The sequence below is a fragment of the Hyperolius riggenbachi genome, chromosome 3, assembly GCF_040937935.1.
Source record: "Hyperolius riggenbachi isolate aHypRig1 chromosome 3, aHypRig1.pri, whole genome shotgun sequence".
In the NCBI taxonomy this organism is placed as follows: domain Eukaryota; kingdom Metazoa; phylum Chordata; class Amphibia; order Anura; family Hyperoliidae; genus Hyperolius; species Hyperolius riggenbachi.
The window spans coordinates 502,597,481-502,715,389 of NC_090648.1; the positions used below are offsets into that span (position 1 = coordinate 502,597,481).

The 117,909-nt window shown below is 45.8% G+C and overlaps 1 protein-coding gene across 4 annotated transcripts; it reads right to left on the minus strand.

The window, feature by feature from the left end:
• Positions 1-2,943: 2,943 nt before the first annotated feature.
• On the minus strand, positions 2,944-110,781 carry LOC137561765 (NAD-dependent protein deacetylase sirtuin-3-like). 4 transcript variants are annotated; one of them, XM_068273120.1, is made up of 11 exons: positions 110,729-110,781; positions 47,073-47,316; positions 39,813-39,896; positions 32,125-32,205; positions 29,494-29,580; positions 23,927-24,109; positions 22,388-22,620; positions 16,288-16,388; positions 14,649-14,810; positions 5,607-5,819; positions 2,944-3,742 (listed from the first exon to the last, which is right to left on the minus strand). In XM_068273120.1, the coding sequence occupies exons 1-10, from the start codon at positions 110,754-110,756 to the stop codon at positions 5,607-5,609; spliced, it is 1,416 nt and encodes a 471-aa protein (XP_068129221.1). In that variant the 5' UTR covers positions 110,757-110,781; the 3' UTR covers positions 2,944-3,742. The 4 variants fall into 4 exon arrangements, with proteins under 4 accessions (XP_068129221.1, XP_068129222.1, XP_068129219.1 ...); XM_068273121.1 differs by lacking the exon at positions 110,729-110,781 and adding an exon at positions 51,897-52,089 and having other exon boundaries at positions 39,813-39,890; XM_068273118.1 differs by lacking the exon at positions 110,729-110,781 and adding an exon at positions 51,897-52,089.
• Positions 110,782-117,909: the final 7,128 nt, after the last annotated feature.

Consider the following 117,909-nt stretch of genomic DNA (forward strand, 5'->3'; position numbering starts at 1 on the left):
CGGCCACCTCCATTCACAAAACAGAAAACTGTTACATTTAAATAAAGTGTAAAAAAAAAAAAAAAAAGTGATCACTTCCTATAACCGGAGTGTTCACTAGCGCCATCTTGTGGCTAAAAAGTATATTACACACACAAACACATACATGTACATACACATTATTAATAACATTTATAAAATTACACTTCCAACCCTCCCCCCCTCCAAAAAAACACTTAAAAAAATAAATAAGCTAAAAATAAATCAATAAATAGTTGCCTTAGGGACTCAGCTTTTTTTAATCTATATTTTATTAGGGAAAATTACCTTTAAATTATTACATAGGGGCTTGTAATTTGGGCCAGAACAAAAAAAAAACACCACCTATACTTCAAAATAATATATTGTCGCCGTACATTGTGATAGGGACATAATTTAAACTGTTTAATATTCGGGACAACTGGGTAAATAAAATGTGTTGGTTTTATCCAAGGGAGAATGTTTAATTTTAAACTATAATGGCTGAAAACTGAGAAGAAATTTTTTTTCCATTATTTTTGTATTTTTCCCATTAAAACGCATTTAGAATAAAAAAATTCTTAGCAAAATGTACTACCCACAGAAAGCCTAATTGGTGGCGAAAAAAATGAGGTATAGATAATTTTCTTGTGATAAGTAGTAATAAAGTTATTAGGGAATAAAAGGGAGGAGCACTGACAGGTGAAAATTGCTCTGGTCCGTTAGGGTAAAAACCCTTGAGGGTGAACTGGTTAAAAAAAAAAAAAAAACTGCTGCACTGCCCCCTGGCGGTTTTAAATAGACCACCAGGAGGGTTAAGGTGGATATTTAAGCCTCCCTACAGCTTTTCTGGTTTATTGAGGCAACAAGAAAGGAATACAATTACATTCTTCCCAATTAGATGGAATGAGAAATCTAGCAATAATCGTGTGAGTTTAGAAAACTGTTTTATATTATCCTTTATTTATAAAAGAGACATACTGAACAATAAATAAAAAAGGTAATTACAAACTGAACATTGTATTACATTATAAAAAATCCACACCATTTATAAAACACACAAAAACAACCACAACTACTAAAACTATGTAAACAATCACATCACCATGGCAAAATTTAAAATTGTAACATTTGCCCTAGACAGAAAATTAGCTGTAAACGACTTTTCTTCCTACTTGCCCATCACTCACAGTAGGCATTTTAATATGATGGCTCTGAACCTCCTACTGAAATCCAGAATACCCCATGAGCAGATGGACTAATCTAAAACCAGTTAGTAATGCTACATACTTAAGATCACAGACCAATTTTACCCCCTTCCATGTAGTATGAGAGCCATACCTACACAGTCTATTTCTATGGAGCTAAACTCCCCATCAGACAGAAATCTTTGCAAGATGATGCACACACCGATGCTGTAGACATGCAACAGATCAGTATCTGCAAAAGATCCGCTCCTGCAAAAGATCCGCTCCTGCAAATTGCATTCATAGTCTATGAGATCTGCAGATCCTCATACGCACCTTGTTTAACAGACAATCTGCTGATCCAAAGAACCATCCTGGTGGATCTGATCTGCGGATGATCTGCAGATGAATGTCTGTTAAACAAGGTGTGTATGAGATCTGCAGATATCATAGACTATGAATGCAATTTGCAGGAACGGATCTTTTGCAGGAACAGATCTTTTGCATGTGTACAGCATCTTTGTATGCAGCATCTTGCAAAGATTTCTGTCTGATGGGGAGTTCAGCTCCATAGAATAGACTGTGTAGGTATGGCTCTCATACTACATGGAAGGGGGTAAAATTGGTCTGATCTTTCATGTTCCAAAGACTATGGTCTGATGTGTGTATGTAGCATAATTTACACTTTTTTCTGGGACAAATTAAAATCTTATACAGAGATGTACACAACTGTACACATTTTATCGCTTTTTATCATAGTGCCCTTTAACAGTGTAAACAGGGATTAAGAGTAAAGAAACAAAAACGTAATTTATAAAAAAACACAAACAAAAAGACTAACAGCACCCGTGAAGTAGTCTCTGGTCATTACACACAAACAAAAAAGATGAACATCGGTGGACAAGAGGAAAAAAAAAAAATACAATAATAGAAATTTACTTTCATTGATGGCAAATACTTAAAATCTCTTAAAACAATTTGAAACTCATTTCAGACTTTGGTAGATGCCAGACAGTAAAATTCCATTGGCAAAAAAAGAAATACAAAAAAATTCAGCACATACCCATTGTAGGCACTAGGGATGGTCAGTGAGATGCAAATAATTTTGAGTTGGAGGAGTATGCCAATTTATTCAGTTTGAAAATAGACCAATCAAATTTTACCTTAGCAGGATTTGATTGGTTGATTTTCAAGTTGCATATATTTGCATGCAAAATTTGCATCTCAGACCATCCCCAGCAGGCATGGATACAGATGATCTATGAGGCACTAATAATGCAGCTTGGAGCTGGGGGCCCAATCGCAGGCACGCAGCTTGGAGCTGGGGGCCCAATCGCAGGCACGCAGCTTGGGGCCCAATCGCAGGCACGCAGCTTGGAGCTGGGGGCCCAATCGCAGGCACGCAGCTTGGAGCTGGGGGCCCAATCGCAGGCACGCAGCTTGGAGCTGGGGGCCCAATCGCAGGCACGCAGCTTGGAGCTGGGGGCCCAATCGCAGGCACGCAGCTTGGAGCTGGGGGCCCAATCGCAGGCACGCAGCTTGGAGCTGGGGGCCCAATCGCAGGCACGCAGCTTGGAGCTGGGGGCCCAATCGCAGGCACGCAGCTTGGAGCCCAATCACAGGCACGCAGCTTGGAGCTGGGGGCCCAATCACAGGCACGCAGCTTGGAGCTGGGGGCCCATTCACAGGCACGCAGCTTGGAGCTGGGGGCCCAATCACAGGCACGCAGCTTGGAGCTGGGGGCCCAATCACAGGCACGCAGCTTGGAGCTGGGGGCCCAATCACAGGCACGCAGCTTGGAGCTATTCAGGGCTCATTCACAGTGGGACGTTGCGGAGCTGCGTTATAAAAATCTTATGACGCAGTTTACCACGCTGCAATGCTAATCCTATGGGACGTTCACAGTGTGACATTAGCGTTGCATTGTAATATGTAGCGTTATGGTAACGCACTGCTGCAGTGCGCTACCTCTAAGCGCACACCTCATCAGGTACAGTATAGCATACTTCATTGCCGGAATATGCTTTACTGTACCTACCATATGCAGCGGTAACGCAGCGTTAATGTGCGTTACCTCCTTTTGCTGCGTTGTAACTAATGTCGCATTACAATGCAACGTCCCACTGTGAATGTAGCCTCAAAGTCTGCAGACCCTCCTACTACACAGAAGTGGTGACATTGGCCAATCAAAATGGAATGCATGCATCAAGGGATGGAACTTAGCCCAAATAATTCCCTGGGCGATGGTTAATAGCCCAATGGCCGGCTTTGATTGGATGAATTTCATCCTCTTCCTGGGTCAGTTGAAACTCACATGTATGGAGAATTTTTTGCTCATCACTTATTCCATTTTAGCCTTTACCAAGTTACTAAGCTTATTGATTGCACCTGCATCCTTTTAAAGGATTTTTTTGTGGGGTGATGGGGGAGCTGGTTTAGAGGCGTCCATCTGCAAGTCACTCGCCAAGGGGAGGTCATTTTTCGCTCCTGAATATTCTCATACATCAAATTGGTATCCTTTGGAGGGATGAATGGAAGTTTGTATTCGGTGTGTGATGCTAGGGAAGAAAAAATGAAAATTGTTTAGTCCAACAAAGCTTACTATATATTTCTTGTATTCATATAGCCATGACCTATAAAAGAGACTTGTATGGGATAACAAGAAAAAAAAGCAAAAAAAAACAAAACAAAGGGCCCCTGGGGAAGCCCTTGGATCAAATTAAGGCATCCCCGTCCCATGGTGGTCTCTCTGGGCCCCTCAGAAGCCACAGCCCACAATTAGTCAGGCTGTGGCGCAGTAGCGCTTGCACTATTCACCTTCCCTGGCTCCAGTGCAGGCGCAGTAACGGCACGACTGGGATCGGCTATTTCCACCCAATAGGAGCCAAGAGCCGATACTGCGCCTGCGCTGGAGCCGGGGGAAGGTGAATAGTGCAGGTGCTACTGCGCCACAGCCTGACTAATTGCCGGGAGGGGCCCAGCGAGACCACCGAGGGACGGAGGAGGAAGCCTCGATAGGATCCAGAGGCTTCCCCCTCCTGAGGCAAGTACCCCCCAGTGGCCCTTTTTGTCCCCCATACAGGTTTTCTTTAAGCAACTCTATTAAGTAAATCTGAATCGAATCTATAAGAAAAAAAAAAAAAAAAAGTCCAATCAAAACGCCATGGGAGGCTTCAGGAGCCTGACTGCGCATGTGCAGGAGAAAGCATGCTCGCACATGTGCAGTATGGAGCTGCCATCTCTTAGAGCACTCAGGATTCTGAAGACTTCCAAAGCCTCCCACAGCAGCAAGAGGGCAGTCTCCGCCCCATCTGTCAGAGACTACCAATAGGGAGCCAGCGCTGGAACGCGGAGACCGGGAAGTCTCTATAGGACCCAGAGCCTCGAGGAGAGTTTTGTTTTTATTTTTTACAGATTTGCTCCAGACTCCCTTTAAAAAAAGAGAGACACTTTACCAAATGATAGTATGAAATCATGCTTTACGTTGGGAGAAGTTAAAAGAATAGAGGATAGATCAGGAAATGATTGATACCCTCTGTGTAATTCATTCATGTTTGATGCACCACGAGCCAGGAAGAAAAAAAAACAAAAAAACCTGACCTTATCTATTAGGGCCCGTTTCCACTATTGCGGTGCGGGATCGCCGGAAAATCACCGATGACTAAAATCGCATGCGGGTGCAATTCCGCATGCGATAGGGTATATGCAATTTTGACCATGTAACTGCCTGTGAAACTTGACATTGCTACCTACGCAGAATCGCATGCGTAATCGTGGGGAAAAACTCAAGCAAAAACGCATGCGATTTCCCTATTAAATGCATTGCGTGCGATTCGCATAGCGGGGGTGCGAATTCTGACGTCTCTGCCTTGCAGATTTTCCCCGCACACAACCGCTCAGCGATACGGACAAGTGGAAACAGGCCCATCCACTTGTATTGGCTATGCTAATCTGGATTCGCGATAGTGGAAACGGGCCCTTAATAGTTTTGGCAGTTGGAAACTGCCATTTCCCCACAATGCAACGAGGTCAAGGCCTCGGCCATGACAGCTTACAAGGAGTTTCACCACTATATCAGCCATACAGACTTACCCTGATGATCTGTTAGAGAAAAGGTGAAGATTTCTCATGTAAAAGGGAGTATCAGCTACTGATTTGAATGAAGGTCAATACTGGGTTACAGTTCCTCTCATTAGGGTAAATGGAAACATCCACAGCCGCCCAGAACAAAACTTACTGTCTTACTAATTATGTCTAGTCTCAAGTCTGGAAAGAGACAACCTACCAGAAAATAATCTGTAGTGTAAAAATAGGGGACAAGAGAATTACCTGTCCCTTCAACGTAAATAAAAAAAGCACTCTATACAAATACAGCGGGGTTCAGTGGCCCCGCCGCATCTTTAGTAATGCAGCAATACTCACCTATACCTTCTGGGATTTCATCAATTCCTCCAGGTCCTCCTGCCAGTTCAGCGCTTTCACAAACTTTTTGGTGATGTCACAGAGCTCTCCCAGTTCCGTCACATCCGTGCTCTTCAATGGCTTGCTTTTAAATGGACCAACGAGATCTCGGTTCATCAGAAGTCGAGGGACGTTCGGCCGGACGCAGTTTATAATCTTGGCAAAGGGTTCAATCTGTTGGCATAAAAAAAAAAAAAAAAAAAAAAAAAAAAAACAGAACAAGTGGTAAACTGGGAGGAAGAGATCACTAAAACCGAAAAAAAAACAAAAACACTTTAGCTAGAAAAATACATATAGGATACGCATCATTCAATGTTCCTCTATCAACTGTATGGGGTTTTGACCCCCCAAAAAAGTCCACCCATGATTCCAGCAGATTTCCTCCACTAAGTGTTCTCTTCAACACATGATCTTCATAAACTTGCACGAGGTTAAAACATATAGTAACACCATACGCTCACCGGATAAGGGGGCCAACCCTTTCAGGATCAGCAAACAGCGGTTTTGGCCTTGCCAGTAGTTTTCCTGCATGCGTCCCAACAGGCTCCTCAGATATCCATGCATATAAAAAGGGAAGACAAACGGACAGCAATAGTGTGATACCGCCTTATCATATAACTTCTATTGCCACCAGTGCTCCCAGTCAGCAACCTCATCACCCAGCATGCCTCCACCACTCCTACACACAGGACTCTCACCAGATGCCAGACCCGTAACAGACCAGCAGTATAGCGTATTTGTATGTCAACACTCCAAACTTCCGCCAAGTGATACACCTAAGGCTCAAACAAGGTTGTCCATAGCGTAATTAGTTTTATGAAAGAGAACCCGAGGTGTGTTTAAAGAATATTATCTGCATACAGAGGCTGGATCTGCCTATACAGCCCAGCCTCTGTTGCTATCTCACACCCCACTAAGGTCCCCCTGCACTCTGCAATACCTCATAAATCACAGCCGTGCTGTGAGGCTGTTTACATCTGTAGTGTCAGTCTCAGCTGCTCCCCCGCCTCCTGCATAGCTCCGGTCCCTGCCCCCGTCCCTTCCCTCCAATCAGCAGGGAGGGAAGGGATGCAGGCGGGAACTGGAGTTCTGCAGGAGGCGGGGAGAGCAGCAGACTGACACTATAGAGAAAAACACAGCCAGCTCTGACAAGCTGTTTGTCAGCAGCGTGGCTGTGATTTATGAGGGATTGCAGAGTGCAGGGGGACCTTAGGGGGGTTTGGGATAGCAACAGAGGCTGGGCTGTATAGGCAGATCCATCCTCTGTATGCAGATAATATTCTTCAAACCCACCTCGGGTTCTCACATAAAGTAGTGCACTTACAATTTGCTGTATAAAATGCACATATAAAAAAAGTCTCAGGATCCTCCAGCGTCTCACCGGCTCCTTAGGCTCCGCGGCAAGGCCAAAAACGTTGTTTGCCGATCTGAAAGGGTTGGCCCCCTTATCCGGTGAGCGTATGGTGTTTCTATATATTTTAACCTCGTGCAAGTTTATGAAGATTATGTGTTGAAGAGAACACTGAGTGGAGGAAATCTGCTGGAATCATTGGTGGACTTTAGGTCAAAACCCCATACAGTTGATAGAGGAACATTAAATGATAATTTGTATCCTACATGTATTTTTCTAGCTAACGTTTTAAGCTTAACACACCATACAATCTTGGTTGTACAGATTTACCAAATCTATGCAGTATAAGGGCCAACAGATTGAAAATGCCTTGAATGATTGATTGGATAAGCTCTTATACTACATGAAAGTAGTGAGATTGAACAACCAAGATTGTATGGTGTGTGTTGAGCCTTAGTGAGATCTTGATCTGTTGAGCGCTCTGCTAGGTTATCAAATTTAATATCTATGGGTGTAGCACACACTTTTTTTGCAGTAAGCGATTCAGATTAATATTTTGGTGTTTTAAAGAAATTTGGGGTGGTTCTGCCACCACGCTGGTTATAAAGTGAGGAGCGCACGGTTACCCCATTATAGTTATTTTATAAACTGGGAGGAAGTCTTACGTTTGAGTTGACAATCTCAAAGTGACAGCTGACCTCTATGGAGGATAAGAGCGATTGGATATGAAAGAAAAAAAAACCCTGGGCATCATGCTTGCTTCAACTTTGAATTATAAGTAGCATTTTGTTGACTATTCCTGATGTCAGAGAGGGTTTAGCACAAATTTGGCAAGTTGAAATTTTGCCTCAAAACCGTTTGCTCCTGTTTTTGTGCAGGTTTTCCTAGGTAAAGGTAACCTACCAGTTGATTTTTTTTTTTCCTTCTTAGCCACATAAGGACCGGGCTTGTTTTGTGTGACCTGTGCCGGGTGGGCTCTCCAGCCCACAGCACAGATCACCTTGCAGCCAGGGCGACCAGACTCCCCCCTCCCCCCTTTTTTCCCCAGGGGGGGGGGGGGTCTGATCACCGCCAGCTGTCTGCGTGTAGCGGGGGGGGGGGGGGCTCCTCAAAGCCCCCCATCGCAGCGATTTTCAGCCTCCCTCCTACCCATTGGCGGCAAAGGATGGCGATCCGTCCTGCCTCTGATAGGCTTTAGCCTACCAGATGCCGGCGATCCCCGGCCAATCAGAGGCCGGGGATCGCCGATTTCCTTTATGGCGCTGCTGCGCAGCAGCGCCGTGCGACAAACACCGGGGATTTCTTCCTCGCGCGTTTACATTTAGCCTGCAAGCCGCGATCGGTGGCTCGCAGCCTGTTCACGGAGACACCCTCCGTGAACTGACATGGAACGTTTCCATGTAAAACCACTAACTACCTGCCGCTGCCTATCGGCGTTACACTGTCGTTAAATGGTTAAGAAATGCTACTTAGCGCTAATACCGAGTCAGGCTCAGGATGGAAATCCACAGCTCAGAGTGGTAATCCCGTGCCTGAGTGAATTATATGCAGGAGCTGCTGCAGATCTCTGTGGTGTTTTTTTCCTCTGTTTTTAGGGTCTAAAAGATTGTGAAGAAAAAAAAAAAAAAAAAAAGCAAGGCTTTTAGACCCTAAATAATCATAACGCCAGGGAGGTTAATGTGAACCTGAGGTGAGAGTGATATGGAGGCTGCCATACTACTTTCCTTTTAAGCAATACCAGTTGCCTGGTAGCCTTGCTGATCCTCTGTCTTCTCCTTTTAGCCACAGCCCCTGAACAAGCATGCAGCAGATCAGGTGTATCTGACATTGTCAGATCTGACAAGATTAGCTGCATGCTTGTTTCTGGTCTGATTCAGACACTACAGCAGCCAAATAGACCAGCAGGGCTGCCAGGCAACTGGTATTGTTTAACAGGAAATAAATATGGCAGCCTCCGTATACCTCTCACCTCGGGTTCACCATTTATTTAAAAAAAAAAAAAAATTTTTTGGCTCAACCCAGTCTATGGTGGGGACATAAGGCTCCTTTCACACTACATCCGTTGCGTAGTGGTGCAGCAGACAATAGAAATGCATCACAACACAATGCGATTGTATTTCAATGGGGCTTCCACACTGGTACTTTAGCAATGCAACGATTTCCGATGAGAGTGCACAGCATGCAGTGTGTTGCCGGGCAACATACGCAGTACATGGACTGTTTGCTGCACATTACTGGCATGAGTAGACTGCCATGCGAACAGCTCAAAAATGTTACATTTGATTCTGTTAGAAGAAAAAAAAAAAAAATTCCCAGTAATTGAGAAAAATCAATTTAAAGTGACACTGAAGCGGAAGAAAAAATGATATGAATTGCTTGTGTAGTACGGATAATGAACTTTGTCACTGTACTTTGTTTTTTCTGCAGAGGAAAGTTCAAAACACTTGAGATAATAAGCTTCAGAAGACAGAGCTCTCTGCAACATTGAAAGCCAGAGATATCAGTAAAGCTCTATTGCATAGATAACTGAAGTTTAACTCTTCCTGTACTGGAAACAATATGAGACGCATATCTCTGCTGCTAATGTTTTATTTCGTAGCTTTACTACACATACAAGTCATAAGTTTATTTTCACTTTAGGTTCCCTTTAAAGAACAAGTGACACACACACACACACATATATATAGGTAGTCCCCGGTTAAAGAACGAGACAGGGACTGTAGATTTGTTCTTAACCGTAATCCTTTCTTGATAGATAGAGATACACATATACATATACACACATACATACATACATACATACATACATACATACATACATACCCACCCATCTACCCATCTACCTACATAAACACATATACACACATATATACACATATATACACACATACATACACACACACTAGTTCTACTTACATAACAGATCTATTGCACTGTCCACACTGATTCCTGTGAATTTTATAAAGGAAAAGCAGAGATTCCTATTCTAGACAGTTTCCATCTTGGTTACCTTTGACCTCCTGACATTTCCTCCCTCACTCTCTTCTCCTCTTGCCAATTGTGTATTCATTACCCGCCCTCCTCCCAGAGTCTTCAGACACTCCCACTGAGGCCTATACTAGGAAGTGCATTGTCTTATGTAATTAGAAGGAGGGGGAAATAAAGGGAAGAGAAGGAATATATTAGATAAAAAGACCCCCCCCCCCAACATGCAACAGTTTTCCCAGCCAATGGCAATTAACTATTTGACATTCCTGAACGTGAAACTCACGTCCAGGAAGCCATGTGCGCTCCTGCGCGTTCCCACGGCCGATAGCGCGCGTGCATGCGCTCTCGGCCCGCGGTTTGTTAGCCAGTGAAATCGGGCAACGGTGCCCGATCACTGATTCCTCTCCCCCGCAGAAAAAGCGACAGCTGCTCTTGGAAGCTTTGCTTTTTCTGCTTCCTATGTTCCCCTACGTCGCTCTAAGCGTACGTGTTACGCTTAGAGTGACGTCACTATAAACAAACTCATGGCTGCCATCTTGTGGCCAAAAAGTAAACTACAGCTAAATGTTAAATAAAAATACACATTTACAAAAAAAAAAAAAAAATACAATTTCAATCCCACCCTCCCAAATATACCCACATAAAATGTTTAATAAAAAAAAAAAAAAAAAAAACCAAATATTTACCTAAGGGTCTAAACTTTTTAAATATCTATGTAAAGATGAAATATTTCAATTTTTTTTTTTTTTTTTTTTTTTTTTTTGTGTATTATAAGCTTGTAAATAGTGATGAATGCAAAAAAATGGAAAAAAATGCACTTTTATTTCCAAATAAAATATTGTCGCCATACATTATGATAGGGACATAATTTAAACGGTGTAATAACCGGGACAAATGGGCATATACAATACGTGGGTTTTAATTATGGAGGCATGTATTTTAAAACTATAATTGCCGAAAAGTGAGAAATGTTTTTTTTCTTATTCTTCCTTTTAAAATGCATTTACAGTAAAGTGGCTCTTAGTAAAATGTACCACCCAAAGAAAGCCTAATTGGTGGCAGAAAAAACAAGATATAGATCAGTTCATTGTGATTTGTAATAAAGTTATAGGCTAATGAATGGGAGGTGAACATAGCTCGGATGCATAAAGTGAAAAACGACTGAATGCGAACTGGTTAAAAAGGCCAGTTCTCCTATGGTATGTGATAACTCCAAACCATAACAGAAAAAGTTCTGAATGCAGGATTAGCATCTTTATCACTTAAATAGAACCAGAGATGAAGCACCCTCTTGTATTTTACCTTATAAATCAGTGGGAACATGACAGTAAACACCTAATCTGCCCTTTGTTTCATTGTTCTCTGTTTAATCTGACTGTTATCACCTCTGATAAGAATCCCAGACTGAGCACTCAGTCTAGCTTTGCAGGGAATAATTATAGCTGAGTCTTTATAGCAGAGCCACAAGGGGGCAGGCTCAGGCTTGAAAAGACACCAGAGAAGACAGACTCAGCTACAATCTTTCTGTAGCAAAGCTAGACTGAGTGCTCAGTCTGGGATTCTTATCAGAGTCTGTCTTCTCTGGTGTCTTTTCAAGCCCGAGCCTGCCCCCTTGTGGCTCTGCTATAAAGACTCAGCTATAATTATTCCCTGCAAAGCCAGACTGAATGCTCAGTCCGGGATTCTTATCACAGCTGATGACACTTTTAGCAGTGAGGATGAAACAAAGCAGGGTAAGTGTTTTCCCTAATGTTCTTACTGATATACAGGATCTTCTCAAAAAATTAGCATATTGTGATAAAGTTCATTATTTTCTGTAAAGTACTGATAAACATTAGACTTTCATATATTTTAGATTCAAATACACACAACTGAAGTAGTTCAAGCCTTTTATTGTTTTAATATTGATGATTTTGGCATACAGTTCATGAAAACCCAAATTTCCTATCTCAAAAAATTAGCATATTTCATCCGACCAATAAAAGAAAAGTGTTTTTAAAACAAAAAAAGTCAACCTTCAAATAATTATGTTCAGTTATGCACTCAATACTTGGTCGGGAATCCTTTTTCAGAAATGACTGCTTCAATGCAGCGTGGCATTGAGGCAATCAGCCTGTGGCACTGCTCAGGTGTTATGGAGGCCCAGGATGCTTCGATAGCAGCCTTAAGCTCATCCAGAGTGTTGAGTCTTGCGTCTCTCAACTTTCTCTTCACAATATCCCACAGATTCTCTATGGGGTTCAGGTCAGGTCAGGAGAGTTGGCAGGCCAATTGAGCACAGTAATACCATGGTCAGTAAACCATTTACCAGTGGTTTTGGCACTGTGAGCAGGTGCCAGGTCGTGCTGAAAAATGACATCTTCATCTCCATAAAGCTTTTCAGCAGATGGAAGCATGAACCCACTTTTGACCCAGAAACAGCGGCACAAGCGCCTGACCTGGGCTACAGAGAAGCAGCACTGGACTGTTGCTCAGTGGTCCAAAGTGAATGAAAGCAACTTTTACATGTCATTCGGAAATCAAGTTGCCAGAGTCGGAAGGAAGACTGGGGACTCGGGGACAGGGAAATGCCAAAATGCCTGAAGTCCAGTGTCAAGTACCCACAGTCAGTGATGGTCTGGGGTGCCATGTCAGCTGCTGGTGGTGGTCCACGGTGTTTTATCAAGGGCAGGGTCAATGCAGCTAGCTATCAGGAGATTTTGGAGCACTTCATGCTTCCTTCCCTGAAAAGCTTTATGGAGATGAAGATTTCATTTTTCAGCACGACCTGGCACCTGCTCACAGTGCCAAAACCACTGGTAAATGGTTTACTGACCATGGTATTACTGTGCTCAATTGGCCTGCCAACTCTCCTGACCTGAACCCCATAGAGAATCTGTGCGATATTGTGCAGAGAAAGTTGAGAGACGCAAGACCCAACACTCTAGATGAGCTTAAGGCTGCTATCGAAGCATCCTGGGCCTCCATAACACCTGAGCAGTGCCACAGGCTGATTGCCTCCATGCCACGCCGCATTGAAGCAGTCATTTCTGCAAAAGGATTCCCGACCAAGTATTGAGTGCATAACTGAACATAATTATTTGAAGGTTGACTTTTTTTGTTTTAAAAACACCTTTCTTTTATTGGTCGGATGAAATATGCTAATTTTTTGAGATAGGAATTTGGGGTTTTCGTGAGCTGTATGCCAAAATCATCAATATTAAAACAATAAAAGGCTTGAACTACTTCAGTTGTGTGTATTTGAATCTAAAATATATGAAAGTCTAATGTTTATCAGTACACTACAGAAAATCATGAACTTTATCACAATATGCTAATTTTTTGAGAAGATCCTGTATATGGTAAAATACACAAGGGTGCTTCATCTCTGGTTCCCTTTAATACACTCAGTCCAGTTGCGGTTGAAATTTGATTTTTATGGTGACAATCCCACTTTAAGAAAAATTTGGCTGCAGTACAGGGCACAGGGGTACAGAGGAGACAGAAGTGACATGGGGGAGGGAGGGGATACTGAAGACACAAGGGAACACTGGAGGCACAGAGATGCAGAGATGGCGCAGTGTTTTGAATTATGGACAGATTCAGGTTATGAACAAACCTACAAGTCCCCGTCTCATTCGTTTAACGGGGACTATTTGTATTTACAGCAACAATAGAATAATCCCCAGAGGAACAGCAAGTCATGGGATTGGGTCAAGATATCCTATGAATATAAAACAAAAAAAACAAATCAAAGCTGGAACATGCCAGTAGAGATGATCAGATGCAATTAGTTCCTAGTTCATGCGGGATTATGTAAACTGTGTATGCAAATATATGCAGTTTGAACCAATCAACTTAAAGCGAACCAGAGACGAAAAAAACAACATTTATACATACCTGGAGCTTCCTCCAGACCCATCAGCCTAGATCGCGCCGACGCCACCGTCCTCGGCTGCCTCTGTCCGCCGGTACCGGGTCCAGTGATTTCGCCAGTCGACGCAAGCGCAGTGCGCTCCCTCCATACTGCACAGATGCATGCTTACAGAGCCGGAGGGAGCCCTTGTCCATGCGGAAGAATGGGCGCGTCCGGCGGAAGTGACGGGACCCAGTACCAGCGATAGAGGCAGCGGAGGACTGCGGCGTGGGAGCAATCCAAGCTTATGGGGCTGGAGGAAGCCCCAGGTATGTATAACATCTTGGTTTCATTTTTAACAAACGTTCGTCTCTGGTTCCCTTTAAACCTGGGTGGATCATAGTTCGTCAATTATCAAGCTGCATGCATTTGCATGCTAAATGTACATAAACCTGCATGAACTCAGAAATATTTGCATCTCATTGATCATCCCTACTTGTGAGGTCCTTGTCTGTCATGCTCATCCTGCGTTTACACATTATAACCAGTCGCTGAACTGGAACAGCCAGGTTTGCAGAAATACTAATTGGCATGTCTATCCCAAGTCATCGACAAAAGACGCTATAAGCTGATCAATGTAAGTCTATTACATCAACAATTGGCTTGTGTAAACTCCCAATAGTAGAGTAAATCCTGAACACTATATTTGTGACTGACCAAAGACGCTATAAGGACGACCATGGCGGCTAAAAGAACAATCCACCAAAGCCTGCAGTCACCACAGGTCAACTTTAACCTTTGGATAGTCTCGTTTTCCGCATTTCTCTACCTTTAAAGACGTCCCCATGACAATCAGCAGGTCCGCCCTGGGAAAGTCCGTTGAAAATTTGTCGAATCTCTTCGGAAGATCTTCCCCGAAAAAGACTATGTCGGGCTTGACGACGCCATGGCAGATTGTACAGCGTGGAGACTTGCCGCTCATGATGCAGTCCTGTATGCAGAGGAGGAAGCATGAACAAGCTGCGGCCAGTGACAGCAAGCGCCAGAATATTTCCATCCCAAATAATTTTACTGGGTTTTCATACTAACATATACTGTATTTTTCAGCATACAAGATGAACTTTTTCTCCCCCACAAATGGGAAGAAAAGTGTCCGTGTCTTGTATGCCAAATACAGGGAGTCCCCCGATTTAAAGGGACTCCCTGACATGGGGATACAAAGAATATACATACCTGGTGCTTCCTCCAGCCCCCTTCTGGCCTGATCACTCCCTCACCACCATCCTCCTGGTTCCTCTGCAATTGGTCCTGGAAAGTCCTACGGTTCGGGGCCAACTGCACATGCACGTCCAGGCTGCACGCTAGTCTTGCTCGCGCCACTGGGAGAGTTCTGCACCTGCGCAGTAGAACGTAAAATACTTCTGGCAACGTGAGCGAGACGAGGGAGTGAGTGTGGCCGTACTGCGCGACTTACCGGGGCCAGTTCACTAACCAGGCGGCTTTAGCCTGGCAGCTCTGCTGATCTGTTTGGCTTCTAAATCACACACCTGAAACAAGCATGGGGCTTATCCAGACCTCTAATCTAATCTGTATTTTTGTTCAAGGTCTATGGCTAAAAGTATTAAGGCGCGTACACACGCCAGACTTTTTTCAAACTACGGGTCGTAAGACCCCACCCATGGGGTGGTCATTCTGATGACTGTTCCACGTGAGTACAGGCTGTCAGACTGATTCGCTTGCATGGTTTACAAGGAAATAAATAGGTCAGCCTCCATATTCCTCTTACATCAGGTGTGCTTTAATGATTACCAGTATTCAAACTGTTTCACTCTCCTATCACCCACCCACTGACATTTCAGCTGTCCCCTCCCCTGCTTACCCCCCCCCCCCCCCGGGCTTTCCCCTGCTTACCACCAGACACTGCAGTTGTCCCTCCCCTGCTTATCCCCAGACACTGCAGTTGTCCCTCCCCTGCTTACCCCCAGACACTGCAGTTGTCCCTCCCCTGCTTACCCCCAGACACTGCAGTTGTCCCTCCCCTGCTTACCACCAGACGCTGCAGTTGTCCCTCCCCTGCTTACCACCAGACACTGCAGTTGTCCCTCCCCTGCTTACCACCAGACACTGCAGTTGTCCCTCCCCTGCTTACCACCAGACACTGCAGTTGTCCCTCCCCTGCTTACCACCAGACACTGCAGTTGTCCCTCCCCTGCTTACCACCAGACACTGCAGTTGTCCCTCCCCTGCTTACCACCAGACACTGCAGTTGTCCCTCCCCTGCTTACCACCAGACACTGGCTGTCCCCTTCCTGGCTTTTACCTCTGAAACTATTCCCACTAGAGTGGAACTAATGTACTGATGTGTCTGCTCTGAAATAAGAGTATTGCATATATTCAGAATTTATGCAAACAAGCCAGCCAGCACTGAGAGACGCCATTGTAGGAAAAGGATAGAAGCCAGGACTCACCCGAGCCTCCTTTGCAGGGAACGGGGTGTAACACAGATGACAGGAGGCAGATGAGAAGGTTCCATGAGCTTCAACGAGCTTCTTTGCTGGGATTCCCACCACTAGGAAAGAAAATACATTAAAGAGGTACTGCAGTAAAAATAAATGAATAAAATTGTTTTTACAATATTCATTATAAATTAATTTTCAGAATTTGCCCATTGTAAAAATCTTTCCTCTCTCTGATTTACATTCTGAAATATATCACGGGGTGACAGCTTTAGTCCGGATAGGTGCAGCGCTGGTTTTTGAGAATTCTGAACAGGGACGGATCTGGGGGACGGGGGGGGGGGGTGGGGGGGGGGGCGCAAGCGGGTATCTTGCCCCAGGCGCAGTTTGTTGAATTCTTAAAAAGGCGGCAAAATTTGGATGGGGAATGGCAGTTTAGGTGCCAAAACCTGACCTTGCCCCAGGCGCAACTTGGTCTACATCCGTTCCTGATTCTGAATAAAGTACAAAATATACCTGGTCTCTCAGAATGCTTTGGGAGGAGAATCCCACATAGCTGACCATCCCTAGTTGTGGGGAATTTGGGCAGTCATTTTTGAGCTTAGGAAACAGCTTAGAGATTCTGTATTGTTAAAATCGCACAAAAGTAAACATACCAGTGCGTTAGGGGACATCTATTACCCTCTGTCACAATTGCGCCGCTCCTCGCCGCATTAAAAGTGGTTAAAAACAGTTTTAAAAAGTTTGTTTATAAACAAACAAAATGGCCACCAAAACAGAAAGAAGGTTGATGTACAGTATGTCCACACATAGAAAATACATCCATACACAAGCAGGCTGTATAAAGCATTCCTTTTGAATCTCAAGAGATCATTTGTGTGTTTCTTTCCCCCTGCATCTCTTATGCACTGAAGTTTCAGGCTGCTGGTTTCTTCCTGCAAACAGCTCTGCCTGTGTCTGTAATTCTTCAGTATGTGAAAGGCCAGCCAGCTCAGAGGACGATTTATCCAGTTTGTAAAAGATGAGAGAAGCTGCTCTAATCTAAATAACACAGGCAGTGTGCATAGAGGGGCCTGGAGGGGGGAGTGCATAGCAGAACCACAACACTGAAGAACTTGGCAGCCTTCCAGACACAGGCCGACAAGTCTGACAGGGGAAAGATACATTGATTTATTACAGAGACTGATAGTAGAAAGTGCTGCAGTAAGCTAGAACACATTAGAATAGCTTTTGGAACTTGTAGGATGATAAAAAACAGGATGCAATTTTTGTTACGGAGTCTCTTTAAGGGCCCCTTTCCACTGCATTTTTGATGTGCTTTTCTCTGATTAGCAAGTTTTGGTCTTGATTTTTGAAGATAGATACTAGTGGTTAAATAAAATCAAAAACCGCAAAAGCATTTCTATGCATTTTTCATGCATTTCTATACTTTACATCAAAACGCATCATAATTGCACAGACATGAGTTTGTGGGTTTGTTTTTTAAATCGGAACGCAGCAGTGGAAAAGGCCGCCCAAGATTCTTATTTTAAACAGGCTGCACTAAGAATCAGCAAACGCATGCGTTTTTGGCAAAAACGCAGCTAGTGGAAAAGGGCCCTTAGACATTTCTAGAGTCTTAAATGTCAGGTTTTCAATTATCAGAAATTAATAGAGATGTATTAATTGAATAAAACAATGTCCTTTAAAAATATAGCCTTATAGGATTGCATGGTCTATTATAGATATTAGCAAGTGTATCCTTATTTATATTATATATGCATGCATGCTTGATTCATTATATGGATTGCAAGAAATGGATCTTTTATATAAGAATAAAACCTGTGTAGTCAATTTAAGCTGAGTAGTGAAATCCAGAGGAAATGGTTTAGTGACAGACTGCTGAATCAGAAAGATTTTCCTCTGTCTGAAGAATGTTTACTGGAGTAATAATTCTTAATCTTTAGGAAAAATCTTAAAAGTTGACTTTGTCTTGGACAATATTGAAGCCCGGTGTCCTTGTTTACAGTCCAAGGTACAAGCTGGCCAGAGACAGCTTTGAGTTACAAGGTGAAGATTCTGATATAGAATTTCTTATAATCTTATCAGGAATTCTATGTATGTCATTATATATATAGCATGTCATATATAGTAATGTAATAAGCATTATCCTATATTTTATATAGTTAAGTGGATAGTATATGGGGATATATATTTAAATATATATATCCGCTTATGCTCAATTCCAACTGTTTTCCCCAGAGAAGGTTTTCTACAGAACTTGCATATGTGTTCTAGTTATAAATCATTAACTCTGTAGCTAGCCACACTCAAGAGCCATATTTGCTGGGATAAACATTCTTGGATTATAAATGGTTGTTCTCAAACAGAGTCATAACTTATTGTTGACCAGCTGAATTTGCCCAAAGAGCTAGTCTTGACCAGTTTTATGTGTTAGGTTGGTTTCACACCAGGACGTTGCGTTAGGGGCACGTTATGCGACCATAACGTCCCCTAAAACGTAACGCCTGGTGCTCTCTGGTGTGGACGTCTGAGTGAGCCGCGTTGTGCAGCTCACTCTGGCGTCCGTGATGCCGTGATGCGCACTCTTGGACGCATGCGGCATCACGTGGTCCCGCCCGGCCAATCGCCGCACAGAGCGGCCGCTCCAGGAAGTAAACACTGCACGTCACTGAGTGCAGTGACTATTAATTAGCCATGTGCCTGGCCGCTCTCCGCTCCTCCCCAACGTTACAGCGCATGTGAAAGCAGTCTAACGCGGCTCTGCTGCTTATAAAGTACTGCATGCAGTACGTTGTGTAATGGCGCAGCGTTACTGAGTAACGCAACGTGGGCACTGAACAGTCCATTGATTTTTCATTGCTGTGCGGTGGGCTGCGTTACAGACTGCTCTAACTTGTGCCTGTAACGTCTCACTGTGAAACCAGCCTTAAAGAATTAAAAGAAAAAGGAACCTTTAATGAATTGTCAACATAGCGTTGAACATGGTAACAGGTTATGCTTTTATTTTTGAATATTATATCATACGAGTGTGCCCCCTGCTGGAGGAAATTACACATTCAGAAATAATGTCACACGATTTATATAAAGCTGATAGTTAAATGAGCTAAATAGAAATTTGAAAGAATATGCCCACCAACTCCAATTGGATCTTAGTTAATCCGTGGAGATTGGAATATTGATAAGAGGAAACAAATAATGAGTGCATAGGACACGCGGGAAACAATCTCCTATGAAAGACACACACTCAACCTCTGAAAGAAGGGATCCCAGACTCACGCCCTACCAGCCTTGAGGCCACTCCCAGATCGGGTTAGCAGTGCAGGCCTGGCAAGATTCCTGATTTCATTTTATTGGTAACTATACATTTTCAATTATAATCAAAGCCAACTAGATTAGGGGCTTGGATTTTCAATGATTCTATACCTAGTATAGCATACCCTGAACATGTGACCTTCCTGGAACTGCAACTAGGAATATCAGTGTTTTATTTTTCTCTACTTTTTTTTATCAACCACCTTAGCGGTATGGACGAGCTCAGCTCGTCCATTACCGCCAGAGGGTGCCGCTCAGGCCCTGCTGGGCCGATTTTGATAAAATAAAGAGCAGCACACGCAGCCGGCACTTTGCCAGCCGCGTGTGCTGCCTGATCGCCGCCGCTCTGTGGCGATCCGCCGCGAGCAGCGGCGAAAGAGGGTCCCCCCAGCCGCCTGAGCCCTGCGCAGCCGGAACAAATAGTTCCAGCCAGCGCTAAGGGCTGGATCGGAGGCGGCTGACGTCCATGACGTCACTCCGCTCGTCGCCATGGCGACGAGGAAAGCCAAACAAGGAAGGCTGCTCATTGCAGCCTTCCTTGTTACTTATGCTTGCCGGAGGCGATCAGAACGCCTCCGGAGCACCCTCTAGTGGGCTTTCATGCAGCCAACTTTTAGTTGGCTGCATGAAATAGTTTTTCTTTAATTAAAAAAAAACCCTCCCGCAGCCGCCCTGGCGATCTCAATAGAACGCCAGGGTGGTTAATGTAAGTTTTTCCTCCAAGCTTACAACTTGTTAGAGGGAGAAAAGATTGGTTGACATTTAAAGAGACATTGAAGCGAAAAAAAAAAAATATGATATAATGAATTGGTTGTGTACTATGAATAATTACTAGATGGACATATGTCTTTTTTCAACCAAAATAACTATGTAACTATGTAAGATTAGCAACAAAGAAAATATTCTCATATTTTTATTTTCAGGTATATAGTGTTTTTTTCTAACATTGCATCATTCTCTAATATGTGCAGATTACACAACACTCAGCATTCAAAATGATTCTTTCAGAGCAGTCTGTGAACTAATGACCTCTCCTCTGGCAGAGAAAAAGAAAACTGTTCACTTACAGTTGAGATAATAAAAGTCAGAAGACAGCCCTCTCCACAACTTTGAAAGTCGTAGAGATTAATGGCTTTTTTTGCATAGAGAGAACTGGAGTTTAACTCTTCCTGTACTGGAAACAATTAGACTGATGTATCTGATCTTAATGTTTTATTTCTTAGCTGTGCTACACATACAAATCAAAATATAATTTTTTTTTCGCTTCAGTGTCTCTTTAAAGGTTTCATTTACAGATCATGTCATAATTGGATAATTTTATATATTTTGTACATTGTACAGCGCCACGGAATATGTTGGCGCTTTATAAATTAATAATAATACTAATATTTAATATTTTTCCTTTGATTTAAAATCAGATTTTTATAAAATAAGTGTTTACAGATCAGTAAACATTAAACTTGTTTTATATATTGAGGTTTTTAGACCAGATAGATCTTCCATATTTTTTCCCTCGTTAGATTGTGCATTACACTCAAAGCCTTGCAACTAAGATACAATGGCCTCAATTCACTAAGCTTATCTCCTGTCTTTAATAACTCTTCTAGAGTTGTTACCATGGTGATAAGGCATGTAGTATTCAGGAAACATTTTACCTCAGGCAAGCCTAAAGTTAACTCTTCTGTCTTTAAATTAACTCTCCAATCCTTAAAATAACTCCAGAGTTAAAGACAGGCTGTTAATTAACTGCGTGTGAAAATAACTACAGAGGAGGTAAATTAACTACAGGAGAGGTAACTTAAGGAATGAAGAGGTAAGATAACTCTCTCACGTGTGGAGGTAAGTTTTCTCTTGCTTTATTATCTCTAGCATGATCTTAGTGAATTGAGGCCAATGTCTGCCATCTTGTGTTTGCACAGCCTATTGTGATTGATTGATTTTATTGGTTAATATCTGTGGTCAAATTTACTCTGAAGTGTATGTGGTCAAATTTACTCTGAAGTGTATAGTCAGCTTATACCGAGAAGTACCTTGTGGTTATTGTTTGATTCGTATTTGATTTGTAATCATTTTGACAACTTTTATATATTAAATTAATTTTAAAAGTGGAGTTGTCCTAAATTTTCACTCTTTGTACCAGTAGCTTGAGAAACTTGCTATAAAAACTTAAAGAGAATCTGTACTCTAATATTCTTACACTAAAAAGCATACCATTCTATTCCTTATTTTCTCCTGTGCCCCTCTGTGCTGTTTCTGCCACTCTCTGCTGCAATCCTGGCTTGTAATTAACAGTTTTAGGCAGTGTTTACAAACAAACTAACCAGCTTCTAATAGGCTCAGCTAAGCAGAGTGTGTGAGTCATTGTGTGAGTGTGCAGGGGGCCTGCAGAGGGTCTGTATCGCTTCTACCAATCACAAGCAGCCCTGCACATTCCACACAATCAAGCCTTAGCCCGACAAACAGGACAGAGGAAAGATACATTGATTTATTAAAGAGACAGTGCAGTTAGGAAAGACTGCAGTAAGCCAGAGCAGATTAGAACAGGCATAGGAACTTATAGGATAGAACAACTAAGGCTGAAAAATTTGTTACGGAGTCTCTTTAAGGCTGGGCGTTTTAATGTAATAAGACTCCTCCCATTATTTTTGTAGGAGGCCGTTTTTGATTTTTTTAAAATATGGTTATAGTTTATATAATCGTATAAACACCAAAGTCTTGTCTGAAGTTTCAGAATTAGGAGGAGTAGTTTACAGGCACGTTAGTGCACTGTGATAGATTTTGAGGGTCCTGCTCTTACTTCGTTCCAGGCCATCGATGTTCTGTGTGTAGCAGCGAAGCAGCAGGCCTTTCTCATGGAGCAGCCGCAGGAAGTAGTGAATGACGTTGGGCTTGAATTTCCCAGGGTACAGCTCTTTGGCCAGTGCAAAGAAAGGTCTCGGGTTGTAGGTGAAGTAATCGATGTCGAAGATGGCTTCTGGGTAGGGCACATGGTACTTCTTGAGGTTGGCGTAGAGACCCGAGCCCGGTGTCCTGCCAAAAAAGGAACCAAAATCCATCTTAGTCAAAAGGTGAATGGGAAACTACGGGCAAAACTGAATTTTAGCGTTTGAATATGGAGGCCATCTGTAGAAGAAAATCACCCTAAGGATTTCTGTGATTGTAAAAATGTTAGGGCCTCTGTGCCAAATACTGCAGCAGACCCATGGTACTGCCTGGTCTCCTATCCATACAAAGAGAATTAACCGCCTGAGTAATTTTGCAAATGTCTAAATATTCCCCAAAACAGAAGCGTTAAAGCGGACCTGAACTCAGAACTTCCCTTCTGCTCTGAAAGAAAAACAGCAGCGTAATAACTTTTAAAAATTAATCATCTTTGTTACAGCTTATAGAGCTCTTACTGAGATTCTGCAGAGTGGTTACCTCCTGGTATCCTGGGAGCACAGAAAGGGTTAACCTGCGTTTACATATTAGCTCACAACTCCGCAGACAGCTGACAGCTCAAATTACACTGGCTCATTTCATGCAAAGGAGAAAGAATTAAGACAGGCTGTTCTCTTTAAAGAGAACCAGAGGTGTGTTTGAAGAATGTTATCTGCATACAGAGGCTGGATCTGCCTATACAGCCCAGCCTCTGTTGCTATCCCAAACCCCCCTAAGGTCCCCCTGCCCTCTGCAATCAGACATAAATCACAGCCAAGCGGTGCTGGCTGTGTTTACATCTGTAGTGTCAGTCTTGGCTGATCCCCGCCTCCTGCAGAGCTCCGGTCCCTGAACCTCCCCCCCCCCCTTCCCTCCAATCAGCGGGGAGGGAAGGGACACAGGCGGGGACCGGAGCAGGGAAAGCAGCAGACTGACACTATGGAGATAAACACAGCCTGCTGCGACACGCTGTGTGTTGACAGCGAGGCTGTGATTTATGAGGGATTGCAGAGTGCACGGGGGACCTTAGGGGGGTTTGGGATAGCAACAGAGGCTGGGCTGTATAGGCAGACCCAGCCTCTGTATGCAGATAACATTCTTCAAACCCACCTCGGGTTCTCTTTAAAACACACTTTTAGACTATGGCAAGATTTGATTTTGAGCTCCTCTGAGGACAGTCAGTGACATGACTATGTACTCTAAAGTGCTGCAGAACAGGTCAGTGCTAAATTAATACAAAATATGGTAGCACATTAAATTATAAACATACAATAAATGCAGTTCTCAGCACTTCATAGGAAAAAAAAAATACATCATACATTTTATTCTAAATTCTATGCAGGCTGCACCATATAAAATTGATTTGCATTCACAATGATTTCTGCCTAAGACGTTGGCGTTCCGCCACGCTACCCACCTGAAATCAGGTATTCCACTTGGCGTGCTTATCCCAGCTCCGACCATAACTATTATTTTTCTACAACGGTTCTTCAAAATGAGATGAGCAATATCGGCCAGAGAGTTACATCTCAGGGGGGACTGTGGACTTTTTGTTTCAGGTTGTTTTTGGCTCAGATTCAGTTTAGGTAGCAGAGGTTTCCTAGAGAAACAGAGGTTGTAATTAAAGAACGTTCAATATTAAAAACTCCAAAACAACCCGTTGTCACATGCCCCCTGGTGGCCAGACTGCACAATACCTTCCAAAATATTTCAGCCCACAGACTGTCCAACCTCTGGACACAAATCGATGAGCTAAAACCATTGGAATTTTGGCAGCAGACAGGCTAGAAGGAAATGGTAAAGAATCCCACCCAGAGCGATTCTTAGACCTGCAAATAAAGATTAACAGGCTATTCTGGCTAACACTTCTCTGTAGCGAATCTTCAGAATGCGCGGTTGCGTTTCGGATGGCTAAAACATGGTGTAGCTAGGCAACAAATGACTTGAGGTCTTTTATTATAAATGCAATATACAAAAAAAAAATCATTAAAAGTAACAATTCTAGAGACAAGAGTAGCTCAATGTAAACATAAAAAATGGAAAGAAACAAGCAAAACGGCATACTTAGAGTTCAGGTGGAAAGGTCCTTGTTGGGAAAGGAAGTGAAGTACCTTTGTTTAAAGCAGTAGGATCAGCCATACTATGCCAGGGAAAAAAAACACATATATAAGTAGATAAATACTTGATCTACTTACATAACACATGTATTGTACTGTCCACATTTTGATTTCAGTGAATGTTATATAGTAAATTACGAGAATTCTGTTTCTGGTGGAGGCCATGTCTTTTGCCCACAGTTAAGGCTAACTCGTGATGTCATTTCTGCCCTTTACTTTTTTTCTTGTCTCCTCCAATCGCTGAGTCACCTCACCCTTGCTTGTAAGCACAAGTGAGTAGGGGATTAGGTTTCAGATAAGAAGCTGGCAGGGAAATAAAGGGAAGAGGAGGAATAGATTATAGATAAAAAGAACCCACAGCATGCAATTCTTTGGCACGACTACTAAAGGGCCAGTGTTCCTTAAGTGTGTGATAACTCCAAATCATAACAGCAGAAAACGTTTTGAAAGTTTTGAATGAAGGATTAGCATCTTTATCACTTAATACACTCAGACCAGTTGCTGTTGAAATTTGATTTTTATGGTGACGATACAGCTTTAAGGAGTCAGGGGACTCAGCATCAAAGTCCAAACAGGATGGATGCCAGCATGTCCTCAAGCTGCCAATATGTAATCCGGATGATGTTCAAAGTGGAGGACATGGATTTTGGGTCCTCTGCCCTGGTTATACTCCTGACACAGTAAGAAGGAGTGAGGGCAGGGACCACACACCCCTTGGAACCTGAGATAAGCCACCCCCCTTCTCATGGAAAAAACATATCCAGGCACAATGCCTCTAGTTAGGACATTAAAGTTATTAAGGAAAGGGAGGTGCTGAAGGGGGTGTGGCCAGAAAACAGCAAAAATCTATTAACCCTTTGCACTCTCGCATGCAAATGTTCAAACAAATGCAATCACTGATTTCTTGTTACTGACCCCTGTGGCTAGGGTTTTAATTCAGTGCACTCCCTCCTCCCCCTGTATGTTTGTCAGCATGCACACAGCTTATGCTGGTGTATGTGGATGGTGCGCATGGATACATTACGTTAGCTCCCTTGTGCGATTGGTAAGATGCACTGTCCCAGGAGAGGACGTCAGGATGTGTGCTCCCAATCCCTAGATAGGTTTGATGCAATGAATGTTTGCATGTCTGCACTATGCATGTTACAAGGCCAGAGTTAGGACACCTATGTTTACCTGGGTACTTCTGCGCAGTATAGGTGACTAAGCATAAGAATGCATTCTTCTGTGACTTAACTTAGCTTTTAACTTAGCTGTAGGGATAACAGTGGTGCCTGGATGAGTGAATCTGTGAATGCATTTGTTTGAACATTTGCATGTGAGAGTGCGAAGGGTTAATAGATTTTCCCCTTCTCATGGAGACAAAACCATATCTCCCAGAACCGTACAGGTTAGGGCAGATTTAATATTTTCAGGTCAGTCAGGATTTATCCAGCACAAAGATACCAAACACAAGGGGTAGGACCCCTGCGGTATCAGATTACTTTGGACCTGGCTTATTGACGGTCCATAAGTCAGATTGGTCTGGAATCTTCTCAGTACCAGTGCCAGGCATGGCCTGACACACTCTGCGAGTTTGAAGGGCCTGCCAGCTTTGCAACACAGGAAATATGACAAATATAGCAGTTTATGGATTATCCTATAAATAACAGTTCACCAGAATTTCATAGCTCCCAGATAGAGCGATTGCTGGTCCTCTGAACTCCTCAGTTCACGGCTACGTGACCACTCTTGCTTGGTAATGGTGCCACATCGGCTGCACTACGGCCCGCTTTATGAGCTTGTTACCTCGGAAGTGTGGAGACCTGATTTATGGGGGCCCTAAACACAGCTGAGTGCTTGGGGAGCTTTTCTGAACACAGGAAGGTGCCTTAATGACGCATGCCATTCTAAACGCTGCAATGAACTGCGCAATCTAACCAGGAAGCGATCAGAAAACAGACTGCACGGATCTTGCCGAAACGCCTGCGCTTCTCACAGCTGGCAGTGACATCTATATATCCTCAAATATAAGGCAACTCCAATAACCTGGAATTTTTTTTATTGACTCAAGTATAAGTCTACCCAGCAAAGTTAGTGGCTGCAGTTGGGGCTCAGGAGGGATTAATGACTGCACTGCATACAGTATTGCAGCCATTAACCCCTCCTGTCCCTCAAGTGCAGCCAATACCTCCTCCAGGCCTGCCAAGTGCTGCAATTATTCACTCCCTTTTATGCAGCCCAGTATTTCCCCCCGGCCCCTTGTTAACTGTGGCCAGGATATACAGACCTGTGTTTTCTTGCCAATTCCTTTATCAAGAAAGTGTCACTTACCACTGTACGCAAATGGGAATGTCACTAATTGTACACACATTACTCTGTTGCTTGGGACTCGTGTATAAGCCGACCCCAATACTAAAGCAGAGTCCAACCTACATTTCTAGACCTAGTCTAGTATATATGGTACATCAAATCGTTCTATAGATGGCGCAGTAGTTATGTGCTTGCTTTCATTTGCTGCTGTTTTCTCTGTTGTCCCTGTGTATATCTCTCTTGTTCCGGTCACCACGCAGTTATACTTTTATATGCAAGCTGTGTGTTATCCTTGATTACTGAGGTAATTTGCTCTCCCGTGTAGGCATCGCTATAGACAAGCATCCGTTCATTTACATGGAAAGGTTTACCAATTCAAAACTGAATGAGGCAGGAAACACACTTCTTACATTCACCTGCGTTTGGCTGCATAGCAGAAAAACGCATGCAAATTTGCATACTAAAAAAAATAAATGTGCACTTAGCTGAGCTTCAGGAGTGGATGAATGATAACTGGCTAAAACTAAATGCTGAAACCACTGAGGTTCTTGTTATCGTATTCGGCGCTCAACAGTAAAGCAGCCCCAGTCTCAAGCAGCACCACTAAGTATAGGAAGCTCAGACCTGAACAGCTCAGACTGTGCGCAGCACCACTAAGGATAGGAAGCTCAGACCTGAACAGCTCAGACTGTGTGCAGCACCACTAAGGATAGGAAGCTCAGACCTGAACAGCTCAGACTGTGTGCGCAGCACCACTAAGGACAGGGTGCTCAGACCTGAACAGCTCAGACTGTGTGCAGCACCACTAAGGATAGGAAGCTCAGACCTGAACAGCTCAGACTGTGTGCGCAGCACCACTAAGGACAGGGTGCTCAGACCTGAACAGCTCAGACTGTGTGCAGCACCACTAAGGATAGGAAGCTCAGACCTGAACAGCTCAGACTGTGTGCAGCACCACTAAGGATAGGGTGCTCAGACCTGCACAGCTCAGACTGTGTGCAGCCCCACTAAGAATAGGAAGCTCAGACCTGAACAGCTCAGACTGTGTGCAGCACCACTAAGGATAGGAAGCTCAGACTGTGTGCAGCACCACTAAGGATAGGAAATCCGACCTGCACAGCTCAGACTGTGTGCAGCACCACTAAGAATAGGAAGCTCAGACCTGAACAGCTCAGACTTTGTGCACAGCAAGGGTGTACTGACTGATGGGGAGATCAAAGGGATCCTCATACCGGGGGGCTTGCTCCTGCCCCCTTCAGAGCTTTGGCTTCCTCACGTCCTCCCGAAATGCCACTAGGGTCCTTTGAAGACTCAAGTTGGCGCATGAACATTCCGGCTGCACAAATGCCACCATTGTGCTCTCAGACGAGCCACGATTGCGCAGAACACCCCGACTGGAGAAAATTCAGAGGACCCAAGCAGCGGATCGAGGTGGCCCTGGAGAACTGCGAGGGAACCAAAGGACTGAAGGAAGCCCAAAGTATGTATCAGTGTTCCCTCCCCCCCACCGTCTCCGGTTCCCTTTAATATTCAGGAATCAAATCTTAGCTGTTGTGAAACATTCCTTTTTTCACCTACGGAACATTGCAAGGATTAAACACCTCATACCTCCAAGCAGATCTTCCAACCCCAGTTCAGGCCTTCCTTACATCAAGCCTGGACTATTGCAATGCCCTCTATGCAAGTCTTCCAAACCAAGACCTACACCGCCTGCAGCTAGAACAGAATGCCGCCACAAGGCTGTGAAAGGACATTCGAGTTGAAAATAAACGAATAAAATAAACTATTGTTTCCATCTTCCTTTTCCTAAAAATGACTTAAGATATTCCACAGTTTTATTGTATGTTTAAATCTACTTTTTAAGTTTCACCTGTTTTATTGTTTTTGCTCAATGACATTCATTGAAGTATGTCAGAGGTAAAATCTATGAACTAATGACCATTTTTATCTTTTTCCTGCTCTCAGAAGCCATTTTCTGCTAGGAAAAGGTTTTATAGTTGGAATTTCCTATCAGTGAGGATCACACTGTAGTCACTTCCTGTCAGGACTGAGGCAGCCACTTACATATCTGATATTTAACTTTTTCAGAGGGGGAAAAAAAAAAAAAAAAAAAAAAAAAAGGGAACACAGCCTAGTTATTTGTGTGCTAGGCACTGTACATACACCTGTCTATCTCATGCCATAGGTCACCTCGGGTATCCTTTAACTAGCCAACCCCGCCATTACCACATAACACCAACCCTTCACTTACCTATATAATGGAGAATTCTGTTTATGATTGGAATATTGACTTTCAAATCCTTGCACAATACACAATGGGTCCGATACCTGAAGAATTTGTTGCAACTGCCTTACACCCCCCCAAAATCTTAGATGAAAAAAGGATCTAATACCTTAATCACCCCCAGAGTCCATCTCAAAACTTTTGGAGACAAAGCATTCAGTCATGCTGCTCCTACACTTTGGAACTCCTTGCCACACCCAATCAGGACATCTCCATCCCCAGACGTGCTGGATATTGGTTTGACATATGTTTCAGTGGAATAGCAATTCAAGAATATCGGTGAGATCTTACCCTCCACTTGTCCGCCATTCAATAGATCCTTTGGCTTGGTTGGTTTTAGTAGGACTTTTTTCCACGGAGGATTGCGATGAGCCAGTGCTGTGCAAACAAAAATCGGAGATCAACAAAAGTGTAAACACAGATAATTATTCTCCAGTCCAAACTTTATTTTGAGGCACCTTTTTACAATTAAAGGACACCGGAGGAGAAAATAAACTAATGAAAAACTATTGTATCCATATTCCTTCTCCTAAATGACTAAGATATTCCACAGTTTTATTTTAGGTTTAAATCTACTTTTTAAGTTTTAACCGTTTTTATTGTTTTTGCTCAATGACACATTCATTAAAGTATGCCAGAGCTAAAAATCTATGAACTATTGACCCTTTATCTCTTTCCTGATGTCCTGATTTCCTGCAAGAAAAGTGTTTTATATTTTGAATTTCTTATCAGTGAGGGTCACACTGTAGTCACTTCCTGTCTCAGTCAGGACTGAGTCAGCTTCTTACATGCCTGATGTTTAACTCTTTCAGGCAGAGAAAAAAAACAAAACAAAAAAAAACCCAAAAAAAAAAAAAAAAACCACAGCCTAGTTATTTGTGTGCTTGGCACTGTACATACCCATGTCTATCTCGTCATGTCACCTCGGGTATCCTTTAATGCATTCCAATCTTTGAACGGACCTATCCCTACATTGAACATTGAACATTGCTTGGTTAGCTTTATACTACTCTGAGCATTCAGGCAGGAATTAGAGCGTAGGGCAGAATATGGGAAGTACAGTTATCAGGTATAAATTAAAAACTAGCTACAGTATAAATTAGTTATAGTAAACTCCAGGTCCCGGCCAAGCCACATTATAAGAATACGAGTGTAACACCTGGTATAGTAAACCCTGAGATAATGGAACTTCTTTTACAGTGAACCTTTTGGGCCCCTGCGGTATTTTGTATCCCGGCTATAGTGGAAAGTGGACAGAGTCCTGCGGTATTCTGTATCCCGGCTATAGTGGAAAGTGCGCAGGCTCATGCGTCATACATCAGTCGGAGCTGTAGTCAGTGGGCAGGCTGGTAGCAAATTGTAGCCTACTTGCCATTTGCATGCTACTCTGGGCCGACGAGGGTTACCTCAAAAGCACCAGCCAGTGGGACCTATGCTTCCTGTGTGAGCTGCTGCCTGATCACTGAGGTATTGCATGTCATCTGTGACTTGCTTACGCATGGCTGCAATGCTATAGTATCATCCAGGCTGCACAGAAATGTGTAGCACACTATCAGGGCCAGTCTCCACTATACCTCGGCGAATCTGTATAAGGAAAAAATAAATAAAAAAAAACCTGAGGATTCGTACACAAATTTATTATGTAATTTTACTGTTGCTATTACTATTGCCTTCCACATGCGTAAACGTGTACGCGAAAATGCATATGCGATGCATTAATGCGAAACCACTTAAACCGTGCAGAAAATAGTTTTTTTCACCTGCGGGGGTAAGTGAATTTCTCCTGTAATGGAATCAGGCCCATTGACTGTATAGGTCATGCGAACCTGCATGCAGATTTGCGTTAATGGAAACGAGCTCTCAGTGCTGTATCTGCATTAAATGGTAAGACCTATGCTTCCTGTGTTGTGCGATTATTGCATGCACATCCCTGGCCACTAATGATCCAATCTTTTTCATCCAATTTTACCAAATCTATGTAGCAGAAGGTTAAACAGAATAGATTGAATGGATAATTTAGGCAGCTCTCATATATTACATAGAAATGGTAAGATTGGTTGAAAAAGATTGGATCATTAGTGGTCTCTATGCAGTGTGATCTAGCTTAGACACTAGCTTTCTTGCTTAAAGAGACACTGAAGCGGAAAAAAAATTATGATATTATGATTTGTATGTGTAGTACAGCTAAGAAATAAAACATTAAGATCAGATACATCAGTCTAATTGTTTCCAGTACAGGAAGAGTTAAGACACCCCAGTTATCTCTATGCAAAAAAAACATTAAGCTCTACGACTTTTAAAGTCGTGGAGAGGGCTGTTATCTGACTTTTATCTCAACTGTAAGTAAACAAATGTCTTTTTCTCTGCCAGAGGAGAGGTCATTAGTTCACAGACTGCTCTGAAAGAATCATTTTGAATGCTGAGTGTTGTGTAATCTGCACATATTAGAGAATGATGCAATGTTAGAAAAACACTATACACCTGAAAATAAAAATATGAGAATATTTTCTTTGCAGCTAATCTTCTAGTAATTGTTCATAGTACACAACCAATTCATTATATCATATATTTTTTTTCGCTTCAGTGTCTCTTTAAGTACTGATTCAGAGGGAAGTATAAAAAAAAAAAAAAAAAAAAGTGACTCCCGATTTATTTTATTTTTTTATAAGATACTGTACTATAGTATACTTTATGTGCTCAAGTATGACCATTTCTGATATAGTGAACTTCTGATATAGTAAAGCGCTTTGCCCATTCCTTGGAGTTTACTATAAAGGGATTCCACCGTATAATTAAAAATTGTAACAAACTATTCCCTCATTTCAGTGACCAGAAATACAATTTCTCTGCTCTACCCATGAGGTTTGTATCGCAGGTAACTGTCCATCTGCCTTGAGTTTTGAACCACAGCCGGGATCTTACCCTCCAGATGGTTGCTTCTCAGTGGATCCCTTGCTTTGGGCAGATTTTGTAGGAATTGTCCCCGCCCCTGAGGATCCATTCCTGTATCAGGGAGGAAATCCAGAGACAAGAATGTATTTTATGGCGATTCATGTTTAACATGGTCAATAAGTTTCGCAATCCATTCATGTTTACTTTAAATGGGAGATACCACTTCCAGCTTAGTTTTTATGTATATATAAAAATGCTGTCATTATGCAGTTTAACAGAAGTTGATAATTTGGAGAGTTCGTCTGCTGCCATTCACTGGATTAGTGCAGGTGTGGAAAATGTGCAGCAAAGTCTGTTCGGTGCAGCTAAGGAATCCAGCAGCAAAGTTTGTTGCTTAATCTTCTTTAAAAGAATACTGCGCTCCACTGGATTACCACACTCACAAAGTCAGGGGATCGCAATTACAGATAGGTTCACTCCACCTTGCACAACAATACTCGAATTATTCACTGCGCATACTTCAATCCCTGTAGAATCATAAAAAGCATATAGTGCCCAGTACTGTTTGTATCAGGCTAATGCTAACACCTCGTGACGCACACCTGGGGGTAGTGCCACCACCCTATGAGAGGAATGCAGGGAATGTAACAGGTCCCCCCTCTGTGCCCGCACTCACCGAAAGAGCGTCTTGCTCTATTGCATATCACACCATACTGCCTTGCCAGCCAAGGAGATTGAAGCAGATGATGAAGACGTATCCATTTATTAAAATACAGGCATCCAGCAGGCTTACAGTACAACGGACGCAAGTGCCAGCTCCACCGCGGATGATACAGAGCCACTCGCTCCTACTGCTTGTCCTGCTTCCGGGTGAAATGGAGGTGAATGGTGGAGGAATAGCTGAACCCCAGGGTGAGCAAAAAGGTGTAGGAATGGGAGCCAGACCAAAGGGGGGTGCAGCTGGTGGGCACGAACCATTAAAACCAAGCCCAGTTCAGCCGAGGTTTCAGCCACAGCCCAGGCCACAACCCCAACCAGTGGGAGCCTTCAATCGGGGGAGGGGTGGGGGGTTGGGGAGGGGGAGGGGATATGGCCAGTATCCTGCACGTCCCTATATACCCAATCCATCAGGTTACCCTCCCAGGCCTGCTAGGGGGGGTGGGGGGGGACCGTATCCGAATGGGGGAAGACCATTAGTGGGGGGACCACCAGACCTTCCAGTGTATAACAGATATGAACCCCTGCAATCATATGTGAATGAGGAGCCACCTCCTTTTTTTCAAAAACCCCGATATCGCCAGGACGAATGGTACATAGACCCTCACCTCACTCCAAAAAATATCAGGAAAAGAGAGCCAGAAGAGGAATCAGAGGAGGAAGGAGGGTACAAGAAAAGAAGGGAGTAACTAAGGGGGAGGGTATATTTAATTTAAGTGGGGTACAATTGGAAAAATCTGAGGTTAGACTGTTAGATAAGGGCTTGAAATATGCTCCTAAAAACAACTTAGATAAATTTGAAACATTCATTGATGTCCATAAGTTTGTAAGAAGATTGAACCTTAAAAGGTATTTCTTGGACAAAGAGGGTCCTAATAATAAGGTGAATCAAGGTGGGGGGTATGTGCATTCGAATATGCGTAACAACTCTGTGTTTAATCCGGCAAACAATGCTAGTAAGCAAGCGATTGATGTTTTTAAGAATCTGGTGATAGGAGACTTGGAGCGGGTGCAGACTGCTCGGATCAGGACTGACGATCGGGCTGTCTGCAAGCTGCTCAAAGAAAAAGAGTTGGTTATCCGACCAGCAGATAAGGGGGGAGGGGTTGTTATTTTAAATCATGATCAGTATTTTAATGAATTAGATAGACTGGTGGGGGATGAATCAGCGTATAGGAAGTTGGATGGTAATCCGGTCTCTGCCTATAAGAAGGAGCTTATTGTTCTTTTGAAAGGGGGGTTGGATGAGGGCTTAATTAATGAGAAAGAATTCGAGCATCTGGTACCGAGAAATCCCAGAACCCCTATCATTTACCAGTTACCCAAAGTACACAAGTCCATGTCCCATCCCCCAGGTCGTCCCATTATCAATGGGATAGACTCAGTGACATATAGGGTAGGTAGATATTTGGATTTCTTTTTGCAACCCATGGTGGTGAAACTGCCACGGGTGCTTAAGGATACACTGCATACCTTGCAGGTTTTGGAGGGTATGGCAGTTAGGGATGCGGCGCTGCTGGTTACAGCGGACGTCGCATCGCTTTATACAAACATTGACCACCAAGGAGGGATAAGTGCAGTTACTAATGTTCTTAAAAGAGAGGGGAATCTCCCTTTGAAGCAAATTGAGTTCCTAATGAAACTTCTTGAATTCGCCCTGTCCAGGAATTATTTCTGGCATAAGGGTGAATTCTATGCACAGACGAAAGGCTGTGCAATGGGGGCGCCTTTCGCTCCGGCCCTGGCCAATATATATATGGCGGAGTGGGAGGAAAGGGCCATTCAGATATGCCCCAAGGGGGTGGTTGAATGGCGTCGATTTATCGACGACCTCTTTATTATTTGGGGGGCCTCTGTTCAGGAATGGAGTGAGTTCCTGGAGAAGGCGAATGCATTATGTCCTAATATCAAGTTGGAGGCGGTGATTGATATGACAAGTGTTGATTTTTTGGATCTCACTATATATAAAGATAGAGGTGGGTTATCCACTCGGTGCTTCTTTAAGAAGACCGATAGGAATGGATTTATCCCGATGGGGAGCTGTCACCACCCCTCCTGGTTAAGGGCGGTTCCCAAGGGCCAACTCCAGAGAATCAGGAGGAACTGCACAGAGAAAATTGATTATACTAAGCAAGCGACGGTACTCACACAGAGGTTTGTGGAGAAGGGGTACAGTCCGAGAAAAATTAACCAATTGGAAGAAGAGGTGGCCAATATGGATAGGGATGAGATGATGGTGGGGAGGAAAAATCGGGATCTCAGGCCTCCTGAGCTCCCTTTCATTTCCACGTTTAACACTCAGTTTAAACAGGTGGAGAGGATAATTCATAAACACTGGCCGGTACTCCAACAGGATGCTCGATTGAATCTCATTATTCCTGATAAACCCAAATTTATCTATAAGCGGGCACCTAATTTGAGGGATGTTCTGGTACCAAGTTGTGTTGACCCTCCAGCACGAGTGGTCATCCCATGGCAGAGACCAGGTTTCCATGTATGTAGGGGGTGTTGTATATGTAGTGACACAAGAAGTGTGAGCACAGATGTGGTGAGATCTAATATTTTCCAACGTGAATTTAAACTTAGGCAATTTATGACCTGTGCCACAACATTTGTAGTATATGTCCTCACCTGTGAATGTGGCTTACATTATGTTGGAAGAACTACCCAGCCACTTAAGAAAAGAATTTATCAACATATGTATAATATTAGGAAAGGGTTTAAATGGCATAGTGTGTCGGCCCATTTTTTAGAGGTGCATAATAAGGATCCAGGGGGTCTGAAGGTTGTCGCAGTGGAGCATGTACGGCCACATTGGCGTGGATCGAACCGGCTGCGGCAGCTTTGTAAGAAGGAGACCGAATGGATCCACAGAATGGGCTCCCTTAACCCGAGGGGTTTGAACATAGAATTAGATATAAATTGTTTTATTGCAAATAATTAAGGTGGACCTGTGTAGAGAGGCTAACAAAAGGGTATAATATATAGTTTACACTGTGAAGTTTTGCACAAAATAGAAGTCTTTATGAGGTTTAGATAGATGTGGTTTGAATTGAGGTGGTTTGGCACAAATATGATGAATTTGGCACAAATATGATGAAATTAAGCACTGTCACTTTAAATGTTAATTGACACGGAGGTTGCTGTATAGGGCTTTATATTAGTTTGGTCGATCTGATTGTGGTATGCACTTATAGAGGCATGGAATCTATTATGATAGGAATTAGCTCATAATTAAGTGAGAGGCAAATATGGTGAATTTTAGGTCTGGCGAATAATTAATTGGGGGTATCAGCAAAGCTCATAAATTTTAAGGTATGCACTGTCACTTTGAGGGGAATTTCTGGTCACTCTTAAGGGTGTATATAGTGCAGAAGGGTAATTTGGGATATGCTTAAGGGCAGATTTAGAAGGTGCACTGTCACCTTTAATCATAGTGTGTGAATGGATCTATAAATAGGGTAAATTAATATAGGGAGCACTGTCACTTTTAAAGTATGATCTAATGTAGAGATGGTGAAGCATTGAACATTGAACATTGATCACGGTATATGAATATTAATTATGTATGTAATATGAATTGTTGGTGTAATATGAAGGTATTGCCACCATTAATGTTGAATATCAATTGTGATTGGGGGAGTGTAATTATTCACAATTAGTATATGTGCAATGCAATAAGGTAATTTATTTTGGGAATCTATTTGTGAATTGCTCAGAGATGTCGTATTTGTAATAAGAATTTGGATTCATGGGATTAATGTTAAGCGCTGGGTAGTCCTATCGATTAATAATTGGGCTAAGAATATTTTTATATATCTATTACGTTTTAGGGGAACAATGTGTATGAATTGCTTATGATTAATGTTTTTATTATGGTTTTATTGTTATTTGATGTACGCTGCGCAGCGGTGATATGGAGCCAGCACGCTTTGGTGGTAACTTAGCAACAGGAGAGGGCGGAGTTGCGGGTGGAGCCAGGGCGGGGGGAGCGCTGCGCAGCCATAAGAATCTCACGTCAATGTTACCCTCCAGCCCCTGAATGAGTCACGGAGCGTGACGAAACGCGTAGGGCGGAGTCGGAGGAGCGCATTGACGTCACCCGGAAGCAGGACAAGCAGTAGGAGCGAGTGGCTCTGTATCATCCGCGGTGGAGCTGGCACTTGCGTCCGTTGTACTGTAAGCCTGCTGGATGCCTGTATTTTAATAAATGGATACGTCTTCATCATCTGCTTCAATCTCCTTGGCTGGCAAGGCAGTATGGTGTGATATGCAATAGAGCAAGACGCTCTTCCGGTGAGTGCGGGCACAGAGGGGGGACCTGTTACATTCCCTACAATCCTTTTATAGGGTGGTGGCACTACCCCCAGGTGTGCGTCACGAGGTGTTAGCATTAGCCTGATACAAACAGTACTGGGCACTATATGCTTTTTATGATTCTACAGGGATTGAAGTATGCGCAGTGAATAATTCGAGTAAAGTTTGTTGCTTAAAGAAGAAAAAGCACAGAACCAGATCTGGTGTAGTATCAGAAAGTGGGGGTGGAGTAGGTAAACAATATACAGTAGGTATACGCCACAAGGCTAAGCTCCAAAAAAAAAAAAAAAAAAAAAAATCTTCCGGGACTAGAGGGTATGGCCCCTGTACAGTCCTGGCCAAAAGTTGAGGCTGTCAAAAATATTGGAAATTAGAAAAGTTGGTGCTTACGTTTTTATAATAGCAATTTGCATATACTTCAGAATGTTATGAAGTGTTCAGATGAATTGCATAGTCCTGTGCCATGAAAATTAACTGAATCCCAAAAAAACCTTTCCACTGAATGTCATTGCTGTCATTAAAGGACCTGCTGAGATCATATCAGTAATGATCTTGTTAACTCAGGTGAGAATGTTGACGAGCACAAGGCTGGAGATCATTATGTCAGGCTGATTGGGTTAGAATGGCAGACTTGACATGTTAAAAGGAGGGTGATGCTTGAAATCATTGATCTTCCATGGTTAACCATGGTGACCAGCAAAGAAAGGCATGCAGCCATCATTGCGTTGCATAAAAATGGTTTCACAGGCAAGGATATTGTGGCTACTAAGATTGCACCTAAAACAACAATTTATAGGATCATCAAGAACTTCAAGGAAAGAGGTTCAATTCTTGTTAAGAAGGCTTCAGGGGATCCAAGAAAGTCCAGCAAGCGCCAGGATCGTCTCCTAAAGAGGTTTCAGCTGCGGGATCGGAGTGCAACCAGTGCAGAGGTTGCTCAGGAATGGCAGCAGGCAGGTGTTAGCTCATCTGCATGCACAGTGAGGCGAGGACTTTTGGAAGATGGCCTGGTGTCAAGAAGGGCAGCAAAGAAGCCACTTCTCTACCACAAAAACATCAGTGACAGATTGATCTTCTGCATAAAGTATGGTGAATGGACTGCTAAGGACTGGGGCAAAGTCATTCTCCGATGAAGCCCCTTTCTGATTGTTTGGGGCATCTGGAAAAAGGCTTGTCAGGAGATAAAAAGGTGAGCGCTACCATCAGTCCTGTGTCATGCCAACAGTAACGCATCCTGAGACCATTCATGTGTGGGGTTGCTTCTCATCCAAGGGAGTGGGCTCACTCACAATTTTGACAAAAAACACAGCCACGAATAAAGAATGGTACCAAAACACCCTCCAACAGCAACTTCTTCCAACAATCCAACAACAGTTTGGTGAAGAACAATGCATTTTCCAGCTGGATGGAGCCCCGTGTCATAAGGCAAAAGTGATAAGTGGCTCGGGGACCAAAACGTTGAAATTTTGGGTCCATGGCCTGGAAACTCCCCAGATCTTAATCCCATTGAGAACTTGTGGTCATTCCTCAAGAGGCAGATGGACAAACAAAAAACAACTAATTCTGAAAAACTCAAAGTGATTACAAAAGAATGGGTTGCTATCAGTCAGGATTTGGCCCAGAAGTTGATTGAGAGCATGCCCAGTCGAATTGCAGAGGTCCTGAAAAAGAAGGGCCAACACTGCAAATACTGACTCTTTGCATAAATCTCATGTAATTGTCAATAAAAGCCTTTGAAATGGGTGTGAAGTGCTTATATTTATATTTCAGTACATCACAAACAACTAAAAAAAAAAAAAAAAAGATCTAAAAGCAGTTTAGCAGCAAACTTTGTAAAAACTAATATTTTTGAAAGTCTCAAAACTTTTGGCCAGTACTGCACAGGGGACTTAAGACAATATCTATTGGGTAGGAGGTGCCTGAAAAAACCCCCAAAACCAAACACTTGTTTCCTTGTCCTCGTCAGACAGACAGACTAAGTGGTAGAAGAGAACATATGCATATTTCTATAATATAGAAAGATTAAAGAGAGTCTGAAGCGAGAATAAATCTCGCTTCAGACCTCATAGATAGCAGGGGCATGTGTTCCCCTGCTAAAACGCCGCTATCCCGCGGCTAAAAGGGGGTCCCTGATCCCCCAAATCCCCTCCGTGCAGCAGGGGAGCGCTTCCACATTGGGGCAGGGCTAACTGCCGCAGCCCTGCCTCCCACGCATCTATCAGACGCATACCTCCGCCTCTCCCCCACCCCTCTCAGTCTTCCTTCACTGAGAGGGGCGGGGGAGAGGCGGCGATGCACGTCTGATAGACGCGCTGAGAGGCAGGGCTGCAGCCGTTAGCCCTGCCTCCAGGAAGAGCAAAATTTACGACCAAGTTGGTCGTTGATTTTGCAGGGGGGGGTTTGGGGGTGAAGGGACCCCTATTTAGCCATGTGATAGCGGCGTTTCAGCACATGCCCCTGCTAACTATGAGCTCTGAAGCGAGATTTATTCTTGCTTCAGAGTCTCTTTAAGAAGGTCCAACCTTCCAAAAGTAGAATTCAAACAAGGGTGTATTCAAAAATATGGACTTTATTTTGCACAAGATAATTTATTATGTCTCAGATTTACTTTAAATTTATAAGCAATTCTGAATCAGCATCTCACTGACCGTCAAAAAAAAAAAAAAAAGGATCGGAGAGCTTACCCAGGTGGTCGCCTTTCCACAGATCCTTTGCTCTGGCCAGATTTAGTATGGACCGATCTTGGCGGGGACCCCAGGGAGCTGTTCCTGTGCGAATCCAAGATAAAAATAAAAATACGGCTAATAGGTTTCCTAGGCCGTGACAGTTCCTGTTTACATTCCACCAGTCATTTTGTGGCGCATCATAGTTTGCTGGTGTTGAAAAGTGAGCAGAAAAGCCTCCTTCACTGTGCAGATGACTCCTGCAGCAAGGTCAGAGTTTCTAGGCAGTCTTCATTCCAACTTCATACGTGACCAAATGTTACAACATACACACCTCTTCAAAAAAAAGAAAGTTTTGAATCAGAATGATACCTTTTTTTTGGTATCAGGGTAACAGGATCACTAGTGCACGATCCTTACGCTTCTCTGCCAGTAACAAAACCTGCTCTGCCATCCGTTCTGCTCCACTGACTCGCATATAAGCCGAGGGGGGTAACACTTCAGGACATTTTATGTGCTGAAAAATTACGCTTATATGTGAGTATATAAAGTAAGCTTTCGGCTATGAAGCCTTATTTAGACTATTCCTGTACATTAACAACATTTAGAACACACAGCTTATATAAACTGGACAGGAAATGCATTGTTCTGGAAACAAATAAATGCCATTGGATGCCTTAAAGGGACCCGGACCTTAAAAAAATAAATAAAATAAAATATGAAATTGGTACTCACCTGGGGCTTTCTGCAGCCCACCGAAGGTTGGGAGGTCCCTCGGAGTCTTCCTGGCTCTTCTCCCGGTCCCTCTGCTACATACCGCACCGGGGACTCCCACTTCCTGTACCAGGATGCTCTTCGTCATTACACCGGCTGCTGCGAGTCATCTCGGCGGATGGCGTGAGTACTGCGCATGCGCGGTTAAATCGCGCATGTGCAGTACTGTCACGCCAGCTGCCGTGATGACGAAGAGCGAATTTTTGTACCAAATCCACAGCCTTGGTAAGTATTAGACTAAGGAGTCTGAGCTATTTTGGGTACCTGGGGTAGGAGATTTCATAAACTGAGTCGTTGGAAGTCAGATGATTTTTGTACACAGTCTCCACAGCCCTGGAATTATGCCATTTAACCACTTGAGGACCAGTGGTTTACACACACCCATAGTGACCAGGCGATTTTTTTACAATTAAGCACGTCGCCACTTGTGATGATTTTTTGCACAGTCAAACGACTTACCACCCAAATTAATTTTACCTCCTTTTCTTGCCACTATTAGAACCTTTTTTGGTGGTCTCTGAATGCTGATGCAATTTAATTTTTTTTTTTTTTTTTTTTTTTAAATATAAAAACTCCCTCCCCCCTCCCCCTAAATTGGCCCTGACTGCGTTACATACACTACAGTACCTGCTCATAGACATCAGCCTATGAGAGAGATTAGACTGAGCTACTCCTGGGGACAGTTAAATGACAAGGGAGTTCCTTAGGCCCGGTTCACATTGGCGGTCGCCGTCCGGAATCGCCGTGCCGGAGCCGGACCGCATGCGGAACGGACGCACGGCACAGCAATGAAAGTCTATGCGTCCGTTCACATGTGTCCGTTCCGTCCGGACCGGAGCCGGACCTGATCCGGACTCCGGCGTAAGATCCAACATGCGCTATTTTTTGGTCCGGCTCCTCCGGCAGACGTATCCGGAGCGGAGCCGGACTGTTGCATCCGGCCAATACAAACCAATGAGAACCGGAGAGCGCACAACACACTGGCCGTAAAAAACGGACGCTCCACCCCACCTCCCATGCTACAGCGGCCATCCTGGACGGGGACACATGGGCCCAGCGCCCACAGTGTGGAGCAGCAGCGACCTCACGCTGGAGCTCCCCGGCAGCAACATGTCCGATACGTCTGATAACGAGGAGGTGAGGCCCTACAACGACCCCAGAGCTTCTGCCGACCTTCCAGACCCCAGGTATTATACAGCTTGTTATCTCAAACGGATCCGGACCGCAACCGTGTTCATACCGCACGGAAAACGGATGCAAACGGATCGGATCCGGAACGGATCCGGATAGGAACCGTACGGATCAGGTCTGGTCCGGTGCGGTCCGGACATCCGTTTCGGTTTTTAAAAAACCGCAAGTGTGAACGGGGCCTTATACAGCGATGCGCTAGATCACAGCGTTATACAATCTCTGCCTACAGGAATTGACACCAATCAGCGTTAGGCGGTCCTAGCGGCGACACCCTCCCACCGGCGGTCGAGGGGTAGTTAAAAACAATCGCATCTGCACAAGAAATTGTAAGCCTTGTTTTTAAAAACTTCATCTACAGTTTTGAACCAATGTATAAAGGTTGTCTCTTTAGTCTTTGTGGGATTTGAAGCCACCCATTAATACAGTGATGAGATCACCACTTGTGTCCACGAGAGCAGAACTGTGTGGGCACTGGGAGATCAGTATATTCCTTATTGATTTTTCTTCTTGTTAATGGTAAACCTGTGATGGTTCATGTGCTCATGCCGGGTTGTTTCTCCCACATAAATTCCTTTGGGGCATTCCTGTTCTAAAACTTATTTTACTGATAGCGAACACGGCACAATACTCCACTGCTGCTCCTCTACAAAAAAGGGAAATTTCAATTTTATAATACACACGTCAATTACATTTTGTTTATAAAGCCCCTACATGTTACAGAGTTACCCATTTTTAACACCTGCACTAATCCATTCAACTGGTAGGAAATATTGATGCTTTTCTGCCGTTATGGTCAAATGCGCAAGAGGGTCAGCACCATCAAAATTTAAAATTGCTCTATCGAAAATCAGTTAAAAATCATGATACAGCCATCAGTACAGCTGAGGATTGTTACCAGATTTCAATAAAGAAAAGTTTTACATATTGATAGATAGTGCTGACCCACTAGGGATATGGAGGCTGCCATATTTATATCATTTTAGGCAATGCAAGTTTCCTGGCAGCCTTGTTGCTATTTCATGCACAAGTAATGTCTGAATCACACACGACTATTTGATTCGCATGCTTGTTCAGGGTCTTTGGCTAAATGTATTAGAGCAGACGTGTCAAACTCAAATACAAAAACGGAATGAAGGTGAACACTGGGATCAAGTCGAGGGCCAATCTCAATATCTAGTGGCCCACCCTTCCTATCCTATAAAAGGTTTTCTGGTGTCTAGTGGCCCACACTTCCTACCCTATAAAAGCTGATCAAAAGAACTATCCAGAACCCGATAAAATCAAAAGATTGATTAACAGAACAGTCATACATGATTACACATTCCTTTACAATTACCGACTGGAAAATCAAGTAGGTCAAATGCAGACTTAGTTGGCTCCGCCTGTGTGCGCGCCGGGTTTTTCTTTTGTACAGCCCACTCAGTCTGCCTTGTTATCAGTATAACTCCCAGGGTATCACTGACTAACTAGAGAGAGTCTGAAGATTATTCAATAGTTTTGATAACTAATGCCTAATACACACGGTACAATTTTCCATGCCATAGATCAGTGGTCCTCAAACTAAGACCCGTGGGCCCAATGTGACCCAATGAGGCTTTTTTTACCGGCCCCCCAAATACCAAATGTATTACTTATAGATGCGGTCAGCTACATCTTTAAATATTGGTGGGCCGCATATAGAATAGCAGTGCTGGCACCACCCATCCACATGGAAGCCAGAAAGCAGTAATTCACTGGTTTCCAATCAAATTCCACATCAGGTGACACTGCTGTCCACTGCAGGTCGTCACCTGGGTATGCTTCACTGTCTGGCCTGCAAAGGCTTCTACATCATTTATGTATACTCCGGCCCCCCAGCAGTCTGTAGTGTGTTCCCCCGGCCCTCGACCTAAAACGTTTGGGGACCCCTGCCATACATGAATCCGATTGATAAATCCGTCATGTCCGATATTGCGCCCGAACTTTTCTGCGCTCGATTTCTCATAGCAGCAAATGGGAAGAAAAAAAAGAAAAAAAAAAATATAAGAAAAACGAACGAAGATAAGAGAATAGAGTCGCAGAATCGCCATGGAAAATCTTACCGTGTATACCCAGCATTAGACAAAAGAAAATTTTTATTCACTGTTCCAGCCCAAAAAAAACTTCATTAACCTATTTTGGTTCCTGGACGTAGTTTCTACGTCCAGGAACCATGCGCGCTACCGCGCGCTCCCGCGGCCGATCGCGCGCACGCGCACTCCGGGCCGCGGATTTGGTAGCCAGGGAATCAATGTATCGGGCTATGGTGCCCGATCATTGATTCCTCACCCCCGCTGAAAAAGCGACAGCTTCTCTCGGAAGCTGCGCCTTTTCTGGCCGTTCCCTTCCCGATGCGTCAATGTAAGCGTGTGTTACACTTAGAGTGACGTCATGTAAACAAACTCATGGCCGCCATCTTGTGGCCAAAAAGTAATACTACACCTGTAAAAAAAAAAAAAAAAAAAAAAAAAAAAATTTAAATTAACACACATTTACATTATAAATCTATTGTTTACCTCTCACCCTCCCAAAACTACCCAAATAAAATGTTTACAATTAAAAAAACAAAACAAAAAAAAAACATGTAAATATTTACCTAAGGGTCTAAACTTTTTAAATGTCAATGTAAAGATGAAATATTTCTATATTTTTTTTTTATTTTAAACTTGTAAATAGTGATAGATGCAAAATGGAAAAAATGCACCTTTATTTCCAAATAAAATATTGTCGCCATACATTGTGATAGGGACATAATTTTAACGGTGTAATAACCGGGACATATGGGCAAATACAATACGTGAGTTTTAATTATGGAGGCATGTATTATTTTAAAACTATAATGGCTAAAAACTGAGAAATAATGAATTTTTCCATTTTTTTCTTATTCTTCCTGTTAAAATACATTTACAGTAAAGTGGCTCTTAGCAAAATGTACCCCCCAAAGAAAGCCTAATTGGTGGCGGAAAAAACAAGATATAGATCAGTTCATTGTGATAAGTAGTGATAAAGTTATAGGCTAATGAATGGGAGGTGAACATTTCTCACGTGAAAACGACGGAACCTGAATGGGTTAATTCTCTTTTAGGGCTCAATCGCACTGTAGGGTTTTTTTGTTTTGTTTTTTCACACAGGCGATTTTTAAAATCACCCACTAAATGCTTGTGCAATTAAGGTCTATGAGAAAGTTCATATCAGCGCAGGTCGTGCGCTGCCCGTTCTGTAAAGCGGTGGGGACCATTTTTGTGGCGATTGCACTTCAATGGAAAGAATTGGAGAAACGCAAACCACTCAAAATCCCTTTGTGTAGCGATTGTGTTCGCGTTTAAGAATACACAGTATTATTTTCCGGGTCAAAGAGTTCACTTCTTGACTTGCGTCAGGAAGTGAATTACAAAACTGCTCACAAAAACGCTTAGAAAACCGCAAAGCACAAAAAACGAAATTGCCCACCCAAGCGCCGGGAAACGGGGGAAAAATAAAAGCCTCAGAAACAGCGAGACACGCGAGCCAGAGCCTCTAGAGCCTAAATGAGGCTTCCCCGTTCCTCCTGTGCAGCACCGATCCAGCGCTGGCTCCCTCGATCAGCAGCAGACGGCAATATTTACCTTTGGGATCCAGCGCAGGCGCATCTTCCTCTTCAAGCTCGGCTATTTTCGCCAGAGCCCGATCGGGTCCGCTCTACTGCACAGCCGCAGTGTCGCACCTGCACAGTAGTGCAGACCTGACTGGGCTTGGCCATTTCTGCCCGTGGGGGAAGACGAGTCTGCGCTGGATCCCAAAGGTAAATATCGTTGTGTGCTGCAGGCGCTACTGCATCTGTGCGTAACTATCCACCCAACAAGCTTGTCCGCAGATTTTCATGAAGGGGCCTCCACTGGATTGCGGATACACAGGAGGACGGGGTAAACTCACTAAAATCCAGAGGCAAGTACCCCCCCGGGCACTTTTTTCCTTACAGGTTCCCTTTAAAGGACATCCGAAACAAAAATAAGCTAATTAAATGAACAATTGTATCCATCTTCTTTCTCCTAAAAACGATTTAATATATTCCACAGTTGTGTTTAAATCTACTTTTTACGTTTTAACTATTTTATTGTTTTTGCTCAATGACATTCATTGAAGTATGCCAGAGCTAAAACCTATTAACTATTGACCCTTTTTATCTCTTTCCTGCTCTCAAAAGCCATTTTCTGCTAGGAGAGTTTATTTATAGTTGGAATTTCTCATCAGTGAGGGTCACACTGTAGTCACTTCCTGTCTGAGTCAGCCACTTATATACCTGATATTTAACGCTTTCAGGCAGACCGGGGGGGGGGGGGGGGGTTGGGAACACAGCACAGTTATTAGTGTGCTAGGCACTGTACATATCCATGTCCCATCTCATGTCGTATGTCACTTCGGGTATCCATTAACCACTTAAGCCTATCTGGACGAACATTCTCGTCCAGATGGGTTGCGCGCACTCCCGCGGTCGGCCGTTAGCCCAGCGATCAATGAATGGGATTATAGATTCCATTCATTGATTGAAGCCCCCCGTAGAAAAACAGACAGCCTCTTATCAGAGGCTGCAGTTTTTCTGAGTTGAAAGAAAATTTCCCGTCCTCCTAATGCGTCCTGGAAGCGTGATCGTACGCTTCCAGGACTTTGACTGTGGCCATCTTGTGACAAAATAATAAAACTACACCCACATCCATTATTCATTAAATACATTTTTTACATTAAAAAATTAGCTGTAACTCCCACATCAAAAATTACCCAAATAAAAAAAAAACAAAAAACACCACACCATAAATAGGGTCAGAACTTTTTAAATATGCATGTCAAAGGAGTATATTAATATAATTTTTTAAATGACGGACTTGTAAATAGTGATGAACGCAAATTGAAAAAAATGCACCTTTATATCCAAATAAAATATCGGCGCCATACATTGTTATAGGGACATAATTTAAATAGTGTAATAAGCGGGACAAATGGGCAAATAAAATACATGGGTTTTAATTACCGTAGCATGTATTAATTTCAAACTATAAAGGCCAAAAACTGAGAAATGATTTTTTTTCCAATTTCTTTCTTAATATTCCTGTTAAAATGGATTTAGAATAAATTAATTCTTAGCAAAATGTATCACCCAAAGAAAGCCTAATTGGTGGCGGAAAAAACAAGATATAGATCAATTCATTGTGATCAGTAGTGATAAAGTTATTGGCAAATGAATGGGAGGTGAAAGTTGCTCAGATGCAAAAAATAAAACAACCCTGTGGGCTTAAGTGGTTAATAAATGTGTTAGTAGATCACCTGTTAGAAGTTTGCCTCTCAGGCATATAAAGCTGACTGCTCTTTGTCCGGGAGGGATCTGGTGGAGGTTTCGGTTTAATTTGCTCTTTGAAAGCTGCACGATTTTGCCCATTCGTGCCGAGAGGGGATTCTCTGGAGGAGGGCGCAGCTGAAGGTTGCCTCGACTTGTGGCATTTGTCGGAGCGATCTGCGGCAGTGTTTGGCGGCTGAACAGCAGCTGTGATGCGTTTCATGGCCTTGGATCCTAGGCAGAAAAGAAAATAAGAAAGGACTCATCTCTAAACACTACCCGTTTACAGGGAACCCTGGGACATACCGGGGCTGCCACATTTATTTCCTTTTAACTTCCTTAGTGGTAACTTGGTAAAATTTGCAATAATTTAGCTATTAGGCCCGGTTCACACTTGCGGTTGTTTGCCAAACGGACCGGATGACCTGACCGGATCCGGATCGGAACCGTACGGTTCTGATCCGGATCCGGTCAGGTTGCATCAGGTGTCCATCAGGATGCGATCCGGATCCGTTTGGCAAAAAAACGTTAAAAACAAAAAAAAAAAGTTGGGGTCTGGGAGGTCAGCAGAAGGGGGACCTGTGGAATCCAGCCCTCTGCTGTTAGCACTCACCTCCACCTGCGACATGCTGCCAACATCTCCGGATCCGGATCCAGCTGTGCTGCTCCACTCCAAAATGCTTGCCCATGTGTCCCCATCCAATATCGCCGCAACAATCCCCATAGGAAGTGGGGTAGAACATCCGGATTTCTCAGCCAGTGTGTTGTGCGCTCTCCGGTTCCCATTGGTTTGTATTGGCCGGATGGTGCAGTCCGGCTCCGCCCCGGATACGGCTGCCGGAGGAGCCGGATGAAAAAAATAGCGCATGTTGGAACGGAGGCCGGAGTCCGGATCCGGCCCGGCTCCGGTTCGGCAGAACGGACGCATGTGAACGGACGCATAGGCTTTCATTGCTATGCCGTGCGTCCGTTCCGTCCGTTCTGCAAGCGGTGCGGCTCCGGCACGGCGATTCCGGAGGGCCACCGCAAGTGTGAACCGGGCCTAAGTGAACATTTGTGGTTACCCACAATGCACCACTACTGGTGGTAACCGAGTCAGGCTCGGGTTGGAAGCCCGCAGCTCAAAATGGTGATTTCCGGTCCTCCGAGGTACTCGATCCCTCTGGTGAGATCCCCGTTTGTCGTCAGGACGACAGCCTACGATCTCACTACAGGGGTAGAGCGCCACTCAGTGGATGGAGGGAGAATTGCAGCACTGGACCCAGGGGAGGTGAGTAATGCTGGGCAGACTGTTCGTTTTATATCATCAATTGAGCCGCTGATGGCTCGATTGATAATATTCAACCTGTCCGATCACCGCGGCAGCGCAGCATTATGTGCATGGCCGCTGCAGATCTCTCTAGTGGCCTGATTTTTTTCTGCTTTTAGGGTAAAGCACATAAAAAAAAAAATAATATTATGCCGCAAGCATATAGCACACTATGAGTAATGTATAAGTGCAAACTGGAGGGGGGGGGGGAGAACGGGACATTTTTAACCACTTAATGACAAGCTGACCTATAAAAATGTCCTGCCAGAGCCTTCTAATAGCTCCAGGATGTTTTTATAAGTCAGACAGTGCTGCTGCCGCTGTGCATGTGCACGTGCGCACATGCACGCTCCCGCGCGTACACATGCATACAGTGTGGAAATAAAGGTGTGTTTTTTTTTCTTTTCTTTTTTCAAATACTATATTGTCACCATACTTTGTACTAGGGACATAATTAAATCTTGTAGTAACCAGGACAAATAGGCAGATAAAATGTGTGGGTTTTATGCACAGTAGCAGTGTCTATATTAAAACTATAGGGGATGAAATTGGAGAAAGTGTATTTTTTCATTTTTTCCCTTTAAAATGCATAGAAAATAAATTACTGAAAACAAATATCAACCCCAAAAAGCCCAATTGGTGGTGGAAAAAAACAAGATCTAGATCATTTCATTGTGATTAGTAGTGATTAAGCTATTGGCAAATAAAAAGGATGAGCACTGAAAGGTGAAAAATCGCTCTTGTAAAAACGCCTTTGGGGTGAAGAGGATTCCTGAGACTTTACATGCTGAAAACAATTAGGAATCGGCCTGACAGATCTCTATCAGCCGCCCTGTGTCCGCGCCATCATGGAACGATCCTCCGGACCCCCGCAGAGTTCTTCAGCAACTTAGCCGAGTCGCTGAAAACCAAACGCAGTTGCTGCGGAGGAATGGAGGATCGTTCTATGATGGCGCGGGCACAGGGCGGCTGATAGAAGCCCCTGGTAAGTTGAACCTTTTTTTTTAATATATCAAGTTCAGTCTAGGATCCAACAGCAGCCATCACAAAGAGCCACACTGCCATCTAGTGGAAAGTTAAAGCACCAGCTTCTAAATCTAAGGTACAATTTTACAATCCTGTGGAAAGCCTGGTACACACCATACACATGCAATTTCCTGACAGATAAGACGGGTCAAATAGATAATTTCCAACAGGTCATAAAAGCTGAGCATGTTAGTCAAACAGGACCCGCCTTTTTTCAACCCAAATAACTATGATCGGATTTCTGATTGTTTTTCTGATCAATCTGCATAGAAGTGATCAGAAAATCGATCAGAAACCCGATCAGATCTGTCGGAAATTATCTATTGATCCATCTATCTGATGGGAAATTGCATTGTGTGTACCAGGCATTATGCTGGGTACACACACGTTACGATTTTCCGTCCGATAGATGCATCCGATTGATAAATTCCCTTATGTCCGATATTACTGCTGATCGATTCTGCGCTTGATTTCTCATAGAGGTGAATGGAAAAAGATAAGAAAAAACGAGCGAAGACAAGGGAATCAATCGGGGGGAAAAAAACAGGGGGGGGGGGGAATCGAGCAGAAATTCGTAACATATGTACTCAGCATAAGAGCTTGTTTCCACCAGGGGAGATTCAAAGCGAATCCCCTGGACGTGAACTAGGATGGAGAAAAACAGGCTATAGAAATCAATAGGCTGCCCCGGCGAGGGTTGAGCGACTGTTGAGGTTAGGATTAGGCATTGGTGGAGGGTCCTGTGTAGAGTTGGGTTAGGATTAGGCATTGGTGGAGGGAGGGTCCTCTGTAGAGTTGGGTTTACCAATAGTAAAAATTACTATCAGAATTACCGCTGTACAATAGTATGATATTGGGATACAGATATGCTACTAGCGGCTATTTCCGGCTCCCTTTTTGCATATAAGTGCTGATCAGTTACCAAGGTGCTCAAGCTAGTTGGGGGATCTCAGTCCAGAAGCTACAATTCCTTCTTGTCTTATCTGCATGCCACACTGAGGTTATCAGATACCAGAATTAAAGGGGAACTGAAGTAAGAGGTATACGGAGGCTGCCATATTTATTTCCTTTTAATCAATACCAGTTGCCTGGCAGCCCTGCTGATCCTCTGGCTCTAATACTATTAGCCATAGCCCCTGAACAAGCATGCAGCAGATCAGGTGTTTCAGACTTTAAAGCCAGATCTGACAAGACTAGCTGCATGCTTGTTTCTGGTGTTATTCAGATACTATTCCCTCCACACAACCCCAACATTCCATCTGCCATCCATAGAAAGTTCTGGATCCCAACATTCCATCCATAGAAGCCCAAAATTCTCTCTCGAATCCCAATGTTCCCTCCACAGAACACCCAGCTTTCCAGCCACAGAACTTTCTGAACCCCAGCGTTCTCTCCAGCCTGGTTTCCTCTACAGAACCCCAAACCTCCTTCCACCATACACAGAACATTCTGAATACCAATGCCCCACAACACTCCATCCACAGAGCCCCAAAACTCCTTTCACCACCCAAAGAATGTTCTGAATCTCAACACTCCATCCACAGAGCCCCCCAGAACACTCTGAATCCCAACGCTTTCTCCACAAAGGCCCCCCAACGTTCCATTCAACAGACCCCCAAAACCCCATCTACCACCCACAGAAAGTTCTGAATCAACATTCCCATCACAGAACCAACATCCCACCCACAGAGCCCCCCACATCCAACCCACAGAGCCCCCCCAACATTCCACCCACAGAACCCCCAACATTCCACCCACAGAACCCCCAACATTCCACCCACAGAGCCCCCAACATTCCATCCACAGAGCCCCCAACATTCCATCCACAGAGCCCCCAACATTCCATCCACAGAGCCCCTCTCCAACATCCCACCCACAAAGCCCCCCACAGAAAGTTCTGAACCCATCATTCCCTTCACAGAAGCCCAACATTCCATCCAGAGCCCACCAACATTCCAACCACAGAACCCCAAAACTCCTTCCAGCATCCTCTGAATGTTATGAATCCCAACATTCCCTTTACAGACACCCCAACATTCCATCCACAGCACCCCCCAACATTCCATCCACAGAGCCCCCAGTATTGCATGCAGAGCCCCCAACATGCCATCCACAGAACCACCCTCCCCAACATTCCATCCACAGAACCCCCCTCCCCAACATTCCATCCACAGTGCTCCCCCTCAGCGTCCCACCCAAAAAGCCCCCCACAGAAAGTTCTGAACCCATCATTCCCTTCACAGAAGCCCAACGTTCCGACCACAGAACCCCAAAACTCCTTCCAGCATCCTCAGAATGTTATGAATCCCAAAATTCCCTTTACAGACACCCCAACATTCCACCCACAGAGCGCAGAGTATTGCATGCACAGAGAGCCCCCCAACATTCCACCCATAGAGGCCCCATCATTCCACCCACAGAGCCCCCAGTATTGCATGCAGAAGGTGGATATCGCAGCATAGGAAAGCGTTGCCGTTACCGGGGATTCCTCCGCTGAGGTCACGCATACAGACAGCCCGCTGTCCCACCTCCTTCTCCCGGGAGACCGAAGCACGCAGAGCCTGGAGGAAGCGCGTCACTCCCGATCCACCTTTTATATGATCATCAGCCGGACTGAGAAGCTACAGCGGAGAGACACCCGGGGACTGCGCTACATCACCTGCAGGCAGCCAGCCACTGCACCGCGCTATACCTGCACCGCCGCACGCGACCCGGAGCCCTCCGCGCGCTCATAGAAAAGTTATACGAGGGCGGGGCAGTCAGAGCAAAACTTAAAGGGACCCCGACCCGAGCTCTAGGCCCCTAGCAACCAATCACATTGCACGCTCTGTATACTAATGTGGCTTATGCAGAAAATACACTAGTAAATCTGACAAACAGTAATCTAAAAGAACTTTGATTTAAAAATTGGGAGTAAATGGTATTAGGTATGGTCAATGAGAATAACGTTTTCTGCAGCTTAAAAAAGGACCAATCAACTGCTGCTGTTTCGGCAACCGATTGGTCCATTTTCAAGCTGCAGAAAATTAGCATAAAAATGTGACCGCCCCTAGGCAATAGGATGAAAAAAAAAATGTAACTCAATACAAACGTTATTTTATGCATCAAATCATCACTTCCTGACAATTTTGATTGGCCCAATTAAATGGCGCATACGATTTGCAAGCATCACATCCTCAGGCGCTTGTTAGCACTTGGTTGGCACGCAGTGTGGAGTAGCGTTCATCGCTTTCTGAATGCAGCTTTACTTGGATGTGACTTGTTGCACTTTATTGTTCTGTTTGCTGCCAGGTAACCACACAGCCAAATGTTGACCATTTGGCAGTATTAACCACTTAACGACCGCTTAACGCCGATAGGCGTCGGCGGGTCGTTAGTGGTTTCCCATGGTGCGGTGGGCTGCGTTACAGGCTGCTCTAATGTGCGCCTGTAACGTCCCACTGTGAAAGCAGCCTAAAGGTCATTAAGCTGTTGCTTATCTTTTAGAACAGAGAGGAAGTTCTGAGTTCAGGTCCGCTTTAAGGAGAATAGTGGGAAGTCAAAAACATTTTTTTTTTTCAAAAAGACCTCAGTTTCAATTTTAAAAGTGCAAAATTGCAAAATGACAGCTTAAAAACTATTTTTTCTCTTCATATTGTGATAAGTTGAGCAGAACTGGCCTTTATTACCTTGAACTATTTTCTTAAAGAGACTCTGTAACAAAAAAAAAGTTCCCCTGGGGGGTACTCACCTCGGGAGCGGGGAAGCCTCGGGGAAGCCTCAGGGTCCCAATGAGAGGACATAGTGGGAGCGATCAGGCCGGAGGAGGCTAGAGGAAGCCCCAGGTATGTATATTTTACTGCTAATCCCTCCATCTCGGGTTCCCGTTAAGCTTTGTCCGTTGGAACGAAAGTATGTAGCAACTGGGAGCTCAGGTTCGGTATTGTTAATAATAGTGTGTCTGTGTCTGTTCATACGTTTGCGCAAAGTTTGTCCAGTTTCCCCCAAGTAAATACCTTTGGGGCATTTTGCACACACGATCAGATATACCAGATTAGTGGAATCACAGGAAAATGTGCCTTGTACTCTGTAATCCTGTTGTAAACCTGGTATTTTTAACATCCGAGGTGAAAATAAACTGATGAAAAACAATTGTAACTATCCTCCTTCTCCTAAAAATGACTTTGTTCAATATCCCACAGTTTTATTTTATATTTAAATCTAGTTTTGAAGTTTCTACTGTTTCATTGTCTTTGCTCAATGACACCTTCATTGAAGTATGCCAGAGCTCAAATCTATGAATTTACTGATCATTTTTATCTCTTTTCTGCTTTCAGAAGCCATTTAATCACAGGAAAGTGTTTTATGGCTATAATTACTTATAAGTGACAGTCTGGCCCAGTCTGACCCGGTCCTGACCCAGACATACCATACCTGATGTTTAACTCTTTAAGGCAGAGAAAGAAAAAAAAAGGAACACAGCCTAGTTATTTGTGTGCTTGGCACTATACATAAACATCTATCTCATCATGTCACATGTCACCTCAGTTGTCCTTTAACCACTTCAGCCCAACTGGACGAAAATTTTCGTCCAGTTAGGCTGCGCGCACTCCCGCGGGTCGCGCGTGCTCCCGAGCCCCCCCCCCCCGTGCGCGCTCCCGCTGGCGGCCGTTAGCCCAGCGATCAATGAAAGGGATTATAAATCCCTTTCACTGATCGGACTTCCCCTGAAGAAAAGCCAACAGCGTCTCTTCAGACGCTGCGGTTTTTCTGAGATCAAAAAGTTCCCCGTCTTCATACTTCTTCCTGGGAGCGAGATCGATCGCTCCCAGGACTTTTTGCCTGTGGCCATCTTGTGGCCAAATAGCAAACTACACCAAAAAACACTTTGCACTGAATAAATACATTTTGAAACATTTAAAATCCCCTGTTTACCTCCCACACCAAAAATACCCACATACAAGTTTTAATAAAAAAAACAAAAAAAATTTACAATAATAAAAAAACCAAAAAAACATAAATAGTTACCTAAGGGTCTAAACTTTTTAAATATTCATGTTAAAGGAGTATGTTAAAGGAGTATATCAATATGATTTATTAAATTATGGGCTTCTAAATAGTGATGGACGCAAATTGAAAAAATGCACCTTTATTTCCAAATTAAATATCAGCGCCATACATTGTGATAGGGACATAATTTAAATGGTGTAATAAGCGGGACAAATTGGTAAATAAAATACATGGGTTTTAATTATGGTAGCATATATTAATTTCAAACTATACTGGCCAAAAGCAGAGCAATAATGATTTTTTTTTCATTTCTTTCTTAATATTCCTGTTAAAATGGATTTAGAATAAATTAATTCTCAGCAAAATGTATCACCCACAGAAAGCCTAATTGGTGGAGGAAAAAACAAGATATAGATCAATTCATTGTGATGAGTAGTGCTAAAGTTATTGGCAAATGAATGGGAGGTGAAAGTTGCTCAGATGTAAGAAAAAATCTCAACCCTGTAGGCTGAAGTGGTTAAACTGTCAGTGGAGTAGATGTGTCTGCAGGTCCACCTTTTTTGTGGGCGATGTTCTGTTGTGGCCTATAAAGTGGCGGACATACGGCCGTGCAGCCGCACGAGGGCCACTGAAGTTCCGTTGCTTCAGGGGCCCATTAAGTATTGCTGTTTTTTTTTTAATTTTTTTAATTTTTTTTTCCTGGGGGGCCCCGACTCCTATCCTCCCCCCGGGGCCCCCCCTCATGCGGCGGGAGAGTGGCAAATACAGGAAGTCTCCGGGGCTCCAGCAGGCGCTAGAGGCTCAGCCGCTTGGTCTCCGATGTCTCCAACTCTGTATACAGCTCGCTACTAAACCAGGAAGTAGCGAGCGATATACAGAGGAGAGGAGACAGCGGAGACCAAGTGGCTGAACCTCTAGCGCCTGCTGGAGCCCCGGAGACTTCCTGTATTTGCCGCTCTCCCGCCGCGCATACCGGGAGGGGGTCCCCCCGAGGTGAGGGAGGGAGGATAGGAGTCGGGCCCCCCACCTGGATAGCTACCCACCCACCCACCCGGCTACCTACCTAATCACCCACCCGGCTACCTAATCACCCACCCGGCTACCTAACCACCCACCCGGCTACCTACCTAAACACCCACCAGGCTACCTACCTACCCACCCACCAGGCTACCTACCTACTCACCAACCAGGCTACCTAACCACCCACCCGGCTACCTACCCACCCACCAGGCTACCTACCCACCCACCCGGCTACCTACCTACCCACCCACCAGGCTACCTACCTACCCACCAACCAGGCTACCTAACCACCCACCGGGCTACCTACCCACCCACCAGGCTACCTACCCACCCACCCGGCTACCTACCTACCCACCCGGCTACCTACCTACCCACCAGGCTACCTACCTACCCACCCAGCTACCTAACCACCCACCCGGCTATCTACCCACCCACCAGGCTACCTACCCACCCACTCGGCTACCTACCTAACTACCCACCCGGCTACCTACCTACCTACCGGGCTAGTTACTAACCCACCCACCAGGCTACCTACCCACCCGGCAACCCAGCCACCCACCCAGCTACCTACCCACCCACCAGGCTACCTACCTAAAGACCCACCAGGCTACCTACCTACCCACCCACCAGGCTACCTACCTACCCACCCGGCTACCTACCTACCCACCCACCAGGCTACCTACCCACCCACCAGGCTACCTACCTAACCACCCACCCGGCTACCTACCTACCTACCGGGCTAGTTACCAACCCACCAGGCTACCTACCCACCCGGCTACCTACCCACCCGGCTACCCAGCCACCCACCCGGCTACCTACCCACCCACCCACCAGGCTACCTACCCACCCGGCTACCCACCCACCAGGCTGCCTACCTACCTACCCACCCACCAGGCTACCTACCCACCCACCCGGCTACCTACCTACCTACCGGGCTAGTTACCAACCCACCCACCAGGCTACCTAACCACCCACCCACCAGGCTACCTACCCACCAACCAACCTGGCTACCTACCCACCCATCCACCCAACCAGGCTACCTAACCATCCACCCACCCACCAGGCTACCTACCTAATGGCTACCTACCTACCCACCCACCCACCAGGCTACCTACCCACCCACCCACTAGGCTACTTACCCACCCGGCTACCTACCCACCCACCCGGCTACCGGCCCACCCACCCACCAGGCTACCTACCCACCCAGCTACCCAGCCACCCACCCGGCTACCTACCCACCCACCAGGCTACCTACCCACCCGGCTAAGGGCTACCTACCCACCCACCAGGCTGCCTCCCTACCTACCCACCCACCAGGCTACCTACCTACCCACCAGGCTACCTACCTACCCACCCACCAGGCTACCTATCCACCCAACCACCCATGGGAGCTGCGCGCCGGATGGATGCTGGGACAGGAGGTCTGCTGCTGCAGGTGAGTAGTTTTTTTTATTTTTATTTATATTAGCAGGTGTATGTTCTGGGCAGGTCTGCCACATGATTGCATGTATGTTCTGGGCAAATCTGCTACATGATTGCATGTATTTTCTGGGCAAATCTGCTGACATGATTGCACGTATTTTCTGGGCATATCTGCCGACATGATTGCACGTATTTTCTGGGCATATCTGCCGACATGATTGAATGTATTTTCTGGGCATATCTGCCGACATGATTGAATGTATTTTCTGGGCATATCTGCCGACATGATTGCACGTATTTTCTGGGCATATCTGCCGACATGATTGAATGTATTTTCTGGGCATATCTGCTGACATGATTGAATGTATTTTCTGGGCATATCTGCTCACATTATGTGTATTTTCTTGAGAAAACCTGCACAATTATGTGAATTTTCTGTGGAAAGGGTCACCAACACTTGGGCCCACTGTCTTTGCGTTGCACTTTTCAAGGGAACCTGAGGTGAGAATAATATTAAGGCTGCCATATTTCTCTCCTTTTAAGCAATACCAGTTGCCTGGCTGCCGTGCTGGTCCTCTGCCTCTTATTCTTTCAACCATAGACCCTGAACAAGCATGCAGCAGGTCAGGGGTTTCTGACAATATTGTCAGAACTGAGAAGATTAGCTGCATGCTTGTTGCTGGTGTAATTCAGTTTATTACTGCAGCCAAATAGATCAGCAGGGCCGCCAGGCAACTAGTATTGTTTAAAAGGAAATAAATATGGCAGCCTCCATATCACTCTCACCCCGGGTTCACTTTAAATTACAGTTAGCTCCGCCCTCATCCGGTCATTGCCACACCCATTTTTTGCCGCAGCGCTACACGCCGAAGGTTCTATCTACACCCATTTTTTGCCACGCCGCGCAAATAGCCACACCCATTTTTTGCCAGGTCATAGGGGCCCATAATTGCAATTTTGCACAGGGGCCCACTGCTGGCTGTGTCCGCCACTGGGCCTATTCAAAGAATAAGAACTAGAACTAGATAAAAGCTGATTGAAGTCCGCACAATCTTCTGAAAGTTATCAAAACTTTATTGCACAAAAACAATTAAAACATATTGCTGTAAGACAGCGACAGCCTGCTGTTTCGGACTCCAGTCACTGTCTTACAGCAATATGTTTGAATTGTTTTTGTGCAATAAAGTTTTAATAATTTTCAGAATATTGTGCGGACTTCAATCAGCTTTGATCTTGCGTGGATCCTGGCGGTACCCAGGTGGAAGGTCTAGCACATCTCACCCTTGGACAGGGTTTGACCCTGTGCGGTTCCACAACCAACAGGCCAAGGACACACTGACACTAAAAATCTAAAAAAAAAAAAAAAAAAAAAAAAAAAAAAAAAAAAAGGGGGGGACCGCCATATTTATCTACTTTTAGAGAATACCAGTTGCCTGGCTGTCCTGCTGATCTATTTGGCTATAATAGTGTCTGAATCACACCAGAAACAAGCATGCAGCTAATCTTATCAGATCTGCATGCTTGTTCAGGGGCTATGGCTAAAAGTATTAGAGGCAGTGGATCAGCAAAATAGCCAGGCAACTGGTATTGCTTAGAAGCAAACATATATGGCAGCCTCCACGTCTCTCTCACTTCAGTTGCCCTTTAATCTGTGTATCCGTTCACATTGGTCCTTTTGAATGGGGCATGCATGATATGCTGAAAATTGTGCAGGGGAGCTGTAATATCACGCATATCCACTAGGTGGAACCCTCAGCATAAGTATAGCAGCCACTGGCTCTTTTCTCCTGCCTGGCTGTGACATAATCACAGTGTTTTGAGAACAGATAAGCAGCCATTTACCTTCCCTCTGCAAATGTTGATTTAAAGGGCAACTGAAGTGAGAAGAATATGGTGGCTGCCATAGTTGCCTGGCAGCCCTGGTGATCTATTTGGCTGCAGTAGCGTCTGAATAAAATCAGAAACAAGCATGCAGCCAGTGATAGGCCTAAATTTCGCATATGCGAAATTTTGCATCGAAATTCGCATTCATGCATCGTAATCATAATGCTGGGAAAATAGTAATTCATTTCGTATGTAACAGTAATATTTCATAATTTCTTGTAATTTTTCACATAATTTCCACGCAATTTCGCAAAATGTTGTGCCTACTTTAGCAGTTAATATACATGCTATTGCTACCAAAATTGCTACAAGGAGAATATTGGGTACAAGTCAAAAATAGTATTTTTAAAAAGACTGTATTTTTTGAGAAAATCGATTTTAAATATGCAAAGAAAAATAGTTTTTAAACTGTCATATTTTAGTTTACAAAACATTTTTTCTTTGCATTTCTAAAATCGATTTTCTCAAAAACTACGAAGTTTCTTTGGAAAATTCTTTTTTTGACTTATACCCAATATTCCCTTAACATATGTAGCAATTTTCGTGTCACTCACATGTATGGGGAGCTTTGCTGTTCACTGCCAAAGTCGGCACGAAATTACGCAAAAATTAAGCAAAATTTTAGGCGAAATTACGAATCACTATACGAAATCAATATAATGTAATCGTAATTACGTATAGGCGTAAATGCAAAAATGTACACAAAATTTTACGTAATCGTAATTAGCTGATTATGATCACCACTGCATGCAGCTAATCTTGTCAGATCTGACAACGATGTCAGAAACACCTGATCTGCTGCATGCTTGTTCAGGGGCTATGACTAAAAGTATTAGAGGCAGAGGTGCAGCAGGACTGCCAGGCAACTGGTATTGCTTAACCACCCTGGTGTTCTATTAAGATCGCCAGGGCGGCTGCGGGAGGGTTTTTTTTAAATAAAAAAAAAACTATTTCATGCAGCCAACTGAAAGTTGGCTGCATGAAAGCCCACTAGAGGGCGCTCCGGAGGCGTTCTTCCGATCGCCTCCGGCGCCCAGAATAAACAAGGAAGGCCGCAATGTTTTGCTTACATCGTCGCCATAGCGACGAGCGGAGTGACGTCATGGACGTCAGCCGACGTCCTGACGTCAGCCGCCTCCGATCCAGCCCTTAGCGCTGGCCGGAACTTTTTGGGCTCAGGCGGCTGGGGGGACCCTCTTTCGCCGCTGCTCGCGGCGGATCGCCGCAGAGCGGCGGCGATCAGGCAGCACACGCGGCTGGCAAAGTGCCGGCTGCGTGTGCTGCTCTTTATTTGAAGAAAATCGGCCCAGCAGGGCCTGAACGGCAGCCTCCGGCGGTGATGGACGAGCTGAGCTCGTCCATACCGCCCGGCTGGTTAAAAGAAAAAACATGTCAGCCTCCATATCCCTCTCAGTTCAGTTCCTTTTTAGCCATTGACCCTAAACAAGCATGCAGCATATCAGATGTTTCTGACATTACTGTCAGATCGGACAAGATTAGCTGCATGCTTGTTTCTGGTTTGTTGTGTGATTCATACACTACTGCAGCCAAATAGTTCAGCAGGACTGCCAGGCATGAGGGAACTGGTATTGTATAGAAGGAAAAAAAAATGGCAGTCTCCATATACTTCTCACTTCAGTTGTCCTTTCAGATAAAAAGGGATCCTAGGCAAGATAGCACTTTTTGCCCACTGCTGATGATCACCTGGCGTTTTGCAGGAGTGATTTTTCCGCGATTTCACGTGGAAAAATCACTGGACAGTGCAGCGATCTCTCCGCGATCGCGTTTAGCACTTCTATTGCACTGAAACGCGATTGCCAGCAAATCGCCTGAAAATGGTGCAGGCTATGCATTCGCGTTTCACGTTTTTGGGAGATTTGCCCAAGTAAGAACGAGCACATAGGGTTTTTTACACTAGCACTTTCAAAAGCGCTAGCGTTTGAGCGTTTTGCCAAAATCGCTGGCAAAACGCTCAAGTGTGAATGGGCCCTAAAGGTTGCTTGAGATTCTTTCATAAAGGGATATATATGCTGTAATATTACTGAGAAGCACGGCAGTACATGATAGGAGACAGAGGTAATGTAGGCAGGGCAGGAGAATATCAACTACTTCTGTGTTGCCTGTGGGAGTTTGCTGGGTTTGTCAGGCACCGCTCTGGTCACATGGGCAGTACGGTAATGAATGACAGGTCCTCCTCCTGAGGGGATTTGTGTCACCTGACGTGGCTCTTGCTGGCTGCTCTAGTGTGACTTCCAGTCCTGTCAGTTTATACAGGGGACACGCAGCGGCCCATACTGATGGCTTGTTGGAATCTGGCTTTAGTGGGGCTGTTTTAGCCTCTGGGTAAATAATATACCTCATACCAGTGATGAGCGAAAATGCAAAAATTCTTTTCGCCGAATTTTTGCCTAATTTCGTTTCGACAGGCGAATTTTCGAGCAAATATTTTCGCATAAATGTTCGCCTAATGCCGTTATTTTCGCGTTAAATTTGTAGTTTATCACGTACATATTTCCGCGTAACGCATGTATTAGCGGATTATTGCGGACATTTTTCCGCATAAGAGCATAAGCGTCCCCATATAGCGGCCTTTCTTGCGGATTATTGCGAACATTTTTCCGCATAGAAGTCCGCATACAGCGAAGTTTCATGCGGATTATTGCGATCATTTTTCCGCATAAGGGCATAAGCGTCCGCATACTTCAATTTTCGATGCTGGTCGAAAACACGAATATTTCTGAATATTTTCACGAAAATTCGCCGAATTCGAAAATGGGATATTCGATGCGAAAATGACTGCGATACCATATAAAATGGATAATAAATGCATTCTTATTCGCTTTTGGACCGCACTTGTTGAAATCTACATCCTGCAGGTGGCTGTGCGACTCTGACAGGACTTACCGCCGATCGCACCGCTCAGCCCCCGCCGCGGCACACTTGTGCTGCCCTCAGTATGTCGGCAGAGCTCTGTGAGCCGGTCAGGAGCCATTTCATTGGCTCTTGACCCCGTGATCACTGTGAGCCAATCACATTGACTTACATTTATGGACAGGGTCAGGAACCAATGAAATCAGCTCCTGACCGGTGCACAGAGCTCTGCCGTCATAGTGACAGCAGGGCGAGGGGCCTGCAGTGACGGGAGAGTGGCGGGACCGGCGAGAGCTGTGGGTAAGTGTAGCGATTTGTTGGTAAGTGTCATTTTGTGGTACCAGCAGTCTCTGGTCCAGTGGTCCTTAAATTCCCCAGAGCTGCTCCATGCTTTGTACACACGCTGCTGCTCCATGCTCTGTACATACACTGCTGCTCCATGCTCTGTACACACGCTGGTGCTCCATGCTCTATACACACGCTGCTGCTCTGTGCTCTATACACACGCTGCTGCTCCATGCTCTGTACATACGCTGCTGCTCCATGCTCTGTACATACGCTGCTGCTCCATGCTCTGTACACACGCTGGTGCTCCATGCTCTGTACACACGCTGCTGCGCCATGCTCTGTACACATGCTGCAGCTCCATGCTCTGTACACACGCTGCTGCTCCATGCACTGTACACATGCTGCTGCTCCATGCTCTGTACACACGCTGCTGCTCCATGCTCTGTGCACACGCTGCTGCTCCATGCTCTGTACACACACTGCTGCTCCATGCTCTGTACACACACTGCTGCTCCATGCTCTGTACACACGCTGCTGCTCCATGCTCTGTACACACGCTGCTGCTCCACGCTCTTTACACACGCTGCTGCTCTATGCTCTGTACACACGCTGCTGCTCCATGCTCTGTACACACGCTGCTGCTCCATGCACTGTACACACGCTGCTGCTCCATGCTCTGTACACACGCTGCTGCTCCATGCTCTGTACACACGCTGCTGCTCCATGCCCTGTACAGACGCTGCTGCTCCATGCCCTGTACACACGCTGCTGCTCCATGCTCTGTACACATGCTGCTGCTCCATGCTCTGTACACACGCTGCTGCTCCATGCTCTGTACACACGCTGCTGCTCCATGCTCTGTACACACGCTGCTGCTCCATGCTCTGTACACACGCTGCTGCTCCATGCTCTGTACACATGCTGCTGCTCCATGCTCTGTACACACGCTGCTGCTCCATGCTCTGTACACACGCTGCTGCTCCATGCTCTGTACACACGCTGCTGCTCCATGCTCTGTACACACGCTGCTGCTCCATGCTCTGTACACACGCTGCTGCTCCATGCTCTGTACACACGCTGCTGCTCCATGCTCTGTACACACGCTGCTGCTCCACGCTCTGTACACAAGCTGCTGCTCCACGCTCTGTACACATGCTGCTGCTTCACGCTCTGTACACACGCTGCTGCTCCATGATCTGCACACACGCTGCTGCTCCATGCTCTGCACACAGGCTGCTGCTCCATGCTCTGTACACACGCTGCTGCTCCACGCTCTGTACATACGCTGCTGCTCCACGCTCTGTACACACGCTGCTGCTCCACGCTCTGTACACACGCTGCTGCTCCACGCTCTGTACACACGCTGCTGCTCCATGATCTGCACACACGCTGCTGCTCCATGCTCTGCACACAGGCTGCTGCTCCATGCTCTGCACACACGATGCTGCTCCATGCTCTGTGCACACGCTGCTGCTCCATGCTCTGTACACACACTGCTGCTCTATGCTATGTACACACACTGCTGCTCCATGCTCTGTACATACACTGCTGCTCCATGCTCTGTACATACACTGCTGCTCCATGCTCTTTACCCACGCTGCTTCTCCATGCTCTGTACACGCTGCTGCTCCATGCTCTGTACACACGCTGCGGCTCCATGCTCTGTACACACGCTGCTGCTTCATGCTCTGTACACACGCTGCTGCTCCATGCTTTCTACACACGCTGCTGCTCCATGCTTTCTACACACGCTGCTGCTCCATGCTCTGTACACACACTGCTGCTATGTGCTCTGTACACACTCTGCTGCTCCATGCTCTGTCCACACGCTGCTGCTATATGCTCTGTACACACGCTGCTGCTCCATGCTTTCTACACACGCTGCTGCTCCATGCTCTGTACACAAACTGCTGCTATATGCTCTGTACACACGCTGCTGCTCCATGCTCTGTACACACGCTGCTGCTCCATGCTCTGTACACACGCTGCTGCTCCATGCTCTGTACACACACTGCTGCTCCATGCTCTGTACACACACTGCTGCGCCATGCTCTGTACACACACGTTGCTGCTCCATGCTCTGTACACACACGTTGCTGCTCCATGCTCTGTACACACGCTGCTGCTCCATGCTCTCTACACACGCTGCTGCTCCATGCTCTGTACACACGCTACTGCTCCATGCTCTGTACACACGTTACTGCTCCATGCTCTGTACACACGCTACTGCTCCATGCTCTGCACACACGCTGCTGCTCCATGCTCTGTACACATACTGCTGCTCCATGCTCTGTGCACACGCTGCTGCTCCATGATCTGTACACATGCTGCTGCTCCATGCTCTGTACACACGCTGCTGCTATATGCTCTGTACACATGCTGCTGCTCCATGCTCTGTACACACGTTGCTGCTGTATGCTCTGTACACATGCTGCAGCTCCATGCTTTCTACACACGCTGCTGCTCCATGCTCTGTACACACGCTGCTGCTGCATGCTCTGTACACACACTGCTGCTATATGCTCTGTACACACGCTGCTGCTCCATGCTTTCTACACACGCAGCCGCTATATGCTCTGTACACACGCTGCTGCTCCATGCTTTCTACACATGCTGCTGCTCCATGCTCTGTACACACGCTGCTGCTATATGCTCTGTACACATGCTGCTGCTCCATGCTCTGCACACATGCTGCAGCTCCATGCTTTCTACACACGCTGCTGCTCCATGCTCTGTACACACGCTGCTGCTGCATGCTCTGTACACATGCTGCAGCTCCATGCTTTCTACACACGCTGCTGCTCCATGCTCTGTACACACGCTGCTGCTATATGCTCTGTACACACGCTGCTGCTCCATGCTTTCTACACACGCTGCTGCTCCATGCTCTGTACACACACTGCTGCTATATATGCTCTGTACACACACTGCTGCTCCATGCTCTGTACACACACTTCTGCTCCATGCTCTGTACACAGGTTGCTGCTATATGCTCTGTACACACGCTGCTGCTCCATGCTCTGTACACATGCTGCTGCTCCATGCTCTGTACACACGCTGCTGCTCCATGCTCTGTACACACGCTGCTGCTCCATGCTCTGTGCACACGCTGCTGCTCCATGCTCTGTACACACACTGCTGCTCCATGCTCTGTACACACGCTGCTGCTCCATGCTCTGTACACACGCTGCAGCTCCATGCTCTGTGCACACGCTGCTGCTTCATGCTCTGTGCACACGCTGCTGCTCCATGCTCTATGCACGCGCTGCTGCTCCATGATCTGTACACACGCTGCTGCTCCATGCTCTGTACACACGCTGCTGCTCCATGCTCTGTGCACACGCTGCTGCTCCATGCTCTGTACACACACTGCTGCTCCATGCTCTGTACACACGCTGCTGCTCCATGCTCTGTACACACGCTGCTGCTCCATGCTTTGTAGACACGCCGCTGCTCCATGCTCTGTACACACGCCGCTGCTCTATGCTCTGTACACACGCTGCAGCCCCATGCTCTATACACACGCTACTGCTCCATGCTTTGTACACACGCTGCTGCTCCATGCTCTGTACACACGCTGCTGCTCCATGCTCTGTACACACGCTGCTGCTCCATGCTCTGTACACACATTGCTGCTCCTTGCTCTGTAGACAGGCTGCTGCTCCGTGCTCTGTAGACACGCTGCTGCTCCGTGCTCTGTAGACACGCTGCTGCTCCGTGCTCTGTAGACACGCTGCTGCTCCATGCTCTGTAGACACGCTGCTGCTCCATGCTCTGTAGACACGCTGCTGCTCCATGCTCTGTACACACGCTGCTTCTCCCTGCTCTGTGCACACACTGCTGCTCCATGCTCTGTACACACACTGCTGCTCTATGCTCTGTACACACACTGCTGTTCCATGCTCAGTACACACGCTGCTGCTCCATGCTCTGTAGACACGCTGCTGCTCCATGCTCTGTAGACACGCTGCTGCTCCATGCTCTGTAGACACGCTGCTGCTCCATGCTCTGTAGACACGCTGCTGCTCCATGCTTTGTACACACGCTGCTGCTCCATCCAAAATCAACTGTAGCAGGGAAAGGGGGGGGGGGGAGTGCTGTGAGCTGCAGGATACTTGCAGATATTCTGGTGTCTCAGCTTGTGCCTGTCCCCAGACACTGCACCGGCCCTGGTCTGAGGGGGGATTCTGGGCAGCTGTAATCCCCCCCCCCCCCCCCTGCGTAGACAATGCTCTGTCCCCTGTGCTGTGCTTACAGAGCATTGTCAGGGCTTCCCCAGCCATCTATTCCTGCTGCTGCTGCTGAGTATTGCTGGGAATGCCCTTTCCAGGCACACAGCTCCTGAGGACTAGTTCACAATCAGCGCTTGCCCCGTGATCGCGATTCGGCGGCAAGATTTCAGCGTGATTTGCGCTTGTGATTTCCATCAACAGAACGAGAATCACAGCGCAATTGCCCCAAAGACGCTGCAAGCAGTGCGGTTCGCCAATGTAAAATGCATATGCGTTTTGTAGCCTTTTTTTATTTAAATCTATGCAAATCACTAAGAAGACAACAGGAAACGGAAACGCATCAGAGATCTTTATTTTTTTTTTTTAAATCAAAAATGCATTAAAAAAAGCATTAAAAACACTATGCATATGCGTTACCATAGACTTTCATTATGTGCGTTTTGGCAGCCAGCCTGCATAAAACCTGTGTGACAAGTGTGCTAACAGCTTTATGCAGAGCTAGTGTCTGACATGCTAGTTGTTTCATTGGGGATGCCTGTGATGCTACAAATACATATAGTTGGTATAACAGTGGCTGAGAGCCCATCTGACCAACCCTAGGAGGAGTGACGCCTTATTGAGTTTAGTATTCTCCACATTTGGTTCACCTATTTTATATGGACACTAGCAATATATCTTATTTACCTGTCGGTATGGAACATAGTTACATAGTTATGCCTGGATCAACATCATTAGGCATTACCTAGTAATTGTAGCCATGGATGTCTTTCATCGCAAGGAAAGCATCTAAGCCCCCTTTAAATGCAGGTATAGAGTTTGCCATAGTGACTTCCTGTGGCAATGCATTCCACATCTTAATCACTCTTACTGTAAAGAACCCTTTCCTAAATAAATGGCTAAAACGTTTTTCCTCCATGCGCAGATTATGTCCTCTAGTCCTTTGAGAAGGCCTAGGGACAAAAAGCTCATCCGTCAAGCTATTATATTGCCCTCTGATGTATTTATACATGGTAATTAGATCCCCTCTAAGGCGTCTTTTCTCTAGACTAAATAAACCCAGACCCAGTTTATCTAACCTTTCTTGGTAAGCGAGACCTTCCATCCCACGTATCAATTTTGTTGCTCATCTCTGCACCTGCTCTAAAACTGCAATATCTTTCCTGTAATGTGGTGCCCAGAACTGAATTCCATATTCCAGATGTGGCCTTACTAAAGAGTTAAACAGGGGCAATATTATGCTAGCATCTCGAGTTTTTATTTCCCTTTAAATGCATCCCAATGGTTGAAATGAAGATCGTGTATCACTCTGTTGATAACGAGGACATTTTCTACGGGGTGCTGATGCTTAGTTGTGTGTACCTCCTGTGCCTGACTGCTCCGATGCACCCTTAGAATAGCGTAACCCATTTTCCCAGCACATCAAGCGTAAATCATAGTTAAAAGGCGTTTATTTATATTATGGCCAGGGGCGCTGCCAGGCAGGGGTCCCTAACCTTGGGTAGTACAGCTACATCCTGCCTGCTTTTAGCATAAACTTCTGTGTTCCAATCTGAAATATCCCTCATTTTCTGCTTTTGATTATCTGATCATTTATTTCGCCCCCTGCTGGGAGACTTCCCATTACAGCTTAGTGTGATCTCTAACTTCTATGTCAGAACTCGATAACTATGTAACTATGTAATATATAGCATAAGATGATCATTGCAAACAGCGCATCCTATGCCAGTTAAAGGGATACCCCGCTTTCATTAAAAAGTAATACTAAAACATTTGCTAGTGTAATAGAAGCCATTATTATTAATGATCACCTTTCCATTTCCAGTTAGGTGCAATTTTCTGAATTTTAGCAGGAGTTCAAGTCTCCCATCTTGGCACCAGTATTTGGTGTTTGCGGAAGCTGTTTGGCGTAGAGAGCGGGTCCACATTGCCATCATCCTGCATCAGCCATTTACTACACAAAGCTGCAAGTAATTTTTTAGCATTGTGTAACATAATCCTTGAGTTTCCTGGTGTTCTTTTACAATTGTGAGTGTGTCCATTCCGTCGACTGGGTTCCAGGAACCGAGAGAAAAAGTCAGAAGACACCAGGGGCGCCAATATAGTGTAGTACTTAAAGGGAACCAGAGACGAAGCACCCTTGTGTATTTTACCATATATATCAGTGGGAACATTAGAGAAAACACTTACCATGCTCTCTGTTTCATCCTCACTGCTAAAAGTGTCTGTTATCAGCTGTGATAAGAATCTCGGACTGAGCATTCATTCTGGCTTTGCAGGGAATAATTATAGCTGAGTCATTATAGCAGAGCCACAAGGGGGCAGGCTTGGGCTTGAAAAGACACCAGGGAAGACGGACTCAGCTATAATCTTTCCATAGCAAAGCTAGACTGAGTGCTCAGTGGGGGATTCTTATCAGAGGTGATAACAGTCAGATTAAACAGAGAACAATGAAACAAAGAGCAGATTAGGTGTTTACTGTCATGTCACTGATTTATAAGGTAAAATACAAGAGGGTGCTTCATCTCTGGTTCTCTTTAAACTTGAAGGATAATGAAAGTAGTGGGGAAAACGACAAAGCTGGGTTGCTAAAAGGCAACAAAAGTAGCAGGCGGGCGGAGAATACCTACCCATCCCGATCTGCGGTCCCCCTCCAGCTATTACCGCAGTGTAGTAGGCAGCGGGTGGGGAAGCGATGACTCATTTCCTTCTGCATTCCAGCATGTATTCCACCTCTCGTCACTTCCTGCAATGCCGCCCACTGGGTGGCATTTCAGGAAGTGACGAGCGGTGGAGCGCAGCGCTGAAACGTCAAGAAGGTGAGTCATCGCTTCCCCACCCGCTGCCTACTACACTGCGGTAATAGCTGGAGGGGGACTGCAGACCGGGCTGGGTAGGTATTCTTTGCCCGCCTGCTACTTTGGTTGCCTTTTAGCAACCCAGCTTTGTCGTTTTCCCCACTACTTTCATTATTATTACTTTCAAACCCAGGTGAGGGGGGTTTCTCAGTGTTAAAGAAAATTTTTCAGCCTTAGTTCTTCTATCCTATAAGTTCCTATGCCTGTTCTAATCTGCTCTGGCTTACTGCAGTCTTTCCTAACTGCACTGTCTCTGTAATAAATCAATGTATCTTTCCTCTGTCCTGTTTGTCGGGCTAAAGCTTGATTGTGTGGAATGTGCAGGGCTGCTTGTGATTGGTAGAAGCGATACACACCCTCTGCAGGCCCCCTGCATACTCTGAATGGCAAGGGACAGAGGGGAATGCTCCATCCTAATCCTGTTGGATCTCTCAGCTGCTTTTGATACAGTTGACCATGAAATCCTGCTTAACAGACTGCAGGAGTACTGTGGCATCAGTGGATCAGTCCTTCAGTGGTTCAGATCATTCCTGACTGACAGAACACAGAGAGTATCCCTAGGACCTATAATGTCCAAACCTGCACCTCTACAATTCGGAGTGCCACAAGGATCAATCCTATCCCCTCTGCTGTTTGCAATCTACATGTTGCCACTCGGTACACTCATCCAACGACATGGCCTGACGTACCACTGCTACGCCGATGACACACAGCTATACCTGTCCTTCAAACCTGGTGGAACAGACCCTACCCCAAAAATAAACTCTTGCTTAGCTGAGCTTCAGGCATGGATGAATGATAACTGGTTAAAACTGAATGCTGACAAAACTGAGGTCCTGTTTGTCCAAAGCCAGTGCTCGCCATCAAAACAGCTCTATCCTAAAGCAACACCAATCAGGATTGGGAATTCAGACATAAACAGCTCCAACCTTGTGCGCAGCCTTGGCGTACTAATCGATGGGGAATTGAGTTTCAGAAACCAAATTTCATCTGTAGTTAAATCTTCCTTCTTTCATCTGAAGAACATTGCAAAGATTAAACATCTGATTCCCCCAGAGGATCTTCAAACCCTAGTCCACGCCTTCATCACATCACGGCTGGACTACTGCAATGCCCTTTATGCTGGCCTCCCCAAAAAAGACCTGCGTCGCCTGCAATTAGTGCAGAATGCTGCTGCCAGATTGCTAACAAACCAGCCTCGCCACTGTCACATTACACCGATCCTTCGCTCACTGCACTGGCTACCAGTAGAATGGAGAATACTCTTCAAGATTGGACTGCTGACATTCAAATCCCTGCACAATCTGGGCCCTGGATACATGAAGGACTTGCTGAAGCTGCACCACACCTCTCACAACCTCAGATCAGCAAGTTCTATAAACTTGGTCACTCCCAGAGTGCACCTCAAAAAATCTGGTGACAGAGCCTTCTGTCATGCTGCCCCTACTCTTTGGAACTCCCTACCACACCCAGTAAAGACAGCACCATCCCTGGAGCTATTCAAATCCAGACTGAAAAGCCACCTGTTTAGCCTGGCATTTCCAGATTTATAAAATTCTTCCCCTGTACCACGATGGTCGGAGCCATGCTTATGCGCTTTGAGTCCCACGGGAGAAAAGCGCTTTACAAATGTTATTTGTTGTTGTTGTTGTCTGAATGACTCACACACTATGCTTAGCTGAGCCTATTAGAAGCTGGTTAGTTTGTTTGTAAACACTGCCTAAAACTGTTAATTACAAGCCAGGATTGCAGCAAGGAGTGGCAGACACAGCACAGATGGGCCCAGGAGAAAATAATGAATAGAATGGTATGCTTTTTATTGTAAGAATATTAGAGTACAGATTATCTTTAAGCAAGCACCCACGGAGTGGTTAGATGTGATGTGCTAAGACTTGTAGTGCCTCTGCACAATTAGACACCCCAGCCAGTCCGTACTTCAGTCAAGTCAGCACCATCAGCAGTATTAATAGCTCTTACCACTTAAGGACCACGGGATTTTCCTGATATTGGTGCTGCGTGGGCTCTCCAGCCCGCAGCACCGATCAGGATTGCAGCATGGCGATCAGACTTCCCCCCTTTTTTCCCCACTAGGGGGATGTCCTGCTGGGGCGGTCTGATCGCCGCCGGCTATCTGCGCTTTGTGGGGGGGGGGGGGCTCTTCAAAGCCCCCCTCCGCATCGATTTCTGCCCTCTCTGCCCATACCTGCTTCGGATAGGCTTTAGCCTATCAGATGCCAGCGATCCCCGGCCAATCAGAGGCCGGGGATCGCCGATCTCCTTTACGGCGCTGAGCGCCGTATGATGTAAACAGTGGCGACTTCTTCCCCGCGTGTTTACATTTAGCCTGCGAGCCGCGATCGGCGGCTCGCACACTGTTCACGGAGACACCCTCCGTGAACTGGCATGGAAAGGCCGTTTCCATGCTATACCACTAACGACCTGCCGACGCCTATCGGCGTTAGGCGGTCGTTAAAGAGAGTCTGAAGCGAGAATAAATCTCGCTTCAGACCTCATAGATAGCAGGGGCATGTATGCCCCTGCTAAACCGCCACTATTGCGCCGCTAAACGGAAGTCCCTTCACCCCCAAATCCCCTCCATACAGAGCGCTTCCGCATTGGGGCAGGGCTAACCGCCGCAGCCCTGCCCCACGCGCGTCTGTTAGACGCGTATCTCCGCCTCTCCCCCGCCCCTCTCAGTCTTCCTTCACTGAGAGGGGCGGGGGAGAGGCGGCGATGCGCATCTGATAGATGGCGCTGAGAGGCAGGGCTGCAGCCGTTAGCCCTGCCCCTAGGAAGAGATTTTTACGACCAAGTTTGCGACCAACTTTTGCGGGGGTGGGTTTGGGGGTGAAGGGACCCCCGTTAAGCCGCGGGATAGCGGCGTTTTAGCAGGGGCACACGTGCCCCTGCTAACTATGAGCTCTGAAGCAAGATTTATTCTCGCTTCAGAGTCTCTTTAAGTGGTAGTAGCATGACAATCTTCCAATCAGCGACAGCCCCGCTGTTTCGGTCAAGGACCTTTCTCAAGCTGGATAGAATCATATCATATATCGGAATGATGCAACGTTATAAATAAAGCTATGACTGAAATTTAAATGAGACTCTTCTTTTTTTTGCTACTAATGTTCTATTCCTTATCCGTACTACGCATACAATTCATTATATTTTTTTCCGCTTCAGGATTGCTTTTAATCGATTGAGCAATATCAATACACTACAATTTGTTAACGAGGTTTATGAGCAATTAGGCAAAATGCTTTGCATTGACCGTCTAACTGAAATTGCAATGCATACTTTTTATTCTGACACACTTGATGTACACACGATTGAACTAGGAATCAACATAAACATAATGTAATTGATGTAAATTCCATTGAATCTATAGTATAGCGATGGATCTTTTAGCGATGGCGTGACAAATGTATGAAACTGCCATCTTTCCGATCATTTTACGATCGCATAAAAATAATCAACATCGCCAATCAATTTTTCCATCGATTTTAGCCCTTAGTATCATTCAAAAGGTGTAATTTATTGACATAAAGCGTTTAAAATTCTGAAGTCAATAAGCTGCGATCATTTGATTTTTTTATTTCATCTAATGTCGAATTGGGCAAAAAATATGGTGTAGTGTATGGCTACCTTAATTTGGGGATGTTTGACCCACATAATAGTAGTACGAGGAACAGAGATGGACTGAGATGTAATGAGGCCCTTGATAAGGTAGTAGATTTGTGGTCGTTTTGGCAAGCTAGAGTGGAAAGAAATCAAAGAAGGTGTCAGGCAGGCCCCTTGATACCCGCTAGGCCCCAGGCACCTGCCTAGTTGCCTGGTGGATGATCCTGCTGTGAGTGGTTGATTGCTTTTATCACAGAGCGTAGTGATCTGTGACCAGCAGTAACAGTTCCTCCAGTTCCTCACAAGGAGCAAGGTGGAAGAAAATCTATTTACTTGCTCTGTGTCAATTAAACGTCACGGATCATTTTCCCAGCGATGGGTGTGGTCAAATTAAATAAACCAGGATTGTTCCGGTATGTTCTGTAAAACGAACAGGAACCATGAGGTCAGCCTGTAAATCTGCAACTGGATAATACTGAGAATAATCATAATACAGCAACTAACAGCAGGGAAATCATTCTGAAGAAGCTCTGATTCCAAGACAATGGAAATTAAGGTGGACCTGAACTCTTGCACAGGACAGAAGGAAAACATAAAGTAATGCACCCTGTATGTATTTAGAGAGTTTAGCCTGTCTAATACCCCCTCATCTGTGTCTTATCACAAGTTTTAATTTGATCTCTCCCCGTGTCACCTGACTGCCACGGCAGATAAGTTCATTTGAAAGCACAGGATGTTATGTCTGCTTCCATTAAAGCAGGAAGTAGATAGACTGCAGATTTATTATAAGATTTGTATCAGCTGCTACAAAGAAACATTTTTCTTTAAAGGTTATTATGCTGGTGCGTATCTTTTAGAGCAGGGAGGAAGTTCTGAGTTCAGGACCTTACTTTAATATATAAAAGCCCTTTTCACAGTATAAATTCCACTCTTCTCAAATACAGAAATTGTTACAAATATATCATAATATTGCATTAGTCATTTGGTAAATTAACCACTTCAGCGTTCAGTCGTTTTTCACCTTATGCATCCGAGCAATTTTCACCTCCCATTCATTTGCCAATAACTTTATCAATACTTATCACAATTAATTGATCTATATCTTGATTTTTCCGCCACCAATTAGGAACATTTTGCTAAGAATTATTTTTTTCTAAATTCATTTTAAACGGGAGTATTAAGAAAAAATGGAGAAAAAAGTTCATAAAGTTATCGGCCATTATAGCTTTAAAATAATACATGCTACCATCATTAAAACCTATGTATTTTATTTGCCCATTTGTCCCAGTTATTACAAAATTTTAATTATGTCTCTATCACAATGAATGGTGCCAATATTTTATTTGGAGATAAAGGTGCATTTTTTCAGTTTTGCATCCATCATTATTTACAAGTGTAACGATTGTGGAATTCTCTCCGTGATCAGCGCACAAGACGTGCGCTGACATTGCGGAAATCCTCCACAAGCGTATAATTTGGGGGAACCCAGCAAAAGGTGCAACGCACCTGTAGAGGGAAATTCCTGTCGGCAGGTGGAGCTGTGGAGTGCAGCGGAACAGCTCCTCTGCCCTGCCACAGACGCAAGACAGGAATTGCACAAAGGGAAGAAACGCAGGGCAAGTTCGCCCTGAAATAGAGAGATCAAAGCGACAGAGGGTATGTGTGTCCACCAATCTAGTCGCCACCCTGTGACGATGAACACACAACCATGAGGATAAAGTGAGAAGGCAATCGCCAGAGATGGTGATTGCTAGCAGCGACACAAGACCGAATAAGCACAGATGAGGAATGTATGTATGTCCACCAATCTAGCCGCCAACCTGCGATGGTGGACACACAACAGAGGAAACCAAGTGAGAACGCAATCGCAAGAGAAGCGATTGCGAAAGAGAATGAGCAAAGGGACAGATTGTATGTGTGTGCACCAAACTAGTCGCCAACCCGCGACGGTGCACACACACAACAGCAGATATGAAGTAGGAACGCAATCGCGAGAGAGGCGATTGCCAGAGGTGACACAAGGCTACAGCAAGGCAGAGCACGAGAGTAGCAAAGGCACAGCAAATCATACAATGAGAAGATAAGGAAAATAACAAACGCTAACTAAACGCGAACACCGCACTCATTCGCAACAGCGCACGCGTTTATGCGCGGTCTCCGCATGTTAAGCACAACAGAGACAAGCACGCCTAACCAGCTAACCACCGACAGACAAACATGAAACAGAGGACGCGAGCGCTTGCTTAACGGTTACCTCACCGAGCCTCCAGCAAGCGTTCGTAGCAGACAAGACAGATACATGAAAACAGGAATAAGTGAGAGATAACAGCAAGAGAGATGGAGATCAGACGGATCCACAGCACTAGCGCTAGGCGAGTGCGATCCAGGCAAGACAGATGGATGAGATAGCTGGTAGCAACCGCTGCTCCAGCTATACTCCAAGAACAAAGATCAGAACGACTTCCTGTCGACCACCGCTGGGACAGAACAATCGCAACAGACAAACAAAACAGATATGCAATCCTAACTGCACTAGGGAATCTGCCTAGTGCAGTCCCAGGAATTACTCTAAGCTAATCTTTAAACAATGAGCAAGGCTGACACTCCAGGAGTGTTTCACAGGACTAACCCTTATGACCAGCCCAGGTCTGTGATATCACATGGTATTTATAGTACAAACCTCCAGAGGATGTGGCTAGGAAATTTGCATGACCAGCGTATGCAAATTCCCTAGCAGCAGCAAGCTGCAAAACTGACAAAAGGTCTCTCTTCCAGAGACCTGCAGAATGCAGACCTGAACAGTGGTCAAAAAACTGCCTGCCTGCGCAGGCAGCTGAGCGGATCATTACAACAAGCTTATAATTTAAAAAATGTTCGTAATATACCCTGTCCACATGCATATTAAAAAAGTTCAGACCCTTAGGTAACCATTTATGCTTTTTTTTGTTTTTTTAAATTGTAATTGTAATTTTTTTTCATTAAATTTTATTTGGGTAATTTTTGGTGTGTCAGGTATACAGTTTTAAATGTAATAATGTGTATTTATTTCATAAAAAAATGTATGTAAATGTAGTTTTACTATTTGGTCACAAGGTGACCACAGTCTTCTCAAAGAAGCCGTCGGTCTTTTTACCGGGGACTTAGATCAATGAATGGGAACTATGTTCCCATTCATTGATCTCCGGGCTACTGAGGGGCGGCACGGGAGCACGCAGCAGTGCATAGCAGCAGCCTTTTGGACAGGACAGTCACGTCCAAAAGGCTAAAATGGTTAAAGTGCGGGGGATATGGCATATTTATTTCCTTTATTTAACAATGCACATTGCCTGGCTGCCCTGCTGATCCTCTGCCTCTAATACTTTCAGCCATAGACCCTGAACAAGCATGCAGATAAGGTGATCTGACTGAAGTATGACTGGATTAGCTGCATGCTTGTTTCAGGCGTGCGATTCAGACACTACTACAGCCAAAGGGATCAGCAGGACTGCAAAGCAACTGGTATTGCTTAAAAGGAAATAAATATGTCTCCACATCTCTCTCACTCCAGGTGTGCTTTAGGCCAGTTTTACACGTAGGGCTGGCGTTGCGGTGTGATGCACTGCCCCTCATGCCATCACGGTCATATGCATAGCACCCCCAGTCCTCCTCCCCCCCCCCCCCGCATACCACTCACGCCCTTTACTGTCCGCTGCCACCCCTCGCGCAGTTCCTTATTTCCTGCTCGACAGGATGTCACTTAGATTCTTGGCTTCCCCGTTATATTTGCGTTGTTCAGCACATGAGCGTTGCACCGCCAACAAGTTTCTGCATTGCGCATTGACTTCAATGCATTTCGCTGCCGCTGCATCGCAAGCATACTTTCCAAGCCGTCTGAGTACAGAGGAAACAAGCAAGCACTCCTTCCTGAGCTATTCTGAACTGCAAAAGCGCGAGTTTCAAAGGCAAGGTTAGTATTGGGGCCTTCTACCACCTCTGGGCCCCCCTGAGGGGCTGCTCCCCCCGAGTTACGCCCTTGGTGCCTGCGCAGTTCAGGATAGCAGTGCGCCACTTACTTAGGACCCCGACGACAAGGAGCACCAGGACACATCTAAAAAGGTAATCTATCCCATCATGGTTTTTATTTAAAGCGGAATATAACCCATAATTTCTTCTTTGCTCTAAAAGATTATTTACAGCATATAATATACTAACACAATGTTTTTATTTAGTAAAACAGCATTCAAAGGGTTACATCACAGGGCTGACTCTTTCTTCTGCAGGGAGAACCCGCATCTGAACTGCTTATAATCTTATCTTGTGTACACCTTCTTTACTTGATACATTTATGTAAACATTCTCTGGCTGTGCAGGACTTCAACTGATGAGTGCAAAACAGATGAGAAATAACTGCTGGCAGCATTTACAACAGAATGACAACATTTATAAATAAAATGCACCAGCAGCTTTCAAAGTAAATTAACTTCCCTGGCGGTAACCCCGTGTGTGACACGGGGTAAGCCGCCGGAGGGTGCCGCTCAGGCCCTGCTGGGCCGATTTACATAATTTTTTTTTCAAACACGCAGCTAGCACTTTGCTAGCTGCGTGTTTGGTCTGATCGCCGCCTGCCGCCAATGCGCCGCTACCCGCCGCGATACAGGCCCCCCCCCCCCGCATACCCCTTGCGCAGCCTGGCCAATCGCGGCCAGGCTGCGCTATGGGGTGGATCGGGATTCCCTGTGACGTCACGACGTCGATGACATCACTCTGTTCATCGTCATGGCGACGGGGGAAGCCCTCAAGGAAATCCCGTTCAGAACGGGATTTCCTTATGGGCAAGCGGCGCCGGCGGCGATCGGTGGGTACGGGGGGGACGCCGCAGGGAGGGGGAAGCATGTAGCTAGCGCTAGACTAGCTACATGCTAAAAAAAAAAATAATTTGAAAAAAAAACCTCCCGCGGCCGCGCAGCCGCATTTATCATACCGCCAGGGAGGTTAACTGAACTTTGGGAAGTTATAATATCTAATTAAATATTAATACTTGTGCACAAAAGCAAATATGATAATTGTATGGGTTATAAAAAGTAGGAAAACACATTTTTGTTGAAAATTTTGTCAGAGTTTTAAACCGCTTTTTAATAGATTTTCACCAGTTCAGGGGTAATGTAAAAGCCTATTCCAAAGCAAGCAATTATGGTGATGGATTGCTGTATCTGCTGCTGTTTCGGACATAAAGTGCAGTATGTGAAGTCTTGAAGAAGCCACTAGGAGGGACACTGATGCCCTACCATCAGCTGACAGAGTTTTGTACGGATGTGACTGCACTGTCTGAGCGTCTGACCTTGCTATGCCATGGTTTGTAACAAACTTCTATACCGGGAGTGTCAGAGGCATGAATAACCCTTTAGTGTTTAAGCAACTGTCAGACCTCATTGGGAAGATAAGCTTCACAGGTAAGGCCATTTTTCATAGAATTTCAAAAACCGGAGGGCGGACCTCATCCAGTAGAGGCTGCAGACTCTGCAGCTCTCACCAGCATGCTGGGACTATTAACCCATTAACAGCTTCAATAGAGTGCACTGCTTTTGGCCTAAGTTGGCAGAACTCGTGCTGTAAATTCTTGGAATGCTTCGATCTCTCTCTTCTAGCAGAAAATATAGAAACTGAAAAAAGTCATCTGTTATTTTCTCACACTGTCCTCTATCAACAATAGGCCATAAATACACATTACATTAGTATTAATTAGAAGCAAAGGAAATTTAAAGAACAAGCGACACCCATGCTAACCTAGAAATAAAAAACACATATATAAGTAGATAAATACTACTTCTACTAACATAACAGATGTATTGTGCTATCCACGTAAGGATTCCTGTGAATTTTATAAAGGAAAAGCAAAGAATCCTATTCTAGGCAGTGGCCATTTTGCCAAGCTAATGCTGACATCATATCCTCCCTGACTCTTGTTTCCCCCCTCCCTTCTCTTGCTCATTGTGTATTCATTAGCTGCCCTCCTCCCAGAGCCTTCAGACACTCCCACTGAGGTGTATACTAACAACTGCACTGTCTTTTTCCCCCCCCCTTTTCTCCTCCAATCGCTAAGTCACCTCAGCCTTGCTTGTAAACACAAGTGAGCAGAGGATTGTGTTTCAGATAAGCAGCTAAGCAGGGAAATAAATGGAAGAGGAGGAATAGATTATAGATAACAAGAACCCCCAGCATTCAACTGTTTGGCACTAGGTCCAGTGCTCCCAAAGTATGTGATAACTCCAAATCATAACAGCAGAAAAAGTTTTGAATGCAGGATTAGCATCTTTATGACTTAGTACACTCAGGCCAGTTGCTGTTGAAATTAGATTTTTATAGTGACAATACCACTTTAACAAATAAGAAATAAAAACAAATGTGCTAACATAAATTGACCTGGAGGACTTGCAAGCCTATAAATAAATTGTATAGAATAAATTGTACATAATAATAATGTTATTTAGAGATGTAGCACAGGCTCAGGTAGAGAAAAGTTGAATTCAGAACTTCAACAGACTAAGTTTCCCCGGGCAAATTCCTGCTCCTGTTTACAGTATGTCCTTAGTGGGGGGTTTGATGGGAGGGGGTCCCTGGTGGATCATATGTGCAGCTTTCTAGTCAACAGTCACATTTTAACATTGTCTGCAAAGTGTGATGAACAAACACTGTAAATTCCTTCTCTCCGACCATGATTAACCACTCGGAGGCTGATCCAGGCCTGTTCCCAGCATGTGCTAAACTGAGCCAGGATAAGGCAATATAGGGCCTTGCTAGCGATCTACAATATTGTCTCCATGGATGGAAGTACACATGGTATAACTGCAATACAAATGTCTTCATTTGTTTTAACAGTACTGGTACGCAGGTGGCCACAAAATCGTAGACCTGTTGATTTAACTTTTTCATGTGATAATCAAGAAAAAAAAAAAACGCTACTGTGCTAGGTTAGTTCTGCGGAGAACCAGCCCATAAGACTTAAAGGAGTCATCAGGGGAAAAAGTGTAAAATAAGTGACATTCACCAGGGGCTTCCTCCAGCTCCAAGGACGTCCCTCGCCGCAGCTCTGCCCGCAGCTGTTCGCTGCAGGTCCGTCCCCGGCGATGGCGTCAGAGCGACCTCCTGCACATTCCGCTTCGGCCCACGTGGCGGTGATTGACAGCGCCGCTCGCGCAGGCGCAGTACAGAGCGACCTGTAGGTCGCTCTGATGTGATCGCCGGGGACCGGGATGGGGAAGCAGGAAATTTGGGCGCATGAGGCAGGTGGACAAAAAGGGCGCAGCCATTCACTCCCATAATAAATATCGTTTAATCGGCGCCCAACAGGAAAAAAGGGCGCCGGAGAAAAACAACGTTTTAAAAGCGGCGCCCGGAGACTTTTAATGTTTTATAACTGTTTCTCATGATTACACATTATTTAATGATTTATAATTTTTTAAACATTATTTTTAAACGAAAAACAGTACAATATTTTTTTAAAACATTACTTTTAAACGAAAAACCGTACAATTTTTTTTTTTTTACATTTGTACACGAAAAACCGCACCATATTTTTTTAAAACGTTATTAATGCTTATCACAGGGGGGTCTTAGGTTTACGCACCACCAGGGGGGTCTTAGGTTTAGGCACCAACAGGGGGGTCTTAGGTTTAGGCACCAACAGAGGGGGGTCTTAGGTTTAGGCACTAACAGGGGGGTCTTAGGTTTAGGCACCAACAGGGGGGGTCTTAGGGTTAGGCACCACCAGGGGGGTCTTAGGTTTAGGCACCAACAGGGGGGTCTTAGGGTTAGGCACCAACAGGGGGGTCTTAGGTTTAGGCACCAACAGGGGGGTCTTAGGGTTAGGCACCAACAGGGGGGTCTTAGGTTTAGGCACCAACAGGGGGGTCTTAGGGTTAGGCACCAACAGGGGGGTCTAGGGGTTAGGGATAGGTACAGGGAGGGTTCTGTGTGAGAGTAGGGTTAGGTATAGCTTTAGTAAAATTCTTATTAATGTTTTATAAAACGTTATTATAAATTTCAATTTTTAAACAGGGAAGATTAACGTTTTTAAAATTGCTGATTTTATACACATTATTTAATGATTTATAACTTTATAAAACATTATTTTTAAACGAAATATAACACAAATTTTTTTTAAACGTTATTCATGATTATCTTTTAAAACCCTGCGCCCTTTTTTCCCGGCGCCCTTTTTTAACGTACGCCCGGGATGGACCTGCGGCGAACGGCTGTGGGGAGAGCTGCGGCGAGGGACGTCCTGGGAGCTTGGGGCTGGAGGAAGCCCCCGGTAAGTACCACTCATTTTACACTTTTTCCCCTGATGACTCCTTTAATGTGGCCATACAGGGGCGTAACTAGAAATCACTGGGCCCCCCTGTGAAACTTTGGATGCCCCCCCCCCCTTTTCTACACAGGTAAACTGAGAACCAATGTTATTCAATTGGCTAGTGCACACTTGGATATGTTTTCCCCATGCAGATAGAAACAGACAGCAGTGAAGGACTACATGCATTTTCTCTATTAATTACATTAGCTTCTGTGATAAAACGTGCATGTTTTCACACATACAGACACACATGGTGTGCAGACACCGCATACAGAAAACTGACAGACGAGTGTGCTCCCAGCCTCAGCTTATTACACTCACTCTGTCCATCTCTGATGGAGCAAAACTGGCACTACAGACTTCTCCAGCATCACTACAGTGCACAGCACTTGGGGAGGGGTAGAGAGGCTGGGGGCTGGGGACTTTACACAAGTCATTAGAACAATTGTGCAGAGAGCAGAACTTTTTTTTCTCTCCATGCCCTTAGTTGCCAGTCTCTCAGGACAGGAAAAAGAAACTTCTCCCCCATGGGGCTCCCTGTTGCTTCTGGGCCTCCCTGCGGCTGCATCCCTTGCAGGGCCTATTGTTACGCCCCTGTGGCCATACATCTAGCGATTTTTGTGGCCGATCGACCAATCGACAAATCTCTCTCTGATCAAATCTGATCAGAGAGAGATCTGTTGGCCGACATAAACTGAAGGCATTTTTCAGCATGAAATCTTTCGGGAATCGGACTTGTGACTTTGCTACGCCGCCCCCTGGCTGCTGTCCCCCTAATGTTTTATTTCTCCTCCCCCTGTCCCCCATTGCTCATGCAGTTATACTTTGCATCTATGCCCCCACGTGGTTGCCACCCCTATAGCACGTGGGTGTGTGTGCGGAGACCATGTGATGGGTAAAGGGGTGGGGGGGGAAGCCAAGGGGGCTTCCGTAGCATTTTTTCGTGATTACCGCAACACTGTTAGCACCACACACTCGATCAACCACGTCGGTGCAAGATTTTGCAGCATGTGCAATCAATACCTGCGACCAATTTCGGGCCAAAATTGGTTGATTTGTCGATTGGGCATGCACTTGGTGGCACCGATTTTCATCAGATTCGATAACAATTATCGAGATTGTGAATCTGTTTCATAGTGAAATCGATTCAAAATCTGTTTGCAGTGTAGGCAGCCAACAGATCCCTCTTTAATCAGATTCGATCACAGAGGGATCTATCTGCTGGTCGATCTGGTGGCAATCGACCCGTGTATGGCCACCTTTAGATGCTACATGGTCCCCTGCTGTTTTGGGCTGCAGACAACAATGAAGTTTCAATTGCCAGTGGTTATGGCCATACACTTGTTATTATGGTGGAATCCACCATGTTCGACCATCAGATAGATTCTTGTCAGATCAAATTTGATGAGAGAGGGATCAAATCCTTCCACCAGTGCTGGGCCGAAATTACGCATGAGCGTAATTACGCATCGTAATTCAATGTAAATTTACGCGTAAGCGCTACGCGTAACTTACGGTCTTACGCGTAATTATTTACGCGTAAGCAGTAAAGTGGTATCGTAATTACACTGTCTACCGTAATTGCTAGGTATGCGTAATTTTACGAACACTTACGCGTAATTTTACGCGTAATTACTAACGTAAAAACTCCCCTTTTCTAAGAGTAGCCAATCAGTCAACATCCTAAGCAACCAATAGTATCTTCTCCCGCCCTTCAGTATAAGCGTACGTTTTGACGCATACGAATGATATGTACGCAATAACTGTCACATTGACGGCTATTGCATACATATCGTCCGTATGCGTAAAAAAATACGCATTAATGGGTATTACGGCACTACGCGTAACATCGTAGTGTAAGCACCTACATTACGGCATCCTTACGCGTAACTGCGTAAGTTTACGCGTAATTACAGTGATGTACCGTAGATAATTTCCTACCCCGTAACCGTAATGCGTAATAGCGTAAAATTACGCGTAATGATCCGTAAGCGTAGATTTTTCCATTACGACCAGCAGTGCCTTCCACACACTACTAGCGCTTGGAAGCGCTTGTACCTGATGTTCTACTGTTGCAACTTCTTCCACACACCAGGCGTAGGTTTTTAACCACTTGGGGTTTTTACCCTTACGGACCAGAGCAATTTTCACCTGTCAGCGCACCTCCCTTTCATTTGCTTACATCAAAATGATCTGCACCTTGTTTTTTTGCCACAAATTGGGCTTTTTGGGGGTGATATTTGTTACAATAAATAATAAAATCAATTAAAATGGTCATACCACCAGCAACCATAATTATATATATCTAGACATAATCTGTCTATTAACTATATAGATCCAATATTATAGAAAGACCCTGAGGTGTTCAGTAAAGAGCACCTACAGGGATTGAACCCGTTCAGTATACTCCCAAAAGTTAGTGAAAAGTAACCAGAGTGACATGAGTCATATATTGCCTGCAAAAACACTATGGGCCCGATTCACAAAGCAGTGCAAACTTTTTCACTTAGCATCAGTAGATGTAGTTTCTCTATATAGTCGCATCTGCCATGCGGATGGTTTAGATGCAATTGGATCCTTTTTACCAGAGTGGGTGGAGGGAGATGCTTTACAGTGGTTTGTCCTGGCGGGTCTGGAGTTTGTCCTCACCCGGAACTCATTCCTCTTTGACCGCCAGTGGTACCATCAGGAGGTCGGCACGGCAATGGGGAGCCCGGTGGCCCCCACCTATGCCGGCCTCTTCATGGGCCGCTGGGAGGCGGATTACATTTATTCATCGAGGAATGGGTTCCTGGAGCGGATTAAACTCTGGACCCGCTATATTGATGATATTCTAATAGTATGGGAGGGGCCACAAGCAGTTTTTGAGGATTTTATGAAATATCTGAATTCTAACAATGTCAACATGGCCTTTACCCATTCCTGGGGGGATCAGCGGCTACAATTCTTGGATTTAGATATTCAAGTGCAAGAGGGAATGTTGGTGACTAAAACTCATAGAAAACAAACAGCAGTTAACACACTTTTAAGTGCCACCAGTTATCATCCACCCTCGACGATCAAGGGGGTCCCCTATGGACAATTCCTCCGGTTACGGAGGAATGCTAGCTCATGGGAGACCTTTCTTGAGCAGTCTGAGGATCTCAAGTCTAGACTGGTAGAGAGAGGATATAAATCGAATGTTATACAGCAAGCATTCTTACGGGCAGCGGGTAAAGATAGGGCCTCTTTATTACAACCAAGGAGGGAAAGGAATCATGATTGTACCCAAGATAGGTTTTTTATGCATTTTTCCTATTCACCAATGTTTCAACATATCAAACAGGCGATAGGGAAGAACTGGTGGATCATTCAACAGGATAAACTATTGAGCTCAAAAAATACATTGAGTCCCTGTGTTTCTTATAAGCGGGTCCCTAATTTGAAAGACAAATTATCACACAGTGAATTCACCAGTCCCCAATCCCAAACTTGGTTAGGTTCTAACCGCCCAAGGGGCAATTTTAAATGCCAGAGATGTTCCTGCTGCAACTTTTTAGAGTTGGGGAATATCTTTACATGTTTTGGAAAGACATGCAGGATAAAACAATTTATCAACTGCAGAACAAAAGGCCTAGTTTATGCCCTTATATGCCCATGCCAGAGAATCTACGTTGGCGAAACTACGAACATGCTCAAGGACCGTTACCAGGCCCATTGCCGTTCTGTCCATAGTGGGGAAGGTAGCCCCAGAGTGATCGAGCACATGCGAACAGCCCACAATAGTGATGTGACAAAATTGAGATTTTTAGGCTTAGAACAAGTTAAACGGGATAGACGGGGTGGAGACTGGCACCGTAGGCTTCTCCAGAGGGAGAGCTTTTGGATATCATATTTTGATGCGGTAGGACCCTTAGGATTGAATGTAAAAAATAATTTAGCAGTATTTATTTGAACAAGTGTTTGTATTTTAATATTATTTTAAATTTCCATAAGTACTCATTCTAGTATATGGTTTACCCCTTTTTGTAACTTGTATAATCTCTATGATCCCTCCATTAATCCTTTTGTTAATTTTCAGGAATGGCTATGGATCCCGTTTCAATGGTCCGTTTCTGTGGGTCTGTGAGTATTCAATGACAGATGTTTGTAATTTGTAATTTATTATACCTTTCTAACCTGGTTGTGCCGCATTCCCGCATAGACGGACCTAGTATCCCATAATTGGGATATATATTGTTAATTGGGATTATACATAAGGAGCAGCTGCCATATTCATTATTACTTCCCTAACTTCCATCTATTTGAGAGATTTTTGGTGGCACTAACTTTTTAGGCCACATGATGGCAGTAGTGGACATTTGTATCTTTTTCGGGCATAGGTTTCAATTTATCTACACTCTGGTCGCCCCCTGGTGGATAAAAATTTCTTTTTCCGCGTTCCAAGCGTCCTTTGGAACGCATTGGACTGATGTATTGACGTCCTGCGCATACCGGATATGACGCGTATGCGTCTTCCGGGTTGCGCTTCACCCAGGCGGAAGTGCCATTTGAGAGGCCAGCAAAACGACTTGGCGTGCGTTCCATGCGCGAATAGTGCGCTATTTTGAATCATCACTGGCAGCTGCTGCTTATGGATGGGGTAAGAGTTTATTTAAGGGGTGAGCACACAAGGGGTGATTGTCCTGACGATGCGCCACAGTGTATAGAGGCGCGAAACAGCTGTCGACCTCCCCACCAGCCTAGTACCTCTCTCAACATTGTACTGCATGTAATGTATGCCGTTTTTATTACCTTTCTACAATAAAAGTGAAGTTTTATAAGGGATGTGCATAGCCCCTTTCTCTCTACCTACTGGAAGTGCAAACTTTTTCGCGGACTTTTGCGCGCGCAATTTGCCACGATTCGCGCGATCGCGGACTTTTGCACGCGCAATTGGCAAATTGTGCGCGCAAAAGTCCGCGATCGCGCGAATCGCGGCACTTTGCGCGCGAAAAAGTCCGCGAAAAAGTTTGCACCGCTTTGTGAATCAGGCCCATAGTGTCATCAATATGATGCAAAAAACAAAAGGGTCAAAGATACAATGTGATCAATAATACAAAACTCATAACAAAAAAATAAAAGTGAGGCTGTGTGTTGGTGGCAATAGAGAGGAGAGGAGGTCCCGGGGCGGATGTCTCCACCGATTCCGCGACGATTATGCCGCTTTTTCAAGAGCAGGGGGATCTCCGGTCCGGAGAGCCCCCTGTTTATTGATGACTGTTAATAAATTGTGTATCTTTTTGAATACTACAAATATGTGGTGCTGTGTGAAAGGACCTATGTCCTCTTCCTTTGCACTTCTGTCACCCTTTGTCCTCCGCTCCCCCTCATGTGACTCCTGCTCTCCCCCCCCTTATGTTCCTCTGCCCCCCATGTCTCCACTCCCCCCATGTATGCTCCTCTCACCGGCTCACCTTATCCACGCTCCCGCGGTGACAGCAGACCTCCCCTGCACGGCTTCCCTAGTGATGGCTTCTGCTGATGATGCGATCAACAGAAGCCGGCACTAGAGGGAGCCGTGCAGGACAGGGAAGGTCTGCTGTCACCGCGGGAGCCATGGATAAGGTGAGCCGGTGCTGCCACTTCTGCTAACTACACATATGGAGGGAGAGGAGCATACATGGAGCTGGAGACACGTGGAGAGGTGGTGGGGATGCAGAGCAGCATCTGTGGGGACAATGCAGGGGGTCCCAGACTTTGCGTAGTGTTGGCGATTCGTATCAACCCAAAAAGTGTGACTTGTATGGCGGAAAATACAGTATGTTACTTTCACTACAGTTCTTCTTTAACCATTTAAGCCTTCTGGACGTAGAAGCTATGTCCAGAAGGCCATGTGTGCTCCCGCGCGCTCCTGCGGCCGATTGCGCACATGCACGTGCGATCCCGGCCGCGGATCGTTTGCTCAGGAACCAATTAATCAGGACGTTGCCCGATGATTGATTCCTCTCCCCGGCAGAAAAAGTGACTGCTTCTCTCGGAAGCCTCGCTTTTTCTGCCTCTTACGTCCCCCTACGTCCCTCTCTAAGCGTACATATTACGATTAGAGTGATGTCATGTAAATAAACTCAAGGTTACCATCTTGTGGCCAAAAAGTAAAACTACATTTACAAGTAAAAAAAATAAAAATAAACACATAGTTACATAAAAAAATTACTATTTACATCCCACCCTCCCAAAAATACCCAAATAAAATGTTTAATAAAAAAAACAAAAAACATTACAATAAAAAAAAAAAAAACATGTAAATATTTACCTAAGGGTCTAAACTTTTTAAATATCAATGTAAAGATGAAATATTTCTATTTTTTTTTTTATTATTATTATAAGTTTGGAAATAGTGATGGATGCAAAACGGAAAAAATGCACATTTATTTCCAAATAAAATATTGTCGTCATACATCGTGATATGGACATAATTTAAACGGTGTAATACCCGGGACTATTAGGCAATACAATACGTGGGTCTTAATTATGGAGGCATGCATTATTTTAAAACTATAATGGCCGAAAACTGAGAAATAATTATTTTTTTCTGTTTTTTTCTTATTCTTCCTGTTAAAATGCATTTACAGTAAAGTAGCTCTTAGCAAAATGTAACCACCCAAAGAAAGCCTAATTGGTGGTGGAAAAAACAAGATATAGATCAGTTCATTGTGATAAGTTGTGATCAAGTTATAGGCTAATGAATGCGTGGTAATAATTGCTCGGATGCATAAAGTGAAAACGACTGAAGGCTGAAGTGGTTAATACTAAAGTGTCTTTCTATCATTGCATTTTGTCTGGAGGATATTTCAGCCACTCTGAGGAATTGATTTGTGCAATAGTCTCGACAGTCGGTACAATGTACAGAGCCCTCCCGGGCCTGATGCTGCGTGGTGGTGAAACGTATGATTCACTCTCAGGGTGACACATGCTGAACTTTGTGATGTGATGCTGGAAGAGCCCTTTACACAGCGCTATGCAGAGGCGCTGGCAGCTGGGAAATCCTGGCCCGGATCTGATCAGTTATTACTCCTCCGCCCAGCACGGAATGCAGCGTACAGAGGATATCTGGGCAAATACAAAACAACCCATTCCATACAGATATGTGCAAGCAAACACAACAGCATAATAACCTTTACAGAAAAACATTCCTTTATCACAGCTGATACGAATCCTGCAATAAATCTGCAGTGTGTCTACTTCCTGCTTTAATGGAAGCATAGATAGGGTTAACATCATCCTGTGTTTACAGATTAGCTGATCTGCTGTGGCAGTAAAGATTCCTGAGCTGACGCAGCTGAGGGATCAAATTACGATGGTGATTAGTTAGATATGAGGGGGGAATTAGACCGGTTAAAACCTCTAAATACATACAGGGTGCATTTCTCTGTTTTCCTTCTGTCCCGTGCAAGAGTTCAGGTCCGATTTAAGCACAGAAGAACCCACAAACAGCCTAATGCTACGTACACACATGCGACAACGATCGTTCGTTGTCAACGACGAACGATCTTTTAATTGACGAAAGAACGACCGAAGTAAAGTTAGTTGTAAAAAGTATGTAACGATCACATCGTTAGAACGAACGTTACACCACGTAAAAGCACTTAATGCGCCTGCGCATAAAATTGTAAAGTTCCTTGGAGAAAAAGTGAAATGCGCATGTCCAGCCTGGTACGAACGATCGTTTCCAACGATGTGCCACTTTTGCTAACGATCGTCGGTGGTAAAAATCCGCCAAGACAGAACTTTGTTTTGTAGCGATTTGCCTCGTTCGTCGTTTGCCTTAATAGTCGTTGGTTCGTTTTTTGTAACGATCGTCGTTGGTAAAGATCGGGGAACGATCGTTACAAACGACTATAGTCGCATGTGTGTACGCACCTTAAGAAGTTGGTCTTCACCACTGTTTGTACTGCTGGTGATTTGTGCTGGTTGGTTGAGAGTGATGGTTAGTTGAGTTCTGGGATTCGCCTGTATATTGCATGGTTCTGCATCAACTCAGAACTATTTGCGTCTCATTGACCTTCCATAGTAAGTACTCCCTAAGCGCTCCTTAAAGCTTTCACAGCAGGTCCAGCTCCCCAGATAACTTATTATTATTATTACTACATAGAATGACAAAGCTCTGGGCTCTGCACATCAGTGTATTGTTTCCCCGGCTGGGACAGCAGAATACACCTTTTATGTTCAGCGATGCACCTGACTTGCCGCAGACAAAACCTTCTCCAGTGTTGCCATGCATGGGCTACGCTGTGAGCTTTGTCATCTCAGAGTGTAACCGTCCTCTGTCCTATTCATCAAACAACCAGGGGAGAAATACCCGCTGTGGATTGATGTCAGCGACTTCACTTTCATCTTCCAAAGAGTATCCATTACCAGCCGGGGCACGTGGGTGGCAAAATCACTTACAGGACCGTCTGGATTCTTCTTCTTTACCTGGGATGAAATTGACGCCTTTTACAACTTTTTAGGCTGTTTTCACACTTACTGCATTTTGTAGCATTGCGGTACGCCCCTCCCCCCCAGCTCAGTGTAAGGGCAGCACTGTGGCGTAGCAGTTAGCGCTCTCACCTTGTAGCGCTGGGTCCCCGGTTTGAATCCCAGCCAGGTCACTAACTGCACAGAGTTTGTATATTCTTCCCGTGTCTCTGTGGGTTTCTTCCGGGCATTCGGTTTCCTCCCACATCCCAAAAACATGCAGATAAGTTAATTGGCTCCCCCCTAAATTGGCCCTAGACTACGATACATACGCTACACGATACATACATACATATATGACTATATTAGGGATTAGATTGTGAGCTCCATTGAGGGACAGTCAGTGACAAGACTATATATATATACTAGCTGATTGCCCGGCGTTGCCCGGGTATGTATTTGGCTGGTGTTAGCTCCGCCTACTTTTTCTAACCCTAACACACAATTACTCACTGACCAAGTTTGTGAGCTTTGCGGTCTTTGGTATCAATAATCTGCTTTGAAATGAAACAAATCTGATTGGCTGTGTGTGGCTCCACCCCCTTTTCTGAATTTGAACCCCAGTCACCCAATAACCAACTGTACCAGGTTTGAGGCCTGTGCCATTAACAGTTCAAGAATGGTAGCAATTAAATATTCCCCTTGAAAAGCAACAGGTGAAGTTTGATTCACTTTTGTAGGCTCCACCCACTTTTCTGAATATTAATCCCAGTCACCCAGTGACCAACTGTGCAAAGTTTAAAAACCCTGCTATTAACAGAATGGCTGCAGTATACATTTTCCCAGTGAAATTTGTATTTGTCTCCACCCACTGATGACCCGGCGTTGCCCGGGTATGTATTTGACTGGTGTTGGCTCCGCCCACTTTCTAACCCTAACACTCAAACACTCAATGACAAAGTTTGTGAGCTTTGGGGTCCTTGGCATCAATAATTTGTATATTCCCATAGAAATTAAACAAATCAGATAGGCTGTTTGTGGCTCCACCCCTCTCCAGCATTTGAACCCCAGTCACCCAATGACCAACTGTAGCAGGTTTGAGGCATCTACTATTAGCAGTGTGAAAATGGCAGCAATTTAAATATTCCACTTGAAAATCAACAAGTGAATTTTGATTGGCTATTATAGGCTCCACCCACTTCCCTGAATATTAATCTCAGTCACTCAGTGACCATCTGGGCAAAGATTAGGAACCCTGAAATAAACAGTGTAAGAAGGGCTGCAGTTTACACTTTCCCAGTGTAATTTGTTTTGGCTCCGCCCACTTTTTGTAACCTGGACACAAAGTCACTACTCAATGCCCAAGTTTGAGAGTTTTGGGGGTCCTTGGCATCAATAATTTGTATTTTCCCATGAAATGAAACAAATCTGATGCACTGTTTGTGGCTCTGTCCCCTTTTCTGAATTTGAACCTCAGTGACCCAATGACCAACTGTACCAGGTTTGAGGCTTGTGCCATTAACAGTGCAAGAATGGCAGCAATTTTTATATTCTCCTCGAAAAGTGACATGTGATTTTTGATTGGCATTTTTAGGCTCCACCCACTTTTATGAATATTAATCCCAGTCACCCAGTAACAATTAACTGTGAAGAAGGGCTGCAGTTTACAATTTACCAGAAAAATCTGTTTTTAACTCCACCCACTTTTTGTAACCTTGACACACAGTCACTACTCAATGACCAAGTTTGTGAGCTTTTGGGTTCCTGGCATCAAAATTGTGCTAATGGAAGCAGTTTATCCAGCAAAGAAATCTGGCTGTTTTTGGCTCCGCCCATTTACTAAATTTGAACCCCGAACACTTAACAACTGACTGTAGCAGGTTTGAGGCCTCTGCTATTAACAGTGTGAGAATGGCTGCAGTTTCAATATTCCCCTTGAAAATCAATAGGTGAATTTTGATTGGCTGTTGTAGGCTCCACCTACTTTTCCGAATATTAATCCTAGTCACCCAGTGACCAACTGTGTGAAGTTTGAGAACCCTGTCATTAACAGTGTAAGAAAAACTGCAGTTTACATTTCCCCATGTAAAAAGTTAGTTGTTTTTGGCTCCACCCACTATTTCTAATCTTGACATACAGTCACTTAATGACCAAGTTTATGATGTTAGGCCTCTGCCATTAAGAGAGCATGAATGGCAGCAATGTAAATATTCCCCTTGAAAATCAAAAGGTGAATTTTGATTGGCTGCTGTAGGCTCCACCCACTTTTCTGAATATTATATCCCAGTCACCCAGTGGCCAACTGTGTCACGTTTGAGAACCCTGCCAATAACAGAATGGCTGAAATCAATCTAACAAATCTGATTGGCTGTTTGTGGTTCCACCCCTTTAGTGAATTTGGACCCCAGTCATCCAATGACTGACTGTATCAGGTTTGAGGCCTCTGCCACTAACAGTGTAAGAATGGTAGCAATGTGAATATTCCCCTTGAAAATCAATAGGTACATTTTGATTGGCTGTTGTAGGCTCCACCCAGATTTCTGAATATTCATCCAAGTCACCCAGTGGCCAATTGTGTAAAGTTTGGGAACCCTGCAATGTAAAAAATGAAGTCGTTGGCACCGCCCACTTTTTTTCTAACCTTGACATACAGTCACTCAATTATCAAGTTTATCAGCTTTGGGGTCCTTGGTATCAATACTTTGTATATTCCCATTGAAAAATAAACAAATCTGTCTGTTTGTGGCTCCGCCCCCTTCCTGAATTTGGACCCTAGTAACCCAGTGACCAACTGTACCAGGTTTGAGGCATCTGCTTTTACCAGTATAAGAGAATGGTAGCAGATGAAATATTCCCTTTGAAAATCAAAAGGTGAATTTTTATTGGCTGTTGTAGGCTCCACCCACCTTCCAAAATCTTAATCTGTCAACCAATGACCAACTGTGCAAAGTTTGAGAACCCTGCCATTAACGGTTTAAAAATGGTTGCAGTTTATATTTTCCCAGTAAAAGTTCTTTTGGCTCCGCCCACTTTTTGAAACCTTGACACACAGTCACTCAATGACCAAGTTTGTGAGCTGTCAGGTTCCTGGCATCAAAAATGTGTGAATGGAAGCAGTTTATCCACCAAGGAAATCTGATTGGCTGTATGTGGCCCCGCCCCTTTAGTGAATTTGGACCCCAGTCACCCAATGACCGACTGTAGCAAATTTGAAGCCTCTGCCATTAACAGTGTAAGAATAGCAGCAGTTCAAATATTCCCCTTGAAAATCAATAGGTGAATTTTGATTGGCTGTTATAGGCTCCACCCATTTTCTTGAATATTAATCGCATTCACCCAGTGACCAAGTGTGGCAAGTTTGAGAACCCTGCGATTAACAGTCTAAGAATGGCTGCCGTTTACATTTACCCATTTAAAATGAACGGCTGAAATTTGATTGGCTGTTTTATGCTCCACCCCCTTTTCCTGGATTTGCAACCTCGGTCACCAAGTGACCAACTGTGCCAAGTGTGGGGACTCTGGCTTGATTACTGTGAGAATGGCAGTCTTTTACATTTTTTCCATTGACTTGAATGGGTGGAATCTGATTTGCTGTTTTTAGCTCCGCCCACGTGTGCAGGGGGGCCGCGAGACCCCCAGAACATATCATCCCAGGCAGTAAGGGATCTGTGTACCAAGTTTCGTTCAAATCGGTCAAGCCGTTTTCGCGTGATCGCGGCACATACACACACACACACACACATACACACACACACACACACACACATACATCCGATTTTATATATATAGATACTGTACAGCGCTGCGTAAGATGTTTGCGCTATATAAATACTAAATAATAATAAGTCTATAATGCAATGCACAAACACACTATAATGACGCGATGCTCCGGAATTAGCAAAATGGACGCAATGCAGCTGCAAACAGGGCCAGATTTACCATGAGGCAGTGTAGGCCCGTGCCTACAGGAGTCTGATGATAGAAAGGCGGCTCACTCCCCTCCCTAGTGCCTCCCTCCTTCTCTATGTAGAGTCCTGAACGAAGTGTAAATGAGAGGTTACTCACCCAGCTCTCGGCATTCCACTGACCAGCTCTCCCTTCAGTCAGGGGCAATCGAATACTGAGGGTACCTTTGGCTATCAAATACTAACCTGTAGCTACCTATGATTGGCAATGGATAGAGAGACGTGACAGCTGGGCCAGGCAGCACACTTGCGATACGGTTCGGCGGGGGTTGTAATTTCATGCAGGGTGAAATCTAGAGTGCCAGGACATCTGTGTCTATAGGCTCCTGCAGGGCCGGCCTTAGGTTTCACAGCGCCCTGAGCGAAACCTGATTTTTGTGCCCCCCCCCTTCATCCTCTTCCCGCTTGCGTGCACACATGCGCTCGCGCACACACACACGTCCATATGCAATTCACCTTTTCTCCTGAGTTACCTCCTAGGACAGTGGTTCCCAACCTTATTGATGTTGTGACACATCACGCCAAATGCTCAGATCTCTGTGACACGTCACAAAAATACTATTAACAACCACGAATGGATGGAAGGAGTGCATTATCCTGAATACACTTAAAAATGAAAACTAGAACCTTTCAGGAATATTAATAAAAACAATTAGTGGGACAGTTAGCCGCCCCCCAACCCCCCCCCACCCCCATTTAGAATGATAGCACAGCACTGACAATTTGCACCACGCTTTGTAGCCGCAGTGCGCCCCCCCCCCCCCCCCCAAAAAAAAAAAAACGCCCTCAGACTCAGTATAGGTAGCTAGCCAGGCATAGATGGCCCCAGTATAGGATCTCATGTGTAGGTTCCCTCAATATAGGTTGCCAAGCATAGGTGCCCCCAGTATAGGAAGTCAGTTGAAGGTCTCCTTCCAGCCCATAGGAAGCCAGGCATAGGTGCCCCCAGTATAGGAAGTCAGTTGAAGGTCTCCCCCCCCCCATAGATAGCCAGGTGTTGGTGCCCTCAGTAAAGGTAGCCAGCTATTGGTTCCCCCAGTATAGGAAATCAGGTGTAGGTTCCCCTTAGTATAGGCAACCAGCTATAGGCGCCCCCTTAGAAGCCGGCGCCCTGAGCGACCGCTCTGGTCGCTCAGGTCAAAGGCCGGCTATGGGCTCCTGTGATGTAAATCCAGGCCTGGCTGCAAGCACTGCAGTGTGTTGGCGCAAGATCCGTGTCTACGGTAAGGATTATGCAGCAATGCAAATCTTTGGCGACATGCTAAGCGTGCATGAGTGATCGCGGGGAGCATGTGCAGAGCAACAGTAATCCAGTGATGTACTTCCTGTCCACCAGGGAGTACGTCACTGAGCGGGGAGTGGAGCTACACATATTACCTATTGACACACTGAGCCACAGGGTAATATGCAGGGGGGAATTGTGCGGTGCGATCATCTCGCCCCGGGCTCTCCCGCTGCAGGACAATCACACCACACAATATATGAAATGAGCCTCAGGGCTCTTTCACACTGGTGCGGTGCGTCAAATTGACGCACTGCTACCGCAGCTTAATGTAACTAGAAGTGCCAAATCTAACGCTAGCGCAGAACTACAATACCGTGCAGGATCTGCGGCGACCTGCGTCGGCCTGGAAGTCATGTTACTCTATGGCGTTGCAGTTTTTTTTAAAAACAACTGCACTGCATCATCGCGGTGGGCATGCGCGGAAGCGTATTTTTCCAATACACTTTCGCATACACAAAGCAGGAAGTGACCGCAAGTGTGTCACTTCCTGCTCGGCTGGTGGCCAGACAGGGAACCCCGTGTACTAACACGGTGTTCCCTGAAGGCCTGTTTTTGGCGGTGTGGTGTGGCGGGGGAGTGACGCACCGCTGACGCTGGTTTACAGTGTGAAACCAGCTTCACTGTTACTATTTTTTTTATTAGGCATTGTCAACCGTTACTGTCATTCATACCCCCCTCAGCCATGTCCAGGGCCGGATTTAGGCCAAGCCAACTAGGCCATGGCCTAGGGCACCACAGGAGGAAGGGCACCAAAGCAGCAGGCTAAACTTATGCAGCATTTGCAAGCTTGCAAATGCTGCAATGCAGGGAGATCCGGCGAGCGTCTTAATGCAGTACTCTGTTGCTAGCTGACTGTGCAGCGGCCACCTTGCTCTCTGTGCATGTTTGCATTGTGGCCGGCGGCTATGGAGTTGGGCTGCATTGGAGAAGGAAAGGAAAAGGAAGCTTTGGCACTGGAGACGAGCGGAGAAATGAGTGACACTGATGGCTGCTGCGGTGTGAAGGTGAGCTGGCTACCTATACTGAAAGGGGGGTGGAAAAAGGAGGGATTAAGGGAGTCATCTGGCTACCTATACTGGATGGAAAGGGGGAGGAGTCATCCTGATACCTATACTCAAGGTAAAAGGGGGAGGAGTCATCAGGCTACTTATACTAGAGGGATGGGGGGAGGGGTAATCTCGCTACCTATACTGAAGCAGGGTAGCTGGTGACAGTGGCCTAGGGCGGTAAAGAGTACTAATCCGGCCCTGGCCATGCCTGGGGTCCACTTTTATATGTGTGTGTTGGTGTTTTACGTATGTCATTTTTCCAGTTACACATTCAAGCACAAAACATTACTTGTGCACGCTTAAAAGTTTACTCACGCGAGCGCAGAAGTTTATTCACGCACGCATGTAGGATTACACAACAAAAAAAACTTACCATGGGCTACAAAAAACCAACAACCTTCCTTGACGGTACTCACTACTGCTAGTTCGCCCTGCGATCAGGCCTGCTTGACTATTCGGTACTCAAGTTGTGATCTTGATCTTTCTCCTACCCTGACCTATGACCTCAGCTTTGCTTAGTACCTGTCTGCCCTGACCACGGCTTTTAAATTGTACCAGAGACAAAAAAAAAGCTTTACACATACCTGGGGCTTCCTCCAGCCCCATGCGCACGGATCGATCCCACGCCGCTGTCCTCTGCTGCCTGCAGCTCCGGTATCGGGTCCCGTTCTGCCAGTCACAGCTAGTCTGCGCAAGAGGAAGTGTGCTCTCTATGTATTTCTCTCCGGCGGCCGCCAGAGAGATGCGTAGAGGGCGAACATCTCTTGGGCAGACTAGAGGAAGTTACGGGACCAGGTACCAGAGCTGGAGAAGGCTGAGGACGGCGGTATGGGAGCGATCTGTGCGGAAGGGGCTGGAGGAAGCCCCAGGTATGTATAAACCTTTTTTTTGGGGGGGGGGATCTCTGGTTTCTTTAAACTCAACTCTGCAAGGCAGAGCAGTTTCTACACTTAAAAGCAGATCTCAGCGCAAAATTGTGAAAATTCTCTCCCCTCCCCCTCTCCAGACTGGCGGTAGCCAGAGGTGTCCACAGTATTGGGTAGCCAGAGTGCGCTCCTGGGCATATGTAATTAGTACACCGCCTGGTCAGTTGGGCGCAGGGCGAGCCGAATGACGAATCACCACGTGGCGTTAAATACTATTACCCATCAGAGTCGTAGCAACTCAGCGGGAGAACTAATTTGGGGTACGGCGATCGCCGTAACCCCGAATTACCCTTACGTTGGGCGCGGACTATAGCATTGCAGCTATAGCCGCGCCATCATCTGGTGCACCTCCGGTGTGTGCTGAGATGACCTGTGTCGAGCCCCTAGTACATGTAGCCAGATGTGTCCCCCAGTATAGGTAGCCGGAAGAGCCTCCAGTATTAGGTGGTCAGAGAGCCCCCCCCCCCCTGTAAAGGTAGCTATAGAACCCCCCCAGTATAGGTAGCCATAGAGCACCCTAATATAGGTAGCCAAAAAGCCCGCCCTCCCCTCCAAGAATTAGTAGCTAAACAGCCTCCCAGTATAGGTAGCCAGAGAGCTCCCCAGTATACTGTAGGTCAGAATCAGAATTGTTTTTTTTGCCAAGGACAAATTGGATTTAACACATACAAGATTTATAGTAGGAGGAACGATATATACAATTAACACAACAGTGTAAACAGGATACATAATTACATCATGGGGCCAGTGTACAATAGACAGTTTATTGATAACGACAGCTACACATTCACTCCTAAGGGGGAAGGGGGAGGGGGGGGGGGGGGTGATAGGAGGGCAAGAAGTGAGTTCAGGAGATTGACAGCAGAGGGGAAAATCATGTTCCTGTGCCTAGAGGTCCTTGTATAAATGGCCTGAAACCTCCGGCCTGATGGGAGCCAACTGAAGAAGCGGTGGCCTGGGAGTGAGGGGTCATTGGCTCCTAATCACTCTGGAGCGCACTCTGGAGTAGTAGAGGAGGTCTACAGGGGGGGAGGGTCCCAGTGATCGTTTCCACTGATCTGATGACCCTCTGTAGTTTGTGTCTATCGCTGGCGGGGGAGCCGGTGGTGTCTGATCGCGCTGCCTGCAAATTTGTGCTGCCCCGCATGCGCAGTAGAAGCCTGTGCGGACACATTTCCTGTTTGATCCTGCCCCAAATACCAGCAGGGCTCCGGGGCTGCAATTTGGCACAGAGGTAGTTGGAGGGTCCCCTCTCTACCCTGTAAATTTGGGGATTGTAGGAGGTGTGGAAGAGGAGACATGTTAGGATAATAATATTTATGTCCCCACTGCGTGAGATACTCAGTGAGGAAGGCAGCTTCCGGGCAGCACGATCAGACATAACACCGGCATACCAGACCAGGATGGAAGAACAGAGGATAGATTCAATGGTTGCGGAGTAGAAGTTCCTCAAAAGCTCCCATGCCTGCTGCTAGATACCTGCCAATGCTGACCTTATCTGTGGACTTACCTCCGGCACGACCCGCCTGTCACTGCCAGTTACCTGTTCCAGTCTAATGTCATAGATAGAAGACTACGACAAGCATACTAGTGACAATACATGTAATAAACCTTACGGCATACCTTAGAGGGGAAAAAGGATTGTAAACAAGGATTGCAGTCTTTTCTGCTTCCTGAAAGTGACTATATAATCTGCATCATCATAAGGCTGTCATGTGCTGTGTACGGTACCCGCGGCAGAACTCTGGAGGTAAACATGGCCACCGTCACGGCAGGTTTCTCAAACTTGGCACAGTTGATGACTGGGTTTAATGTTCAGGAAAGTGGGTGGAGCCTACAACAGCCAATCAAAATTCACCTATTGGTTTTCAATAGGAATACTTAAATTGCTGCCCTTCATATACTGTAAATGGCAGAGTCTTCAAACCTGGCACAGTTGGTCACTCGGTGACTGGGGTTCAAATTCAGAAAAGGGGGTGGAGGCACAAACAGCCATTCAGATTTGTTTGATTGATAAACTGCTTTCATTCTCACATTATTGATTCCAAGGACCACAAAGCTCACAAACGTGGTCATTGAGTGACTCGAGTCAAGATTAAAAAAGTGGGCAGATCAAATAACCAAATTTTTATATGGAAAAATGTAAACTGCAGCCATTCTTACACTGTTAATGGCAGGGTTCTCAAACTTTACACAGTAGTCACTGTGTGACTGGGTTTAATATTCAGGAAAGTAGGTGGAGCTTACAACAGCCAATAAAAATTCACCTATTGATTTGCAAGGGAAATATTTAAATTTCTGCCATTCTTACACTGTTAATGGCAGAGGCCTCAAACCTGCTACAGTCGGTCATTAAGTGACTGGGGTGCAAATTCAGAAAAGCAGGCAAAGCCACAAACAGCCAATCAGATTTGTTTAATTGATTTTAATGGGAAATTTTATACTGCTTCCATTCTCACATTATTGATGCCAAGGACCCCAAAGCTCACAAACCTGGTCATGAAGTGGCTGTGTATCAAGGTTAGAAAAGTGAGTCAGCAACTACCAAATACATACCTGAGCAACGCCGGGTCTTCAACTAGCTCAGTATAAAGTGCTATAACAATTGTGCCACGGAAATAATCTATATATATAAAATCGGATGTATGTGTGTGTGTGTGTGTATGTGTGTGTGTATGTGCCGCGATCACGCGAAAACGGCTTGACCGATTTGAACGAAACTTGGTATGCAGATCCCTTACTACCTGGGATGATATGTTCTGGGGGTCTCGCGGCCCCCCTGCACACCTGGGCGGAGCTACAAACAGCAAATCAGATTCCACCCATTCAAGTCAATGGAAAAAATTTAAAAGGCTCACAGTAATCAAGCCAGAGTCCCCACACATGGCACAGTTGGTCACTTGGTGACCGAGGTTACAAATCCAGGAAAAGTGGGCGGAACATAAAACAGCCAATCAAATTTCAGCAGTTCATTTTAAATGGGAAAATATAAACTGCAGCCATTCTTAGACTGTTAATCACAGAGTTCTCAAACTTGACACAGTTGGTCACTGGGTGAATGTGATTAAGATTCAAGAAAATGGGTGGAGCCTACAACAGCCAATCAAAATTCAACTGTTGATTTTGAAGGGGAATATTTAAACTGCTGCTATTCTTACACTTTTAATGGCAGAGGCTTCAAACTTGCTACAGTTGGTCATTGGGTGACTGGGGTCCAAATTCACTAAAGGGGCGGGGCCACATACAGCCAATCAGATTTCCTTGGTGGATAAACTGCTTCCATTCACACATTTTTGATGCCGGGAACCTGAAAGCTCACACACTTGGTCATTGAGTGACTGTGTGTCAAGGTTACAAAAAGTGGGCGGAGCCAAAACAACTTTTACTGGGAAAATATAAACTGCAGCCATTCTTACACCGTTAATGGCAGGGTTCTCAAACTTTGCACAGTTGGTCATTGGGTGACAGATTAAGATTTTGGAAGGTGGGTGGAGCCCACAACAGCCAATAAAAATTCACCTTTTGATTTTCAAAGGGAATATTTCATCTGCTACCATTCTCTTATACTGGTAAAAGCAGATGCCTCAAACCTGGTATAGTTGGTCACTGGGTGACTAGGGTCCAAATTCAGGAAGGGGGCGGAGCCACAAAAAGCCAGATTTGTTTATTTTTCAATGGGAATATACAAAGTATTGATACCGAGGACCCCAAAGCTGATAAACTTGATAATTGAGTGACTGTATGTCAAGGTTAGAAAAAGTGGGCGGTGCCAACAACTTCATTTTTTACATTGCAGGGTTCCCAAACTTTACACAATTGGCCACTGGGTGACTGGGTTGAATATTCAGAAATGTGGGTGGGGCCTACAACAGCCAATCAAAATGTACCTATTGATTTTCAAGGGGAATATTCACATTGCTACCATTCTTACACTGTTAGTGGCAGAGGCCTCAAACCTGATACAGTCAGTCATTGGGTGACTGTAGTCCAAATTCACTAAAGGGGTGGAGCCACAAACAGCCAATCAGATTTGTTAGATTGATTTCAGCCATTCTGTTATTGGCAGGGTTCTCAAACGTGACACAGTTGGCCAATGGGTGACTGGGACTAATATTCAGAAAAGTGGGTGGAGCCTACAGCAGCCAATCAAAATTCACCTTTTGATTTTCAAGGGGAATATTAACATTGCTGCCATTCATGCACTCTTAATGGCAGAGGCCTAACATCTGCTACAGTCAGTCACTGGGAGACTGAGGTTTAAATTCTGAAAAGGGGGCAGAGCCAAAAACAGCCAATCAGATTTGTTTAATTTCAATGGTAAAATGCAACTTATTGATGCCAAAGACCCCGAAGCTCATAAAATTGGTCATTGAGTGACTGTATGTCAAGATTAGAAATAGTGGGCGGAGCCAAAAACAACGAACTTTTTACATGGGGAAATGTAAACTGCAGCTTTTCTTACACTGTTAATGGCAGGGTTCTCAAACTTCACACAGTTGGTCACTGGGTGACTAGGATTAATATTCGGAAAAGTAGGTGGAGCCTACAAGAGCCAATCAAATTTCACCTATTGATTTTCAAGGGGAATATTGAAACTGCAGCCATTCTTACACTGTTAATAGCAGAGGCCTCAAACCTGCTACAGTCGGTCGTTAAGTGTATGTGGTTCAAATTCAGTAAAGGGGCGGAGCCAAAAACAGCCAGATTTCTTTGCTGGATAAACTGCTTCCATTAGCACAATTTTGATGCCAGGAACCCTAAAGCTCACAAACTTGGTCATTGAGTAGTGACTGTGTGTCAAGGTTAAAAAAAGTGGGTGGAGTCAAAAACAGATTTTTTAAATTGTAAACTGCAGCCTTTCTTCACTGTTAATGGCAGGGTTTTCAAACTTAGCATAGCTGGTTACTGGGTGACTGGGATTAATATTCAGAAAAGTGGGTGGAGCCTAAAAATGCCAATCAGAAATCACATGTCACTTTTCAAGGAGAATATTAAAATTGCTGCCATTCTTGCACTGTTAATGGCACAAGCCTCAAACCTGGTACTGTTGGTCATTAGGTCACTGAGGTTCAAATTCAGAAAAGGGGACAGAGCCACAAACAGTGAATCAGATTTGTTTCATTTCATGGGAAAATACAAATGATTGATGCCAAGGACCCCAAAACTCACAAACTTGAGCATTGAGTAGTGACTGTGTGTCCAGGTTACCAAAAGTGGGCGGAGCCAAAAACAAATTTCACTGGGAAAGTGTAAACTGCAGCCTTTCTTACACTGTTTATTTCAGGGTTCCCAATCTTTGCCAAGATGGTCACTGAGTGACTGAGATTAATATTCAGGGAAGTGGGTGGAGCCTATAATAGCCAAACAAAATTCACCTGTTGATTTTCAAGTGGAATATTTACATTGCTGCCATTTTTCCACTGTTAATAGCAGATGCCTCAAACCTGCTACAGTTGGTCATTAGGTGACTGGGGTTCAAATGCTGGAGAGGGGCGGAGCCACAAACAGCCTATCTGATTTGTTTAATTTCTATGGGAATATACAAATTATTGATGCCAAGGACCCCAAAGATCACAAACTTGGTCATTCAGTGTTTGTGTGTTAGGGTTAGAAAGTGGGCGGAGCCAACATCAGTCAAATACATACCCGGGCAACGCCGGGTCATCAGTGGGTGGAGACAAATACAAATTTCACTGGGAATATGTAAACTGCAGCCATTCTGTTAATGGTAGGGTTTTTAAACTTTGCACAGTTGGTCACTGGGTGAATGGGATTAATATTCAGAAAAGTGGGTGGAGCCTACAAAAGTGAATCAAACTTCACCTGTTGCTTTTCAAGGGGAATATTTAATTGCTACCATTCTTGAACTGTTAATGGCACAGACCTCAAACCTGGTACAGTTGGTTATTGGGTGACTGGGGTTCAAGTTCAGAAAAGGGGGTGGAGCCACACACAGCCAATCAGATTTGTTTCATTTCAATGCAGATTATTGATACCAAAGACCGCAAAGCTCACAAACTTGGTCAGTGAGTAATTGTGTGTTAGGGTTAGAAAAAGTAGGCGGAGCCAACACCAGCCAAATACATACCCGAGCAACGCCGGGCAATCAGCTATTTTACAATATAAGCCGGGGCGTTGCTAGGATCCTAAGAGAGCCGGGGTACTTTCGGGCACTCTAGCCAGAAAAATGGGTGTGGCCAAGCACCAGAAGGTGGGTGTCGCCATGGGTGTGGCCAAACACAGGAATTTAAAAAAATGCAGCATTTCACATGAATAGGCAGCGTCACTTAAAGCGGACCCAAACCAAACATTTTTTTTTTTTATTAAAAATACTTAGTTGCAGCACTCTGACACATACAAAGATAAATAAACACTCCTTCAAGCCTATGAGCATTTCAGTGCAAGCTTTTCACCCTTCTCTTTTCATTACTAGGGTTACACTGGGGGCAGCCATTAGCAATTCCTCCTTTGCTGGACACTTCCTACTCCACCAGTCTGCCGGATTCTGTCCCGGCAATTTGAAAGGAAGGGAGGGGTTCCTACAATAAATGTAAAATATTTTTTATTTCTCATCATGCAACTGAAAAAAGGCTGCTATTTATTATTATAATTTAGAAAATAGATTTTATTTTTGAAATCTTGTAGTTTTAATTTGGGTCCACTTTAAACATGACTAGGCAGTTACCTGGCTTCTGCGCTGGCCGGTCTGGCTTTCTGCTGGGCGGGCTGGCCTGCCGCCAGGTTGTCTGCCAGTCCCCCCCATAGCATTCCCGAACCTTCTAGTGGACCCCCTTCCATGCTCCAACCCCACCACAACTCCCAGCATGCCCCCATAGAAGAACTACAGCTCCCTGCATGCCCCCATAAAGGCATCACAGCACCTAACACAGCATCACAGCACCGAATATGTCCACATAAAGGCACCATAGCACCCAGCATACCCCCCATTGCTGTGTGCTGTGGTGCCATGTTGGGTGCCACAGTGTCATTCTGGGTGCTATGTTGCCTCTATGGGGCATGCTGGGTGATTTATTGCCATGCTGGGTGCCCTGCAGTGCTGTGCTGTGGTGTTTCTGTGGGGCATGCTGGGTACTGTGTGGTGCCATGCTGGGTGCTGTGGTGCCTCTACTCTGCCTGGGAGACATCCAGGGAACCCCATAATAGATCCGGGGCATGTGCCACTGATCTTTGGGGCTAGCAACGCCCCTGATTATAAAGTATGGTCAAAAAAATGTTAAGGGTGTTGGTAGTCGAATTTGGCATAGCTGATTCATAACACCCGAATACTCCCGACTGCCACTGCTCAGCACCGAACAAGCGGACAGAGCCAGGAGGCATACATTGTGAGTCACGTTACGTTGCACGTGACTCAGATACTTCCTCCATGCAAACCGAATTCCAACACCAACATTACTAATAATGCTGAGTTGATGCAAATATTATGCTAATTAGAGTCAGCTTGGAAAGCAGAGCAAGTGCTGCATTTGTGTGATTAATTTCCAAGCTGCATACATTTGCATCCAATTACAGTAGCATTATTTCACCATCAACATGGAACTTATTAGCATCTCATTGAAAATCCTTCATTTAAAAATGTAAAAACCCCAGCTGAGCCAACCTTATGATATGTAATCCCGGGAATATTATTATTCTGAATCAAGTAATTGCATAACTAAAGCTAATGTCAATTGAAACAAAACAAACAAAAACAACAACAGATACTTACCTATGGAGAGCGAAGGCTCTGGGTCCTGTAGAGTCTACCATTCCTCTCCTGCGCCCTCACTCCAGTGCGGTCACCCGTTTGAATCCCCTGCCGTGGGAGGTTTGAGAAGACCTCGGGAGTAGAAGGGCGGCTCCGTACTGCACATGCGCGAGCATGCATGGAACCACCCCGTCTTTGGGAGCACTCAGGCTCCCGGACACTTCCGAAGCCTCCCGGGGAAGCATAGAGCAGTGTTCAACCCATCGGTCGGGAGTTACCGGGGGAGCCAGCGCTGGGATGAAGGGAACATGAGAGGAGAGGGAAGGCTCTATAAGACCCATAGCCTTTCCTCTCCTTAAAGGGATACTGTAGGGGGGACGGGGGAAAATGAGTTGAACTTACCCGGGGCTTCTAGTGGTCCCGTGCAGACGTCCTGTGCCCGTGCAGCCACTCACCGATGCTCCGGCTCCGCCCCCGGTTCACTTCTGGAATTTCCGACATTAAAGTCTGAAAACCACTGAGGTCAGCAGGAGTGTATTGCGCAGTCCAGTATGGTCTATGCGTGCGCAGTATGCTCCTGGTGATGTCAGCGGGAGCGAGGGTGCAGCCATGCAAGTGCAGTGGTTTTCCGACTTTAAAGTCTGAAATTCCAGAAGTGAACGGGAGGCGGGGCCGGAACATCGGTGAGTGGCTGCGCGGGCACAGGATGTCTGTGGGGGACCATTAGAGGTAAGTTCAACTCATTTTTCCCCGACCCCCTACAGTAGTCCTTTATGGGGCCCATACACTGGTTGATTTCAGCCATCGATCGATCCAATGAAATTGATTCAATCAAATCAGCCGATCGATTTGCGGCCGTTTTCTATGGATATTGATTGATTTGATCTATCTGGCTAGATGGAAAATCTAGGTGGATCTGCTGCTGCAGGCAGATCGATGGCTCATAGAGTTGCATTGAATCTAATGGTCCAATAATGCATTTAGATCGATTTCCAATAGATTTCAGAATGAAATCTATTAGAAATCTGTTCCTAGTGTGTGACACACATCAGATAGATTCCTGTCAGATTCAACTTGACAGGCATCTGACAGAAATCTATCTGGTGGTCGAATCTGCTGCAAATCTATAAGTGTATGGCCATTTTTAGGTAAGTATGTGTTTTTTTTTATTTTATTTGCTTAACAGTCACTTTAAAAAGATTTGTAAACAATCCAGTATATATTTGCTAGACATAAAACAAAGATGTAAGAATTGCACCCAATAATAGATCCTTATCTCCTCTACAGTAAAGCTGGCCATACACTAGGCTGATTCCCCGCCGATCGACAGCAGATCCGATCACTGGGATCGAATCTGCTGTCACATCGTTCCCGCTACACGCTAAATTTCGATCTATCCCGTTGATCGATCCGTGCGGAAAATTACCGTCGATCGCCCGCGGGTATGGAGCGCATCGCTAGCGGCATTCGAGTGCCCGACGACCGACACAATAGAGCCCGTATACATTACCTGCTACGCCGGCGCGACTGCCCCCGGTCACCGCTGCTCCATCTCCGCGCTGGTCTCCGGGTCCGGTGTAATGTCAGATTGCGCTGCCCAGAAGCTCCTCTCCACACTGAATAGCACGCATGCTCAGTGTAAAGTCAATTATGCTGCTGATGGTAAAATACTAAATATCTCTGCTTCTTCACATCCTACACTCACCTAATTATCAGGGTAGGGAGGGGACCCCCAGAACTACCTCTATGCCAAATTGCAGCCCCCGAGACCCACTGGTTCCCGAGATAGGTTTCTCTAATCTATCTCCTGAACCAGTGGGTTTCGGGGGCTGCAATTTGGCATAGAGGTAGTTCTGGGGGTCCCCTCCCTACCCTGATAATTAGGTGAGTGTAGGATGTGAAGAAGCAGAGATATTTAGTATTTTACCATCAGCAGCATAATTAAATAGGAACTGTGGCCACACAGTCTCCTAATGCGCATGCGGGGCAGCGCAAATCCAAAGGCAGTGTAATCAGACACAACACCGGCATGCTTCACTTCCTCCTGCCCGGCAGGAAGTTTAAACAGTAGAGGGCGCTCTACTGTTTAAACTTCCTGCCGGGCAGGAAGTAGTGAAGCATGCCGGAGACCAGACCAGACCAGCGCGGAGACGGAGCAGAGGTGACCGGGGGCAGTCGCGGGTAATGTATGTGGGGGGGGGGGGGGGGGAGGAGCGGCGGCAGCACCACCACCACAGATTGTGAACGGTTTCAGGCTGAAATCGGTTCACAATCTGTTTGCAGTAAAGGTGGCCATACGATCCCTCTCTGATCAGATTCGATCAGAGAGGGATCTATCTGTTGGTCGAATCTGATGGCAAATCGACCAGTGTAAAAGACCCATACACACGTCGGATTTCCGCGAACGACGGGTCGTTTGAACGTTCCGTCGTTCGCCCGCTAAATCCGACGTGTGTACAGGCTGTCGTTCGCTTGATAAGGGTGAGTTTGAACTCACCCTTATCAAGCGAACGACAGCCTGTACACACGTCGGATTTAGCGGGCGAACGATGGAATGTTCAAACGACCCGGCGTTCGCGGAAATCCGACGTGTGTATGGGCCTTATGGCTACCATATCAGTAACTAGAACTAATTAAACTGCTTGCTGAACAGGAAGCAGCATTTAGCATTGTCACATGTCACCGCACATTTCCTTCAGCCGTGTAGGTAAACATCCGACTAATCATCAGACAAATATCTGCCAAGTTAACCTGCCAGTCTGGGTCCAGCGCTAATGTGTACCCGAGGCAACAAGCAACATGATGAGCTAAACAGGTGTATGGACAGTGCAAAACATAATAATAACCAGGCTGTTTTACTCCCTTTATTATGCTGACTGAGTTAATTTTCAGGCATACAAGTGTGACGGTTTCTGTCTTGTCCGTAGCTTGTCGGGAATATAGTAAGCACCACTGATAAGCAAATTACAGCCATAAACTTCTGAGAGCCCGGGATGGGGGGGGGGGGGGGACAGAAAAAGGTCAATAATTCATGCATTTTCACTCGGGGACATTTAGTAGGCTGCCACTGAGCAGAGGCAATAACACATTTAATCTACTTTGTTAATTTTTAGATATAAAATAAAACCATGAAATACGGTATCTAAAAATTAGGTCATTTTTAGGAGTAGGAGGATTCATACTAATGTTTATCTCATCAGTGTATTTTCACCTCGGGTTCACTTTAATCTCTTCAGGACCATACACCCCCCTAGTGACCAGGCTATTTTTTACAATTTAGGCCACTGCATTATTATTTAGTATTTATATAGCGTTAACATCTTCCGCAGCGCAGTACAGAGGATATATTGTCTTGTCATTAACTGTCCCTTGGAGGAGCTCACAATCTAGTCCCTACCCTAGTCATATGTCTGTGTATGTATTGTGTAGTGTATGTATCGTAGTCTAGGGATAATTTAGGGGGAAGCCAATTAACTTATCTGTATGTTTTTGGGATGTGGGAGGAAACCGGAGTGCCCGGAGGAAACCCACACAGGCACGGGGAGAACATACATACTCCTTGCACATGTTGGCCTGGCTGGGATTTGAACCGGGGACCCAGCGCTGCAAGGCTAGAGCACTAACCACTATGATAGCCTATGAGAGCCGTTTGTCTCGCCAGGCGACAGACGAGTGACACGGCTGTCCCCAGTACAGCGCTGCCGTAGATCGCAGTGCTGTACAGTGTAAATAGATGGGGGTTTCGCCGTCTAACAGTCTCCTAGCGGTGATCGCCGCTGGGAGACCGATGGGGAAGTGGGGCTCCGGCATTGAAGCGGAGATGCGCGCACACTGGCGCGCAATCTCCTGCAAAACACGCCCCCAGGACTTGACGCCATCGATGTGACGCAGTCGCAAAGAGGTTAAGGCCCCTTTAACACTTGCAGGTTAAACCTGCGTTGCGTTACCCTATTTTGCCACAAGAGTAATGAAAGCATAAGAAGACTTTTACACCTAATGCGGTTCCTTGCGGTGCACCGAAATTATCCGATCCATCGCAAGAGCAGCAGCGTGTTACCACAAGCACTTACCGCATGGCGCTTGGGGTAATGTAAGTCTATCGCTGATGGGCTATATGTAAACAATGGAGCGTGGGCGTCAGACCAATAGGAATCCCAATGATCTACTTCCTGTCCTGCGGGAAGTACGTCACTGAGCGGGGGCGGGGCTATGCACATGACCCTTCAAATAAACACGACGTAGATGCAAATGAATATTACATACTAACCTCACTGTCAGTTCCTCTCAGAAGCTCACCATTTTCTTCTTACAGTGATCCCTTCCAGTTCTGACAAGATTTTGTCAGAACTTAAATAGACCAGTTGCTGTCAGTTATACAGTGGGTTGCAAAAGTATTCGGCCCCCTTGAAGTTTTCCACATTTTGTCACATTACTGCCATAAACATGCATCAATTTTATTGGAATTCCACGTGAAAGACCAATACAAAGTGGTGTACATGTGAGAAGTGGAACGAAAATCATACATGATTCCAAACATTTTTTTACAAATAAATAACTGCAAAGTGGGGTGTGTGTAATTATTCGGCCCACTGAGTCAATATTTTGTAGAACCACCTTTTGCTGCAATTACAGCTGCCAGTCATTAGATGGACAGCATTTGTGAACAGCAGTTTTCAGATCTTGCCACAGATTCTCGATTGGATTTAGATCTGGACATTGACTGGGCCATTCTAACACATGGATATGTTTTGTTTTAAACCATTCCATTGTTGCCCTGGCTTTATGTTTAGGGTCATTGTCCTGCTGGAAGGTGAACCTCCGCCCAAGTCTCAAGTCTTTTGCAGTCTCCAAGAGGTTTTCTTCCAAGTTTGCATTCTCTTTCATTTATTTCCAATTCAGATCTGCTTTAAGGGCTGGTGCACACCGAGCGGCTTTTTCAGCGTTTCTGCAGCCGCTTGCGGCTGCGGATACGCTTGGTCAATGTATCTCAATCGGGTGGGTCACACCAGAGCGGGAGGCGTTTTGCAGACACGCATACTCCTGGGGTGAGGCATTTTTTGGATTGCGGAGGCGTTTCTGCCTCAATGTTAAGTATAGGAAAAACGCAAACCGCTCTGAAAAATGGCAGTTCAGAGCGGTTTTGAAGGCGTTTTTGTTACAGTAGCTGTTCAGTAACAGCTTTACTGTAACAATATATGAAATCTACTACACCAAAAACGCTTCACAAAACCGCAAAATGCTAGCTGAAACGCTACAGAAAAATAACAAAAAGCGTTTCAAAATCTGCTAGCATTTTGCGGATCTGCTAGCGGGTTTTGGTGTGCACCAGGCCATAGACAACCTCTGAGGCCTTCACAGAGCAGCTGTATTTGTACTGACATTAGATTACACACAGGTGCACTCTATTTAGTCATTAGCACTCATCAGGCAATGTCTATAGGCAACTGACTGCACTCAGATCAAAGGGGCCGAATAATTATGCACACACCACTTTGCAGTTATTTATTTGTAAAAAATGTTTGGAATCATGTATGATTTTCGTTCCACTTTTCATGTGTACACCACTTTGTGTTGGTCTTTCAAGTGGAATTCCCAAAAAATTGATTCATGTTTGTGGCAGTAATATGACAAAATGTGGAAAACTTCAAGGGGGCCGAATACTTTTGCAACCCACTGTATATCAGCAGCTGTTAGTTACAACTGAATGTGCAAGGTAATGTCCATGTTTCCCTGTGGCTCAAGTGGGTGATATTACAGTTTAACAGTGTGCTGACCAGGAAGCTGTTACGGGGTAATGGCCATTTTTAAAATGGAGGACGGAGAATCCATTTATCACAGTGGACAAATGGGACGCGGGAGAGGAGAAAGAGATTGAGGAGTAGACTACACAGGAGGTAAGTATGACCTGTGTATGTTTATTTTGACTTTTTGTTTTCAGTTCAGGTCCTCTTTAAAGGACACGTGGCGAGGTGACATGTGACATGATGAGATAGACGTGTATGTACAGTGCCTAGCACGCAAATAACTATGCTGTGCTCCTTTTTTTCTTTCTCTGACTGAAAGAGTTAAAAATCAGATATGCAAGTGACAGCTTCTGTCTGGGTAGGACTATAGCGTAACCCTCACGGAAAAGGAATTACAGCCATAAAACACTTCCCTGGCAGTACATGGCTTTCTATGAGCAGGAAAGAGATAAAAAGGGTCAGTAGTTCATAGATTTTAGCTCTGGCATAGTTCAATGCATGTGTCATTGAGAAGAGGTCATGGAACAGTAAAAACGTAAAATGTAGAATTGACTATAAAATAAAACCGTGGGATAACTTAAAAAGTCATTTTTAGAAGGAGGATAGATACAACTGTTTATCTCATTAGTTTATTTTCACCTCGGATGTCCTTTAACCAGCACACTATCCAGCCACTACTATATAACGGGAATGAAATGAAAAAAGTCATACCATACATTACAGCCGTGTTGCGTCGCATACATGGGAAGTCAGTGTCACGGTGCCTGTTTACACACGCGTTTCGCAGTAACACACTGCAAGCATCCCCGAGTAGTTTAGAAGACGAGTGCATCCGTACTGCGCACATGCAAGTCTGTGCTCTTCCTCTTCATGGCCGCGCTCCTCTCCATGTAAGAGCTCGGCTGCACTGCGCACATGCAAAGTATGGCCCGAGGCTTCGCAGTAGCAGGGCCACGCATGCGCAAAGAAAAAAAATGACAGCTACCAGGCGCACACCATGAGCCACCTTCAACTTCCCCTAACGGACTTAACCATGTACCTTTTTGGGGCAGACTTCAGCTGACCTTTAGGCCTCATAAACATGTATGAGGCGTGTAGGCTGGCATTCCAAGGTCAAGCCTGTACAGATGAATCACTAGCTTGCAGGCTAGCATTGTGTTGTTGCTAAGTGCGGAGGGGTAAGGGCTGACAAAAAGGAACGGTTATAATGTCATTATCGGCCACTTTGGCTAAGTTTCATCTAGCGGCTGTACATGCTCTAGGGGCTGCAGAAAGCTGCGCCACACTACGAGGGGCTGTAGAAAGCTGTGCCACACTACGAGGGGCTGTAGAAAGCTGCGCCACACTACGAGGGGCTGTAGAAAGCTGCGCCACACTACGAGGGGCAGTAGAAAGCTGTGCCACACTAGGAGGGGCTGTAGAAAGCTGTGCCACACTACGAGGGGCTGTAGAAAGCAGCGCCACACTACGAGGGGCAGTAGAAAGCTGCGCCACACTACGAGGGGCTGTAGAAAGCTGTGCCACACTACGAGGGGCAGTAGAGAGCTGTGCTACACTACGAGGGGCTGTAAAAAGCTGTGCCACACTACGAGGGGCAGTAGAGAGCTGTGCCACACTACGAGGGGCTGTAGAAAGCTGTGCCACACTACGAGGGGCTGTAGAAAGCTGTGCCACACTACGAGGCGCTGTAGAAAGCTGTGCCACACTACGAGGGGCAGTAGAGAGCTGTGCCACACTATGAGGGGCAGTAGAAAGCTGTGCCTCACTACGAGGGGCTGTAGAAAGCTGTGCCACACTACGAGGGGCAGTAGAGAGCTGCTACACTACGAGGGGCTGTAGAAAGCTGTGCCACACTACGAGGGGCTGTAGAAAGCTGCGCCACACTACGAGGGGCAGTAGAAAGCTGTGCCACACTACGAGGGGCTGTAGAGAGCTGTGCTACACTACGAGGGGCTGTATAAAGCTGTGCCACACTACGAGGGGCAGTAGAGAGCTGTGCCACACTACGAGGGGCTGTAGAAAGCTGTGCCAAACTACAAGGTGCTGTAGAAAGCTGTGCCACACTACGAGGGGCAGTAGAGAGCTGTGCCACACTACGAGGGGCAGTAGAAACCTGTGCCACACTACCAGGGGCTGTAGAAAGCTGCTACACTATGAGGGGCAGTAGAGAGCTGTTACACTACGAGGGGCTGTAGAAAGCTGTTACACTAGGAGGGGCTGTAGAAAGCTGCGCCACACTACGAGGGGCTGTAGAGAGCTGTGACACACTACGAGGGGCTGTAGAAAGCTGTGCTACACTACGAGGGGCTGTAGAAAGCTGCACCACACTACAAGGGGATGTAGAGAGCTGCGCCTCACTACGAGGGGCTGTAGAAAGCTGTGCCACACTACGAGGGGCTGTAGAAAGCTGCGCCACACTACGAGGGGCAGTAGAGAGCTGCTACACTACGAGGGGCTGTAGAAAGCTGCGCCACACTACGAGGGGCTGTAGAAAGCTGTGCTACACTACGAGGGGCTGTAGAAAGCTGTGCCACACTACGAGGGGCAGTAGAGAGCTGCTACACTACGAGGGGCTGTAGAAAGCTGTGCCACACTACGAGGGGCTGTAGAAAGCTGTGCTACACTACGAGGGGCTGTAGAAAGCTGTGCCACACTACGAGGGGCAGTAGAAAGCTGTGCCACACTACGAGGGGCTGTAGAAAGCTGTGCCACACTACAAGGGGCAGTAGAAAGCTGTGTCACACTAGAGGGGCTGTAGAGAGCTGCGCCACACTACGAGGCGCTGTAGAAAGCTGTGCCACACTACGAGGGGCAGTAGAGAGCTGTGCCACACTATGAGGGGCAGTAGAGAGCTGCGCCACACTACGAGGGGCTGTAGAAAGCTGCGCCACACTACGAGGGGCTGTAGAAAGCTGTGCCACACTACGAGGGGCTGTAGAAAGCTGTGCTACACTATGAGGGGCTGTAGAAAGCTGCGCCACACTACGAGGTGCTGTAGAAAGCTGTGTCACACTAGAGGGGCAGTAGAAAGCTGCACCACACTACGAGGGGCAGTAGAAAGCTGCTACACTACAAGGGGCTGTAGAAAGCTGCGCCACACTACGAGGGGCTGTAGAAAGCTGGGCTATACTACGAGGGGCAGTAGAGAGCTGCTACACTAACTACACTACGAGTGGCTGTAGAAAGCTGTGCCACACTACGAGGGGCAGTAGAGAGCTGCGTCACACTACGAGGGGCTGTAGAAAGCTGCACCACACTACGAGGGGCTGTAGAAAGCTGTGCCACACTACGAGGGGCTGTAGAAAGCTGTGCTACACTACGAGGGGCTGTAGAAAGCTGCGCCACACTACGAGGGGCTGTAGAGAGCTGCACCACACTACGAGGGGCTGTACAAAGCTGCGCCACACTACGAGGGGCTGTAGAAAGCTGTGTCACACTAGAGGGGCAGTAGAAAGCTGCACCACACTACGAGGGGCAGTAGAAAGCTGCTACACTACAAGGGGCTGTAGAAAGCTGCGCCACACTACGAGGGGCTGTAGAAAGCTGGGCTATACTACGAGGGGCAGTAGAGAGCTGCTACACTAACTACACTACGAGGGGCTGTAGAAAGCTGTGCCACACTACGAGGGGCTGTAGAAAGCTGCGTCACACTACGAGGGGCTGTAGAAAGCTGCGCCACACTATGAGGGGCTGTAGAAAGCTGTGTCACACTACGAGGGGCTGTAGAAAGCTGTGCCACACTACGAGGGGCTGTAGAAAGCTGCGCCACACTACGAGGGGCTGTAGAAAGCAGCGCCACACTATGAGGGGCAGTAGATAGCTGCGCCACACTACGAGGGGCTGTAGAAAGCTGTGCCACACTACGAGGGGCTGTAGAGAGCTGTGCTACACTACGAGGGGCTGTAGAAAGCTGTGCTATACTACGAGGGGCTGTAGAAAGCTGTGCCACACTACGAGGGGCAGTAGAAAGCTGTGCCACACTACGAGGGGCAGTAGAAAGCTGTGCCACACTACGAGGGGCAGTAGAGGGCTGTGCCACACTACGAGGGGCTGTAGGAAGCTGTGCCACACTACGAGGGGCAGTAGAGAGCTGTGCCACACTACGAGGGGCTGTAGAAAGCTGCGCCACACTACGAGGGGCAGTAGAGAGCTGTGCTATACTACGAGGGGCAGTAGAGAGCAGCGCCACACTATGAGGGGCTGTAGAAAGCTGTGCTATACTATGAGGGGCAGTAGAGAGCTGTGCCACACTACGAGGGGCAGTAGAGAGCTGTGCTATACTACGAGGGGCAGTAGAGAGCTGTGCTACACTACGAGGGGCAGTAGAGAGCTGTGCCACACTACGAGGGGTAGTAGAAAGCTGTGCTATACTACGAGGGGCAGTAGAGAGCTGTGCCACACTACGAGGGGTAGTAGAAAGCTGTGCTATACTACGAGGGGCAGTAGAGAGCTATGCTATACTACGAGGGGCAGTAGAGAGCTGTGCCACACTACGAAGGGCTGTAGAAAGCTGCGCCACACTACGAGGGGCAGTAGAGAGCTGTGCCACACTACGAGGGGCTGTAGAAAGCTGCGCCACACTACGAGGGGCTGTAGAAAGCTGCGTCACACTACGAGGCACTGTAGAAAGCTGTGCCACACTACGAGGGGCTGTAGAAAGCTGCTACACTATGAGGGGCAGTAGAAAGCTGCTACACTATGAGGGGCAGTAGAGAGCTGTTACACTACGAGGGGCTGTAGAAAGCTGTCTATACTACGAGGGGCAGTAGAAAGCTGTGCCACACTACATGGGGCTGTAGAAAGCTGCGCTACACTACGAGGGGCTGTAGAAAGCTGTGCCACACTACGAGGGGCAGTAGAGAGCTGCGCCACACTACGAGGGGCTGTAGAAAGCTGTGCCACACTACGAGGGGCTGTAGAAAGCTGCGCCACACTACGAGGGGCTGTAGAAAGCTGCTACACTATGAGGGGCTGTAGAGAGCTGCGCCACACTACGAGGGGCTGTAGAAAGCTGTGCCACACTACGAGGGGCAGTAGAGAGCTGTGACACACTACGAGGGGCTGTAGAAAGCTGTGCTACACTACGAGGGGCTGTAGAAAGCTGCACCACACTACAAGGGGATGTAGAGAGCTGCGCCTCACTACGAGGGGCTGTAGAAAGCTGTGCCACACTACGAGGGGCTGTAGAAAGCTGCGCCACACTACGAGGGGCAGTAGAGAGCTGCTACACTACGAGGGGCTGTAGAAAGCTGTGCCACACTACGAGGGGCTGTAGAAAGCTGTGCCACACTACGAGGGGCTGTAGAAAGCTGTGCCACACTACGAGGGGCTGTAGAAAGCTGTGCCACACTACGAGGGGCAGTAGAAAGCTGCGCCACACTACGAGGGGCTGTAGAAAGCTGTGCCACACTACAAGGGGCAGTAGAAAGCTGTGTCACACTAGAGGGGCTGTAGAGAGCTGCGCCACACTACGAGGGGCTGTAGAAAGCTGCGCCACACTACGAGGGGCTGTAGAAAGCTGTGCCATACTACGAGGGGCTGTAGAAAGCTGTGCTACACTACGAGGGGCTGTAGAAAGCTGCGCCACACTACGAGGGGCTGTAGAGAGCTGCGCCACACTACGAGGGGCTGTAGAAAGCTGTGTCACACTAGAGGGGCAGTAGAAAGCTGCACCACACTACGAGGGGCAGTAGAAAGCTGCTACACTACAAGGGGCTGTAGAAAGCTGCGCCACACTACGAGGGGCTGTAGAAAGCTGGGCTATACTACGAGGGGCAGTAGAGAGCTGCTACACTAACTACACTACGAGGGGCTGTAGAAAGCTGTGCCACACTACGAGGGGCAGTAGAGAGCTGCGTCACACTACGAGGGGCTGTAGAAAGCTGCGCCACACTACGAGGGGCTGTAGAAAGCTGTGCCACACTACGAGGGGCTGTAGAAAGCTGTGCTACACTACGAGGGGCTGTAGAAAGCTGCGCCACACTACGAGGGGCTGTAGAGAGCTGCACCACACTACGAGGGGCTGTACAAAGCTGCGCCACACTACGAGGGGCTGTAGAAAGCTGTGTCACACTAGAGGGGCAGTAGAAAGCTGCACCACACTACGAGGGGCAGTAGAAAGCTGCTACACTACAAGGGGCTGTAGAAAGCTGCGCCACACTACGAGGGGCTGTAGAAAGCTGCTACACTAACTACACTACGAGGGGCTGTAGAAAGCTGTGCCACACTACGAGGGGCTGTAGAAAGCTGTGCCACACTACGAGGGGCTGTAGAAAGCTGTGCCACACTACGAGGGGCTGTAGAAAGCTGCGTCACACTACGAGGGGCTGTAGAAAGCTGCGCCACACTATGAGGGGCTGTAGAAAGCTGTGTCACACTACGAGGGGCTGTAGAAAGCTGTGCCACACTACGAGGGGCTGTAGAAAGCTGTGCCACACTACGAGGGGCTGTAGAAAGCAGCGCCACACTATGAGGGGCAGTAGAAAGCTGTGCCACACTACGAGGGGCTGTAGAGAGCTGTGCTACACTACGAGGGGCTGTAGAAAGCTGTGCTATACTACGAGGGGCTGTAGAAAGCTGTGCCACACTACGAGGGGCAGTAGAAAGCTGTGCCACACTACGAGGGGCTGTAGAAAGCTGTGCCACACTACGAGGGGCTGTAGAAAGCTGTGCCACACTACGAGGGGCAGTAGAGAGCTGCGCCACACTACGAGGGGCTGTAGAAAGCTGCGCCACACTACGAGGGGCAGTAGAGAGCTGTGCTATACTACGAGGGGCAGTAGAGAGCAGCGCCACACTATGAGGGGCTGTAGAAAGCTGTGCTATACTATGAGGGGCAGTAGAGAGCTGTGCCACACTACGAGGGGCAGTAGAGAGCTGTGCTATACTACGAGGGGCAGTAGAGAGCTGTGCTACACTACGAGGGGCAGTAGAGAGCTGTGCCACACTACGAGGGGTAGTAGAAAGCTGTGCTATACTACGAGGGGCAGTAGAGAGCTGTGCCACACTACGAGGGGCAGTAGAGAGCTGTGCCACACTACGAGGGGCTGTAGAAAGCTGCGCCACACTACGAGGGGCAGTAGAGAGCTGTGCCACACTACGAGGGGCTGTAGAAAGCTGCGCCACACTACGAGGGGCAGTAGAGAGCTGTGCCACACTACGAGGGGCTGTAGAAAGCTGCGCCACACTACGAGGGGCTGTAGAAAGCTGCTACACTATGAGGGGCAGTAGAAAGCTGCTACACTATGAGGGGCAGTAGAGAGCTGTTACACTACGAGGGGCTGTAGAAAGCTGTCTATACTACGAGGGGCAGTAGAAAGCTGTGCCACACTACATGGGGCTGTAGAAAGCTGCGCTACACTACGAGGGGCTGTAGAAAGCTGTGCCACACTACGAGGGGCAGTAGAGAGCTGCGCCACACTACGAGGGGCTGTAGAAAGCTGTGCCACACTACGAGGGGCAGTAGAGAGCTGCGCCACACTACGAGGGGCTGTAGAAAGCTGCGCCACACTACGAGGGGCAGTAGAGAGCTGTGCTATACTACGAGGGGCAGTAGAGAGCTGTGCCACACTACATGGGGCTGTAGAAAGCTGCGCTACACTACGAGGGACAGTAGAGAGCTGCGCCACACTACCAGGGGCTGTAGAAAGCTGCTACACTATGAGGGGCAGTAGAGAGCTGTTACACTACGAGGGGCTGTAGAAAGCTGTTACACTACGAGGGGCAGTAGAGAGCTGTGCTATACTACGAGGGGCAGTAGAGAGCTGTGCCACACTACATGGGGCTGTAGAAAGCTGCGCTACACTACGAGGGGCTGTAGAAAGCTGTGCCACACTACGAGGGGCAGTAGAGAGCTGCGCCACACTACGAGGGGCTGTAGAAAGCTGCGCCAC

Excerpts from the sequence above, each read along its gene's own strand:
- LOC137561765 (XM_068273120.1), bottom strand. The coding sequence starts at position 110,756 with ATGCGACGCAACACGGCTGTAATGTATG. Across the intron at positions 22,621-23,926 it reads AGTGGAATACCTGATTTCAG|GACACCGGGCTCGGGTCTCT; the intron begins GTGGGTAGCGTG and ends CTTTTTTGGCAG. Across the intron at positions 14,811-16,287 it reads TCCCTGCAAAGGAGGCTCGG|GACTGCATCATGAGCGGCAA; the intron begins GTGAGTCCTGGC and ends CTCTGCATACAG.